We start from the raw sequence: 144,179 nt of genomic DNA, 5'->3' as shown, positions 1-144,179 counted from the left end.
CTCTCAGGAGTCCTTTGAGCTTCTTGTACCTGGATATCTAGATTTCCAGCAAGGAAAATTTCCCTCAATAATTCCCTCAAATAAATTATCCAACCCTTATTTATTTTCTTCCTCACCCTCACAGATGCCTGTGATTCTTATGCTAGGCCTCTTCACATAATCTCATATTTCTTGTAGGCTTTGCTCTTTTCTTTTATTTCTCTGTTCTCTGTGACTGACTTGTTTAATTGAAAGAGGTTGTATTCAAGCTCTGAGATTCTTTCTTCTGCTTGATCTAACCTATTCTTAAGGCTTTCCATTGTGTTTTGTAATTCCTGGAATGACTTTTTCATTTGCAGAATTTCCATTTGAGTTTTCTTTAATATTTCAATTTCTTTAATGAAGTTTTCATTCATTTCCTGCATTGTTTTTGTGGTTTCTTTGTGTTGGCTTTCCATTTTATCTTGCATTTCATTGAGCTTCCTTACAATTTACAATCCATGTTCAAATTCTTCATCTGTCTTTTCAATCTTCTGATTTTGATTGGTATTCATTGCTAGAGAGCTGTTGTTCCCTTTTGGGGGTGTTCTTTAGTTTTGAATCTTCATACTTCCAGAGTTCTTTTACTGATTCTTTCTCAACTGGAAGAGTTGTTGCTTCTTACCTTTGGATTTTTCCAAAATAATTGTCTTAAGGAAGGCTAGTGAACTACAGAGAAGACAGATTAACAAGTAAATGAAATAAGGAAAACAATACACAAAGAAGATCAGAAGTTAAATAAAGAGATTAAACCCATAAAAAATAACAAAAGAGAAATTCTGGAGCTAAACAAAACAATGACTTAACTGAAAACAATTAACAAAATGGTGCTAGTAACTCTGTCCACAGCTACTGATAATTATTTTAAATGTAAATGGATTAAATTCTCTAATCGAAATATATAGAATGTCTGAATGAATAAAAAGACAAGATCCAACAATATTCTTCTTATAAGAGACTCAGTTTTAGCTTTAAGAACACACAGAGACTGAAAATGAAGGGATGAAAAAAGATATCACATGTAAATAGTGACTAAAAGAGACCAAAGGTGGCTATACTTATATCAGATGAAGTAAACTTTAAGTAAAAAACTGTCAGAAGAGATAAAGAAGGTCATTATATAATGATAAAGTGGTCAATTTATTAGCAGAATATAATAATTGTAAATCTATCTATATACCCAACATTGGAATACCTAAATATATAATGCAAATATTAACAGAACTGAAAGGAAAAATACAAGTTAATACCATGGTAATAGGGGACTTCAACACCCCAGTTTAACAACAGATAGATCATTCGGAGAGGAAATCAATAAGAAAACAGTGTACTTGAACAACACTGCAGACCAAATGGACCTAACAGATATATACAGAACATCCATCCAACAGCAGCAAAATACACGTTGTTTTCAAGCACACATGAATCATTATGCAGGAAAGTTCATATGATAGGCCACAAAACAAATCTTACCAAATTTAAGAAGATTGAAATCTTATCATGTATCTTTTCTGACCACAATGGTATAAATCTAAAAATTGATTGCAGAAGGAAAATTGGAAAATTCACCAATAGGTGGAAATTAAACACACTCCCAAACAACCAATGGATCAGATAAGAAATCAAAAGAGAATCAAAACATATTTTGAGAAAAAGAAAAATGGAAACACCACATACCAAAATTTATGGGAGGCAGCAAAAGCAGTTCTAAGAGGAATGTTTATAGCAATAAATGTTTATATCAAAAAAGAAGAAAGCTCTCAAATAAACAACCTAAGGTAACACCCCAAGGAACCAGAAAAAGAAGAGTAAACTTAGCCCAAAGTTAGCAAAAGGAAGGAAATAACAAAGATCAGAACAGAAATTCATGAAATGGAGACTAGAAAAACAATAGAAAATATCAATTAAAGTTGGTGTTTGGAAAAGATAAACAAAATTGACAAACCTTTAGCTAGGTTAAGTAAGAAAAAAAGAGAAAAAACTTAAATAAATATTATAAAATTATAAATGAAAGAGGTACAACTGATACCACAGAAATACAAAGGATTATAAGAGACTATAATGAACAATTATTTGGAAACAAATTGGATAACTTAGAAGAAATGGATACACATTCCTAGAAACATAAAATCTACCAAGACTAAATTGTGAAGGAATAGAAAATTTGAATGGACTAATGAGTATGGAGATTAAATCAGTAATCAAAAACCTCCCAACAGGAAAAAAAATCTGAACCAAATGGCTTCATAGGTGAATTATACCAAACATTAAAAAAAAAAAAAAAAAAGAACACCAATTGTTCTCAAACTTTTCTAAAGATTTGAAGAGGAGAGAATACTTCCAAACTCATTTTACAATTCCAGCATTGCTCTGATACCAAAAACAAACAAGAAGACTACAAGAAAAGAAAATTACAGGTCAATAGCCCTGATGAACATAGATGCAAAAATTCTCAGCAAGCTGTTAGCAACCTGAATTCAATAGCACATGTGCCATGATCAAGTAGGATTTATCCCTGGAATGCAAAGATGGTTCAACATACACAAATCAATAAATATCATACACCACATTAACAAAATGAAGGACAAAAGTCATACAATTATCTCAAAAGACCCAGAGAAAGAATTTGACAAAATTTAACATCCCTTTATGACAAAATCTCTCAACAAATTAGGTATAGAAGGAATGTATCATAATATAATAAAGGCCATATATAGCAAGCCCAGAAATAATATATACTAAAGCTTTTTTCCCTAAGATCAGGAACAAGACAAGAATACTTATTCTCACCACTTTTATTTAATATAGTACCAAATGTCCTAGTCAGAACAGTTAGGCAAAAATAAATAAATAAAAAGCATCCAAATCAGAAAGGAAGAAGTAAAATTATCTCTGTTTGGAGATGACATAATGTCATATGTAGAAAACCATAAGGACTCCATCAAAAAACTGTTATGACTAATAAACATATTCAGTTAAGTGGCAGGGTACAAAATGAACATAGAAAAATAAGTAGGGTTTCTATACAATAACCACAAACTATCTGAAAAAGAAATTAAGAAAAAAGTACCATTTACAATACCTACAAAAAATAAAATATTTAGGGATAAATTTTTTTCCTAGAAAGGAGGAAAAAGAGGTGAAAGATCTGTACATTGAAGACGGAAAAACACAGAGGAAAGAAATTTAAGAACACACAAATAAACGGGAAGGTGTTTCATGTTCATGGATTGGAAGAATTAACATTATTAAAATGCTCATACTATCCAAATTGATCTACAGATTCAATGCAATCCCTATCAAAATTCCAATTACATTTTTCACAGAAATAAAACTAATTCTAAAATTTGTATGGAGCCACAGAAGACCCTGAATTGTCGATGCAATCTTGAACAAAAAGAACAAAGCTGGAGGCATCACATTACCTCATTTCAAAATATACCACAAAGGTATGGTAATCAAAACCACATGGTACTCACATAAAAGCAGAAATATAGACCTAATGGGAATACTACTCAGCCATAAAAAGTAATAAAATAATGTCTTTTGCAGCAACTTGGATAGAACTGGAGATCATTATTCTAAGTGAAGTATCTCAGGAATGCAAAAACAAATACCACATGTTCTCACTTATAAGTTGGAGCTAGACGATGGGTATGTATGGTCATAAAGTGGTTTAATAGACATTAGAAACTAAGAGGGGAGGATGCAAGGGAGATGAAGTTTAAAAAATTACTTATCAGATACAACGTACACTATTCTCATGAGAGGTACACTAAAAGCCCTGACTTCAGTATGACACAATTCATCCATGTAACAACCCCTTAAATCTATTGAAATAAAATTTAAAAGCAACAAAAGCAAGAAATATAGACCAATGGAACAGAATAGAGAACCAGAAATTAATCCACATATCTACAGCCCACTGATTTTTGACAAAGGTGCCAAGAACACACAGCAGAAAAAGGAGTCTCTTCAATAAAATATCCAGTGGAAAACTGGATATCCACAAGCAGAAGAATGAAATTGGACCCTTATGTCACAACAGATATAAAAATCAACTCAAAATAGATTAAAGACTTAAACATAAGACCTGAAACTGAAGAACTTCTAGAATAAAACATAGAGAAAAAGATTTTGACATCGGTCTAGGCAGTAATTTTTTGGATAAGACTGCAAAAGCACAAGCCCAAAAGCAAAAACAGACAAACTGGATTGCATCAAACTAAAACGCTTCTACACAGCAAAGGAACCCAGCAGTGTGTGAGGCATGCTGCAGAAGGGGAGAAAATATTTACAAACCATAGGCCTGATAAGGGGTCAATTCCCCAAAATATGCAAGGAACTCAAACAACCCAATAGCAAGAAAACACAGAACCTGATTTAAAAATGGGCAAAGGATCTGAATAGACATTTTCAGAATAAGACATTAGTCAGGTTTACACAGTGGCTAAGGAATCTGCCTTGAACCAGAATAAAAGAACTGGAGGAAAATAATGGAGGAAAATAATGTTTATTTTTACCTGACAGATTTTCAATTTTTTTTCTATGATTTTGTTTTTTATGTACCCTAGATATGTAACCTTGTGAAAACTATTCCACCTTAGTTTCTCTATCTGGGAAAGTAAGAAGCCAAATAAGATGGTTCAGAATCAGAAGACCGCTTTCCAATCCCAGTTTTGCCGTTGATCATGTGAGTGTTTGTGTGCAAGTCCCACACTACCTCCCTGAATTGAGCGTCATGACCAGAGTCATACAGGTATAACATACCTTTGAACCAAATGATAAGATGAACGTGAAAGTCCTTTAAAAATTGAAAAGCAATGTACAAATGATAAGTCAGCTTCATCTCATCCTCCAAAGTCTCTTCCAGGCAGAATTCATTCACTCCTTCATGTAACATTTTGAGTGCCTGCTATGTGCCATGAACTGTGCTGGGCCATGACGCTGTGGTAATCAATAAACACAACCCCTGCCCTCACAGCACTTGTAGGGTAGTGGAGGAGAAACCCACAAAATAACTACACAAATCGTTTTGTGATCTTGTGACACAGCCACACTTCTTCCTCATTCTCCCTTCCTGGTCACCTGTGGCACCATGTGGCATCCCCATGGTGATGCTGGAGGAAAGTGAGAGAGAACCCCCCCTCCCCTACCGCTGTGGGCAGGAATATTTTATCACTGACTTTGTGTAGAATTTCTAGCCCACGGCGATAATAACAAGTGCATGGACTTCAGTCAATTTTATTATTGTTTGTAAATTCTCTTGAGACAATTGTCCTGTTGTCTGCACCCAGGATGGCGCGTGTCCATACACCACACACCCCCACAGGATCCCCACCCATCGACCTCTCTACCACTCTCTCCAGTTAGGGTCCACAATTTCTCATCTCTATAGGAGAGTGTCTCTGTGCTGTGGACAAACTACCACTGCTCAGAAATCCCGCGCAGCTCCAGCCCTGCACCGCCCTGCACCGCCCTGCACCGCCCTGCACCGCCCTGCACCGCCCTGCACCGCCCTGCACCGCCCTGCACCGCCCTGCACCCAGCGGCCTCGGCAGAGGCTGCGCCGGGTCTCGGACACAGAGCCCTTCGGTTTTGAGAGGCTCATACCCCTAAGCTCACTTACGCCTTTCCACCCATGTAGGCCCCTGGTTTATTATGCCTCTCAAGTAAAACAAGAAACATTAATGCTCCTAAAACAGACAAAATTTAGTCAAGACTTAGACTACAACTTCTGTGGTCGGCAGAATAACAACTGCCCAAAGAACGTCCTGTTGGCCCAGCCCGCTGCCGGAACACAGACCGAGTGGTTCCAACGACAGAGACTGGTTTCCTCACAATTCTGGAGGCTGGCAGATGGACATCAAGGTGCCCTGGGCTTTTTCTGAGCCCTCTCTCCGTGGCTTGCAGGTGGCAATTTCCCCTGTGTCTCTGCACAAATTTCCTCTTCTTATAAGGACACCAGTCGTAATGGATCAGAGCTCCCTTGAATGACCTCATTTCAGCTTCTTCACCTCTTTAAAGACCCCATCTCCAAATACAGTCACATTCTGAGGTACTGGTGGGTTAAGACTTCAACGCAGGAATTTGGCAGGGACACAAGTCAGCCCACAACAGTTGTCCATATCCTAATCCCCAGAAACAGTGAATATACCGCGCTACGTGGCAAAAGGACTTGGCAGATGCAATTCAGTCAAGCATCCTGAGACGGCGAGACTAGCCTGGGCTACCCAGGTAGCCCCAGCGTAACCACAGGATCCTCAATGGGGAGGCAGGAGGGTCCAAGTCAGAGAAGCAGGCGTGAGGGCAGAAGCAGAGATCAGAGACAGACAGACAGACAGACTTGGAGATCTTACTCTGCTGGCTTTGAAGGTGGAAGAAGGGACCATGAGCCAAGAATACAAATGACCTCTGGAAACTGGAAAAGGCAAGTGGATTCTCCTCCTCTAAAGCCTCTAGAAAGAACAGCCCTGTGGACATGCTGACACCTAGTTCAGCTCAGTGAGACTTCTGGCCTCCAAAACTATGGAGTGATGAATGTGTGTTGGTATAAGCCATTAAATGGTAACTTGTTATAGCAACAAAAGGAAAAAGTAGACAACTTCCCATTCTGGAAATATTTTGGAAGCTGTGAAAATTAGGGAATAGTCAGAAGGATAATAAGAAACTAAAGAAAAATTGGAGACCAAGAGAAAATACCACAGGAAACGAGGGAGAGCAGTCGGGGAGAGAGAAACCACGTACAGCTGGAGGGCCTGGGAGGGTCCAGGACAGCAGGCCCTGCAGAGGAAGCCACCGGCCTGGAGACGACAGCGACGGGGAAGTAAAAGCACAAAGCACAGTGAGCATGGTGACATCGGTGCGGGACGCTGAGCCTCCAGGGACGGGGCGTGGCCGGTACGCAGCAGATACTTACGTGGCGCCTTCTGGCCGCGCTGACGCGCTGGGCCTGGGCAGGGCAGCCACAGGAGGACCTGCCAAGTCCAGCGAGACTGGGCAGCGGCCCGGGGCATGTGCACCTAGGAGAAGCCACTGACATCTCAGGACTTAGTCCTAAGTCCATCTGGGTGAATAATTTGGGCATCATCAGTGGGAGTGACAATAATAATAATGGCAGCTACCTTTTGGGGGGGGCGTACTATGTCCGAGCACTTGAGAAACTGAATGTGCGAATGGACAGTCGGCAGACCATCTACACAAGCAGAACCCCGACCCACAACCTACAGCAACCTGCCCAGGAAACCGACCCATTATCCACAACAGCCAGCCCAGGAAGACAGCCTGTTAAGGCAGACCCGTAGGAAGTTAGACTGCTTCCTCTAGCAATAATCCAGGAAATTAGACAATAAATTTTGTAACAATCAAGCCAAAATGGCCAGGACTTGATTAATAACTGACAGTTTCCCTAATTTTTGTCCCTGCTTCCAACTGAGGACCAACCAGAGAAAGCTAAACATGCACCCCTAACCAGTCCCAGAGGACGCCCTGCTTGCCGGCAGCCTGCCTCCAGCGTCCCCAGCCCATAGCTGCGGTCAGGGCACACCTGAAGCCCTCCCTCCTGTCCACATAGGGCCTTCCCACTCCTCTGCCTGCCGAGGAGTCTGTGCCAAGGTGCAAGTGACGGCCGCGGACTGCCTTGCTGCAGCAACTCTGAGTAAATAGCATGACCTGTTCCCATTTGGTTGGTCTTTGTTTCTTTCCACACACTAACTCGAACACTTAGGAAACACGCACTTAGGGACACCCCATGGTGACGGGTGACTGACAGGAGCCAGAGTACCACGCTTATGGCACCCGAGCTCTGCTGTTGAGCATCTGACACTGGAGACCTGGGGAAGTTTGGTGAAATACTTTGTCCAAAGGCTACCACTGACCAGGCTTGGGAAAGACTGAGCTAGAGATTAGCAAACAAAGCCAACATCTGGCAGACAGGAAAATAAATAGCTGATGCCAGAACAGAAGGATTCAATGGGAAAATCCACACGAGGATCAGTCTGAAATAGATACATATAACCCACACCACAGGGGTATTTCTTTTTAGCAATTACCATGTTTCAAAATGTGCTGAAGCTATTCCTAAGAGTTCCTCCTGTCTCAGCTGTGCCAAATGACACAAGAAAGTGGCTCCCTGCGCCACTTGAAGTTCAAGTGGGTCCTTGGCTTCACACAAGAGAGAATTCAGGAGCGAGCCGACAGTGTAGAGTGGAAGTGAGACTTGCTCAGACACTATGTAGAGTCCACTCCACGGGCGAGCAGAGGCTGGCCCTCCCTGCAGCAGAGAACCGGCCCGGGTCCCGCTGCCTTTCTAATGAAGCGAGGGCTAAACAAGGCAGGAATATTCACGGCAGAGTGGTGTTCACCACCCTGCTTCTAACCGGTGGGCACTTGCTCTGCCTCCATCCTGCTCTGATCAGGGCAATCGGACACTGTGTTGAGACTTCCTGGCTCAGTTAGGCGACGCTGCGGCACTGCCTGCAGCACGGCCGGACCTAACGCAGTCTCCCCAGCTCCCTGTCTCCCAGTCCCGGCCTCCACGCCGCCGCTGCCACCACCACCACCACCAACCCTGAGGACTCGCGAGACTACCTGGGGCCCGGCAGACTCCGACACCACCCTCCTGCCCTTGGGTCTGACTCACTCCAGCACCCGACACTTGCCACCGGCCCTGCACTCAGAATGCTGTACAGCAAGCTGGGTGCCCAGACCCCTGCCGTGCACGGTTCCCTGCCCTGGGCCTGCCGCCCACGTCTGCCCTACTTTGCTATGGCAGCCTGAGCCGACTCCGGCAAGGGCTGTGATGATCTCTTGGTAGACACGCCCCCGGTGACGCCATCCTGATACTCCGATTGGGCACAATCAGAGCTAACACAGCAGAGACCTGAGCTCCGCACGCTGAAAGAACAGGGCCTCCTGCTTCCGCCACTGGCTGGCACACGCCGCGCTCTCAGGACACTGACGCGTGGCAGGCCCCTGCCACGTGATGCCTGCAGAACTGCAAGGTGGGTTTTGGTTTTTTTTTCCAACTTTAATAGCAAAAACAGGTTTCCTTGAGGAAGGTAAGATTCTGCATTAACTCCTGCCCAAGAGTCTCCTGCCTGCCCCACAGATTTCAGACTTGCTAGCCCTCACAAAAACAGGTTCTTTGAAATCTCAGTCTGTCTGTCTGTCTGTCTCTCCGACCAGTTCTGTTTCTCTGGAGAACTCTGATATACCTGGCAAAATCTCACCTTGGATAAATCCAACTATCTGCCCTGTCTGTGCTCATATCTAATCAGTTAAATCATGCTGGGGGGAAAAATCACAAAATGAGGCTGACTGATAGAACGTTAAATTCAAGATTTCAAACCTTAAATGAACAATCAATACTTCTTGGCAAACTGCTTCCAACTCCCCACACTCCCATTCCCTCTGCCCGTAAGAATCTCATACTTCACTGAGAAAACAGAAACCATGAGATGACGATGAAAGCCAGGAGGGTAAAGCTCCACCTCCCTGCGAGGGCACGCAGCTCTCTGCACTCCGTCCTGCTTGACGGGTCCTCTCGGAGAGCCAGACTGTCTGCCTGTGCTCTGCACCCCCTTTCCTGCAGGTAGTATTCTCTCTCTTTCATGTTCTCACCTTCTGGCCCCCACCTTTTCCCTATCTACTGACCCATTTCTTTGTTCCACTTCAGGGCTAATCTTGAAAAAGTTATCTATACCCACTGTGTGAACACTTGCTCATTTCTCACTCTTTTTAAAAATTTTTCATTCATTGTTTTATAATAACAAACTTCAGCTTGGCTTCTTTCTTCCCACTTTAATAAAACTACTCATCAAGATCACCAACAATTTCCCACACAGTCTCTCTGTGCCTGCTTCCTCACCTATAAAATGGGAGTAACAGTGCCTACCTTGTAGGGTTGTGTGATGTTTAAACAACTTAGTGCACAATATGTTTAGAGAATAGTGCCTGGTATATGATAGGTGCTGAATCAGTGTAAGCTGTGAATAGCATTAGTATGTTCTGGATTCTTGTTTTCTCTAGGCTCTGATTTTCTGTTTCTAGTCTACTTAATATGTGTGGGCTCTTGAATAGTAAACTGCCTCAGCTTTTGGGGGGAAGGTGGGAAGAGACAGAAAATAAACTATGTAATCTCCATTAAGCAATGAGATCTCTACTGAGTGTCAGCGAAGTATCTTCAATAACTACCACATAATTTCACAAGGATGAGCTACCTCACACCCAATCACCAAATCAAATTCCCTCCCTCCACTCCTCGCTCACCCAAATGCTTTCCTGACTTGCTGATTTTTGCCAGTATCCTTTTTCCAAGCATAAGACCTTCCTGTCTACATTCGTTCACTTCTCACTTCTATGTATCTTGACCTCGACCTTGAACTCATGCTCTCTGACAGCAGACTACGCTGTATTTTTAGGAACTGCCTCTGTGTGTACAGTTATGCCTCACTTGACGCTAGGGTACACTCTGAGAAACGTGTTCCCAGGCGATTCCATCGCTGTGTGGACACCAGAGTGCCCCTGCACAGACCTGGGTGGCACAGCCCTCCGCACACCTAGACTCCACGGCGAGGCCTGTCGCTCCTGGGCACCCACCTGCACGGGCGTCACTGTGCTGAGCACTGTGGGCTGCAGGGTGGATGTCATGGCCGGGAGCTCCCTCTTCACTCACGGCTGCTGGCATCAGGCTTGAAGACAATTAAGTGTCAGGCAAAGTCCTGGCGCAGGTGCCACCTGTGAGCACAAAGTGAAGAGGCCCTTCCACCCCCGAACACCCCAGGCACGGCAGAGGCCGGGCTGCATCCAGGAAGCTCCCTCACCCTGCGGAAGTGCCCGGGCCACGGCCTAGCCAGACTCAGAGCCCCAGGAAGGAGGGGCCGTGTCTGGCTCTGCGCACTCTTTTCTCCCCGGTGCCGAGCACAGTGCCGGCATCTGTGCGGGAGGCCGCCGGGCTGGACGGCTGTGCCCGGTCTGCGGGCAGGTCCCAGCTGCTGTCCCGTCACCAGCACCGCGGCTGGGATTCAAGCAGCAGTGACAGAGACGCTCGTTTGTTCTGACACCACGGGGTGGTCTGTCCTGGATACTCGGCAGTTTCCCCTCTGTAGCTCTCTTCCCAGGTTCTAGAATGGGACAGAGTCTCTGCCCCGTCACAGCTAGTGCGTCACAGCAGAGCAGTCCTGCCAGGGGGACGGCCGGGCTCCAGCTGAAATCCACCAGCATGGCCAGGGATGCTGTCATGCCTCTCTCTGCCTTCACAGCCGTACGTCGCAAGGGCCTCCCTGCCCAGTGCTCTGCCTTGTTCCTGGAACCGTTTGTTTTCTCCTCGCTCTCATCCGCGCCGTCGCCTCTTGCCTGGCTGAGCGCGCGGAGGCAAGGGTCTGCCAGCACGTCTGCGGGCGTCCTGCGCCAGGCCCGAGCCTGGCCATCCACGGCAGCTGGGGAGGCCCTTGCTCTCCCTCATGCAGGGCCTCTGTCCGCCCCGCGCTGTCTCCGCTCTCTCTTGCACCGTCAGCTTGCCCCCCAGCCCCCGCCTGGATTACTGCCACAAACATACGACAGGATCCAATGTCCCCATCTTTAAAACAAATGCCTTTCCAGAGCCCACACTTGCCCTCGAGCTGCTGCTTCCCTCGTGGCAGCTCCTGGCTGCTCTCCCTGCAGCTGTGCCCCAGTTTGCCAAACGCACGTGATTAGGGAAAGTCTCCTTCCAGCCCCGACACCATCCCTGAAAGCCAAACTCAAATATCTCAAAGCCAACTTTGATGTCTGGTAGGCATCTCAAATGTGATAAAATCAAACTCTCACCGAGTCCTCTAAGTTTGCTGCGCCCTCAGTCATCCCCATTTCAGCAAATGGCACCTCGACAAACCCTAGGAATCCTTACTAACTCCTCTCTTCCCACACACCCCGGAATTCTCGCTGGAATTCATCAACAAGCCACGCTGGCTCTTCTTCCCGAGTCCTGCGTCCAGCCTCTCCCACCACGGCCTGCCAGCCCAGCAGGCTCCGGCCTGCGCCACCTCTCTGAGCTCGTACACCGACGGTGGCCTGCGCTGCGAACGCCGTGGACCCTGGAGCTGAGCGAGAACCAATTCCGCCCAGCTGCCCTGCTCAGGATGTGGGGCCGCAGAAATGGTGATGACTCGCCCTAGATCACACGAGCATATGCGGAAGAGGCAGGATTTGAACCTAGGAAGCTTGTTTCAGGGTCTGCGCTCCCGATCACGATGTGAAAACACAAGCAAGGGCGGGGTGTGGGGAGTGTCCAGGACACGTGAAGAGTCCCCCAGCTAATCTGCAAGACGTTCCTTCTCAAGGTGGAGAGAGTTAGGGGCACTCAATCCCCCCTCTCCTCACCCACACATGCCCACGTCTTGGAGGCCACACAGCTGCAGAAGGTCTGACTCCAAAGGACAGATTTACTAACCATGTTTTCAGACTTCAAAAACACTCTCCTACAGGGATGAGAGAAAGTAGCCAGTTGGGCAGGTGGTAAGGTGGGGAGAAGGGGACAGGAACACAGGTGTGGCCAGAAGAGCAGCAAGGTGCACAATGGCAGGTCCCAAACTACACTGGGGCACCTCTAGCAGACTGCGGGGTCCTCCCTGTGTGGCCTGGCCAGTGGGAGCAGAAGCTAAATAGGACCACCATGGCCAAATGTTAAGTGCCCAAATTGTGTCAACAGAATTGTTTTGGGAGACTTTAAAAATACAGATTTCTAGGCCTGGTTGACTCAAAGCACCTCAGGTGGCTCCTGGGAATCTTTACCCTTAGAAGCTCTGGACGATTCTTTAGGTCACCCTGGTTTGGGAACTCCCGCAGGGAGCAGACAAATGGAGAAAGATGGTCAGGGATGGTATATTTTGCTGAAAGTGAAGCAGAGAAAAGTACTTTTATCCCTGTGCCTACATGTCTCTGTCCCCTGGGGCAGTAACAGTGTCCCTCGGGCTCAGGGCTGGCAACCCCCACCCGGTCCTCAGCCACCTGCCCGTGGTCCTCAAGCTGTGCTGCACACCGGGGACACCTGCGGGGCTGTAAGAACAGTGGTTCCTGGCCACACCACAGAGACATGATTTAACCCGTCTGGCTGTAGCCTTGGCATAAGGACCCTTCCAGGCTCCTGAGGTGACTCACCTGCGGCTGTGGCCGGGAACCCTGCTCCAGACGGAGCCGCAGTATCCGACTGCGGCTCAGGCTCTGTGTGCGTGTGGTGAGGGGACAGAAAACCGCAGCCCTGTGGGCCAGGTGTGCAGGGGTGCTGGGACCATGCCCACTAGTCAGGACATGGTAGACAGGACTATAAGGCAAACACCTGGCCAGCAAAGATTGCTGTTTTGCTTGTCTACAACTGCATGAACCACAGTGATGCTTTGTTATGATTATAACTCAGGGTTCTGGGGCTGACTGGCTTGGCCGGATGGCTCTCATGCTCTTCATGAGGGCAGACCGTGGCTGGGGCTGGGTCCTCCCTGGGGCGCCCTGCCACACCTCCCCAGTGGTGTTTGCTGCTGCAGCTGCTGGTGGAAGATCCACCTTCAGACTCTCCACAGGGCCTGGGCTTCCTCACAGTGTGGCCACCGGGTTCAAAAGGGGAGTGTCCCAAGAGACACCATCGGACGCTGTGGGGCCTTTTGCAAGCCAGCCTTGGAAGTCACACGGCACCACTACATTTTTCTCATTGAGGCAATCACAAAGGCCCAAGCTCAAGGTGCTGTGGATGAATTGTGTCCTCCAAAATCCGTATGCTAAAGCCCTAATTCCCAGTATGACACTATTTGGAGATGCCTTTGGGATTTAGGTAATTAGGTTAAGAGGAGGTCATGAGGGTGGGATCTTTCACATGGGATTAGTGGCCTTATAAAAAGACACATCGCAGAGCTTCTCACTGTCTCGCTCTGCCATGTGAGCACATGGTGAGAGGGCGCTGTCTGCCAGCCAGGAAGAGGGTCCTCGCCAGAACCCGCCCATGCAGGCACCCTGACCTCTGATTTCTAGCCTTAGGACTATGAGAAACTGCTCTTGTTGCGGCAGCCCCAGCTGACTAAGGCACAGGGAGGAGACACAGACTCCACGTAAGAATTTGTCAACATGTTCACAAACCACCTGAACTAGAAAAGACATAAATGCCACTTCCTGAATACAGCAAGACTCATGCTGGTGTGCCCAAAAGGCTGAGAAGTATTTCAGCTATTTTATAGACAATCCGTGGTAGAATTATTTTGCAGTCCACAGAGTTACTGTAATGGTAGCTCCCAGACTTTTTCATGCAGAAGCAGAAGAGCAGAGGACGACTTGGCAGTGTCACCAGCAAAGTGACGGAGTAGATGCTCACTTACGTCGAGTGGTGAACTGACTCGTTCAGTTCTCAGTGACTGTCTCAGTTATAGCCTCAGTGGCCACTCGGAAGGCTCTGGACTCTATCCTATGTCCAGAATTGCTCTCCCTGTGGGACACAGATGACGCCATGTGGCAACGTGCCCACCTATCACCAGGTGACAGAGATGGGAGCTGGGCAGAGGGCCAAGACTATTCCCTAAGTCGGTATCAGAGCCGATTTCTGCTCTGAGGGGACAGTGTGGGAACCCGTGAGGGGGTTTAACTGTGGCTGAGACCCTGGGATTCGCTGCAGATGTGGATGGCGTGGTGGGAATGAAATGCAGCCCAACTTCTCAGGCCACTCCAGCCCCCCAGCTGTGACCTGGCTCTGTGACAGGACATGGTCACCAGCTAAGGGTGCCTGGCATGGGGCACCCCCCAGCAAGCTAGAGTCTATAACACAGACAGATGGGAAGGTGGGGGGGGGCATCCTCATGGGTGTGGGCCATGGCCTCAGGGGTGGGTGGGCAGTGGAAAGAGACCCTGACATGCGGCACTGAGAAACACACGAAAGGGCCAGCAGGACACCCCAGAGCTGGGGGGCATCGGCCGAGGGGTTTGCTAGCTGGGGGAGGAGTGGGAGGCAATGGAAGGAGACATGGGGTGCAGTGGAGGGGGGTCCCAGGACTCTCAAAAGCAAAGAATCAGCCCAAGTAACAGTTGGTAACGTTTGTCAGGCGGTTGCTGTGTCTGGCAGCTGTGGTTTGGCTATGGGATGTGACCACACAGCTGTTCACAAAAGATCCCATAACTTCATCTCCAGCAGCTTCTGGGGTGATGTTACCCCTGTTCTGCTTCTGAGGAAACTGGGTGCATCGGCGTCTGATGCTGCTGTAATAAATTCCACGAACTGAGAGGGTTCAAACAACAGAAATTTCTTTTCTCATGGTTCTGGAGGCCAAAAGTCCACCATCGAGGTGCCAGCAGGGCCTGCTCCCTGTGGAGCCTCACTGCGATCCTGCCTCTGTGCCACATGGTGCTCCCTGGGCGCAAGCATCTCTGTGCCTCTCCTCCTCTTCCAGGAAGGATGCATTAGTTAGACTGGGGCCCGCCCTGATCCAGGGTGACCTGCCTCAACTTAACTAATTACATACGCAAAGACCTTATTTCCAAGTAAGGCCACATTCTCAGGTTCTGTGTGGACATGAATTTCGGGGAGTCACTGTTCACCTCATCACCCTGAGCCTTAGAGAAGTTTAGGGACTTACCTAGGTTCCCATGCCCAATGAGAAGGCAGCTGCAGTGGGGACTGAACCCCCTAGTGAAACTGCTCTTGCCCCAGTAGCCCAAAGCTGTCCCAGCTGCAGAAGGTTTAACAACTGTGAATCCCCCCAGAAAACCTCTCCACCGCTGGCATCGTTTCCCAGAGAGCCAGAGCTGGAGGTAACAGCTGCGATCCTTGGGAACCTCTAGACCAGCAGGTGTCTGCACCAGCAAGGAGACCTGAGCAGCATTCTGAGGACACGAGCCCTCTGGTGGCCAAACACAGGGGCAGCCGGCCAGTCTGCGAGCTGACGGGACCCACCGGGAAGGAGCTGGGGGGCGGCCTGCTCAGCAACCCCCGAGCTTGAGAATGCTGTCTGCTGGGCTCAGGACGGCGACCGCCCAGCCTGGCCTCCCTGTCCCGCTCTGGATGCCCGAGACCAGAGCCCGGCGCCCCGGAGTTGGGACAAAAGGAACCAGGCTGGGGGCTGGCAGCTCCAGGAGCAAGACCAGAATCCCGGGGAAGGAGCCTGGGGGAGGCGCACAGTGCGGGGCTGGGACAGGGGCGGGGGGCACGGGGCCAGCAAGTCCAAACCCTGCACGCGCCGTCCTCAGGCCGGCAGCTCGGGCTGCACATTTCGGCGCATGATGGGAAACCAGGAGGAGAAGCCCCACAGCGCCCACAGGGACAAAGGCCTCCTTGGTGTCACTCAGCGTCATCATGTGGAATCTCAAAAAGGCCAACTCCCTGGAGTAGAGAGTAGAATGGAGGTTACCAGAGGCTGGGGGAGAAGGGTACAGAGAGGAGGTGCAGGTCTCTGAGATCCATGCACAGCATGGCGACTAGAGTTAACAATAATGTACTGTACATTTCAACATTGCTGAAAGTATAGGTTTTAAATGTTCTTGCCCCAAAGAAATTATGAATGTTAGCTGATGAATATGTTAATTTGCTTGATTTAATCACTCTATTATATATGCATATGGCAATATATGGCATATATCCTTGTGTCCCATAAATATATACAACCATTGTCAACTAAAATAAAATTTAAAAAATATTTAAAAGACCTATTGGATACTTAATGTTGTCAGCCTTTGTGAGTAAAGGGGACTGGATTTGCAGGCCTTCTGCGGAGCACACCCCTGGGGTCGGGCACCCGTCCCACAGCCTCTGGGGCAGGTGGCAGATGGTGCGTCCTCAGGGTCCAGCCTAGCTGGTCACTGTTGAGCTGCCACCTCAGAACCATCACTTCACGGCCCACCCTGGCCCCTTCAGTCGCACAAGGGAAACAGCAGTAGCCCTGCCCCTCCAACAGGAGGAACAAAGGAGAGGACTGACCGACGGTGTAAGATGCAGCTCACTTTCCAAGGAAAAAAGGCTGTATTCATTAAAAACAACAACAACAACAACAACAACAGCAGCAGTCTCACATGGCCCCTAACCTGCAGAGACTGGCTGGAGCTGGGAGCTACTTCCATGACACAGGGGCCACAGTGAAAAGTAGCCCAGGGCTCAGAGGGGCTCACAGTGAGATGTGGAGCAGGCCCAGGGTGGGAACACAGCTCGGGGGTCACAGCGGGGCCCAGGGTGGGAACACAGCACGGGGGTCACAGCGGGGCCCGGGGTGGGAACACAGTGCGGGGGTCAGAGCGGGGCCCAGGGTGGGAACACAGTGCGGGGGTCACAGCGGGGCCCAGGGTGGGAACACAGCGCGGGGGTCAGAGCGGGGCCCAGGGTGGGAACACAGTGCGGGGGTCACAGCGGGGCCCAGGGTGGGAACACAGCGCGGGGGTCACAGCGGGGCCCGGGGTGGGAACACAGCGCGGGGGTCACAGCGGGGCCCGGGGTGGGAACACAGCGCGGGGGTCACAGCGGGGCCCAGGTGGCAACACAGCGCGGGGGTCGGAGCGGGGCCATGGGGACAGCAGTGCTGGATCCAGGGCTCTGTTTGCTCAGTTTCATGACAGCTCTGTGACCTGAAAAGGCTCCTTTAACTCTTTAAGCCTCAGGGGTCTTGTGTGACTCACAAGAGGACCCCTTCAGCCTCTCAGCAGCCCTAGAAGGGTTTCCAGCTTCTCCATCTGTGCCCCAGATACTCGTCCCTCCCTTCATCTTATATTCTGCTTCCACCCTCTAATTACTGTGATGGGTCTTTTCAAGAAAGTTTCTCTTCTAGCCTTTCTAAATTGGATCTCGTGATCCCTCCCTAGTGCCTACTCCCCTCCTTAGCGGCCAGCGCCGTGCAGCTCTGCCTGCCGGCTCCCTGGGGGTGCTCCCAGCAAAGGGGCTCTCTGGCGGGCGTCCATCAGGACTGAAATCCCCACAGCTGGTGGCAGTGGCTCCCCGTGGTGGCAGTGCCGCCCAGGAAGTCAGACTCAGGCTGAGAGGTGGGAAGGCACGTGGCATTCCCCGCCCCATCTCCGTTCCGCAGACCCAGAGCCAGAGAGCTCAGCCTGGGGAGGGGAGAAAGGGAAGGAGGAAGGAAAGCTTAGGGCGGAAACAGTGGAGCAGGTGTCAGCTGCTTGTTTCCTCCTCCAGGTGCCTCAGACAGACCCACCCTGGGGCCCTGGCAGAGCAGCCCCTGCCCCAGAGCCAACTTCAGCCCCGGGAAGCTCAGTCCTGCCCCCCCCAACCCCACAGGCAGGGAATCTTTGGGAAAGACAGCTGGGCAGTGTTAATCAAACCCCCCCAAATGTGCATATCATCAATCTCATATGTAGGAATTTAATCTAAGAAAATAAGTGAATATGTCAACAAGAATATATATTTGTGGATATTCATCTTAAGAGTTATTTATAGTAGTGAGAATTTCAAAATAAATTATGTAAATAAATATAGTAAAATACTATGCAGCCATGAAATGCTATCTAGAGAAAAAATACATGTTTACATGGTAAAGTGTCCAAGGTGTGTGGTTGTCAAAAAGCAGATCACAAGAGTATGTATATTATAATCACATTTTGCATTATTTAAAGGAAAGAAAATGAGGCAGAACAGGATGGAAAGAAGGAAGGAAGGAAAGGAGGAAAGACTTATTAAGGCAATATTGATTAGTACTAGTTTGCAGGATTATGAGTGTTCTGTAATTTTTTTAATTAACACATATAATCAGATTGAGAAGTCTTTATTTACCCAAAAGAACAAGAAGGCCATATAAATAAATTAAGATATAACAATCTCATGCTTTGTATGTATGTTAAAGGAAAAAAGCCAAAATAAATTTAGATTAGAAGTTTAAATTTCCTATGAAGAAAGGAGGTGTTTAGGGGAAGCGCAGTTTCCCCTTCCGACATCCACAAATCTCTGCTTTCTTAGTTTGAAGATGTTACGCTATTAGGAATTGGGAGACCTTAGATGTTTTACCTATAATATTGACTCTTTGTAAGTCCTGCATATCTAGTTCAGGATTCTATTTAGAGATATGCAACTTATCACCTTTTAAAATTATTCACAAAACTACTCAAAAGAGCTTTGGCACAAAGATTCTGCCCACTGCCCCAGGAAGCCACGTGGGCTCTAGGGATTCAGAGAGGAACGGCAGAGGGAGACAGTCCCCAGGGGAGCAGGAGTGTGGATGACGAACCGCAGAGGTCCTCTGGCTTTGGCGCAGCAGCCTCCTCAGCAAACACCTGTTGGGGGTCTTCTCTTTCCTCCCACAGTTCCTGCAAACCATCCTTCCCCTCAGCCCTGGAAGAGCGGCGTGCAGTCAGCTGGTGCTTGAGACCCCCATTACCAAGTTGCCTGAAAAGTTTTCTCTGGTTCCTCTCGGAGGCTGCACTGATTAATCACCCCACTGGGAATTCTGAATCCTACTGGTATATAAACCATCTTCCCTAGTGCTGACTCTTAAATTAATTATTAATTTAGTGATTAAAATTTAAAAATACAAATGTCTGGTTGAAGCAGCAGCATCTAATCAAGTCTTCTCTCACGTGAGCAGAGGAGCAGAAGGATTCTGAGTGCGCCAGACAGAGGAGAGTGAGCAGGAGGGGGTGGGGAAGCTGCCGGGAGGCGCACTGAGGCCATGGAAGCAGATGACTTTCGCCTTAACGCTGCCTGGCACTCCAGCCAAAGCCGCAGACTGCCTTCAAGGGTGTTTTGTCCAGGAACTCACCTGCAGCTTAATGGGAACCCTGCTGGGATGAACTAAGTGACACTTTCTGATAGTGCATGATTTATGAAGCTATGTGCTTATTATCTTATTGTAGCCAACTTTGCTATAAAGGAGAATTCAGACAACTCATTGGTTGAGTTATCATTAAATTACCAAAAGGCAGAAGACTTAGTTCCACTATGCAAGGATAAATTTTATTTTTATTGTTTGTTAACAGCTTTTATAAAAGTAATCCTTTCATTAATTTATTATAATAAGAAAATAACAAAGATATCAAGGAATTTTTTTTCTAAGAGTCTTGTTCTATCACCCAGGCTGGAGAGCAGTGACATAATTATACCTCACTGTAATCTTGAATTTCTAGGCTTAAGTGATCCCCTTACCTCCACTTCCTGAATAGATAGGATTACAGGTGTGTCCCACCACACCTGAGTAATTTTTTTTGCAAAAACAGGGTCTCACTATACTGCCCAGGCTGGTCAGCTGGTCTCAAACTCCTGGCCTCAAGTGATCCTGCTACCTTGGTCTCCCAAAGTGCTAGGATTACAGGTGTGAGGATTCCTGGGATTCCTAGGATTCTCAGCCTCAAGGAATTTTTTTAAAATATCAGTTGTGCCCTGGCTAAAGTATTCAGGGTCTAGAATATGTGTGTTAATTTATACAGAGTCAGATGGAAACGACAGATAATATCCAACGCATGGAGTTGAAGTTGTAGATTATAAACTGTGGCTTTAAAGTGGTTAAAATACAAAACCTCAGTCAGCACACGTACTTATACACAGGGCCACCTTCTCTGATTGTACAGCTGTGTGCAGTAACTAACCAGGATGAAAGCAAACTAGAGAAAGAGAGCAGATGGCCATCCCATACCTGAAAATGTGCGCTTGAAGCAGAGATTCTGATCCAGCGTCTTGGAAGCTTCAGGGGAAGTCATTTGAACTGCAGATGCCCCCAGAAACTCTGAGATGGCCTCCACCCCGGGGAAGCACCTCCTGAAGCCTACTACTTCAGAGCTCTTGCCAAAGCCTTCAGCGTGATGGAGTGACAATTTGTTTGATAACTGCTTACTTACAACAACTGGAGACAGATATTGAGACTTTTCTATAGTTCATATATTTATTTGCTCAAGTCCAAGGAAAGAATTTGTTCTGCATGAACCAGAACAGGTGGAGAATCCATATGAAATGCAGAAGAGCACCAGGAAACACCAGACAAGCAAAAGGCCCAGACTAAGGCGTCGCTAAACCATAAAGGTAATTCTGCTTGAGTTCACCGACTCTGTAAAAATGAGGAATTGGTATAATCACCTAAGCTTCATTTATGTTAACTGCATATTAAATTGAATTTATTTTATATGGCCAAGCTGTTTCAGAAACTATATATAATTCATCATATAGTATGGATGTTATCATCTCAATGATGATAAGAAAGGGAAGAAAACTAAGAGGAGAAATTGATAAACTTTTAACTCAATTGACCAAGAAAAAAGAGACACAATTCAGATTACCAAAATCAAAAATAAATAGAGAACATCACTATCAACCTTACAGAAATAAAAAGGATTCAAGGGAATGCTGTGAGCAAATGTATTCCAACAAATCAGATATCTCAGATGAAATGAACAAATTTCTAGAAACACACAAACTACTGAAACTGAAACAAGAAAAAGTAGAAAATGTGAGTAGACCTGTAACAAGTAAAGAGATTGTATCAGTAACTTAGAAACCTCCTACAAAGGAAATCCCAGGACCAGATGATTTCACTGGTGAATACAACCAAACATTTAAAGAAGAATTAATACCAGTTCTTTGCAACTCTTTCAAAAACATGAGGTGGTAACACTTACCAACTCCTTCTATGAGGCCAGTATTAATCCTATACCAAAACATCATGAGAAGAAAACTACAGACCAATATCCATTAAGAACATAGACATAAAAGTTATCAACAAAATAGTAGTAAATCAAATTCAGTAGCATATAAAAGGGATTATACACAATGATCAAGAGGGATTTGTCACAGCTGTGCAAAGTTGGTTTATCATATGAAAATCAGTCAATACAATACATTGTCTTAATAGAATGAAGGGCAAAGACCACATGATCATCTCAATGGACACAGAAAAAACTTTAGACAAAATTTAGCCCTGTTTCATGATAAAAACACCCAACAGACTAGGAATGGAAGGAATTTCCCCAACTTGAAAACTCACAGTTTGATATTGTACTTAATGGTGAGAGACTAAATGCCCTCCCCTAATCTTAGGCTCAGGAACAAGACAAAGATGAGGTCTCACCACATCACATCGGAGGTTCTAGGCAGGGCAATTAGGCAAGAGAAAGAAAAAAGTCATCTGGACTGAAAAGAGAAAAATAAAAGTATCTCTATTTGCAGATGGCATGATCTTGTATGTAGAAAACTCTACGGAATCCACTAAAAAAACTATAGAACCAATAAATGAGTTCAGCAAGTATAGTCAGAGTTCTCCACAGAAAAAGAACCAATCAGATGTGTATGTTCATAATTAACATTGGCAACAGTCCCCAAATTGATCTGCAGATTCAATGTCAACCGTATTAAATTCCCAGATGGCAAATTTGATAAGCTGATCCTAAATTCATATGAGAATTCAAGACACCCAAAATAGCCCAGAAGATCTTGAAAGAGAAGAATAAAGTTGGAATAGACACATTTCCCAACTTCAAAACTTACTAGAAAGCTACAGAAAGCAAGAGAACATGTACTGGTGTAAGGGTACACATACAGATTAATGGAATAGAGTTAAAAGTCCAAAAAATGAACCCTTACACTTATGGTCAATTGATTTTCAAGAAGAGTGCCAAGACAATCTGGTGGGAGAAAGAACAGGCTTTTTAACAAAAGTCGCTGGGGCAACTGAATAAAATATCCACGTGCAAAAGAAAGGAATTGGCCCCCACCTCATACCATACACAAAGTCATCTCTAAATGGATTGTAGACATAAATGTAAGAAGAAAACTGTAAACTATTAGAAGAAAACACAGGAGTAAATGTTAGTAACCTTGGGTTAGATAAGAGTTTCTTAGATACAACAAGAAGCACAAGTTACCAAAAAAAAAAAAAAAAAAAGATAAATTGGACTTTATGAAAATTAAACATTTTGTAATACAGGTGATACCATCTTCAAAATGAAAGACAATCCATGGAATGGGAGGAAATACTTGCAAATCATATATATGATAAGGTACTTTTACCCAGAATAAATAAAGAATTCCTACAACTCAATAAAAAAAAGACAAAAAAAAATGAAAAGGGATTTTACAGGGATCTTTCTGGAGAATAGATACAAATGGCCAAATAAGCACATGAAAAGATGCTTAATATCATTAATAATTAGGAAAATGCCCATTAAAACCACAAAGAGACCCTTTCACGTCCACTAGAACTGAAATCAAAAAGGTAGATAACGAATGTTGATGAGGATGTGAGGAAACTGGAGCCCCCATACACTGCTGATGAGAATAGACAGTGGGCGGCCACCTTGGCAGTCGGTCTGGCAGCTCCTGTGGACTCACCACATGACCCAGCGACTCTGCTTCCGCGCACGTGCTCACGGGAGAGGAAAGGCACGTGTCCACACAAGGGCTTGCATGTGGGCACCCATAGCAGCATTACTCATGGTAGTGAAAAGTATAAATAACCCAGATGTCCTTCAACTGATGAATAGATAAATCATGTTGAATATCTATACAACGTAACATTACTCGTCAATAAAAAGCCATGAAGACTGATACACGCTATAAGATAGATAAACTCTGAAAACGCATTATGCTGAGTAACAGAAGACAGATGCAAAAGACTACCCATTGTATAATTCCATTCACACAAAATCTCCACAGCAGGCAAATTTCTAGCAACAGAAGTGAAGCAGTGTTTGCTGGGATGGGACGGGGGTGGTGGAAATGAGGAATGACCACTAATGCATACAGAGTTTCTCGTGGGGGCAATGAAAACGTTCTAGAATCAGATTGTGGTGATGGTTGTACAACTCTGTGAATAGACTAAAAACCACTAGATTTAAAATTTAAAACACTTTAAATGGAGCAATTTTATGGTATGGAGATATTTCAATAAAGCTGTTAAAAAACTAAGAAGACAGTCAAAGAGGAGGAAAGAGCAGGACAAAAAAAGAGAGAGAGAAGAGGAGAAAAGGGAAGGAAGAAACACATCTGTGTTGTCTTTATAGAGCCTTGTGGAACCTCCCTCAGGTGCCCTAAGAAGGCCTTGTAATGAGAAAGCCCAGCTGAAAATCATAGCAGGGGTCAAAACCCAAAGGAACCCCTAGTTTAGGAAGCTAACACTTTTTAATTATTAATCTTTTCTTTCCCTTTCTTTTCTTTTCTCTTTGTCTCTTCTTTCCTTTCTCCCTCCCACCCCTTCTTTCTCTTCTCTCTATGAGAGGGGCTGCTGGCAAACCTGTCTGACCCTTGCCTTGAAGGGAGACGTTACTATTCTGGACAGCAAAGCAACCTGCTCTGCCAGAGGGAGACCCCTGTGTATCTTCCACGCTGCTCCCACACGAACATCTTTGAGAAGATCGTCCAGAACGAAGCCTAAAGCCTCGGCTCACGAGACGTGCAGAAACACGAGAATCCCGTGGAGAATGCTCTCCCAGCGGGGCTACTTAGGCTCTTTCTTGACTGAATGAGCTTTGGCAGTTTGCATCTTTCAAATACTTTGTCCACTTCATATACTTTGTCAAATTTATTGCTATAACATTGTTTGTGATACTTGCTTTTAATATCTGTGAATTTGTAGCGGTATCACATTTCCTATTCCTAATATTGGCACTTTGTGCCTTCTCTTTTTTCTCCTGATAAGTCTGGATAGATGTTTATCAATTTTGCTGATTTTTTAAAAACAGCTTTTGATCTCATTGATTATATTTTTTCTGTCTATTCCACTGATTTCCACTCTGATCATTATTATTTCCTTTCTTCTGCTTAGTTTGCATTTAATTTGCTCTTCTTTTTCTAAGTTCTTAAAGTGCATTGAGCACATTCTTTGCTCTAACATAATTGTTTAATGTTATAAATTTCCCTCTAAGCTCTACTTTAACTGCATCCCACAGTTTATGTGTTTTATTTTAATTTTCATTCAGTTTAGAATGATTTCTAATTTCCCTTTTGATTTCTTCTTTAACTGAATGGGTTACTTAGAAATGTATAGTCTAGCTTCCAAATATTTGGAGATTACCTAGATATCTCTCATTTATTTGGGGAAGTTTTTTAAAGGTTATTTTTTTAGCTTTATTAAAATATAATTAGATATGCAAAAATTGTACACATTTAACGTACACATGTTGGTGAGTTTGGACATATGCATATGCCCATTATGCATGCCATTACGACAATCAAGGTGCTAAACATACCCACCACCTCCAGAAAGTTCCCTTTGTTCTTTCATGTGCATGTTTCAATCTTTGTTATTGATTTCTAATATAATTCCATTGTAGTGGTAGAACATATTTTGTATCATTTAGATCTTTAAAAAATATAGTGATACCTGCTTTATGACCCAGAATATGATCTATTTTGGTAAATATTCTGAGTACATTTGAAAAAAATGTGTAGTCTGCTGTTGTTGCATAGAGAGACCTGTAAACATCAGTCCAAACTGGATGAAAATGCCATTCAGGTCTTCTAAATTCCTATTGATTTTCTGTTTGTTCTTTTGATTGTTGAGAGAGTGGGGTTGAAATCTCTGACTATAATGACAGATTTGTCTATTTATTCTTTCTGTGTTATCAGTTTTTGCTTCGTGTAATTTGAAGCCCTGTAATTAGGAACATAACCACAGGATTTCTATGTCCTCTTATGGAACTGACACTTTATCATTATGAAATGACTCTATTCTGAGCATGATTATTTCCTCTGAAAGGTTTCAGATAATGTTTTGAGAATAAAGCAACTCTAGCTTTCATTTGATTAGTGTTGGGACAGTGTATCTATTTCCATCTGTTACCCTGTGTTTTTACATTTAACACAGGTATCTTACGGACAGATACAGCTGTGTCTGCTTTTTAAAAATTCCAGTCTGAAAACCTTTGCCTTTTCATTGTACGTTTAGTCCATCCACATTAATGGGACTCAATCAGAAGTCGGTGAGAGGAAGTATCTGTCACAGACAAGCTGTGGCTCCTCTCAGTGAAAGTTACTGACTCATTTTGTAGAAAAGTACAAGCTTTCTGGGTCCTGCAGACCTAGGCTCATTCCAGAGCCCACCTTTCTGCTGGGTGATCTTCAGTGAAATGTTTAATCTCATTAACCACAATAATCTCCTCTGAAAATGGGAGCATCTACCCCATGGGCTTGCCGTGCTCCATAAATGAAGTAATATATTTGAAGTATCCATGTATAGTTAGCATTCATTAAATATTCACTTCTGTGTACATTCCTTCTCTTCAAATGAAGGACTGGCTTTAAAAAACATACCTAGAACCACAAATTGTCTGAGTTTGGGAGGGATCATAAAGGACACAGAACCCCAAATCTCCCTGAGGGGGGCCTGACTTTCTTCCACCACAACCCAACCAAGCCGTCATCTGGCCTGTACCTCCAGTGGCCGAGAGACTCTCCACCTACCAAAGCAGCCAGTTTTATTTCCGGGTCAGCTTGATTTGTGGATGGCTGTTCGTTGGAGCTCTGGCCCAGGTGTCTCAGCCCCTTAGGATGATACCAACAAGGCCTCCGTATGATGGTCCTCTATGCATTTGAAGACACACTTTATGTCCCCCCAAGCTGTCTCTCCTGCAGGCTAAACATTCACTCGTTAGATTCATGCTTTTGTGCTCCGTATTATTTATAGTTCTCTAAACATGCGGTTTCTGGAGATGAGCACTCCAGCCCAGCGGTGGCTGAGCAGCACTGGGGAAAGTGGAACCATCGCTTTCTGCCTTCGAACTTCTATGCTTGTATTAATGCAGTCTGAGCTCAGTCCAGCTTTTTTTGGATGTTACCTCACAAACTGATGACTCACAGTGAGACAACTTTTTAGTAAATGCACTAAAAATCCATAAGTCTATTTAACAGGAGATGCCACAAAGCAACATAGTCCTCATTCTGCACCTGAGCAAGTGGGTGCATGCACCAGGATCAGGACTCGTGCTGCTGCTACTTGTCAAGACCTTTGTGAATCCTGGTTCTATCCTGCAGCTCAATATAATCCACCAGTGTGGTGATCGTGCCTTCCGTGGTCCTGTCCCAGGACTGGGATGGGCGGTGTGATGCTTCTTTAGGGCCCGTGGGAGCAGAGAGGGTTGCAGGGAGCCAGGACCTGAAATGACCCTTACCAAGAGCACAGGTGGAGCCACAGGCGTGTTGAGCTAGAGGGACTGGCGAGATGCACGACCAGTTTACCCACGGATTTGGACACAGATGGCCCTAGCACTTCCAAAAGAAGACAGCAGAATCCTATTTTGGGGTTGGGAGGGAAGGAACCGTGAAGCTGACAGGCAAGAAGCCAAGCCCTGCAGAGCTCTCCTAAGGGCCTGCGGGTGTCTGGGGCGTGGGAAGAAGGGCGTGGTCTCTGGAAGAAGCGCTAGCAAGCGCAAGACCGGAAGCACCCCAGGCCCGACACAAGGGGGCGAGGAGAGCTTCTGCAGGTGGGGTCATGGGGCACAGGCCGGGCACCTCTGACCCGAGTCCTGGGGGAGCGACGTTGGATCCTCTTGCCTGGAGGGGACAGGTCCAGAGGCTTCGAGGACGAACCCAGCAGGAGGCAGCTGCAAGGAACTGAGAATGCGGAAGCTGGAAATGAGCCTGAGATGACATGCGCCATTGCTGATGCCACAGTGAAAGAGCAGAAGAGGACCCCGCCGAGGACAGGCTGCACATGCACCGCTGGGAGCCCTCAGCACGCCAGTCATCTTCAGTTTGCATTTCCCGTCAGTAAGGGCAAACGCATCTGTGCGGGCAGCAGGTTTCTCAGGCCGGACTGGGATGACCGCGCGGTGTTTTCCCGCCCGCCCGGCGAGCCGGCCTTGGCCTTGGGGAGGCGAGTCCGCTCAGTCCTGTAACCGCGGTGCCATCGCCTGGGTGAGCCCACGTGGCCACCTTGCCCATGGCTCGCTGCCACCGCTGTCCAGAGCCACACACAAGTGCCCGCCGTGTCCCGGCCGTGCTCCCGCCGCCGCTGCGTCCCGACAGTAAAGAGCAGGTCTCACCTGCCGCAGCCGCTCGCCTTTTCTTGCAGTTTCCGCAGCCCGCGCCGGAGCGCGCGCCGGCCACAGAGCTCCCGCCCCACACCATCCGGGGATTGTTCTTTGCTTTTCTCTCAAATCTGGTTTTCTTGAGAGCAATTCCCCTGTCACGTATCTCCTGGTGCTCTTGGGCCTCAGCGCGCCCTTTCCGCAGGAATGTGTCCGGACACCGGTGCTCAGCGCTTAGGCCACCTTGCATTATACCTTGCACTTCCCTCTCTGCTAAAGGGATGATGTGAAAAAAAAGATTAAATGGCTTGCCGAATTTCAGCACCAGTGTTGCCCACTCTGCCAATCTCTCAATCTGAAAACTGAGACGAAAAAGGAAATGAAGCTACTTTGGCATACTTTTTAATGGGATTCAAAGCTAAATTCTAGTCACTTTGCACTTTGCTAAGCATAGACAAGCGATTCATTTGCTAAAGAACTCTACAAGCCTACAGTCTGTGTTATGTAAACTGTACCTTCCTCCCCTACCAAGGCAAACACGTGGTCTCTCCAAACACCTGTGATTTCCAAAGCCTGCTGGCCATCATTTGGTGAGTTCAGCTGCTCAGAGTCTGAAATTCCTCTGGGCCAGACCCACAGAGCAACCAGACAGCCTCTCAGTGGAGGCCACAGCCTAGCAAGCCTTGGCCACACCCAGGCCATGGTATCAAACAAGGTTCCCAAAACTCTGCATCAGCTGCCAACATTGAACATCAAGAACCTGACATAAAACCCGAATTCCTGGCTTTGCCTGGAATTTCAAAGCTGTGTTACTGCTGAGCCCACACTCCCGCAGCAGTGTGGAATCTCCGGGCTGGGAAGTGCGTCTCTAGTTTGGAGGTCTCCGCCTGCCCACTGGCTCACTCATGGGGGCTGCCTGGGCCTTTTGGCCTAGGGTTTGTGATCCTGCTTTTGGGTTTCATTTATGCTGGGCTGTTTTCTCCTTCTAGCTATAACCTTCCTAGGCTGAGGCTGACACTCCCCCAAATGAGAAGGTGCAAAATGTGACTTGAGAGTAATGGCAGATGCCTGAATAGCACCTGCCCTGTGCCACGTGCTGGACTAGTAACTCGTTTCGTTCCCATGGCAACCCAGCATGGTAGGGGCTCGTTACCCCCATTTTACAGGTGAAGACACTGAGGCTCAGAGATGTTAACTCACTTGTCAGAATTAACTGCCTTCTCCACACCTGTTTGAGTCACTGCCCTGCCCTGAACCAGACATGCCGGCTGTTTTCCTCCGTGACCTCCACATTTTTGGCTACTGGGGCTGCAGCTCTCCGGACACCACCCCGCGGGTCTGTGCGGCCCGGCTCCCTCCTCACACCGTGTGTGCTGCCCACTTTTAGGTAGGGTCCTCCTGTGACTTCGTGGCTGCTATTCTTTGTGGGCGCACGAAACCAGGAAAGCTATTGAACAAGACTTTTGGACTTACCACCAAGATTGCTTAAGAATTAGGACTGTCCAATAAAACCAAGTGGAGATGGAAGGGCATACTAAAGTGTGGATGAGAACTTCTATTATTTCTCCTGCATCGGGGAGTATTTAAATTTGCTCTCTGAAGTCAGAGCCTTAAAGGATCACCAGCTGCAATCTGGTAGTAAGTGGTGTTAGCACTTTTCCTTGTCATTACAGATAAATTTGCAATTGAAGGAAGGTGAAGAAACACTTCTCAGAAGAGCACAATGTCTGAGGTGGATTGCCAGGGCAGGAAGTGCACGGGGACTCTGAAAACCTCACCCAGCCAAGCTGAGTAAAATCCAGACTCAAGGACGTTCCATGGGCAGTAGTCTCCCGTGTTCACTGAGTGCCTGCTACCTGCCACACACGTCCCAGGCAGGTTCCACAGCTGCCATTCATCTGCTGACATCCCTTTGATAGGCCACGATGTGCAAGCCCCACACTAAACTCGGGGGATGCAGTCCCTGTCCTTATAGAGCTGAGGTTTTAACAGAAGACTCAGACTTTCAACAACCAATTACACAACCAGTTAATTACAATTACAAGTGCTGCAAAAAAGAAAACATAGTGTGCTGCCCAGACGAGGTGTTCCCAAGCAGTCTGGGAAGTGAAGAAAGGCCTCGCTGGCTAGACGAAATCTGAGCTGAAACCCGCGGGAGTCTGGGAGTAGCTGAGGGCCTTCTCTCTCCTTCCAGGCAAAGGGAAGAGGAGGTGCCACGTGCCTAAGGAAGAGCAGCCACGGACCTGAAGAAGGCGCCAGCACTCCAGGAGCAGAGGCAGCAGAGGCGAGAGGCACGGGGTAGGCCAGTGACCTTGGCAAGCGTCACGCCAGGCGAGGCTGCTGAGCCAGGTTCAGAAACTTTGGGATTTATCTTAAAAGCACTGGGAAGCCATTAGAATTTTTAGCAGGATGGCGATAGGGTCAAATTAGCATTCATAAAGGTCAGTGTGCAGCAAGGGCAGAAGTGCAGCGGGAGCAGGTGCAGGAAGCAGGTGCAGGAAGCTGGTTGTCTGGCCAGGGGCAGGTGAACAGCAGGTTTCTCAGCAGCCGCCGCCGACCCTGCCCAGCGTCAGACTTTGCCGTGAGGCTGTCCTGTGCGTGTCGATGGCAGATCCCAGCCGCTGCCCCTGCACACCAGGGGCTCCCTCCCCTAGTCATGGTAAACAAAAATGTGTCCAGACATTCAGAAATGTCTGCAGGGGCCACCGGTTTAGACTAAAGTGATGACAAGAGATGTGGAAAGATTCAAAGTACATCTTGGAGCTGGAATAAAAAAATAAATTAGTGATGGATTTGAAAAGGGATGGAGAGCTTGTGGGGCCGGGGTGACCTGGAGGATGGCAGGACCCCATCGCTAGAGAACGTGGAAGGAAGACCTGATTGAAGGAAAAGATAATAAGCTCCATTTTAGGTGTGTGCAGTTTGAAGACCTCCAAGAAATACAAAGAAAAGCAAGACAAGGCCCCTGCCTGTCAGGAGGGCAGAGCTCGGGAAGAGGCTGGCGAGCGCCAGTGAGGCCCGCGTCATGCTCACGCGAGTGGACACGCACAGACGCCGGGCCACACTGGCGAGGAAGCTCCAGAGACTTATCGAAGAGAAGCTCGGATGGACTTTGAAAGGCTGAGTCAAGATAACTGGGGAAACAAAGGAGGAAAGAGCAAAGCAGATGTAAGAAATCTGCGTGGTCTGAATTCAGAAAACAGGCGGCATCTGGAGCGAGGACCCGGCTAAGCGTGTCAGCTGTGACAGCGCAGACGGCGAGTCGGAGAGACCTCTCGGGCGAGAGGACGCTGGCTGCCGGGAGGAAGGAGGGACGGCTCCGGGATGACATCTGGCCACAGCAGCAGGTGACACAAGGCCAGGACCCAGCCCATATTTTATGAAAACATTCGTTCAGCAAATATGGTACCATTTGCTGAACTAGAGAATTCAGGGCGAGAACTAGATTTGGCGGGAAGAGAGCACTAACTGGAGGTTAGGACAGGGCAGCTGGGGAGCAGGTAGAAGCATCCTCTAGCCGGCTGACCCTGGGTCCCTGGAACGATTGTTTGTAAGGGAGGAGGTCTGACCTGGCCACGGTCCTCTGAATGCTCTTCCTCTGTCATCCTCTGGGCTCTGTGTTCCATGCTCATCTTTCTACTGCATTCCAAGTATGTTCCACCCCACCCGAGCATGCTCCTGACTGCAGTGTCACTTTTCCTTCAAGCAGGGACTTGAGGTCTCCTGAGTAACTAGCCAAGCTGCAGACAGGTTGAAGGTCTGACCCTGGAGAGGACAGTGGGCACCCCTGGGTGCAGGACTGGGCACGCCTCTGTGTTTCTGCAGTTGAGCACTTTGAGCAGCTTCCCAACCTGGTGCCACACGACAGCGTCACACCCAGCTGAGCCTCACACGCCACACCATCCAAGGTGCCCTACCCAGCCCTCCCTGGAGTGCTGCTTTCTCTTCTGCACACATGTAGTGCAGGTGTCAGAGCAGCAGCGGCAGGGTCCACGGTGCCCATGCTGATCTGAAGCTCCCAGGAACCCACACGTCGCAGACATTGCTCACTGTGTTTCCAGGGACCAAACAAATTGGTAAAATGGTGTGAGCTGATCACGTGTGTGAAATGGAAACAAAAGAGGTCAATTTGAAAACTTATAAAACTTCTGAGAAAATGCAACTTGCTCTCCCCATCATTAACCACAAGTATACCCCATTCCTCTTCATCAGTCCAGAAGACTGTGCGCGGCTCCTACACCGCCTGCCTTGTCTCCTGGTCACGATTTCTCTGGAAAGTGGAAAAAGCTGAAAAGATACATGGAGTAGGATTGCCAGGTAAAATACAGGACACCAGTTACATTACAGATCAGATAAACAGCAGCAAGTTTTTAGTATTATATAAACATGCCCCAAAGACTGACATTAAAAAATTGCCCATTGTTTAGCAGAAACTCAAATCTTTTAATTAATAAACCTGGCAGCCCTTGTATGGAACAGTCTGGAGTCTGACCTTCAGCTTCCTAAAAGGGCTGTTTTAAGTGTGTTTATTCATTTATTTAATGGGCCCTTCCTTGTTCCATAAAGGGTTTGAAATGGCCAAACGAAGTTGCTTCCAAGGTTGGCTTGTTTATTCTCTGTTACTGAGGAAAAGATGGTCTGCAGATGAGGGTGAGGGTCTCTGCTCAGCTGCTGGAGTGGGGCCAGGCAGGAGCTGCCAGGGCTGTGTTCTGAGAGACGGCTGACACCCTTCCACCCCTGGGGGCTCTGTCCTCAGGGCACCCACTCTCCTTCGCGTAGCCGGAAGCAAACTTATGGCACAAAGTAGGAGCAGGGAGGTCTGTCCCCCTTGTAGCCCCTTCTTAACTCCTAGTCTTGAATCCTAAGGAAAAGCCAGACCCCTCACTTCCCCCAGACTCCTCCTGTTCCTTCTGCTCCCTAAGGACAGCTTCCAGGAGGTCAAGAGGAGCTGCCCCCAAAGCCCGAGTGTCCAGCCAGGCGCACAAGCTGGAGCAGAGCGGCGTCCAGGTGAGCGCCATTTGAGCCGGAAGCAGAGCCAGGGACAGTGGAATCTTTTAAAAAGCTGTATGTCAGGACAGGAGGGTCGGCTATCATGAAGGTTTTGGAGCAGTGTGAAATGATGGCGGGCGAGGTTGGGGGAAGCGGAGCCTTTTTCATGCACTCACACTCTGCAAACCCCAAGGTGGCCGCCCCAGCCTTGGCCTTCAGAGCCAGCAAACTGGCTGAACTGCAGGCTGAGCAGCACCACTGCAACCAAAAGGTGTCTTTTTAGGTCTCCAGCCCACCTGTTCTTGCTGGGAGGGGAGAGGGCAGGGACCAGAAAAGCAGGGCTGGCCGCCCCACGAGGAGTGGATGTGGCAGCGTGGGCAGCGTGGGCAGCTCCACACCTGCCCTCACCCGCCGCGGAGCCCATGGCCAGACCTGGCCGCGCGGGGTTCACATGACGTCATCTGCGCCCAGTCTTAGAAAAGTCTGAACAAAGTGCGGAAACCGCTTGCCTGGCCCCTGCAGATGGCCCAGAGTTCTCACAGGCCATTATCGCATAAGTAACTTTGTTACAACAGTGATGGATGACAAGTGGGTGCAAACAGTATCTTTCTTTTTATAGTAGAGAAGCAGACAGGCCAAAGAGTGGTAGTGTGATGACTGATAAATGGTTTACATTTTTATTTTCAAATAAGCATTATTAAAAAGTTTAAACACAAGCAAAGTAGAGAGAATAGTATAGCGAACCCTCACATACCCACCACTCAACTGTGAGTGTTATCAGCTCGTGGCCAGCTTTGCTTCCCTGCCCACTGTCCTCTCTCCCATGTCATTGTAAAGCAGATCCCGATCGTCACAGCACTTCCTCCAGAGATAGTTTAGTATGAGCTCTGAAAGACAAAGACTTCTTAAAAACATAGTCATGTTACCAATTTCATATCTAAGAGGGAATTAATTTCCTCAGTAGCATCAAATATCCAGTCTTTAAATGCCCAATATTGGGTAAATAACTGGGTAAAGTTAAATGTCATAAATATTTTTTAGTTTGTTTGAATTACAGTCCAAATAAGGTCTATACTTTCCTATGGTTGATATAGCTCTTAAATCTATGCAGTCCCTGTTATTTTTTTCTTGCCATTTACTTATTGAAGAAATCAAGTCTTTCATCCTGTCAAGTTCACCATGGTATGGATTTGTCTGGTTGAATCCCTGAGGTTTCATATATACATTTCTCCGTCTTCTGTTATTTCCTGCAAATTGGTAATTAGAGGCTTGATTCACTTTTTTCCAAGATTTCTTCATAGGTAGTGCTGTTGGAAGAAGTACATAAGGTGTGGTTCTCTCTCTCTCTCTCTCTCTCTATATATATATATACCCACAAATGTATATATATTTGTGTGTGTGTGTGTGTGTAGTTATCTGCCATTAATATTCAAAGCCTAGACAGTTTAATTCATTACTGGTCATGAAAAGTTAATATTCTCATTAGTCTTTCCTTCTTCCATCAGCTGAGGTCCATCCACAGAAAGAAGCCCCCTCTCCTGCTCCCCGGTCTCGGTGCTGCGGTGCACAGAGAAACGGGGGTCTCAGCTGAGCCCCACTTTCTCATGTGCTGCGTTCAGACTGGTGTGTTGTTCACTAGCGCTCTCCAACAGCAAGTAAGTTTCTTTTTCAATGTGCCATTGAGATCATCATTTTGAACATATTTAATAGATCAAGGAGACAAAATTAGAAGAATATAGATGATTTTAAACAAAATTAACAAACTTGCATTAGTAATTGAAGAAAACAGTTTTTTAATTAAAAGAAAAGTCACATACCAAAAAATTCACCCTTTTAAAAGTATACAATTAGGTGGTTTTTGTATAGTCACAAAGTTGTACAACCAACATCCACTGAGACTGGCTCCAGACCCTGTGGAGAACCTTCCAGAACATTTTATAACCCCCAAAAGAAACCCACACCCATTAACAGTCATTCTCTATTCCTGTCTCCCCCAGCTCCTGGCAACTACTAATCTACTTTCTGTTTCTATGGATTTGCCTGAAAATACATCCTTCATAAGCACATTTGTAACATTTAATTTAACATTTAAATCAATTTCTTTCAATGTAAGAAAATGTAAAGTCAAAAAGCAAATCTCAACAACTCTCAAAGGATTAGTATCATATTGACCACATTCTTTGACCACAATGCAAATAAATTGAAAATAAATAACAAGTAAAATTGTACCATGAAATAATATGACAAATAATGTCATGTAATTGGAAGATTAAGGACACACTTATTTGACTCATGGATTAGAGTCCATGGATCATAATGCCAATATTTGTACTATACAGGAAACTTCTTCCTTTTTAACTATTTAAGCCTAAATTTTAAAATATTAAATGTCAACCTAACGGTATGCAAGAGTATTTCAAAGTCCTTTAATGGCAGCATGAGAGAGAGAGAGGAAGGGGGGAAGAAGGAGCCCCTGAGAAGGCCTCCCCTGGGGCTGGAGCCGGGCTCAGCGCGACGGGTGCTCACCTGGGGCTGGGCCAGCAGGGAGAGGTGATGCGGCAGGACCAGAGATTCAGAACAGACTTGCTCTGACTGCTGGCACCGTCCTTTTGGGCTAAGAGCTGTTCTGCTGGAAGTAAGAACACAGGCGATCCCACCAGCTCCTTGCTTCCAATCCCCTCAGGCATGACATCCACCTGCAGGTCCTTCCAGTGACATCCATGCCATTGTCACTCAATTCTTCACAAGATGAATGATGTATAAGAATCTCTCCCAAAAGTTGAACAACTTCCAGTGGTCCTGAGTTTCTGATTTTATGTCAGCTTGTTACACCAGAGTTTCCTTAGAGATGCCGTGAACTTGCATCTCACTTTGCGTTTCCAGCAGCCTTGACATTTGCACCTTGTGGGCACCCATAGCAACATCAGCTGGATGCATTTTGTCACCCAAATGGATCAAAACTGTTAGGCAGAATGTACCATTTTCTGCCATTATTGGCAAAAAGCATGACCACAGTCATGGAATAAACAGGTTGGCTGGCACCTGGCCAGCCTAGGAAACCACACTTGGCCCTTGCTGGCCCCTGGGATACATCTGACTCTACCCTATTAGCTAATGTGATCACTGTACTCTTCAGAATGCTAAAACATGAGATATTTCTGAGGGAAAATGGGGCCACCATGACTCAGCCTATGAGCAGTAGCTGCATAGGACTCCAGTCAGATTGTACAGCATGGAAACTGCTGGAGAGCCTGGCGTTGCAGTTTTGCTGAGGACAAGGGTCTTGTCAGAACAGGCGGTGTGCCCTCCACGGGCCCTGCGGGGCAGCAGTGACCCCGCACCCACAGCATGAAGCAGCAACTTCCAGAGACCCGTAATTGGCAGACATCCAAGAATGCTAGAACACTCTGTGGGCAACAAGAATAGTTCGTGGGTCATATACCTACAAAGCCGGTTCCTTCTGCTCTCAATATACCGGAAAACAGAATGACAGGAGGAGGGAGACCTGGGGTTCCAATTATTATCGGTTTCGTTATCTCCTAAGAAGAGGAAGATTTATTCCTTTTTTGGTGACCAAAAAAAAAAAAAAAAATAGTTACATATGAAAACCCAAGTTGTTTGAAAATTTAATGTAAAACAGCAGTTAGTGAGTTTTCCTTCATCTAAAACTGTACTGCTAAAACAAGCGTCAGTTGGCCATCACCGAAGCCAAGCTGGAAGGGCTCACAGATGGACAGCTACAAAGCCATTGGCTAAAGGCCAACAGGACATCTGTTCTGGGGCTGCCACCGGGTTTAAGCCAAGAGAGACAGACCTGAGAATAAAACATTTCCAAATATCATTTTCCTCTGGACCTGATTTACAAAGCATCATAAAAGCTGCGTGAAGGGGAATTTTTCCAACATAAACAACCTGGATTGGGGTAAGGTCACGCTGTTTTAACCATGCAGTTCATACAGAGAATTCCTGGGCCCCCAGATCAGGGAGAATGTCCCTTGATGATAATTTTCATTATTTTATGCTAACTCTGATACGTAACATTTCAACGTAAGTTTGAAAGAAGGCACTTGCTGGAGAAAAACTGACCCAGCAAGTGCACGTCCCCCAGCTGCCCGGGGCTCCGCGGCAGCCAGCTCTCCAAGGAGGACGGGCGCCTCCACGAAGGCAGGTCCCCGTGGTCACCGTCGCCTGCGTTTTGCTCTCCCACCGTCTCTGTGCAGGGTAACACACACAGGCACTCACACAGCAAAGCTGGCATGTGATGGGTATGCAGACTTCAGGCTAAAATCATTGACACAGTTTATATAAATTCCAAATACACCTTTTCTTAAGTCAGGTTCTAAACAATAATTGTATAAATTTCCCAACTGAGGCCCACGTACTTTTTTTTTTAATAAGGTAGCAGTTGTTTTTAAAAATATAAAATGCTCATTATCAAAAGTTTAAGAATTAAAAAATACAAATCAACCACAATCCTACAATGATGCCTAACATATTAAAACACTGTACATATGTATACACATAAATGCACACAGGCACACACGCACACACACGTTGAAATCTTGACATTTGTGGTGCACACATTTGGAATTTCAGCTATTCCTCTGTAACTCCAATTTGCACCTCCACAAGGCACAAATTTCAATCCGGTGTGTGGAGAACATCAGGAAGCTAGTGGGCTATCCGAGGAAGCCCTGCCGCAATCGCCCAGGCCCCTGGGTGTCACAGACAATACACAGGTGTGTCCAAATCCAATCCCTGTGGGTAGGTTTGTTTGAAAACCCTGCTGCTGGTAAGAGAGACCCATTCTCACTGCGCCTGCAAAGGAAGGGGTGGGGTGAGCACACAGGCAATCTCATGCAAGCAGGTGGGCAGCAAGAGAATGCAGAAAGCATGGGGAACAGAATGGAAATGGAAGCAGAAGCCAGAGTGACGCCTGCCCTCCCCTCGGATCTCCTAGCTCTGTTTGCTTCTATCTGTGCCTCCCACTGCAGTGTTTTCTGCATCCTCCTCTCACAAATGCCGAAATATGGCCATTTCAGCTCCCAAAGACAAATGAATCTTAGTCCTATTTCCCTAGAGAAACTGAATTTCTCAGTCTCGATTTTAATATCACTGGAGTGCAGATTAGCACAGCTCACCGTTGACTGCCAGGCCGAGGCTTTCAAGGACTGTCTTTGAGTCCAAAATGCACCCTGATCTTTCAGCAGGTCCTGACTTTTCTCAGACAGGGCCATGGACATCGCTGGTACACAGGCCCCCAGACCACCAGAATCTGGCACTTTCTCTTAATGGAAGTGCAGCCCTTCCTTTGTCACCGTAAAATAGATGCAATTTTATTTCTAGTATTTTCTACCTGTTTCCCACCTGGAGTTAACAATCTTAACACTTTAAAAAAAAAATGTTTAAATAAATTTTAACACATTTCCTCATCACAGTCTTAACCAGTTCCTTGCCACTCTCTTTGTCTATGTTAAGCAGAGTTCGACTCAGCACAACGTGATACACCTTTTCCTCCACAGCCTGCACCTACCTGTCTGTTCATGGTCCCACTTTACAACCCGCAACACTGGACGAGCCGCATCTCCATGTGTGCTGCTCTTGGCTTTACGCACACCTTTAATGGTAGAAATCGTAGGATGGCACGGAGTTTAGAACAGGGAGAATTTACGTCAGCTTCTGCATAGACATAGGGTGTTTCAACCCTGCTATTTTCCAGTCTGGTGGATTTTCTTACTCTGATTATGAACACATTTTATTGAAAATTATATAACTATTGATAAATTTTAGTTCATAAATTATTTATCAAAGCAAAATCCATTGAGTTATTTATATTCATTAATAATGTATTAAACACATAAAGTGTTTCCATCTGTTTTTATTTTATTTCACTGAAATTATATTCTTTGGGATGGATTATTTTGAATAGCACATGTGTTTTCTTTCTCTGAGTCACATGTCATCTGCTGCAGTGTCTTGCTCTGCCAGGATGGAGGCACCAGCTGGGGGCCACGAGTCAGGCCGTGACAGGACACTCTTAGCCATGCCGCTGGGAGTTCATCCTTCTTACCTTAAGAGATTGATAATGTAGCTTTTGTTAAACATTATTTTTTAAAAACTAAAGTTACGCATTGGTGGTTTCTAACCTTTGACATGTAAAAGTGATTGTCTGAATCTGCTCTTGTGTTACAGAATGCCACAGACTAGGTGATTCGTAATGAACAGAAACGTATTTGATTTGTGGTTCTGGAGTCTGGGAGTCCAAGGGCGCAGCACCAGCACCTGAAGGGGCGTCCGGGCTGCACCGTCCCACAGCAGAGAGGAGAAGAGCAAGTCAAAGTCGCTTTTATGACAAACCACCCCTCACAGTGATGAGCACTAATCCATTCGTGAGGGCAAAGCCCTCGTGGCCTCATCATCTTTGCAAAGTCCCACCTCTCAACACTGTTTCTCTGGGGATTCAGTTTCCAACACGTGAACTTTGCGGTGCACATTCAAACCACAGAAGTGATGGAAACTCTGCTCTCATCGTCTTAGATGTCACCGGAATCTCTGGGCTTTTCTTTTCTAGTCGAAGAAAGTGTAATTAAACACATGAGAAGTGATGAGTGTGTTGCACACCGTCTGGGGAATGGTCACGCTTGAAGGTGCTGACTCGGGGAGGGGTGGTGCGAGGAGGGGCTGGGTGTATACCTACATGACGAGTGTGATGCGCACTGTCTGGGGAATGGACAGGCCTGGAGCTCTGACTCGGAGGGATAGGCGGTACATGGGCAACGTATGTAATCTGAACTTTTGTACCCCCCATAATAAGCTGAAATAAAAAAATATAAATAAATAAAAAGAAAGAAATAAAATGCCACCTAAATTAATGGTAAAAAAATAAAATAAAATAAAAAGAGAATCTATTTTGTTGAGTCCATTAAAAAAATTAATAAATAATAAAATAAACACATGAGAAAAATCTCAAGCTTCATTGTTTCAAACTTCATTTGTATTTGACCATTGGCTCTTAATTCAGAGAGCTATCCTTTTATCAAATCACTGTCATTAGGGAATCCATGGTTAAACTATTAAATAAATCCAGTCTTTGTTGTCATTGATGGTGGCTTTTTGACTGTGGGAGTTTTGGCCAATTTAGGATCCCTACATAAAGAGACATCCAGTGGTGCAAATGTCATGTCGCTGCAATTGAGGTGGTTTGTCATTTCTGCTTTTTCTGAAATAACCATTTTTTCTTAAAGAAGCAGTTAATGAAATTTCTTTTTCAACATGATTTGTGTAAATTAGGATGTTTTCTGATAAAAGCAGCTTCTCTCTGTGTTTTACTCTGGTCCTCTTAGCTGTTTGCACAGATATATTACTTTAGGTAGCTAAATAAATGTGCTGTGTACAGTAGAGAAAGAAAAACGCCCTGTTTTTGAGGACAGTGTTTCCATTACTGCTCGGCTGACAAGACACTAACAGTGCACGGGGAGGCCCCATTCCTCCCCCACGAGAAAGCAAGCTGGCTTGCTCGGCAGCAGCTTCTGCACAAAGCACAAAGCAGCCGTGACGCAAGCAAGCCCTCTGGTGTCAGCAGCTCCCATAGACACCCTGACCATCCTTTCCTTTTGAAGCAGAAAAAGGCCCGTCCATCACAGCCTCGCACACAGAGAAGAATCATGATTTGAGGAATTTGTTTCCTTAGATGGGCAAGTGATACCAAATTTCTTTCTAGTATAACAGAGGTGCCATCAATGCAAACTAATCCATTTGTATGTGATGTTACCTTATGCTTTAGAGATCTCTTGAGATGAAACCATTGCTTTCATTCAGGGTTTATGCCAGTGGTTCACAGTTAACTGGGATTTTTGAAGAGACTTTTTTGTTTTGTCATAAGGATGGGACTGGGGTCTGGTCTCCAACTCCTGGCTTCAAGTGATCCTCCTGTCTCAGCCTCCCAAAGTGTTAGGATTACAGGCGTGAGCCACTGTGCTAGGACTTTTAAATGAAGGAAATACTTACATAGATTAAGCAGGGTTAAGGGAAAAACAGGGTATGCTGAGGCATCCAGAGACCAACACCAGTAGGAAGCTCTATCATCCCAAGAGTGTTACCAGGGTCTGGCGAAGGCTAGAGTTCTGGAAGAATCTACTCATGGAGTGGCACATTCCTTGCCAGAACCATGCCAAAGTGGGGAGAACGAAGGAAAAATACATACCCTGACTTCTCTCTCCTCCCTTCTCTGACCCTCTGTCAATCAGCTTCTCCCACTGGTCAAGCCGTCAGGAAACTCGAAGGCAAGAAAGCTCGAGGGACAGCAACCCCGGGGTCGGCACCCTGAGGCACAGAGCACAGAGGAGAGTATGGAGGCAGGATTGAGGGCGTGGGCTGGGCAGGAACTGAGTCTCACCAGCACAGATGTCGTCCCTTCCACCAGGATAATACAGAGCACCCAGATGATCCCAGATTATCCACGAAGAGCCCATTAGTTTGCAGTCTCCTCCAGTCACTGTCGATCTGCCCACTGTGCAAGCCCTTATGCATCCTAGAGGGTGGGTGTTTCCTCCGCCTCACCCAGTGCAGTGGTGACCGTGCCCATGGGAGCTCCTCGGCAGAGCTCCCCTTCCATTCTCCCCACGCTCGCCTGGGATGTTCCCCTCTGAGCTCCTGCCAACAGGAACAGAAGGTATACAAGGGTCACCCTGCTATTTGAGGGTCTGCAAATATTAAAATAAAACTACCTAATCCTTCTCGGTTATTTTGAGGATAAACTTTTAATAAAATTGATCATGATAAAGTTTATTTACCACATGCTGTGGTTTGAACGTGTCCTCCAAAGTTCATATTCTGGAAACTTAATGGCTATTGTAACAGCAGTCAGAGGTGGGGCCTTTAAGAGGTGATGGGCCATGAGGGCTCTGCCGTCATGAATGGACTAACCCTGCTGCCATGGGGGTGGACTCCTCCTGATAGAAGTGTAAGTTCAGCCCCCATTTCTCTCTGTCTCACCATGTGCTGTCCTTCCACCCTGGGGTGGCCCTCACCAGGTGCCAGTGCCATGCTCTTGGCCTTCCCAGCCTCCAAACCGCAAGCCAAGTAAACTTCTGTTCTTTGTAAATTCCCCAGTTGGTAGTATTCTCTCATAGCAGCAAAAAACTGAGACACCGCATTTTAAAAGAAAGTCATTCTTTGTGAGAAGATCTAGAAATCCAGAGTTTTATCTTTGGCTACTTATTTCCACAAAGTCAAGACTTGCAGATTTTAACACAATTTTTTCATCAGTTGTGGAAAATCTCTAACACACTTTTTCTGTGTGCAGTTTTAATTGTTACCAGTATTTTGGTTTGTTTGTTTCTACTGGTGATATTAATTACAATTTAAGATTTAAGATTGATACTTTGTATTCATTTCTTTAATAATACACGAGAAATTGTATACAGTTTTGCCCAGGAATTCCAGGACTGCAGTGTTGCTGATTGGTTTAATATTTGCTGATTTAGCTCTTGTGTATTCTTCTATTTCCTTTTATGGAAATTTTCTAATTATCTATCCAAAACTACAGGTCATGGAGTCAAAATGCTTAACCTTTTGCTTCATCAAACCTATCTTTTGTTTCATCATCAAACATTTAGCAATCATCTAGAAGTTCTCAAAATTGTTCAACAGCGATTACCTACTTTTATAAATACAGACATAGACATATATCCTGACTTTTACTCATAAACACTTTATCATGAGCATTTTTCCAAGCTATGCTTTGCTCTGCCAAAATGTGATGCTAGTGGTGTAATATTCCATCTAACGGAAATACTTTTACTTCACAGGCAGTCCCCTATTTTTGGACTCTTAAGTTATATCCAGTTTTCTATACTAACACTTGGAAAATAGTCTTATTTGTAACTCTTTGCATGTCTAATTATTCCACTATAACTCTTCCTAGAAGTATAATCAGTGGATCAAATGACATGAAATTTTAAAGACTCTAGAATCATCTTTCCAAAAGATTTTCCTCTTAGGAAATAATTTCGCCTCTTCTCAAATACAGAAATGAAGGGGAGAAAAACATCCATAGTTCTACATCACAGAATATTACTATAAGATCTGTAGCTTTCAAGATATTTAAAGCTTATGTAACAAAACGTTCACCTAAGCCATTAAAAAAGTAAACATTACATTGAACAGCACTATTCTTTTTATTTTTAAATTGACAGATAATCTTGTATGCATTTATCACTTGCAAAATGATATTTTGAAGTATATGTACATTGTGGAATGACTAAATCTATTATAGCTAAGTGACATATAAAAAAGAAGGAAATCCTGTCATTCGTGACGACAGGGATGAACCTGGGGCACAGCACGTCGAGTGAGATAAGCCGGGCACAGCAAGACAAACACTGCACGTTCTCACTTGCATGTGGAACCCAAGGAAGTTGATCTCAGGGAAGTGATGAACAGAGTGGTGGGTACCCGGGGCTGGGGTGGCTGCGCGGGGTGGGTTGGGGAGACGGTGAGGAGACGAGGCTCCGGTGAGGTTGGAGGAGCACATTCCTGAGATCTGCCACACAACATGGTAACAATAGTTGACAATATATTGCTTTCTTAAAAAGTGCTAACAGACTGGCTGTGTTCTCACCACAAAATGATAACTATGCCAGCACAGTTCTCCTAAGGTTACAGAGTCCCTCTGCCCCTGGACATCGCTGTCTGGGCCTCGTTCTTCCCTGGCCCCGGGTGGCCGTGAATGCCCTGGAAGGCCTGTGACTTCTCTGGTCATTTACTTGTAATCAAGAGCTTTAGGGTCACTGTGTAAACCAGTCTCCAGGGCATCTGCTTTCAATAAAATCATAAGCTTGTTACCCCAATTAACTCATGTGCTTGAAAACAACTAAAACTCGGGCATAAATCTGTGTCTACAATCCTTAAAAGCTTCTTCGAGATGACGAGAAAGTTGGGCGTCCCCAAGCCAATGTCTAGGGCACAGCAGGAATCCAGGAGATCGATATCACTGTGCCCAGTTTTCACGGCAAGGGTATTTGCCAAACCGGTGACTTTGAGCTTTGTTTTTCACAGCCTAGTGGCTGAGGAGCAGAACCACACGCAACTGCCGTCACCATCACAGAAGACAAAGGAGTCTAAAGCCTGACCAAGGTGGGGATAAAATAAGAGATGCTTTCATCATGACGCTGGACCTCCGGCGCCTCTGCCCTTAGTGTGGTGACCTGGAAGTGAACTGACCACGGGCACGTGCACACGGCCACCACTGAGACTGAAGAGATTTCAAAGAATTGAAAGAAAACAGACTTTAGCATCTGACTGCAGATTCTACCGGCCTGGAAAGACACCTGGCCCAGGCTCAGGAGCAGGGGTACAAGCGCCCCTGGGAGCAACGCTCACGCCATGAAGAGGGCGCCCCCGGACAGATGCCTGCATGTCCTGGGTACGTTCTGCCTGGGTCCTCAAAGGGTGCCCAGGTGGATTGATCACCACTTGCCCACAGCAATTGCAGCTCAAAATATACCCTTCTTGCATGGATGGATCTGGAGGACATCACTTTAAGTGAAATAAACCAGGCATAGAAAGACAAATATTTCATTTTCACACTCATATATGGGACCTAAAATAAAAATTGATCTCAAGGAAGTAGGGAATAGAATGGTGGCTACTAGAGATTGGTCAGGGTGGTGGGATGGGGTGATGAAGAGGTGTTGGTGAAGAGGTAATTCTGTGTAATAGAAGGAAGAAGTTCTGATGTTCACTCGTACAATGGGGCAACTATAGTTGACAATACTTTATTGTATTTCAGAATAGCTAGAAGTTTTCAAATGCTCCCAACATAAAGCAATGATGGATGTTTCAGGTGAATATTGTCCCAGTTACCCTGATTTGATCATTGTATGTTGTGTGCTTGTATCAAGATGTAACATGTACTCCATGTATATGTACAATTATTATGTATCGATAAAAAAAAAAGAAAAAATATATACCTTTCTTGGCTTTCCTCCTTTCCCTCATACCTGCTTTCTGAGAGCCTCTTTCCAACCAAACTAGCTGCACGTGACAGACTCCCTTTGGGGGAGCCCAGACTAAGTCACCTACTTCTGGAATTGGTGTCACCCTAGGATCTATTTCCTCACCCACCAGTCTATTCTATAACCACCACATGAGTTTGCTTCCCAAAGTCCAAGTTAATGAAATTTTAACAATAGCAAGTTTCTGGGGAGTCTTCCACAAAATATTGCTAAAGCACATGAGCTTTGGCACTTAAGGCTGTCAACCTAAAATAATCAAAATGGTCAGAATCCAATTTAAAGGGAGTTTATTCAAACACAAAGTGTGAGGATGGACCACCCAGAACACCAACTCCAAAGGAATGGAGTCAGCATTCCGAAGTAGGGAAGTTAGGGTTTCATTTATATGGGCAGACACAGAGGAGTTTTAGCAGGATTGCAACATTATTCATACAAGGTTTGTGCATTGTTACAGCAATTTGATTGGTTAAGGCAGTGTTTCTTTGGGGAAAGGGTACATTTAACTTTTTTTTTTACTGAGGGTGTAGTAGTCATGGGTTTTTCTGTCACCTGGTCTAAGCAAAGCAGGACAACAAAGGGGGAATTAACCTACAACACAGGTCACGAATTAAGGCAGCAGGAGTTTAGTCCCTGATGTCCTTTAGTTCTCTCTAGTCGTTGTACAGGAGAAACATAAGAAAGGGAGTGAATCTATAGTCTGAGAACAGAAGTTGTATCCATATGTGACTCAGATCACAGTCACATCTCTCACAAGGCTCGAAGTGTTTTGGGGGTTCCAGCAGCTTTTAGATTTTATTTATTTTCACAAGCCAAAAGCTCTTTAAGATTTTCCCATCAGAGTACAAGAGTTTCATTATTCTCAGTCATCCAACAGAAAGTAATTTGCAGGCCGGGCGTGGTGGCTCACACCTGTAATCCTAGCACTCTGGGAGGCCGAGGTGGGAGGATTGCTTGAGGTCAGGAGTTCGAGACCAGCCTGAGCAAGAGTGAGCCCCTGTCTCTACTAAAAATAGAAAGAAATTAGCCAAACAACTAAAAACAGAAAAAATTAGCTGAGCATGGTGGTGTGTGCCTGTAGTCCCAGCTACCCAGGAGGCTGAGGCAGGAGGATCACTTGAGCCCAGGAGTTTGAGGTTGCTGTGAGCTAGGCTGACACCACAGCACTCTAGCCCAGGCAAGAAAGTGAGACTCTGTCTCAAAAAAAAAAAAAAAAAAAAAGTAATTTGCTTAAATATGCAGACATATCCCCTACACACTCTCCCAAGGACAAATATTAATTTTTAGAGACTTTATCATAGGAACTCATATTGGGAAGATAAGTCATCTCTTAAATACAAAATAATCTACATAGACCAGTGCCCACAATCCTGCAAACTGCCAGGGTCCCTGTGGTCATCTAAGGCTCTCAGACCACGCTCAGAAGCTGGCGGTCTGAGCAAACAGAGCCCATTACTACACATTTTTAACCAACAGAACAGGCTCTGCCTATATCATTCCAGGTTCAGAAACCACTCCAGATACTTGAATGGACCAAGGATTTAACGTGGGAGCTAGGGAACAGCTGTTGAAAGAGCTGGAGACAAAGGTTCAAGGGCTTCTGGAATGATGCTAAGAAAATCAGAACTCACCAGCAGGGAAGAGCCTCCTCCGGACCGCGGCTGGGGCTGCGCCGGGATAGGGAGCGCCCGCCACGGCCCGCCTGGCACCCGGAGCTGCGCGGGGACTGGCCCCGGGCGCACTACTGTAGGGAGCCTTGAGATCCCAGGACAGGAAACAACCATGCCCTCCGCAGAGAGTGGGTCAATAAATTGTGGCTTATGCGTAGAACACTACTTACCGAACAAACAAAATACTAGCAAACATGGCTAGGAAGCAGCTCGGAGACAGGCAGGGTAAAACAAGTCCGGCTCAGAACCCGCGGTGCCACTTCCCGCCGTGCACGGACGGGCCAGAGCAAAGCGCTGGAAGAGTGGTCATAGTGGTCCCCCCCACGAGGAGTCTGCGGGGCGGGTGTGGAGCCAGAAGGGACACCTGGAGCCGGGCACTGGCCCTGGGCACCCTGTGAGCCCTCGTCTCCAGGAACGACCGCACAGCCCGAGTCAGCGACGCCGTCCCGTGCGCCCGGGCAGCAGTGTCCCGCGGAAGCACCCAGGTCTGAGGCCCGCGTTTCAGTCGCAGCCGCACGTGGAGCAGGCACAAGCCTAGCTTCCCATGGGGACGCCTGCCCGAGACTCCAGAGGACTTGCCCAGCGGAGACGCGTCCCCCCGCGTTTGCAGCTCGGAGCGGCGATGCCTTCTCCGCCTTCCTGCCGCGACCCGCCGCGTGTGACTTCGTGCCGCAGGCCGGTCCTTCCGCAAGCGTCTCGCTAGGGATGGGCCCCCCAAAAACAAAGGGGCATGAGCGAGCCTGCTCGGGTGCTGGTGTAAGGTGAAATACAAATCTAAAAAAAAGAAAACTTGAATTTTCCCTGATACAAGAAGCAAAAGAGACACCCCCATCCTTAGAAGACTTATTTTAGAACATTTGTCACTGTAAACTCACTCTCTTTGGGTTGTATGCAAATCTTTTTAATAACTAAACAAGCTTCCTTTGAGTTTTACAGCTCAGGGATGCTTTGCTCAAGGACCCGGAGCCATCTCTTTAAAATGTAAACATCAAAGAAGATGACACCCTGTCCCCCAGATTCCAGGGGAGGGGAGGCGCCCACCTGCAGGAGGCACCTGGCTCCAAGGTTGGGTTGTGTTTGTTTTTGTTTGTTTGTTTTCAGATAAAAGCAATTAGGAAACACAAGTGGCTACCCGATTACCAGGTGAATGTTGGACCAACCGTGTGTGACAAATGGTGTTGTCAGATCCTCTTACTTAGGGAGTCGTCACTTCACACAGAACAAGCGTGTGACGGGTTGGATGTTCCCGGATGTATGAAGGTCGAGGCTTCTGTCTGTCTTTCAGTCTCTTCAGTGGATTCGCTGTGATGTGCATAACATTATGGTTTAGTGTTTATCCAACAATAAAACTGTTTTCTTTCTCCTCTAACCTTGTCAAGGGGTGTTCTGGGTTAGCAGGAGAGTTTGTTTTTAATTATGTTTTCCCAATGCAGAAAATGCTCTGTATCCTGATCTGGGTGGTGGTTACATGAGTATAAACACAGGTAAAAATTCTTCAAGCTTTGTGTATTTCACTCTAGGTAAATTATACTTGAATTTAAAAAGAAAGAAAAAGAAAAGAAGATGCCAATTCAGCCACTGCCTTTTGCCTTCCCGCAAGCTGAGAAACGGACATGGACACGGGCTGAGTCTGCACGGAGGCCTCCGTCTCCAGCCCCCGCAGCCGCCGCAGCGGGACACCCACGGACAGCGCGGCCTCCGCTGCCGCCCGTCCAGACCTCCTGTGACTACCTCCTGCTGTCAGAGCCCGATCCACATCCAGCAAGAGGTCTGAACATGGGATTCTAGTTTTGCAATTATTATATTTCAGGTAGAAGATAACATGACAAAGGTTGAGAAAACTAATCCAAGTATCTTCTGCAATGACCAGTGTACCTCGGCCGAGTCCTATTGTCAGGCAGAGTGTTGAGTCAGGCGAGCACTTTCAGCAAAATATTGGAGTAGGGACTGATAATGGGGCATCGCCCACTTTATTAGAGAGGAAGAATAGTCTTAGCATGAAATAAGAATTGCCAATCACCAAAAAATATGAGAAAAAACAAAAGTTTCACCTTCCCAGGTTAAGAATATGGATGAAGGCGGGTAGAATGGGGGTTTATTATCCTCAATTACAAAATAACTTCCAGGGATCAAGGAATATAAAGATAGTTTGTTCCTCCGGTTACAAAACTATAGCTAGGTTCCAACCAGACAAAAATATATAACCGTATTAAAATACAGAAGTCTCCAAGGATTGGAGCTATAGAGACCAAGCCCCTTATCCCCCTGAAGGTTTGTTGACTAATTAATGACCAGGGGCAGATTGATTAATAGGAGAAAAGGCATATGTATTTATTTAACCTGTCTACACAAGAGCCTTCAGAATGAAGACCCAAACACACAGGGAAAATTGTCCATTTTTATGCTTAGGTTCAACAAACTGTGGACAGCCATGCAGAAATGTGATTGCACAAAAAGCGTGTGATCTGATGCTGACAGACCGAGTGGGGAACCCAGCAAGGCCTGTCTGTCCAGAGTCCTCCTGGCCTCTCTGAGCAGCATCCTTCCTCCTGGGTGTGGGCCAGGACCCTCTCTGGAATTGGGGTCTCATGACTGACAGTCAAACAGGGTAGGTCAGATAATTTTTTACAGCCAGTTTTTACACAGAATAATTTTAGGCTTTATGGCTGGCTTTCAGAAAAGGGGATTCTGGCTTTTCCCACCTGCCTTGGGGAAGAGGGATTCTAGTTTCTGTGGCTAGCCTCAGGGAAGAATGGAACCAAGAGGCAGGAGGACAAGGGAAGGTCAGAGAAAAACTTTGCTTCTGAGGCCTTCATTTTACCCTATTGTTTTCTGACCCCAACAGAGCCAACCTTCCAGGCATCCTTGGATACTTCAGGGGGCAGGACAACTGCCCGCATGCTTGGCTTGGACTCATCTCTTGAACATTCTTCTATCAGCAAAACTTGGGGCAGTGTACCTTGGGATGACAGAGCACTAAGTTCCGTTTGTGCCGGAATTAGTGACTAAGGTGTACAGCTGGGGACAGAAAGATGCTTACTACCTCCTTTACCTCCAAAGTCAGATATCCCCCCCCCCGCCCCGACCCCCTGGACTGAAAAGAGACTCTCTCAACTGCATCCCTCCACCTGCCTCGCCAGAAGGTGTAAGGGACAGGGCCGAGTCATCTTGTGATGGTGCCCAGCGCTGGTAGTTAGGGGCTTCTCTCTTCTTCTGTGGGCAGGAAGAAGCCCTGTCCCAAAGCCAAGAGAGGAGGGAAGTGCTGGAAGAGTCATTTCTGGAGATTGTAGGTACCCGAAAGAAAATGGCCCCTCTTTACCTGGCTGATGCTCTCTGCAGGTGGGAAGTCCCCCAGAGGAGCCCGGGCCCGCAGGAGGAGAAGGGCCCACTGTGGGGTGTGCCGGAGAGCCCGAGGGGGTTACTTCTTCACCCGTCCAGATCTGTGGAGCTCCAGGGGCTGTGAAGAGGAGTTAAGCTGCCCCAGTGAGGAGCACGGACGCTGGAGGAGAGCAGGAGCCCTCGGCCCCCAGGCACAGGGCCGGAGAGGGTGAGCCCCACCCCAGCAGGTATCCTGGATGGGGGTTGCTGGGCAGCTGGTGGGAGATGCTCTGTGATAAAGGGCGAAGCCGGACACTGTCCACACCCCCAGAAAGCACAGCTACCACCTGCATGGAGAACAGCATCACGGAGGAGGATAGGCCCAGAAGGGGTGAGGAAGGGAACAAAGAAGCAGACGGTGGCCGCATTCCCACTCCAGGTGAGGAAGGCTTGTATCCAATACGAGTGGGCCAGATTTCCTTTCGTTTTTGGGGGTTTTTAAAAATAAATTTTTGTTGAAGGGAAATACACATGCAGAAAGTGCAAGAATCATCACAAGTGAGCACTCCCCTAGATTTAAAAAGACTGAACATCACAGAACCCCAGGGACCCCTCGTGTCCCCCCAGGCCACAAGCCCCTCTCCAGGGGAACCTCTGTCCTGGCTTCTAACAACATAGTGAGTTTTGACTATTCTGGAACTTTGTGTGACTGGAATCGTACGGTGTGTACCCCTTTGTCACTGGCTTCTTTCAATCACCATTATTTTTTAAGATTCATCCATGTTATGTGTAGAGTAGTTCATTTATTTTTATTTGTTTTTTTATACACCATTGCATGGTGTATTAGTTTCCAATGGTTGCTATAACAGTTTACAATCTTAGTGGCTTAAAACAACAGTGATTTATTCTCTCACAGTTCTGGAGGCCAAAAATGCAAAATCGGTATCACTAAGCCTTAGCCAATGTGTGGGCAGGGCCGCACTTCCGCTGAGGCTGAGGGAGATCCCCGACCTCTGCTGGCTCCCAGCAGCTGCCGGACACGTCACTCAGTCTCTGCTTCCTTGGCCATGTTGCCTCCTCCTCTTCTGTGTGTACTAAATATCCTCCTGTCTCCCCCGTAAGGACACATGTGATGACACCCAGAGTCATCCACATAATCCAGGATAATGTTCCCATCTCAGGAGCTTTAGCTTAATGATAGCTGTAAAGACAGTTTTTCCAAGTCAGGTAACATCGACAGGTTCCAGAGATTAGGACTTGGTATCTTAGGGGGACCATTTTTCAGCAACATCATATATGCTTATACTGTAATTTATATATTTATTCAAAAATTAATGGATATTTTGGTTGTTTTCAGTTTGGGGCTTTACAAACAATCCTGCTACAAATATTCCTGTAGGTGGCTTTTGGCACATACATGCATTTTTGTTGTGTATATACCTAGTCACAGAACTGGGGATCATAGGGTATGTGTAAATTTAACTTTAGTAGCTACTGCCCAACGGTTTATGAAAGAAATTATACCGGTGCATTTGTTCCTTCTCCACTCCCACTGCTTCACTTGACCAGCCTAAAAAGAAAAGAAAAAAGAAATTATACCAGTTTACACTTCTACCCATAGTGCATGAGAGTTTCCTATTACTCCACATTCTTGCCAACACTTGGTATTAAGATTCTTTTTAAATTTACCTTTCTGCTGAGTGTGCAATAGGATCCCACTGTGGGATTTTGACTCGTGCTTCTCTGAGCGTGCATAATGCTGAACAATTTTCATGTTTGTTGGGCACTTCAATATCCTTTTTTGTGAAGTATTACTTCAGGACTCTCCGATTCTTTCCATTGTCTTATGTTTCTTTCTTTGCAGTAGGAGTTCTTTATACAGTCTAGGAAAGCCCTCTTTCAGGTTAATGTACCGCAAATACCTTTTGCCAGCCCAGGGCTTCCCTTTACACCCTTATGCGATGTCTTTTGGTGATAGTTTACATACAAATTATATTTTTATATACCAGCAACAAACAGAAAACAATATCATCAAAAATTCAAATGCCTGAGAATAAATCTAATGAAAGATATGCAAGACTTCTGTACAGAAAGCCATAAAGCAAATTTTCTTTCTTTTGAAAGAAAATTTAAAAAATCTAAACAAACATGAGATTTGAAGACTTAGTATTATAAAAATGTCAGTTCTTCCCAAAAGAATCTATAGAATCAAAATAATCCCAATCAGAATCCCAGAAGGTTGTTTTGGCGTTTCTTTCTTTTTTCTTTTCTGAAACTTACAAGGAGATTTGGGAATGTCTATGGACTTGCAAATGACCTAGAATGGGCAAAACAATCTTGGAGAAGAACCAAGCGGTAGGAATTTTCCAGCTTCAAGACTAACTACATAGTGACAGTTGTAACAGTACTGGGGAAAGTCTGGACAAAAGGACCAAAGGAAAGACCCAGCATCGCGCAGAAGCGGACTCCCGTGCGCATGTGCGCCGGACTCAGCGCGGACAGGGCAGTGCAGGCAACAGCGCTGGATCAATAGAATATTCAACTGGGAAAAAATGAAAACGAGCCCCTCTTCATGCCATGCACACGAATAATTCCAGGCGGATTGTAGATACAAGTTTGAAAGGTAAAATAAAGCTTTCAGATGATATCATATGGAAATACCTGCCTAGCCTTGAGCTAGGCAGCGACACCTCAGACAGACCCCAAAGAGCACCAACCGCAATAGGATTCTGCGAACACTTGGATCGCCTTGATGTCTGAGAGTGATCAAGAAGTTATGGACATCAATACATGAGTGGATTAATAAAATGTGGTATATGTGTTCCATGGAGTACCACTCAGCTATAAGAAACAATGGTGACATAGCACCTCTTGTGTTTTCCTGGATAGAGCTGGAACTCATTCTGCAAAGTGAAGTATCCCAAGAATGGAAAAATAAGCACCACATGTACTCACCAGCAAATTGGTTTCACTGATCATCACCTAAGAGCACATTCAGGAATAACATTAATCGGGTGTCAGACAGATGTGGGGAGGGAGGGGATGGGTGTATACATACATAATGAGTGCGACGCGCACCTCTGACTCAGTGGAGGGGGGCAAGGGCAATGTACGTAACCTAAAATTTGTACCCCCGTAATATGCTAAAATAAAAAAATTTAAAAAAATCTCATAGCAATTCAGGGGCAAAAATGGGGGAAAAAAAAGTAAACATTTACATACATTTAAAAAAAAAGCAATTTATGTAACCAAAACGTTTATAGCCCGATAATATTCTGAAATAAAAAAGTATGTTACAGATTTCACTCAACAGATTTTTCACCTCCTTTGTCAAATTGAGTCATAAGAATTATAAACTTTTTGATACTTTTGTAAATGAGATTAATTTTTAACGTTTTCTCAGATAGTTGATTGTTGCTGTATAGAAATGCAAAGGATTTTTGCATGTTGATTTTCTGATCTGCAACTTTGCTTGATGGGTTTATTAGTTCTAACTTTTCTTTTTACTATAGTCTTTGGGGTTTTTTATACATAAAAAACCTCATGTGCAAGCAGAGACAATGTTACTTCTCCACTTCTGATTTAAATCTTTTTTTTTTTTTTTTCTTGCCTGATTTCTCTGGCTGAGTCTTCCAGTACTGTGTTGATTAAAAGTGATCAGATAGGGCTTCCTTCTCTTTTCCTAATACTAGAGAAAAAACTTTGAGTGTTTCACTGTTGGGTATAATGGTGTCCCAGGTCTCATTATATATGACCTTTTATTATGTTGAGATGCACACTTTTGATTGTGTATTGCTTTGAGTTTCTATCATATGTGTTTTGATTTTGCAAATACTTTTAATAAAACTTTTGAAATGATTAAAAAAAAGTTATGGACAAGTTAGGTTGCTAATACTATATTAATATCAATAACTACTTCTTAATGAGCATTTACTATACATTAAGCACCCTACTAAGTTTCAAATGCCTTATCTCATTTAACCCTCACTGTTGTTATCATTATTTTACAGATGAGAAGACTAAGGCACAGAGAGCTTAAGCATCTTGCCCACGGTTATCTACACTGCCAGTAAGTAGCAGAGCTGTTACTCAGATCCAGCAGTCTGGCTTCAGAGCCAACTCTCTTAATTACTGTCTCTGAGCCCTATGTGAGTCATTGGGTTTTATGTAATGTGAGCATTTAACTGACATGCTGATGCCACACCTGAAGGACATGTAGGATGCCTTTGTGCAGACATAGCAGGGACTCCTGGATCCATCTAGATACTTCTCAGTACTACATATCACAAGATGCAAAAGGCAACAAGATTGCAAGTGCCCTGGCTGAAGTTCCTAATCATAAATATCTCAGAAACCAGAGCAGTCATACTAGTAGGCTCAATCTTCATGTCTTCCCAATACTGTTCCCACAGTTTGTCCAAAGGTATAGGTTTAGGTTGTCATGGTTATGGGAAAAGGTTTTATAAATTTAACTTATGGAAAAAATGTTTTTCATATTTAAATAACCCCTTGTCAAAATGCACAACTTTCGGCAGCCTTGACCCTTTGCAGTGCCGCTTTGATTATACCAGAAGGTACTACATCAGTAGTAGCCAATGAAATGTCTGAAGAATCTGTGAAACCAGAAAAGCCACAGGTACCCCATTGGTTGTGGTAACAATAAACTTTACATTAGCGAGATCCATGATAGCCAACTTATAATTTCTGCTGTGTGTTACTTTATGAATCTGGTTAGGTTGTATGAAGCTATCACATTGTCTTTATTTTTGTTAATAAGGCAGTAGGAGGAGGGTGAATCCCACATTTGACAAGACCCTCTACAAATGAAGTCAATCCTGTTAATCCTCAGTTCTTCTTAAGAACTGATTCTGGGTATATAAAGTTTGCTAGCTGGGCGTGGTGGCTCACGCCTGTAATCTCAGCACTTTGGGAGGCTGAAGCAGGAGGATTGCTTGAGGCCAGGAGTTCGAGACCAGCCTGAGCAACATAGGGAAACTCTGTCTCTACAAAAAATAGAAAAATTAGCCAGGCGTGGTGGCATGAGCCTGTAGTCCCAGCTACTCCGGAGGCTGAGGCAGGAGGATCACTTGAGCCCAGGAGTTTGAGGTTGCCGTGAGCTGCGATGATGCCACTGCACTTTAGCCCAGGTAACAGAGCAAGACCCTGTCTCAAAGAGAAATAAATGAATAAAGTTTACTAAAAATAGTAATAAAAGACCATAAAGAGAAACTTTCTGCCCAAGCAGACAGAACGTCCCTGATGTTCATGTTGCTAGGACAATAGTATGAGACCAGATGAAATTACCATGATATGACTCACCCCACCCTTGCCAGTTCTTCCCCTGACAGATGGAGAGGCGAGAGATCTAAAACTGTGTATATCTGGGCCGGGCGCGGTGGCTCACGCCTGTAATCCTAGCACTCTGGGAGGCCGAGGTGGGCGGATCGTTTGAGCTCAGGAGTTCGAGACCAGCCTGAGCAATGAGCGAGACCCCACCTCCACTAAAAATAGAAAGAAATTATATGGACATCTAAAAATATATATAGAAAAAATTAGCCGGGCATGGTGGTGCATGCCTGTAGTCCCAGCTACTCGGGAGGCTGAGACAGGAGGATCGCTTGAGCTCAGGAGTTTGAGGTTGCTGTGAGCTAGGCTGACGCCACGGCACTCACTCTAGCCTGGGCAACAGAGTGAGACTCTGTCTCAAAAAAAAAAAAAAAAAAAAAAAAAAAAAAAAAAAAAAATAAAACTGTGTATATGAGGTATTAACATTCTAAAAGTTTGGTCACTTGTAAGAATATAATATTAACACTCATTAGAAAAACAACCATCAAGGATTTTGTTTATGGGACCCAGCTGGCTCCCCCCAGCGACTCACAAAGCTCAGGAGAGGCACTTCCCTCCCTTCATTCCTCCTCCCATCCTTCTGGGAGCTTCTTTCCTTCCTCCCCTTTCCATCATTCCTTCCTCCCTTCTTTTTTTCTTTCCTTCTCTTCCTGTCTTTCTTTCTCTTTATTCTTTCATTCTCTTTCTTTTTCTTTCTTTCCAACAGAAGGGATTTTATCTTTATAGCCCTATATATAAAATTTCAGTCAACATATTATCCTAGGAAACAATATAAAAACATCTAATTTTTTTAAAATCTCATATCCAGAGTTTTCTCAAGCAAAGTAAGAATCCCTAAGGTATCCAGGTCAGCAAGGAAGCTGTGATCACATCATTGACTGTGAAGATGCCTTCTCTTCTCACCCACGCTCTCCCCAGCAGCAGGGTCCTCCTAAATGAAAATCAGCAGTGAAGAACGGTCTCCTCTTCTCAAGCCAAGGTTGTGCGAATGCCCTGTTGTCAAGCCGTCATCTCCACGTGGCTAGGCTTGCACCATGTGTTGCACCATGGATTGGGTGGAGCTAAGTACCGAGAACAGCAGAGAAGAAAGGGGCTGGTATGATCAGACAGGTGAAAGGGATTGAGAGAGGAAAAACACCTAAGCATAAAACAGAAATAAATAAAAGAAGAAATGAGCCAGCAAGTTTGGTATGTATGTGGCACCAGCCTTACGTGGACTACTTGTCCATGACGAACAATTAGGGCACAACTAATAAGTTCAGCATTAACAAGAAATTATTTAGGTCTGAGGCTTCAACTCAGTTTCACTGGGATCCTCCAAGCACTTCATATCCCCCTTTCCCTGACAGGGTCTCGGACGTGACTGCAGCGCAGCACACACTGCGCCCCCAGCGCCACCTCGTGCAGGACGCAGCCTGTGCAGGGCAGTGGTGCTGCCACCCCGTCATGGCAGCCACCTGGCAGCCACGAGATCTTCTTGTTCTTTATTTATAGAAACAAATAGAAACACTTAACTGCCTGATAACAATGGACTGTTAAAATAAATTCTCGTACATCGTACAATGGTATATGCAGCCAATAAAATTGTGTTACAGAAGAATATTTTGCTAGTTAACAATGATAAACTCTGAACAAAATAGTCAAAAGACAAAAATGTGTCACGTAAAGGAAAATAAAATTTCAGAACGCTCTAAATTTATTATGCCCAGGAAGGAGTTAAGCCCTGAAGACTGAGTCATGTAGCATGTTTGCAGTTCTGCTTCTTAGATTACAGATTAACTGTCTTCCTCACTGTCTTGTTCTGTAAATGTCTAGGAGACAGAGACCAGACACTCCCCTCTTCCAATTACTGATGTTTGTTATGGATTAACTGCCTCCTTTATTGTCCTGTACCTAACGCAGACCAGATGGCACAAAGATCCCATGACAGTGACATCCTCAGTGTGCAATGTTAAGTATACCTTTCTGGAAAGAAGAGGACCACCTCAACCAATCAGGTCGTTGTAATGACGCATTCAGCCCTACACAGAAAGATATTGACTGTCTGTTAAAGCTCCCTAAGCTTTGTCTACACAAGCAATCCCACACTTCTACAGCTGGGAACATTTCTACACGTCTACACTCTGTAATCTGTGCTTCCCAGCCAGGCCCATTCTCAACCTGTGTGCTTGAATAAACTCTCTTCAAACAAGATTCTGACCTTTGTGATTATTTTAGGTTGACAGTAGGCACTGGAGCATGATCAAGAGAAGGCAGTAACTGGTGTGGAGTCAGTCCATGGAAGTCAGGAACCACATGGGTGGGATCTGCAACTTGCAGCTTTTGGCCTGAAGGTCCCTCCACACATCGCTCAAGGCAGCTGGAAGCCTCAGCCTTACTGGCTTGATGCGTCAGACGACAACATTTGGAGCTGGCAGAACAAATGGAAAGTTATGAAGAAATCCTGGAAAGGAGAGGGCCACAGAGGGGATAAACTCCCAAATCTGATGGTAAACTATGTCACAAATTCTTGGCTGATTTGCTAAAGCACACAAACATGGGGAGACCCCAGTGGGCCCAGCACAAAAGGAATAGATGAAAACTAAAAGAATAGTCAGAGATTTCAGCTACTGCCCACTGCGGGGTGTGGGAAGACTAGAGCTGGACAGTAGCTGAGGCAGAAAAAAGAGATTTTATTCAGGAACTATTGCAATTGGGGGTACATGATTTCATTAAGAGTCCCTATATTTGCAGAGAAGTAAAAGCAATCATAATATGGGAAAAAATTAACAAACTGACTACATATGAAATTTGTACTCTGACTTCCCTCCCATCTTAGCTTTTACTCCTACCTGTGGGGCCAACATCTGCAGTCTAGGTCCACTGGCAGAAGTTACTGAAATATTTCCTATGGAATTCAAAATACAAGTGAAAGATGGTGGACCTAATTCTAAATGAAAATGAAACTTTCTTATACCAAAATAAAATAGCATGAGGAACATATATGTGAGTTAAGCAAATATATATGTCAATAAAGAAAAGGCTTCCCTGCTTTTATTTTTGTTTGTTATGGTTCAATTTGTTTATTGTTCTTAGTTTTCTAATTATTATTTTTAATTGACATATAATAGTTGTACATATTTATGGGGTACAGTGTGATGTTTTGATACACGTATACAATGTGTAATGATCAAATCTGGGTAATTAGCATGTTCATCACTTCAAACATTTATCAGTTCTTTGTGTTGGGAACATGCAAAATCCACTCTTCTAGCTATTTGAAAATGTACAATAAATTGTTAATTATAGTCACCCTATGGTGCTATAGACCACTAGAACTTATTCCTCCTATCTATCTATAATTTTATATCCATTAACCACCCTCTCCCCTTCCCCCTCCACCATTCCCAGCTTCTAGTAACCACATTCTACTCTCCACCTTCACGAGATCAGCCTTTTTAGCTTCCACATACGAGCAAGAACATACAGTATTTGTCTAGAATACTTCTTCACTTAAAATAACGTCCATCAAGCTCATCCACGTTGCCACGAATAACAGGAGCGTGTTCTTTTTCGTGGCTGAGTAGTACTCCATCGTGTACATACGCCACCTTTTCTTCATCCATTCACCTGCTGATGGACACTTAGGGTGTGTCCGTATCTTGGCTAATGTGAACAGTGTTGCAATTGACGTGGGGGTGCAGATATCTCTTTGACATACTCCTTTCATTTCCTCTGAAATCAATAGCAGTGGCATGCTGTTTTGCTTACTATACCCAATAGTGGGATTGCTGGATCTTATGGCAGTAATATTTTCAATTTTTTGAGAAACCACTATACTGTTTTCTACAAAGGGTATACTAATTTGCATTCCCACCAACATTTATATAAGAATTCCCTTTTCTTTGCATCATTGCCAGCATTTTTTGTGTGTATGTTTTTGATACTGGCCATTCTAACTGGGTGAGATGATATCTCATTGTGGTTTTGGTTTGCATTTCCCTGGTGATTAGTGATGTTGAGCATTTTTTTCATATACCTGTTGACCATTTGTATATCTTCTTTTGAGAAATGTTCAGATCTTTTGCCATTTTTTAATTGGATTATTTTGTTTGAATATCTTGTATATTCTGGATATTAACCCCTTGTTGGATAAATACTGTGCAAATATTTTCTCCTATTCTCCTGGTTGCCTCTTCACTCTGTTGATTGCTTCCTTTGCTGTCCAGAAGCTTCTCAGTTTGATATAATCCCATTTTTCTATTTTTTTCTTTTGTTGCCTATCCTTGTGAGGTCTTTATAAAATCTTTGCCCAGAACAATGTCCTGAAGCATTTCTCAGAACATTTCTGAGGAATGTTTTCTTCTAGTAATTTCACAGTTTTAGGTCTTACATTAACGCCATCAATCCATTTTGCATTGATTTTTGTATATGGTGAGAGATAGAGGTCCAGTTACATTCTTTGGCATAATGGATATTCAATTTTCCCAGCACTATTTATGGAAGAGACTGTCCTTTCCCCAATGAATGTTCTTGCTGCTCTTGTTGAAAATCAGTTGTCTGTAAATATGTGTATTTATTTCTGGTTTCTCTATTCTCTCCCATTCATCTATGTATGTTTTCATACCAGTAGCATTCTGTTTTGGTTACTATAGCTTTTGTAGTATATTTTGAAGCCAGGTAGTGTGATGCCTCCAGCTTTGTTCTTTTTGGGCAGAATTGCTTTGACTGTTAGAGGTCTTTTTTGGTTTTAGCTTAGTGAATTTTTTAAGAGTAATATGGTGTTTTTATTTGGAATACAAATGGTTGCATTTAGTGGAAAGCAGAAGTCCTCTTCGTAAATGCTCATTACAAAGCAGTTTTTTTTTTATTACAGCTTATTATGGAGGTACAAAAGTTTAGGTTACGTATATTGTCCATGCCCCCCTAACCCCCAAGTCAGAGCTTCAAGCATGTTCATCCCCTAGACAGTGTGCATCGCATTCATTGTGTAGGTATACACCCATCCCCCCTGCCCCCAGCCATATCTGGCCGACATCCAATTGGTGTTATTCCCAAATGTGCACTTAGGTGGGATACTTCACTTAGTAGAATGGGTTCCAACCCTGTCCAGGAGAACATAAGAGATTCTATATCACCATTATTTCTATAGCTGAGTAATACTCCATGGTATACATATACCACATTTTACTAATCCACTCATGTGTTGATGGGCATTTGGGTTGTTTCCACATCTTTGCGATTGTGAATTGTGCTGCTATAAACATTCGGGTGTAGATGTCTTCGTTATAGAACGTCTTTTGTTCTTTTGGGTAGATGCCCAATAATGGGATTGCTGGATCAAATGGTAGGTCTACTTGTATCTGTTTAAGGTATCTCCCTAATGCTTTCCACAGAGGTTGCACTGGTTTGCAGTCCCACCAGCAGTGTCTGACTGTTCCTGTCTCTTGGCATCCATGCCAACATGTATTGTTTTGTAACTTTTTGATAAAGGCCATTCTCACCGGAGTTAAGTGATATCTCATTGTGGTTTTGATTGCATTTCCCTGATGATTAGAGATGTTGAGCATTTTTCCATATGTTTCTTGGCCATTCTTCTGTCTTCTTTTGAAAAATTTCTATTCATGTCCTTTGCCCACTTTTTGGTAGGGTTGTTTGATTTTTTTTCTTGCTGATTTTCCTGAGTTCTAAATAGATCCTAGTTATCAGTCCTTTATCGGATCTGTAGCATGCGAAAATTTTTTCCCATTCTATAGGTTGTCTGTTTGCTCTCGTGACTGTTTCTTTGGCTGTGCAGAAGCTTTTTAATTTAATCAGGTCCCATTCATTTATTTTTGCTGTTGCTCTGATTGCCTTTGGGGTCTTCTTCATAAATTATTTGCCTAGGCCAATGTCTGTAAGAGTCTTTCCCATATTTTCTTCTAGAATTCTAATAGTTTCACACCTTAAGTTTAAGTCTGTTATCCACCGTGATTTGATTTTACAAAGCAGTTCTTAAACAGGAGGGAAGGAAATTTTTCCTGGGCTGTCCACCAGAATATAAAATCAAAGTCTGTAGTGACTTTGTACAAATACGAAAAAATTTGATGTAATCATGAGCTGATTATCTGAAGAACTTTTATCTAGGTGAAAAAAGAAAAGAAAATGTTTTTCTTATCTCCCATGCCTCAATTAAGAGAATAAGAAATATTTAGCCACAGTTGTTCATATCCATAAGGTGCTGTCAAGGAGAAAAATCAGCTAAGACTCACTTGGGAGAGCTGTCTTGGAAATCTGCTGTTTTGCAGGTTGATCTGTGTTCTCAGATAAACTGCCAGGAACACCTCCCCCCCCACCCCGCCTCCCCTCCGGCACAGGAATTGAAGCCTGGACAAAAGAGTTGAAAGGGAAAGCCCATGCAGGGGACGGTGTTGCAGCTCTGATCAGCTGTGTGTGCGGGAGGTTTGCCTGCGGCAGCAGTGCGTGCTGTGGAGCGGGACCCACGCACTCCTCAGAGCCCAGCTGTCACGGCCACATGCCTCATACCCAGCCCCAAGCTCAACCCTGGCTCCTGAAATTTCTACAGATTCAACAACCCACCAGATGTCTACTCCTGATTTAGAATTGTCCAAAGAAATAATGCTCACTGATGGAAATGCAAATAGTGACATAAACAGAAGCCTTTGCTTGAAAAAGAGAATCGATAAAATAGGGGGCACAAGAGAACATTCTGAACATCAAAGAATTAAGAGAGGGCTTTAGGAAAGTTTTTAAAGCCTTTATACACTTTGCACAATGTTCTTTTAAGATGTGCTGCACAAGTGAAGTGTGTGGTCGAGGATGTCTGATGCTCTCACACGATTATGCTGAAGAACACAATGAGCGGGTCTTTATTCTAAGAATTAGAAGGTCATTGTACTTACTACCTACACTGTGTGAAACATAATATGAACGTAATATATTTTCCACAAATCTTTAGTTTAACTTTTCATGATAAAGTCTCTATCAGCCATCGATGATGACGTTTCAGTCCCAATACGACTGACTTTATTTCCAGTGGCCGTGTGTGAGCGTCAGTTCTCCCTGTTGTACGAACCGTCTGAACATCCAGTGCTTGCAAGAGGCTGCCAGGTTATGGGTATCTTTCATTTTCTTCTTTGTGCTTTTTTATCTTTTCTGAATTTTTTTCTGCAAACATGTAAACACTTATAACCAGGAAAAATAAATATAAATAAATAAGCAGGCAGGCAAGCGTTTTATTTTACTTGCCGAAGAGAATTAACTTCACCTGATTCAAATGGAAGCTGCCGCTGCCCACCTGCCGCTTCCCCTCAGTGCAGACCTCCAGGTTGGGGATGTATCTTGCCAACCACCAGTCAGGAAGCCCCTCTGAGCTCCCAAGGCCGGGCACGGTGTTGGCAGAAGGGACACGGGTCCCGAGGGTTCAGGTCCAGCTGGGCTCTCACTGTGACGGGCAACCAGGGTGAGCACGGCCTTCCTCCTACCCTGCATTATTGCTGAAGTGGGGGAAGCACACCCTCGGCTGCGGAGGGCCTGGGGCAAACCGTGGTTGTAGGGCAGCTATTTACATAAACAATTTGAGTCACTCCAAATCAGTGTGACGGCACCACTCCGTGGCTTACTCTCTCTCCAGGCCACTGTCCTGTAAACCCCACACATTCCAGCCACAGAGGAGAATCCCAGAGGTACGGATCCTAGAGCTCCCAGGGCATCTGCAGTGTGCAGGTCGGGGAGCCAGAGCTAGATGGAGGGTTGGAGAATTCTCCAAAGGGAAGAAATGGGAACAAGTCCGAGCATGTCCCATCAGGCCTTGGGGCACCAACCCACATGGTACCGCCAGGTGTCTGGCATCGGAGAAGAACTTGAACATTTTAGAGGAAGGGCCTGTGGTGACATTATGCCATCTCCTTCTTTTTCTCTTTATTCTTCTCTCTTTCATTGCCCACTATGCTCAGACTAAGTCTCATGGGGGTAAGTCAGGGCACATCCAACGCCCACTCTCTAAGCCTTCCTTTTGGCCAGTAACCAACAATAAATTTGTGTCCCAACATGGAGCACCTGTGTTTGAGTCTCTCCACCATCACCTAGGGCAAGTGAGAAGTCATTTCTCCCACCTGTGTTATGGGGAGTTGGGTTGTAGGACCCTGCGTGTCCAGGTATCAGCCACTAGTCCCTCAGTGTGTGTGTGAGAAACAGTTTTACTGTGATATAATTCACATACCATGTAACTCACTCATTTAAAGTGTACAGTTCAATGGTTTGCAGTGTACTCAGTGTACAACTATCACCACTGTCGATTTTAGAACATTTTCATCACCACAAAAAGAAACCCCATACTCCTGGCCCTTGGTCCCCAAACCCCTCCCCTCAGCTCCAGATATTGACTAATTTTTCTCTTAACCTACGCTGGACATTTAAAATAAATGGAATCATGCAATGTGTGATCCTCTGTTACTGGTTTTGTTCACTTAACGTAACGCTGTCATGCTGTGTAATGGCATGTTATGAACGCTTCACTCCCTTCTGTGTGGTAAAACAAACATAACATAAAATTCACCATTTAAATATTTTAAAGCGCACAGTTCAGTGGCATTTAGTCCATGCACAGTGCTATGCAACCCTCAGCACTATCTAGTTCCAGAACATTTCCATCATTCCTGAAGGAAATCCCTGACCCATTAAGCCGCTACTCCCCATCTCCTCCTCCTCCCAGCCCTGGAAACCACGGAGCTGCTTTCTCTCTCTACGGATTTGTTTATTCTGGACATTTCATATAAATAGAATCAGCCATATTTATCACTTTATAACTGGCTTCCTTCACTAGTATGTTTTCGAGGTTCATCCATGTGATAGGATGTATCAATACCTCATCCCTTTCCACTGCTGGCTAATATTCCTTTGTATAGATACACAGTACCACGTTTTATTTTTCATTCATCAGGGTGAGATGTGTGGGTGGTTTACACTTTTGGCTACTGTGAATAACGCTGCTATGAACATTCATGTACGAGTCTTCGTGTTGGCACATGCTCGCATTTCTCCAGGCATGGAGGCCTCTATCTGTTATGTCCTTCTCCTAGTGGCCCATTGGGTCTTTTTAAGAACAGAACAATTCATGGCCTGTGCTAACCAGACAGCTTCTTAGTTGGGTAGTTTAAGGAACCCACTTTATCCTTGAAATAAGCAGGACAGATCCTCCAAACATGAACAGGAGTAGAGAATCACCACCTGGGGAGGGTAACTGGCTCTTGTGCCTCCAAGTCCTGTTCCCAAGATCTGCACCCTCTTGGGTGCTCACTAACCTCCACCGCTGCCCCTCGCCGACTGCAGCCTGGGCACAGCCCTCTGCTGTTAATGCTCTGACCCCAGATGGGCTCAGTTTCTGGGACATGGGTGAGAGCAGTCCGGAATTGTTATAAGACTTTACTGAAAGCGCAAAAGACAAATGGAGGTAGATCTAGATAACATGTCCACAGACGACATGGTTTAAATGCACAATGTATCCCCTTAAACAGAGATCCTACGCAGCCACTTTCCAGCTCATCTGTAGGCTGGCCTCCATGAGGCGGAGGCCGTGTTTTCCCAAACCCACAAACATAACCGAACTTCTCCACATCTGGACAGCGGGTGGGGCTCAGAGGGGCAGGAGTCTCCACTCCTGTCTATACGGCCCAACTGGAACACTAGCAAGAAGAACATCCACTCACTTAATGCGAAATCCCACCCATTCCTAGAGGGTGGCCTTGCCTGTGGTCTCACCAGAACAACAATGTCAAAAACCTCATAGTAAGCCAGACATCCCGTGATAGATGGACACAGGGAAGAGAAAGGGACTGTTTCTGTGTCATCATCTGCTCAGGAAGTCAGGCAGCCAGATGGCCAGCCAGCGTGTCCTGTGTAAAGGGGAGCTGTCCCCAGTGGAGTCTGGCCTGAATCAGAAGAAGCCTATTTCTCTGCCTGGAGAAGAGGCAAGGGGTAAGAGGTAAGAGGTAAGTTATCCTCCATAACTGCTAGATGGAAACAGAAGCACAACCTGCATGGAGAAGGTGTCTTTAGGACTCGCTATCAAAACACACTGCATCTTTTTCGGGAAAGAGCTGACCTCTGCAGCTGCTCTCTGCGCCAGGTGAGGCAGAGCCCACCAGCTATAACCAAGACCACATGAACAGTCGCACAGTTACGCACCTGCCACTGGCTTGTGGCCTGCAAACCACCTTCCTCCCAAATAGTAATGGAGTTTTCACGGTGTGTGCTCATGATGAGTCTACTCCCCAGGTGTGCCACTGCTCTGCCCGCACCACACCATCTCCCCACCCTGACAGGCACGGTGGCTGAGGCACCAGGCCCCTAGGAGTCCCCACAGCCTGGTGTTCTGCAGTAAGATGGGGAAACACAGTTAGCAGAGAAGCGCTTCCTTTGTTCAGTGTGATGACTTTCTCTTCCTGCATCCTCCCACAAATTACACTGGGGACGAAGACCCTATTTGTATTCTTTTGTGGTCAGCCAGGCATGGCCATAAGAAGGGACACAGAAAAAGTTTATTGCACTCACAGGTCCTGGAGAAACAGTCATTGCATGTCACAAGGGGCCACACAAGGGGTGTCAAGAGCTCAACCAAGCAGGTGGGGAGCAGAGAGTGCAGGGACCAACAGGCAGCACGTTTATTGGGGGCGGGGGTCAGGGTGCAAGACACAAGAAAAAAGCTGAGGGCACTTTACTGGTGTGTTTCAATGTCACTAGTGCTAAAGAATTCAGTGACACCTGTTAAAGTACAGTGTCTTAATCCATTTTCTGTTGCTTATACAGAATACTCCAAACTGGGTAATTTATAAACAAAGGGAATTTATTTCTCATAATTATGGAGGCTGAAAAGTCCAAGGTTGCGGGGCCGCAACTGGTGAGGGTCTTTTTGCTGGTGGGGGCTCTCTGCAGAGTCCCAAGTTGGTATAGGGTATCACATGGCTAGGGGCTGCGCGTGCTAGCTCAGGTCTCAGGAAGACATTGTACAAAGCCACCAGTCCCACTCCCATGATAACAATCCATCCACTCGCCCATCAGTCCATGGACGGATTAAGCCATTCATGGGGGCAGAGCCCTCGTGCCCTAATCACCTCCTAAAGGCCCAACCTCTCAATACTGCCACATTGAGGGTTAAGTTTCAACTTGAGTTGTGGAGGGGACAAATATTCAAACCACACACAACACACAGAAAAGCATCATGATAGGTATAGGGACCACGGCAATGGGATTTACAGTGGGGGAGAGAGATTAGGCTTAACTCCAAATACAGCAAGTGGGAATTTACAGCCAAGAAGCAAAGTGGGGGTGAGTGGAGGGAAAATTACTGAGAGGTAGCATCTGGGTAAGGGGGATTCTGGCTAAACTGACTACCAGGATTCTTGCTGAAGACAGGCCAGGGTAACCAGATACCACCTCGGGACTTGCGGAACATGGGGAGGTCAATCAAATATCAGGGGTAATCAGATATTGGGGGGATGTTCTTGCTAAGTTAACTTAGCAGGGCTCTTTGCTAAAACTATGTTTTACAAGGAAGCACACAAATGGGCCTAGGAGAAGATTCAGGTGTCTGACTAGTTTGTCACTAAGTCACAGTCCGGGGGGAGCGGGTGCACCTGGGCACCTGGGCAGGGGCTCACAGCCTGTTTGTGGGGATGCTGAGGCAGCAGGAAAACATGGAGTTTGGAAATATACAATGAGACCTCACATTGTTCTAACCCAGCCCCACATTGTTCCCTGAATCATGCTACCCCTGCAAGCAACTGAAGCTTTGTTCTTGGGCCAGAGGGGTGTACCTGACTCTCAGAGAGCAAGGAGAAGACAAACTCCTTGCAAGTAGGCTCATGTGGGGGTTGTCCGCAAGTCTCCAGACCTTCTCAGAGGTGGCTGAACCCCAGCAGTCAGAGCTCTCCGGGCCTCAGATTTTCTTCCTGTCTCTTACGCCTAAAGGCGCTCAGGATGAACCTGTCCTGGGAGTGCGCTGCTCCAGCGCTGCCTTTCCCCAGGGAGGACAGGAGGGAGTGCAGCTGCACAGACATGCCCAGACAGGCCAGCGCGCAGACGACTGTGTGGGTCTCCCACACGAGGTCTGGCGAACGCATGTCAGAGACTGTTCTGAGCTCAGGTGCTCACTCCCCCTTAGGCGCTGACCTGACGTGCCGCGCTCTGCCCGTGGGAGTGTGGGGCCTGGAACTAGGCCTGGCCTCGTGTGATGCATCTGCAGAGATGCCCTTTCTCCTTTGTAACCTTTCCTGTAGTCCGACTTCTGGGTTCATTCTTGCCTTCCTATCTATTAGTTTAGAACAAGTTAAATCCTTCCACTGATTCCTACAGAGATCTAGAAATCAAGGTAGATACTTGGGACAGCCATGCTAGATTTTGATCCCACGTAGAAAGAGAAAATGGAAGAGTAAGAAATTGCTTATTTTGACTCAGATTTTCACGGATAACCACACCCTGCTCTGGTAAGAGCAACTTTAGCAGCCCCACTCAGAAGTCCCATGAGAGCTGTGGCCCTGGGCTCACAGAGGATGGGCGCTGAGAGTCGCCACAGGGACTAGAGCAGCAAAAGAGGCTCTCCAATTACATCATTTCTTCCCGGGAATGCTAACAGAACCCAAACTCAGCTAAAGTCCAAAATGCTTTGGTTAGTACATCAAAAACAAAACAACTCAGGCCTTCACAAGTACCCCTGCCTCCCCTGCCAGCGTGCACTCCCCTACTCACTCCCAGGAACACCCGTCTCCCCCAGGAGGAAGTCTCACTCCCTGCCAACCTGAGTGGAGCACGGATGCTCCCTCGCCCCAGTTCGTGTCCTTTGACTCTGTTTTCCTCTGAGGGAAAGGAGAGGCAGCTGCCAAGTGTCTTCACCACTGCTGGGGGTTTGCTTTGAATGGGGATATATTGCACCTTGTCTTGCCCCCTCCCTTACACAGAAGAGTGAGGAAGGGTGCCCAGTCTAAGAACTTGGTTTGTCCTAAGGTAAATAAAAAGTTGTAATTTCAAGGCACAGACCAAGTCTTTGCACCCCTCAAGAGTGGCCACCAGAGGAAGATGGCCCTGGGCTTGAAATGGCTGCAGAATGGATCCCCATGCTGTCTGCATTAAAGCCTCCAGGAGACAAGAGGAGGAAGAAAGGGAAACTGCCACTTTTCTGTCAAATAGTGTAAGTGAAATCTCCACTGAGGGCAAGGAAACTGCAGAATGGACAGCGTTTAGGAAAACATGCCAGTTCCTTAAAATGGGTTTAGACGTCGTAGCTTTTCAAAATTTTGGTTTTCCTTAGGACAAACTTATACACTTGCCAACAGCTGTCCACAGTTATCCACCCACAGACTGCACAAAGAATGGCACTACCTTCACCTTACGCCAAGGAAGGAGAGATCTGAGTTCACCAGGGGTAGCTGAACAAAGCCAGCATAGACATTTCCGCTGTACCTGCCTGTGTTGCTGCAGTCTCAATAACTTTGCAGGCTTTGGGGAACATCTGCTGTGGGTTATTTTATCTAGTCAAGTCCCTAAAGTGGCAGAGGGATGGCTCCTAAGTCATGCTGGCATCAGTAGTTTGTACACTAGGTTTCCTTCACAGCGTAGGTATGAAAATTTGGGAGCACTGAGGACATGTCCTTCACTGAGGGTGGGAGAAAGATGGACTCCCAGTCAAGGGAAGGCAGCAGAAAAGTGGCTTCCGCAGAGGATGCTACTATATAGTAACCTGTTCTACCAGTTCTGTTTCCTTGAACATTGAGGGTGGTTATGCTGAGTGCCCCTTTAAAACTACTTCCTCCTACACAGTAATTTCCCACAGTCATGTGCTCAGTAGGGTGTGTTTCACATGTCCAGCCTTATGGGATAGGGGAACACTCTAGAACAGGGTGGCAGTGGGGAGCCAGATCCTCTCCACATCACCCCACTCTGAGGCCACAGAGGCAGGGGTGACTGAACTTTACTGCCACCTTTTACACTGTATTAATGGGCACCCCCTTGGTTCCAGAAAGTGTCCCCATCAGCTACACCCTAATCCTTGTCTTTCTCATCCACTACCTCAGAATCCCCACAAGGGCGGAAACTATCTTTTTAACCTGGCTTCCTCATCACCTAGTACCATCTGGTGCTCAATGTCTGTTAGATGGAAGAAAATTGAAATAAGACATTTTCCTGAAGGAGGAGAAATCATTACATCTATTTGGTTCTACATAAATAACAAGAATAAAGAGAACCAATGAAGACTGTGAAGCAAATATCATGATTATATAAATGCGAAGATCTATTTGCTTGTGGCCTTTATGGTACGCATTATGCTCCTGGCCAATTACATTAATGTTTGAGAAATCTCTCTGGTCAATAAAATATGTGGATGATTGCATGTGCTTTCATAGTATCTGTTACCAGAGATGTACATTTATTCAAAACAAACGGACTGAAAATAAAACATTACCAAAAAAACAAAAAACAAAAACCACCACAACAAAAAAAAACCGGCCTGTGGCTCCTCCTCCAAGACACCCCCTCCCGACAGCGATGGATAGGAGGGACTGTCTCCCTCCCCCTCGTCCCCCGGAGACTATCCTTGCGGTGTTTTTTTCTTAATACCAAACAAAGAGCTGCTGCTATTCCTTTGGGCCGGCGCGCCGGGCCGAGATTCGGCGCACCGCAGGCCGGTGGAGACGCGGACGAGGATGGAGCAGAGCCTCGGGACGCGCTCGCCGCCGCGGCCCGCACAGGCCGAGTGACCGAGACGGCGGAACGCGCCTCGCCACCTCCCGCGAAGTCTCCGCGTGCTGGTCCGCAGCTGGGAGCGGGCGCGGCGACACCGGGGCCCCGGCCCGCCGTGCGCGCCGCCGCGGTCCCTGCCCCGCGGCAGAGCTAGGGGAAGGCGCGGGCGGCGCCCCCGAGCCGGCCCGGCCACCACGTGCAGCGCCCGGCTGCAGCCCGATGCGCGAGCCGCCCGCTGCCAGGCAGGCCCAGCCGAGACGCTGCCGCCCGCGCCGAGGCCCCGCTCGCCCTCCCCACCCGCGGCCCCGGCCTTCGTAGGGGCTGCTCGCAGCGCCGGCCGGCGCGAGCCCGGGCTCCCAGCGCGTTGCTGGAGCCGCAGCGCCGCGGCAGGAGGTTTGTCCCCGCGCGCGCGCCGTCCCGCGGCCCCGCGCTGGAGACCCGCGCGGGGGAGATGGGCGAGACCATGTCGAAGAGGCTGAAGCTGCACCTGGGAGGGGAGGCAGAGATGGAGGAGCGGGCGTTCGCCAACCCCTTCCCGGACTACGAGGCCGCCTCCGCGGTGCTCGCCGTCGGAGCGACCGAGGAGACGGGCTGTGCTCGCCCCCCGCCCACCACGGACGAGTCTGGCCTCCTCTTTCACAGCGACGGAAAGGTGAGGCGGCGGCCGGGCCGGGCGGGGAGCGCGGGCAATGGTAGCGTCCACCCGCCCGGCGGCCTGACGTCATCGGCGCGCGCAGCCTCTTTCCGGCCGCGGTGTGGGGGACCTGCGGGCCTGCAGCCTGTCGCCGGCGCCGGGCGGCCCTTACCGACGGGTGGGCTTGCAGGGCATGGGCTTCCGTCGTGGGAGCTGCATTCCCGCGGAGAGGCGCCTCCGATCCCTCCTGGTCCGTGTCATACTCTGATGGAGCGCTTTACTTCCTGGCGCTTGCAAGTGACCGCCGCGCGGGTTTCTGTGCCGGCGGGGGCTGCGTGCACACCCCAGCCCCAGAACTGCAGAGCTCGCGCCGACGTCGCTTTTCCACACATTTTCTCGGGCTACCCCCGGGCCCCTGCCCTTGGACTGTACGGGATAGGAACGACGGCAGAAAAACATTGTCCGTTAACAGTAGGGTCGGAGCGGTTATTGCATGTGTGCCTAGAAATTGGAAACGCGTGTAGGGGAGGCGAAACTTTACCCTTAGGGTCATGAGCTGCGCCGGAGAATTACATTGATATAAAACAAAGTAACAGGAGAAAAGCATACACATTTATTTAATACGTTTTGTGACGTGGGAGACTTCATAAGGAGATGACACGAAGAAGTGGCAAAACTACATGCTTTTATACTACACCGAACCAAGAGTGGCAATTGTGGAAAAGTAACTAAAGTATTTGGGGAGGCTAACGGAAGATTAGAATTATTTTAACAAGGTCAGTTTGTGCAGAAATCCCTTGGCTTTGACCACCCGTCTCCGGTGATAAGGGTTTCTTCCCTCCTGGTATAGGGAGGCCATCTTTTACATGAAAGTTTTATCTCCTTTTAGGAAGAAAATAGGTTTAGAGCACCTTTCTGCTGTTTTTCGAGTGCTTTTAGCTCAAAATAATCCTGATGCCAAAGTGGCATATTTTGGAGTGGTATATTCTGCCACCCTTCATGGGGTATCTGAACAAACCTTAACTTGGGAGGAAAAAAGTGTAAATAAAAGATGTGAGCGCACAACTGTGGTCATACTTGGTAAAACCATGTATTTACCAGGCTGTGTTTTTCCACTAATGTTCCAAGGTCCACTTCGCCTCCTTTCTCTTGCTTCTCATGTATTTCGTACTTGTGAAGGGATAAGTTGGCCAAAACTAAAAAGGTAATTTTGAAAGGGCCATTGGTCTGAAGGCAAACGACTTCTGTAAACATCACTTTTCTTGTATGTGTTCAACAACTGTAGATAACAATTCTTAACTCACAGGATGTTAGTGATTGAATTAGGTGAAGTATATAAATTGCCTAGCAAACTGCTTGATTTGGTAGCTTAAGTAGGGCCTCGATAAATGTTAGCCTCTTTCTTACCGTGAACAATTTCAGTCATGTGGTTTAGGATTCATATATCAATATTGGTTTTTCTCTAGATTTCTTCTATTTTCACATACATATACCTGTTATATTTGTGACTTAGTGTTCATTTTTTTATAACAATCCCTGACAAGCATTAAAAAATCCATCATTAATACTTATTACAGGTTGTTATTTCAATACTCTTTGGAGTAAGTAGGTTATTGCAATGTTTAGTGAAAGATGAGTGACATGAACTCTTGACAGGTGTTTGATGTTGGTAACATTCTCCATGAGAACAACAAAGCAATGTGGGGAGCAAGTGAGTTTCATTTTCAACCTCAAAGGAGATAAACTCTGATTCAACTCAAACTTCTGAAATGGCATGTTTTTCTTTTTACCCTTTACATCTGGATAAGTGTGATTTTGTTCTGCACTAGATACTAAACTGACTTATGTTTAAAAGAAAATTAAACCACAAATAACTAATAGGGCTTGTGATATCTCTATGCAATTAAAATTATAATTGTTAAAATATGTTTTATTTCTTAAAATATGTTGAGAATTCAATTAAGATAAAGATATGAAGCTATGCATTTGATAGATGTGAAATTACATGAAAATGAAGGTGTTATGAGTTGAATTGTGTCTCCCCTTTCCTCCCCTCCCCCTCAAAGATATGTTGAAGTCCTAACCCACTGGAACCTTACTTGGAAATAAGGTTGTGGCAGATGTAATTAGTTAAGGTGAGGCCATACTGGCCCTTAATCCAGTATGACTGGTGTCCTTTATAAGAAAAGAAGAGCAACAGAGACACACCTGGAGAAAGAAGCTAGCCATGCAATGATGGAGTCTGAGACTTGGTTGCCTTCCAGCACCAAAAGCTAGGAGAGGCGAGGAGGGATTCTCCCCTATAGGTTTCAGGCAAGCTTGGCCCTGCTGACACTTTGATTTTGGACTTGGAGCCTCCAGAACTGTGAGACAATAAATTTCTGTGGTTTTAAGCCACCCAGTTTGTGACACCACTAAGAAACTCATGCAGAGGGTAACTGGTGAATTTCTAAGTTAAGTGTTGAATGGTTTTCTTCTGATGATGAATGCTGCGGTAGGTAAAGATTACATAAATATACCAACACTATAACAGTTTCTTACTAAGATCTTTTTTTTTTTTTTGAGACAGAATCTCACTCTGTGGCCCGGGCTAGACTGCCATGGTATCAGCCTAGCTTACAGCAACCTCAAACTCCTGGGCTCAAGCAATCCTACTGCCTCAGCCTCCCAAGTAGCTGGGACTACAAGGCATCTGCCACCCTGCCTGGCTAATTTTTTATATATATATTTTTTTTAGTTGTCTGGCTAATTTCTTTGTGGGGTTTTTTTTTTTTTTTTTTGTAGAGATGGGATCTCGCTCTTGCTCAGACTGGTCTCGAACTCCTGAGCTCAAACGATCCTCCCTCCTTGGCCTTCCAGAGTGCTAGGATTACAGGCTTGAGCCACCATGCCCAGCCCATTTACCTGATCTTATTTTAGGTTAACTGTGTATATATTTGGTATAATCAATCAATCAATAAAATTCACCTCCAGTTCTAAAACCACTCGGGTCTGCTTCTCTGAATCGTATTTCCATAAATAGGCACTTGTAACACTTTTTACAATATTTGTCCAAATGTATGAAAAGCAGCAAAACAATATAGTAGCAGTTTTTTAAATTATGGAAAACAGACACTCTTACTTTTCTAACAGCTATTTCCTCCCTTTTATTTGATTTTGTATTGGCTGTGGACTTCAGGAGGATTGGACACAGCTCTAGGAGCCAAGTCATGATTACTCTGAGCCAGAGGTTCTCAGAGAGTGGTCTCTGACCAGTAGCATCAGCTTTATCTGTCAGTCAGCTGGAAACCACACAATTTGATAGGGGAAGTTTAATATAAAGAGCTGTTATTAATATTAACCATAAGAAGACTGATGTAATGAGATTACACATGTATCTCACACATATGTGCAGCTAACCTAAAATGAGATCAGGTAAGTGATTTAAAGAAGTTTTAGTAATAAACTGTTACGGGGTTGGTAGATTATGTAATCTTTACTCACTAATAGCATGAGAAGTAAAGAGAACTGTGAAGAATACAGGAACAGCAGAGCAAGGAGCAGCCAAACCTCTAGGGCTGAGAGGGCACTCAACGAGAAGGTCCCTGTTACTAGTTTTCTGTTGCTGTGTGATAAATTACCCCCAATTTAGCAACTTTATAAGCACTTCTTATCTCACACGGTGTCCGAGGGTCAGGAATCCAGTTGTAGTTTTGGCTCACTATCTCTCCGGAAACTGTTGTCAAGCTCTCAGCTAGCGCTGACATCATTTTAAGGCTCAACTGGGACAGGAAAACCTTGCAAGCCGATTCGCATGGTGGTTACCGCCTCAATAGCTGTGGGTTGGAGGCTTCAGTTTCTCACCACACAGGCCCCTCCATAGGGCTGCATCATGACCTAGTGGCTGGCTTCCCCAGAGTGGGTGATCAAAGAGAAAAAGTGTGCCAGGAGCAGCAGTTACTGCACAATGTAATCTCAGAAGTGATGTACCATCACTCCTGCCATATTCCGTTCATTAGAAGCGAGACCGTAAGTGTAATCAAGCGTAATCAAGTGGAGGGATAACACGGGAGCATAAATAACCTGAAATGTAGGGCCCTGCAGCCAGGTCTGAGATCTTGAACTTGTCTGAGAAGGCATGGCCATAGCCACTCACTGGCCGGCAGAGAAATTGCTGATGCACCAGTGGAACCTGGTGGAAATGGACCCCTCCAGAATCACGCAATGAGTGTTACAGTGAGAATATATAAAGATCTCTCAGTGTAAGAGAAGAAAGAAGAGAGATTAATTCTGCCCATTAGTATCAGGGAAGGCTTTTCAGGTTAAGATGATATTTATGTGGTTCTTGAAAGGTTAAGTGGGGATTTTCCAGGCGAAGGTGGAGGACTGCATGAGCAAGGACGTAAGAGACAGTACATTCAGGGAATGTCAGGGAGTGAAGTGTGACTGGAGAGAGGGGGCGTGAACGACACTGGGGGTCATGAGGCTAAAAAGGTAGCTTTATTTTAAAATAAATTTTATTGTGGATATTTAAGGTATGCAACATGGTATTATGGGATAATAAAGGTAGTATATGGGTTTCTATGGTGAGGCAAATTCACATACCAGTAATCTCACGTAATTACCCATGTTTTTGTTTTTGTGGCAAGAGCCGCTAAGATCTATTCATTTAGCATGAATCCCAGATACAAAACAGTTTTATTACCTGTAGTCCTCATGTTGCACCTTAGCTCTCTAGACTTGTTCATCCTGCATATTTGCTACTTTGTATCCTCTGCCCTGTGTCTCCCCATTTCCTCTCTTTACCCCTCTTCCCACCAACAGTGTACAAGAGTTCCCTTTCCTTCATACCCTTGCCAACGTCTGTTTCTTTGACTTTTTGATAATAGCTATGCTAATGGGTGTAAAGTGATACCCCATCATGGTTTTGATTTGCATTTCCCTGATTAATGATGCCAAGCACCTTTTCGTACACCTGTTGGTTATTTTTATGTCTTCTTTGAAGAAATGTCTATTCAGGTCTTTTGCCCATTCTTTAATTGGGTTATTTGTTTTCTCACTGTTGAGATGTATGAGTTCTTTATAAATTTTGGATATTAATCCCTTCTCAGATATATGGTTGGCAAATATTTTTTCCCAACCTGTAGGCTGACATTTCATTTTGCTGATTGTTTCCTTTGCTGGACAGAAGCTTTTTTAGTTTGATAGTCCTATTTATTTATTTTTGCTTTTGTGGCCTGAGCTTTTGGTGTGATATCCAAAAAATCATAGCCATAGTCAACGTCTAGGAGCTTTTCCCATGTTCTCTTCTAGTTTTATAGTTTCTGATCCATCTGAAGGATTTTAAAACCTTTTCCACAGAAAAATGAATCAGGAAAACTCTTACTTGCTGTCTGTAATTTGAAATAATCTTTAGCTATTGGAAATGTTTTATTTTATAATTCATTATTTAATTTTCCATACTTTTCTTTAAAAGTGGGTGTTCTTTTGCTTCAAAATTTGTTTAACATCATAATATATTATGGAAACATAAGGAAATCACTACTTCTCAACTGTCCAGAGAATTACAATTTTTTTTTTCTTCATTCAAAATGAACTAAAGTAATGTGTGTGTTGAGTGGAGGGTGGGGGATATACTCTGAACTTTTCTCCTCAAAGTGAGGTTTGTGGACTAAAAGCCTCAGCATTTCCTGAGAGCTTGTTAGAAATGCAGATCCCACTCCAGACCTAAGGAACCACAGTCTGTATTTTAACAAAATTCCCAGGCCAGGGAATTCATAAATTTGAGGAATATGGCTCTCTATATAGCTTTGTTGAATTTTCTTTTAATATGAACTTCACCTCCAGCCAATTTTCAGTTCCTGATGTGGAAAGATACTGACATAGAAGGGTAATGGCGAGATTATGGAGAGGAAACTAATGAAATATGGTAAGTTAGCATTGCCCGCCTTTTGGAAATAAACTATAGTGTAGAGCAGTTAAGGATTTTGATAGACCTATGTTTGACTCCTACTTTTCTGCCACTTATTGGCTATAAACTTTGGGCAAGTCATTTAACCACATTGAACCTTTATTTTCTTACCACATCAACTTGTTATAAATGGTTAAATGAAAAAGCTAATTGAAGTTCTTAATATAACATAGCATATTTGTTAAAAGCTTGTAATAATATAGTTGTAATATAACCACCTCTTCCTCACTGGGTTGTTACAATGGCTAATTGCGTTAATACAGTTAGAATATTCAGAACAGTGCCCAATATAATTAGTAATACAGATACATAGCTAAGTATTAGGTTGGTGCAAAAGTAATTGTGGTTTCACACCATGAAGTTTAAATCATTACAACTAGGCTAAACACATCTTAATTGATCAAAATAGGAACCATTACAATCAACACCTTTGCCAATGAGAAATAAATTTGTTTATTCCTGTATTGTAAAAATCCACGCTTTGGGATTCGACGAACTCTCGGAAAGCATTTTCTGCATCCTGCTGGTTGTGGAAGCAGTTTTCCTGCAAAAAGTTATCGAGATGCTTGAAGAAGTGGTAGTTGGTTGGCAAGAGGTCAGGTGAATATGGTGGAGGAGGCAAAACGTCGTAGCACAATTCATTCAACTTTTGAAGCTTTGGTTGTATGACGTGCGGTTGGGCGTTGTCTTGTAGAAGAATTGGGCCCTTTCTGTTGACCAATGCTGGCTGCAGGCATTGCAGTTTTCGGTGCATCTCATCTCATCCATTTGCTGAGCAGACTTCTCAGATGTGATGGTTTCATCCGGATTCAGAAAGCTGTAGTGGATCAGACTGGCAGCAGACCACCAAACGGTGACCATGACCTTTTTTTGGTGCAAGTTTGCTTTGGGAAGTGCTTTGGAGCTTCTTCTGGGTCCAACCACTGAGCTGGTCATTGTATAAAATCCACTTTTCGTTGCATGTCACAGTCTGATCAAGAAATGGTTTGTTGCATACAATAAGAGAAGATGACACTTCAAAATGACGATGTTTTTGATTTTTGGTCAGCTCATGAGGCACCGACTTACCAAGCTTTTTCACCTTTCCAAGTTGCTTCAAGTGTCCACCCACTGTAGAATGGTCGACCTTGAGTTCTTCGGCAACTTCTCGTGTAGTTGTAAGAGGATCAGCTTTGCTGATTGCTCTCGATTGGTCATTGTCAACTTCTGTTGGCTGCCACTGCACTCCTCATCTTCAAGGCTCTTGTCTCCTTTGCAAAACTTCTTGAACCACCACCGCACTGTACGTTCATTAGCAGTTCCTGGGCCAAATGTGTTGTGGATGGTTGTGAGTTGCTTTATGACCTGTTTTGAACTTGAATAAGAAAATCACTAGCATTTGCTTTTTGTCTAACATCATTTCCGTAGTCTAAAATAAACATAAAATAAGCAGCAAGTAATAAGTCCTTAGCAAAAAAACATAAAGCAAGAAATGCACATTAAGATGATATCTAACAACCACATTTAAGAATGAATTCCAATATCAAAGGGCAAATTTCAACAATGCTAAAACTGCAATATACTTTTGCACCAACCTAAATAGTAAGAGTTCAGTTAATGACAGCTATTGACATTATTATGTATCTCTCTCCTTATTATAGTATAAAATATATTGAAAAATTTCTTTAAATTTTATATTTTCATTGGAATACAGGAAAAAACACATAACCTTCACTTTTTCCTTCTTAGGGAGATGCTTATTCTTGTCTCCTTTTCCTTCTGAGGAAAATATGGTTGGATATGCAGTGTTCATATGGGTAGGTCCTCAGATTGTCAACAATTTCCAGATTTCTAAATCCTGTACCACATACTTTACTCACTCCCCTCATCTCTGAGAGGGGGCAGGACTCCTGCTGAGGGTGGCAGGATGATGAGGAACAGCCACACTCCACCCCGAGGAGTGTGGAGGTGGGGAGTTCTACCCACACTCTCCCAGCACACACTGTTCACGTTCTGGCCTCAGCACAATTAAAAATTGACGTGAACCATGCCATGGGTCTTCAGATTCACTTCTCTGGGCTTGAAACCTCAGACAAAAGCTCTGAACATTTAATTGGTGATTACTAAAGGGCTTACTATGATTTATTTTTGTTTCTCTTCACTTTTCTCCTTGAACAAGAATTTTTTCTTGAATATGCTTGAGTTATTTTTATTTTTAAATATCTACACTGTTTGATACCGAACTAAGAAAATAGTACATACTCAGTAAATGTTTGCTGAATGAATGAATAAATGTATTGAAAATTAAAAAAAGCATTTTTATTTTACTAGAGGCATTTTTGCTTATTAATAGTATAGTTTCATTTTTTTTTAAATCTCAACATTGAGAAAGACGGAATCCTCCCCAACACATTTTATGAAGCCAACATAACTCTGATACCAAAACCAGGAAAGGACGCAACAAAAAAAGAAAACTACAAACCAATATCCCTCATGAATATAGATGTAAAAATTCTCAATAAAATCCCAGCAGATCGAATCCAGGTGCTTATCAAGAAAATAATCCATCACAACCAAGTGGGCTTCATCCCAGAGATGCAGGGATGGTTCAACATACGCAAATCTATAAATGTAATATACCACATAAATAGAAGCAAAAACAAAGACCATATGATCCTCTCAATAGATGCAGAAAAAGCATTTGACAAAATTCAATACCCTTTTATAAGAACGCTTAATAAAATATGCATAGACTGGGCCTACCTAAAAATGATACAACCCATATATGACAAACCCACAGCCAACATCATACTGAATGGGGAAAAATTGAAAGCATTCCCACTTAGGACTGGAACCAGACAAGATTGCCCACTGCTATTCAACATAGTGCTGGGAGTCCTTGCGAGAGCAATCAGGCAAGAGAGCAGAATTAAGGGCGTACAGATGGGGACAGAAGAGATCAAACTCTTACTCTTTGCTGATGATATGATATTATATCTAGAAAACCCCAAGGATTTAACCAAGAGCCTCCTGGAACTGATAAATGAATTCAGTAAAGTCTCAGGATACAAAATCAATACACACAAATCAGAAGCATTAGTATATGCCAATAACAGTCAAACTGAGAACCAAATCAAAGACTCAATACTCTTCACAATAGCAACAAAGAAAACAAAGTACCTAGGAATATATTTAACTAAGGAGGTAAAAGACCTCTACAGGGAGAACTATGAAACATTGAGGAAGGGAATTGCAGGGCACATAAACAGGTGGAAAACCATACCATGCTCGTGGATCGGAAGAATCAACATTGTTAAAATGTCTATACTACCCAAAGTGATCAACAGATTCAAGGCAATCCCTATTAAATTACCAACATCATTTTTCACAGATACAGAAAAAACAATTTACGCTTTGTATGGAACCAGAGAAGACCCCATCTAGCAAAAGCAATTTTAGGCAACAAGAACAAAATGAGACATATTAATTTACCAGACTTTATACTACAAGGCTGTGGTTATTAAATCAGCTTGGTATTGGCACGAGAACAGGGACACAGACCAGTGGAACAGAACTGAGAATCCAGATATAAAACCATCCTCATATAGCTATCTAATCTTTGACAAAGCAGACAAAAGCATACACTGGAGAAAAGAATCCTTATTCAATAAATGGTGCTGGGAAAACTGGATAGCCACATGTAGAAGACTGAAGCAGGATCTGCACCTTTGATTTCTCACAAAAATCAAATCACAATGGATAACAGACTTAAACTTAAGGTGTGAAACTATTAGAATTCTAGAAGAAAATGTGGGAAAAACTCTTACAGACATTGGCCTAGACAAAGAATTTATGAAGAAGACCCTAAAGGCAATCACAGCAACAACAAAAATAAATGAGACCTGACTAAATTAAAAAGCTTCTGCACAGCCAGAGAAACTGTCACGAGAGCAAACAGCCAGCCTACAGAATGGGAAAAAATTTTCGCAGGCTACACATCTGATAAAGGACTGATAACTAGAATCTATTTAGAACTCAGGAAAATCAACAAGAAAAAAATCAAACAACCCTATCAAAAAGTGGGCAAAGGACATGAATAGAAGTTTTTCAAAAGAAGACAGAAGAATGGCCAAGAAACATATGAAAAAATGCTCAGCATCTCTAATCATCAGGGAAATGCAAATCAAAACCACAATGAGATATCACTTAACTCCAGTGAGAATGGCCTTTATCAAAAAGTCCCATAACAATAAATGTTGGCTTGGATGCTGAGAGACAGGAACACTCATACACTGCTGGTGGGACTGCAAACCAGTGCAACCTCTGTGGAAAGCAATATGGAGATACCTTAAACAGATACAAGTAGACCTTCCATTTGATCCAGCAATCCCATTATTGGGCATCTACCCAAAAGAACAAAAGACATTCTATAAAAAAGACATCTGCACTCGAATGTTTTTAGCAGCACAAGTCACAGTCGCAAAGATGTGGAAACAACCCAAGTACCCATCGATACATGAGTGGATTAATAAAATGTGATATATGTATACCATGGAGTACTACTCAGCCATAAGAAATAATGGTGACATAGCACCTCTTGTATTTTCCCAGATAGAGCTGGAACCCATTCTACTAAGTGAAGTATCCCAAGAATGGAAAAATAAGCACCACATGTACTCACCATCAAATTGGTGTCACTGATCATCACCTAAGAACACATTTAGGAATAACATTAATCGGGTGTAGGGCAGATGTTGGCGGGGGAGGGGATGGGTGTATACATACATAATGAGTGCGATGCACACCGTCTAGGGGATGGACATGCTTGAAGCTCTGATTTGGGGGGAGGGCAAGGGCAATATACATAACCTAAACTTTTGTACCCCCATAATATGCTGAAATAAAAAAAAATAAATCTCTATTTAAAATGTTATGTGCACATGTTAGCATCTTGGTCTCCTAGATGATATTCTAAGCTAATGTAGACGAAGACTCTGTGATATACTTTGGGAGGGTCTGGGTGAGGAATGTACCCCATAAGGGCAGCTAGCAGTCTTCTAGGGCCAGAGTAGGTTTTGAACAAATTTTGCTTGAATAAAATTGAATATAACAAACTGAACTTTTCAGAAAATGCTCCTGTCTTCCATGTATTTTAGTTAAAACTGTACAGCAATCGTTTAATCAAAACGAAACCTAAATTCTCCCTGAGAGCGTTCCATAATTAAATATAATTTGACCACTATGTCCTACTATCTCCATGGGGTCCTCATCATCTCTTGAAGTATATTTATGTGTGTTTTGAGCCCTTGAGTTTAGTTTATTAATATGCCATCTCTTAGTTTGTCTAACTACTTCTCATAAAAGGGACTTCTAATTTGTTTATACTGGAACCAAAATCTCTTCAACAAAGAAAATTTATTATACTATAATTCTACTTGGATTTGATGGAGATTACCATGCCAGGAGAAATTTTAACTGGCTCATCTCATTTAATCATGGTATTATTACAAAGGTAACTAATAAGCACTTATTATGTGCCTGGCACTAAGTGCTTTACATGATATTTCAATTAATCTTCACATCACCCAGTGATTTTATTCCTTAGGTAAGAACACTGAGGCTTACTCGTGGTCACATGATAATCAGGCTGTCTGATTCTAAAGTTCCTGGGCTTCACATGCACTGCTTACTGTAAAATTTTTTTCTTGATTCATATTTACATTTTACCGATAGATTTTCAGGACTTACAGCCTTCACTCAATCACACCATATGAATACAAACACATACCACACGGCACAGAAACAGCAGGAGCAGTGAAAGAACTTTGCAGGTTTTATCTCTGACTCTGGGATTGATTTTTAGTAATTGCATTGCAACCAGAAAGAAAATGTTCTTTCCCTACATGGTAGGCAATTTTCCCAAACCAGGATGCCCAAGTGTGTTATAAAGCAAAAATATATTAGAGCAAATATTAATCACAAGTTGTAAAACTCCTTGTAAGGCATCACTGTACCTATTATTCCAAATGATATAGAATGCATGTTTATGGCAAGATTTATTTCTCTTCCTCACAGTGTTTTCCCTGGTAATAAATCTTAGAGTTTGGATGAGAAAGCTTTTTATTTTGGCAGGGGAGAGTGAGGAGGGGGAAGGGAGATGGAGGAGGGAGGAAGAGAGAAAGATACAGAGACAGGCCGACACACACTGGGTGATATTTAAGCATACGAATTACTCCAGTTATGTTGTTGAAAAACTTTCTGGAAATTGAATTATTCTTCTTTATCCATATTTTTTCCATGTACCTCACAAGAATAAAGGAAATAATTCATTTCCTAATTTGTCATTTCCTAGAACATATGCACATATTCTGTACCTCTCTGCCTCAACTCTAGAGTTTAGACAAAGTGTGGGTTCACATGAGCATGTTTACAAGCTGTGTTTTGTACTGTATATGAAAAAAGTAGATTTTCCAAAGTTTTACAATTTTACAAATACTGGTGATTAGAATGCAATCTAATGTAGATATGCAGTTGTAAATATCTACATTTAAATCCTCTTGAGTTGGTCTTAAAATGAATATACCCATCTCTGAGTGCTCAGCTATTACTTACGATGGCTTAAAAATGTGGGCAGGGATGGGGTTTACTGATATTTTATGTACATTGGGTACACAAAAAGGAGAATAAACTGGAATTTTTTTTTAACTTAAACAATTTTAAGGAACTTACACTTCCAGTAATGATGGGCTATTCCCTACTGGAGGATTCCCTGTATAAAACGGGTATAAAGCTTCAATATAATATGAAAAGCAACTACTCAAAGGCACTGGATAGTAAGCAGACCAGAGTCTGCTTTTTTTGTATTTTGTCCAAATTCTATAGTATATGGTTGTAAATAGTTTTGTGTTATGTCCAAGTTCTATGGAATATGGTTATCAGGTATGACTGGAGGAGAGGAGCCCTGTGGTGTGGAGTAAGTTCCTGTCTTCAGGTCTTAATCGTGGAGCTAAGTACCAATTATGTGGAGCACACAGTGGTGGCAGGGGGTGCCTATGGGAAAAACCTGTTTTCAGGAAAACCAGAAAACTATGGATAACCATGGCTGCTAAAGACAATGGGGAAGAGGGATGAGCCAAAGAAGGGAATCCCCAAATTTTGTCTAAATGTGTTCCTAACCAAATTTTGAAAGATGTATTCCTGGAACAGACTCAAAGAAGCTCAATTAAAGACAAAAGATGTGGAGTGAGACCGAAGCTGCTGCCCAAGACAACAGAGTTTGCAATTCTGTACACGCAAGATAACAGTCTGCAAATTAGCATTCCAGGTGCAATACAAAATTATCTGATACACGAAGAACCAAGAAAATGATTTAGGAAAGAAAAATAATTTTCTGTCTACCTTTTGGTGTTCTTACTGGGACAGACCCCTCTAACAAAAGGCAAATTAACAAGAGAAAAACAAACAAGTTTATTAACATGTGTATTTCATAAATATATTGGAGATACGTAGGGAATGGGTAAATCTCAAGGGGGCTTAGAAATTTGACTTACATTGCATCTTCAACAAAGAATAGTAAGTTTTTAGAGAAGTGACAAGACATAGGAAAAGGACTTTGAGTTTCTGGTAGGGACACATGATGGGAAGGCAAATCAATGGAGTTCGTTATACAGCTTTCTCTGGTGCCTTTCCCAGCTGATACCTTGTAAAGTTGTCTTCACTGGTTGAGAGGGGAGGACAGATGCCTTTATAAACGTATATCCTGCTTTTAGGCAAATGGAGGAAGGCAGAAAGCTTTTCTTGCTTCTGCTTCTCTGGAGCCTTCAGCTCAAAATAATTCTTATTTCAAAAAGGCATATTTTGGGATGGCATATTCTACTCTCCTTCATAAGAAACACATTTTCAAGAGAAAAGAAAATTAACTGGGCCTAATCCTGAAATGAACCAGATAATGAAACTAGCAGACATGGGTTTTAAAGTGACTGGTTTTACTATCCTCCATGAAGTTAAACAAAATATACTTTCAATGAATGAAAAATGAGGAAATCCTAGCAGGGAAATAGAAACCATAAAAAAAGAATCTTATAGATATTTTAGAAATAATAAATATAGCGTCTGAAACTAATAAGTCACTGTATGGTCTTAGTAGGTAAATGGAGAAGACTGAAGAAAGAAAATGAGTGAACTTGAAAGTAGATCAATAGAAATTATGCAATGTGAAAAATAGAGGAGAAAAAAGATTGAAGAGAAAAACACAGGGCTTCAGGGCCCTGTTGGATTATCTCAAACCGTATAGCATATGTATAGTTGGAATCGCAGAAGGAAAGCAGAGGGAGAATGGGATAGAAAAAATATTTGAAGAAATAATAGTTGAGAATTTTAAAAATGCAATGAAAGATACAAATTTACAGATATGACATGCCCAACAAACACCAAGAGGAATAAACACAAAGAAGCCCAAATCCAGGCAAAGATAAAGAACAAATCTTGAAAGGAGCAGGATAAACAGCACATTATATACAGGGAGTCTGATAAATGGCTGATGTGGAGACCAGAGGAGAATGAAACATGTGAACGTCCTGAAGAAAACCACCATCGAGAATTCTTTATTCAGTGAAAATATTCTTAAAGGATGAAGGCAATGTAAAGGTGTTTCCAGATTAAAAAACACCATCACCTAAGAGGGTTTGTTAAAGTGGACCAGCACCACAAGAAATGCCAAGGGAGATGATACCTGATGGAAACTAATATTCTAAGAAAAGAATGAGGAGAAGAGCATTGAAAATGGTAGATATCTGGGTATATGCAGAAATTGTTTTTTTCTGTCTGCCTTTTTACCTCTTAATTTGCTTACAAAACAAGGTAATTGTTTTCTTAAGCAAAAGTTACAGCATTATGTTGTAGGATTTATTTCTCACATAGTTATATAATACATATACCAACTGTAAGGGAAAGGACTAGGGGTAGGAGATGTGCCCCTGTGGTTTCAAGGTTTCTACATTACTAACTACAAGTGGATTGTGGAAGGTGTTGGATATGTATTGCACCCTCTAGAGCAGCTAAGGTTATTGCGTATTTCTCTGGGGATTACCAGCAATAATAATAATACCTGTTTCCTTTGCTCGTGGAAGCCTTGGGACTTAATACTTTTTAAACGTTTTATTCTTTGTTAATCTAATAGAAAAACCATGGTACTTGTTTTTGTTTGCATTTCATTAATCACTAAATGGTTGAACATTTTTTGCATATGCTTATCGTTTTATATTTCTTCTGTATGACATGCGTTAAAAATTTGGGATCTATTTCTGTATTATGTTCTCTATTGATTTATGATATCTTATATTGGAAATATTTCCCCTTTGTCAGTGGCTTTTAAACCATCTTATGTTCTTTATCTTATAGAAGTTAAAATGTTTTTGTAGTCATATCCATCTTTTTTTATGGCTTTCTTCTTTGGTTTCTGCAAATTGTTTTTTGTAATCCTACTTAGGAGTTACAATCCATATAGGGCATTATCTCATTAAAAAAATAAACCTTATAAAAGCCAAGGTAGGCTGGACATGGTGGCTAACACCTGTAATCCCTACACTTTGAGAAGCTGATGCGGGAGGATCTCTTGAGCTTAGGAGTTCAAGATCAGCTTGGACAACATAGCGAGACCCCAACTCTACAAAAAAAAGTAATAATAACAATTTTTTAAAAAGTAGATTTCAGCCAGTGAAGCATTGAGATGGGCCAGGTAAAATAACTTCTTTCTGTTATGTTCATACAACTTAGACTGTTAGAGTGTTTACTACAAATTGGCCTATTTTGCAATTTAAATTATCTCTTTTGGTTCTCAGATCATTCATAATTTCACAAGGCGGATCCAGACCAAAATCAAAGATCTTCTGCAGCAGATGGAAGAAGGGCTGAAGACAGCAGATCCACATGATTGCTCTGCCTACACTGGCTGGACAGGTAAGAATACAGATATAAGTAACTGATGTGTTTTATTCTTGGATTATGGCTTTAAAATTTTCTTTCCTTTAAAATGGTAAAATTTTATGCCCTTTAAATGAAATCTCAATCTATGTCTTCAATGATGAGTTGCTTTGGAATTTTATTTCTAAAGAAATGCTTTTTGCCTAAATATTGAGCTTTAATATGTAGTATGTCATTTTTATAACATTATTTATTTAACCTAATATATAGCTGTCTGTGAAAATGTGTAATAAGAGGCCAGGCTTGGTGGCTGACGCCTGTACTCCTAGCACTCTGGGAGGCCGAGGAGGGAGGATCGTTTGAGCTCAGGAGTTTGAGACTAGCCTGAGCAAGAGCGAGACCCCCTCTCTGCTAAAAATAGAAAGAAATTAGCTGCACAACTAAAAATATATAGAAAAAAGTTAGCCGGGCACGGTGGAGCATGCTGGTAGTTCCAGCTTCTTGGGAGGCTGAGGCAGAAGGATTGTTTGAGCCCAGGAGTTTGAGGTTGCTGTGAGCTAGGCTGATGCCACGGCACTCTAGCCTGGGCAACAGAGTGAGACTCTGTCTCAAAAAAAAAGAAAAAAGAAAATGTATAATAAGAACAAACAAATGGTAGCAATTAACTGATAACACACTTCACATCAAAAAACATAATATCAGGCCGGGCGCGGTGGCTCACGCCTGTAATCCTAGCACTCTGGGAGGCCGAGGCGGGTGGATCGCTCAAGGTCAGGAGTTCGAGACCAGCCTGAGCGAGACCCCGTCTCTACTAAAAAATAGAAAGACATTATATGGACAACTAAAAATCTATATAAAAAAAAATTAGCCGGGCATAGTGGCGCATGCCTGTAGTCCCAGCTACTTGGGAGGCTGAGGCAGTAGGATCGCTTAAGCCGAGGAGTCTGAGGTTGCTGTGAGCTAAGCTGACGCCACGGCACTCACTCTAGCCTGGGCAACAAAGTGAGACTCTGTCTCAACAAAAAAAAAAAAACAAAAAAAAAAAACATAATATCAAAATTAACTTGCCTTAACTAATTTTTACATTCTTACTATTTTACCAGATAGCCATGACATCATAATAGCTATCTGGGGAGTATAAAGGCCATGAAAGACAGATCTTTTTCTCAGGGATCACTCTGAAGTCTGGTTAAAGCCCTAATGACAATTTAATTTAGAGCTATTTCTTGCTAAATTTTTATAGTTTAATTAATAAACAGCATATAGACACAAGTATATGTGTTAAAAGCCACCATGAACCAAACCACCATTATGGGTCTTATAATGTTGTATTTGTATTTACATTTATAATTTGCCCATTATGCATATAACATTTACTTAGTGACATTAAATATCTCAAACTTACAAACATATAACTTATAAACCCAGAAAGCCATAGAGCTAGTTCATTCATAGGACCAAAGAAATTTATTCTAACTAGAAAATTAGATAATTGTGGTTATCCTGAAGTAAAATACAAAGAATATTTAAAAAGGAAAATAACATAGCTGTTAGTAGCACAGGTTTCTCCCAAAAGTCTTTTACTTGCAGCATTTCCTCTTGTTGTAAGGGTCTTTAATCTCCTGGGGGTTAGGCACAAAACTGGCTATGCATCAGAATCATCTAGAGAGATTTAGAATAAACTAAGATTCGCAGCCTCTAGCCCAGAATGATTATATTAGGAACTCTGGAGATAGAGTCCAGAAATCAGTATTTCTTAAAAATCCCTATCTGAACCAGGCATGGTGGCTCACACCTGTAATCCCAACACTTTGGGAGGCTGAGGCGGGAGGATGGATGGCTTTAGGCCAGGAATTTGAGACCAGCCTGGGCAATGTAGTGAAACCCAGTCTCTATGAAAAATAAAAACAAATAGCCAGGCATGGTGGTGCTCATCTGTAGTCCTAGCTACTGTGGGGTCTGAAGTGGGAGAACTGCTTGGGGCCAGGAGTTCAAGTTTACAGTGAGCTGTGATTGTGCCACTGTACTCCTGCCTAGGGGACAGAGTGAGACCCTGTCTCTATTTTTTAAAAAAATCCCCATCTGTTGCCAATTTTTGGAATCACTGGTAGAGCTGTCACGGAGGTATTTGGTTTCAATGATTTAAAGTAATACTTAGAGCTTTGGAGTTCAGGTAGAAGTACTGAGTCTGCTTAGACCCATACCTTCCCTAAAACCATACAATATTGGAAGAAAAATAAATGAAGCGCCCACAACTTACTCCTTCAGCAAAACTATGAGACAGAGAAAACACACAAATAATGTTAGGTGAAAAAGAAACAGCATCCACAGTAGTGTAGCAGGTGAGGAGAGCCGAAGGATCCAGGAGAGGCAGGAGGAGTGGGCCGCAAGCTCAGTGGGAACTTCGTGAGCACATCTGAGCGCAAAGTGGGCAGGTAGTGCAGGGAGAGGCCGAGGAAGAAGGCGTGGAGAGCTCCCAGGAACAGAGGTTACGGACCTTTGGAAAAGGCCCTGCTTCTGCAGAAGGGGGGCAGCTTGCAGGCAGCAGGGGCACCCTGCGGCACTGGCTGGCAGCGCATGGAAGGAGGGAGCAGCAGCGATGGGCACTCTCTTGACACAAGAAAAGATTTGAGAGTCAAAGGAGATCTGTCACCAAAGGTTACCAGATATTAAACTTGTTCATCACTTAGCAAGAAGAGGATACCCTTGTGATTACAAACAAACAAGCAAACAAAAACTGGGAAAGCTACTTGAACCTTTTTCCTCTTCTAGGGATTTTCCCTGTTAATAGTTGATCCAGGCCGGGCGCGGTGGCTCACGCCTGTAATCCTAGCACTCTGGGAGGCCGAGGTGGGCGGATCGTTTGAGCTCAGGAGTTCGAGACCAGCCTGAGCAAGAGCGAGACCCCATCTCTACTAAAAATAGAAAGAAATTATATGGACAGCTAAAAATATATATAGAAAAAATTAGCCGGGCATGGTGGTGCATGCCTGTAGTCCCAGCTACTCGGGAGGCTGAGACAGGAGGATCGCTCGAGCTCAGGAGTTTGAGGTTGCTGTGAGCTAGGCTAACGCCACGGCACTCACTCTAGCCTGGGCAACAGAGTGAGACTCTGTCTCAAAAAAAAAAAAAAAAATAGTTGATCCAGAAAGATCCTGTGTATTCAAATTTTAAGAAAAAATTTATTGCTTCCATGATACAAGGAAAAGAAAATCACAATTTCTCAATGGAAGGAGAAAACACACCAGGAAAATGTCACTATGATGTAGAGGAAAACGGCAGCTTTCGGTTTTAGTTCTGTAACTTAGTTAAGCAGTGAGTTCACAAAACAGACGTAAAGGAACTTGGAGAAGAGACTGCCAGACCATGAAAGCACATGAAATAAGAAATGACAGAACCAAGAAAAGAAATTGAAGGAAAAGACAAAATCATTTCAGAAATGAAGACCGAAGTACAAGCGGCAAAGAAAGAACTAAGACCACAGAAAGCTCAGCAGTGCTGTAAAGAGTAAAGTATTCTCATTATCTAGGAAAGTTTCAATATTTGCTGAATGAATAAAGGACTAAATCAAATTGTTAAGGGGGAAAAAAAAAAGCAAAGAAAAAGCAACAAAAGCAAATTAAAGAGGGACTTTAGTTTTCCAGTCCAGCACATAAGGAGTTTAGAAGTCACCACTCCATTCTGACAGTAAGTAAAAAGCGGAACAAACTGAGAAATCAGCAGTTCTTAGGTCCATCAGAGAAGTGGGGTCACAGGGCAAACTGCCGCACCAGAAACTGGAGAGACAGGTGGATGCAGAGAATTAGTCATGTGTTGCTTAACAACAGGGATGCACTCTGAGAAATGTGTTGTAAGGTAATTTTTTTTAATATATAATTTATTATTCAGGTTTTTTTTTCAGAATATTATGGGGGCACAAACGTTTTGGTTACTTTGTCATCGTGCTCACATCACAGAGTGCACGTACTCGAACCTGGCTAGCATGGCCTACTGCACACCTAGGCCATGTATAGCTTGTTGCCCCCGGCTGCACAGCTGCACAGCATGGTACTGGGCTGAACACTGTAGGCAGTTGTAACACACTGGCAAGGATTTATGTGTCTAAACATAGAAAAGATATGGTAAAAATATTGTTGCTGAGCAGTTAGTGAGGTCTCTGCCTAATGCACATAGAAGCCAATACCATGGCGCCAGCCTTTGAGAAAAGAAAAAGCTTTATTGTAAGTTGACTGGCAAGGAGACGGGAGGAAACGCTCAACTCTGTCTCCTGCGCTGGGGCGGGGTCAGGTTTTGGAAACCTAGGGTAACGAGGCCTGATCTGATGGGATCTTGCAGTGGGGTGCTGCCAGGAGGCACGCTGTGACTGGACCGTGCCGTGGGGTGACGCCAGGGCTCAGTCCGGTTGGATCCCGGACCCTGCCACGCACATCAGCTTCATAATTCATTCCCCGCTGCCGGGTCCGAGCACTCAGGTTCTACTTGTGGTTGCGTGCTTACTTCACCTGGGCATGCTCAAGTTAGGTGATCTCCAACCTGGTTGTCCGTGGCAACTGAAAAACAACTCACAGCTTTGTTACATAAAGTTGAGCCAGATTGGACCGGTGTGATTACACTATTAAAATCTTATGGGACCACGTATATGTGGTTCATTGCTGACGGAAATGTCATTATGTGGCACGTTAGTGTACAACTAATGGAACAGAAGCCACTACAGGAACCGGTGCCAGGGTGGAAAACTTAAAACTGTAACGATGAATTCGGACAAGTCTGAGAGATTGAAAACTCCCGGAGGCTGAGCAGACAACACAAGGTATTCAAATTTTAAGTTTAAAACCAAAAAAATCTGCCGGGGGACCCAGTCATAGTGAGGCTCCCACACTTCCATGAGTTTTACCTTGAGAGCTCTACCAGGTCCTCACAGTGAATATCTGAATATCGGGGGAAAATCCCCCTCCCCTGTGCTGCTTCTTGCAGGGGAAGGCGGAAAGAACCATTTGGAAATAGGTCAGAGCAAGTTCTTTCTTACCCAGGCCTGCCCTCTGGAGCTCACTGGCCTGGGGAGGGGAGGTGCCAGCGGCTGGCTCCAGCCCTCCATGCTGGGAGGGCGGTAACCGCAGCTCCCTCTAGCCGTCCTGTCCACCAAGCGTGCGGGGCACAGCCCAGGGGCACAGGCTCCCCGAAGACGGCAAGACCTAATCAGGACTCTAGAGCTCTTCCTCCCGCACACCTTATCCCTAAAGGCCTGTTCACCCAGTGCCTGCCACCTACTGTCTACCTGTCAACCAAAAAAGTACAAAGCATGGTGACCATTTTTTCCCCCTAGCCTCCAGGACTGTGAGAATGACTTTCTTTTTTTTCTTTACCTGTCATCATTTACTTAAAAATACTTAAGCATTAAATATACATAGTTACAGTTTTTTGAGTTCACAGGTTAACCAGATCAGCATCCTGTTTTTAGAGATTTCTGAATCCATGAGGGAGTACTTGTTTGTAAGCCTTTTATAGTGAATATTATGTTTGAAATTTATAGATATTTAACTTTTACTGTTGGTTTTCTGTACGTTTATAATTTACATTTTTTGGATAGAGAAAACATGCACTCAAGGAGGTGATAAGTAATTCATAAAGAAGACTTGTTTTCAGAGCTTCCAAATATGCTACTTTCAGATCTGCTAACTCAACATCTTTAAAGAAATCGATAATGATGAAAGAAGGACTTCTCATAAAAATTTGAAAAGGTGTTAAAGATTAATTTGAAAGAGAAGTTAATAGAAGAATTAGAGAAAGAATTAGAGAAAGTGAATAGAAGAATTAAAGAAAGAAGAAGCTAGATATTTAGAGAAATTTAAAAAGCAAAATAAAAAATAATAAAAGTCAGAGTACAATGTTAGACAAATGACCAGAACATTGAAGAACCTCAATCCAAACATTAAAGAAATGTTTTGTTTGTCCTTTTCACCATCATGTCATCTCTGTCTGTACTTTTTTCTATAATATGCTTTATTAAAGTATGTATCTATACTGATTCATTTTTTATTTAGCTATCATGTTGACTTCTTGAATCTGGGCATAAGAACATGCTCCTTTAAAAAGCCATACAGGTCCTCCTCCAAAGATTTTCAGACAAAGACCCTTTTCTGATTTGTTTGAAGATCTGGGTCTATTCTTTAATCTGAAATAAGAAAGTTGGCTGGGTGATAAACTATACCCTCTGCACTGCCTACCTTACTCTGCTTCATGTCGGTGTTTCATAAATGTTTCATTCGCTGCTCGGTTGGTCCATTGGATGGGTTGTTTGGTAAAGAAAATTGAAAAATTGTGAAAATAGAAAAATTAGGGACAAGAGGGTATAAAATCCAGAAAAATAGTAATTTAATTTCGGATAACATAGGCAGATCTGATTATATGAGAAGTAAAAAGAAAAAGGACCCAAATTAGCTTAAGATACAAAGGTGAATGGATAAAACCTTGGAATGAATGAAAATTAACTGAGAATGAGTGGGAAGTGGTGGTGTATCTTCCCTTGTTTAAGAGTAGGAGGTATTAAATCACTGTGCCAGGACAATTAGCAAGAGAATATGTTTACAGTTGTTTTTTGTTCTTTCCATCCTAATTTCTCAGTCTTGGTTTGTTGTTTTTTTTTCTCCCATTTTTAAGAAATGTAATGATATCTAATTTTTTTGACATTGCCCTTTCAGAACCATAGCATTTATTTAGAAGAGATTTCATGTAATTACAAAATAATGTCGAGAAGGTAAAAAGGTAATAATGCTTTTCTTTTGGGGCGGGGAACTATTCCAGGCATAGCCCTTCTATACCTGCAGTTGTACCGGGTCACGTGTGACCAGACCTACCTGCTCCGGTCCCTGGATTACGTAAAGAGAACACTTAGGAATCTGAACGGCCGCAGGGTCACCTTCCTCTGCGGAGACGCCGGGCCCCTTGCTGTGGGAGCTGTGATATATCATAAACTCAAAAGCGATTGTGAGTCCCAGGAATGCATTACAAAGTGAGTTTTTAAAACTGGAAATGTTTTCTCCCAATTCTTAGTTGAAGCTCTTGCTGTAGAAAGATATTAAAAAAAGAAATTATTTTTTAATTCATCCCCTGTTGCAAACAGGTCTCTCCAAAAAGTGAAGAAGTTTGTATATTAATCTTGAGCATAATGGTGGGATCTCATGCTCTCTTTCTATCCAAGCATGTGTGTTTCTTAATTTGGGGGAGAGTAAACATGTTTCTTTGAATTACTTTAATCATTTTTTCTAAGCAATTTTTGCTTGTCTTTAGTGCATGAAAACTATAATAGCATACATGCCTTAGATCCACTATAAAAACTAAATTAATCTTAGGTTCAGCCTTTAAGTAACTGATTAGATATGCTAATGATGGAACAATTAGGGAATATAAGCTTTTATTAAACCTATTGGTTTATATTCTTCCTTGAAGAAGCAGAAATAAGGGCTCCCTCGTAGGGTCTGGTAGAGCATCTGGCACATGCTAGTAAATTAAATGTTTGTTGAAAGACAGAATCACAAGCTAATTCCCAAGCATTGGCTACATTTCAATGCCATTTTATTTATAATAGATTTTAAAGTGCTTTTCTTTAATTCCGGATTTTAAAATGAAAAATCTTCTATCTTTGGTTTAGAATAGATAAAAAAAAAAGTAGAAATTTTGAGCAGAACGATGTTTTATTTTTAATGTTGACATTCAAGAGAGGAATTAGTTACGCAGAGAAGTTTTTGTTATTTTCTAGGTGTTTGGTTATTTTTTAAAATCTCAGTTTTAAATTTACAAATGAATGGCAGGTAGTTCCTAAAGTGATGGGGTTACTTTGTGTTTCAGGAAGAGGTAATTTAGACATTCTCTGAGAAAACAAGAATTTTTCTTGTTGGTTAGACTTTTGCAGCTCCAGAGAGCCGTTGTCTGCCAAGAGTCAGAGCTTCCTGATGAGCTGCTGTACGGACGGGCAGGTTATCTGTACGCCCTCATGTACCTGAACACGGAGATCGGGCCAGGCACCGTGTGTGAGTCAGCTATTAGAGAGGTACGTGGGGTTGCTGCCAACCGTGGGCCTCCTCTCATCTCTGCCATTTCTGCTAGCATAGAGTTCTTTTAAGAGCTGGACTCTTGTTCTAGGTAGGAGTAATTTTTTAAAGCATCTCTTAAAAAGTAAACAACAGCCCTTTTTTTTTTTTTCTGGGAACATTAACAAAAAGTCTGTACTCTTCTTCATCCTTTATTCATTCAGCCATTTTTACTGGAACCAAACAACAGCAGCTTCAGAAAGTTAGAATGTGTATTTCTCTTTCATGAGATATCTGAACTGACTTGCAGTCCTGGCTGCTGTGACTGGGGACTGGCTGCTTCTGTACTGTCCTACCGTTTCCTGGGGGCACCCTGTCTGCCTGGCCAGAGCTCACTTAGCACCCCAGCCTGAGCAAGGCGGGAAGCAGGAGTGGAGGATAACTGCTTCCTTGTTAAGGGCTCCATCTACACATTGTCCACCTCACTTGTACTCATAGCCCATTGCCAGAACTTAGTCAAATGACCGTGTTCAGCTGTCTCTGGCCAGGAGGCCAGATGCCCAGCTAAAACTTGGAGTACTTTACCAAAAGGATGAGAAGAGAATGGAAGTGAGGAAACAATTAGTATCTTTGCCATGTAGTCATTCCAGGCATGATATTCTTTTGATCTAACTAAAATTCTCAGCCTCTCATAAATAAAGCCAGTTCCTCCAGCCTTTCCTGGAAGATGTGCTTGCCAGTCTTTGGGGGGGGAAAACATTGCAGGTACCAGGCAACTAAAAGTTCAGAACAGTTTTTATAGGAAATTTTTCCAGATTTGAGTAGCTTTTTCATATAAAGAACTCTTGATTTCTTAGTTAGACTTCTTATCTTTTTCTAGTCTGGCATTGTCTTCTGATTTCTCTCTGCCTGCATTTATTAATTTATAAAGTGAAGATAACTATGTTAGCTGCTAACTTTTTAAAGATTTTTAGATTAAGTAATCTTGGCCGGGCACGGTGGCTCACGCCTGTAATCCTAGCATTCTGGGAGCCCGAGGTGGGCGGATCGTTTGAGCTCAGGAGTTTGAGACCAGCCTGAGCAAGAGCGAGACCCCGTCTCTACTAAAAATAGAAAGAAATTATTTGGACAACTAAAAAAAAAAAAAAATATATATATATATAAAAAATTAGCCGGGCGTGGTGGCACATGCCTGTAGTCCCAGCTACTCGGGAGGCTGAGGCAGAAGGATTGCTTGAGCCCAAGAGTTTGAGGTTGCTGTGAGCTAGGCTGATGCCACGGTACTCTAGCCCAGGCAACAGAGTGAGACTCTGTCAAAAAAAAAAAAAAATAGATTAATCTCTCTCTTTTTCACACACACACACACACACACACACACACGTATAGGCATGTTGTTTGTGTTAATTAAACTAGAGCAGGATGCATGTAAGTTTTGTAGATTTAGCTGTCTTATTGTCTCCAGGTAGTAAATGCTATCATCGAATCGGGTAAGACTTTATCAAGAGAAGAAAGGAAAACTGAGCGCTGCCCCCTGTTGTACCAGTGGCACAGGAAGCAGTATGTCGGAGCAGCCCACGGCATGGCTGGAATCTACTATATGCTAATGCAGGTAAGTGAGTATACTCGGAAATACCAATACAGTGCAATATGTTAGATCAACTGGGAAGTGAAATTAGTAGTACAAACAGAGCAGGCTGAATTGAAGTAGTGATCCTACTTTGAATCGTGGATGCTTAAACTCCGCTCCGTAAACCACGAATAGCGAATTCATAAGAGTACATTCTACACATAGTTTTGTACCAGATTGGCTGTCTGTTGCCCACACTTTTCATCTGTCCTTGTCCTACTGCCGATTGAAGTAGGAGCTCTTTTAATGGGGGAAAATCTTTAGGGGTTTCAGACTAGGGCAAACTTTGTCTTATTCAGGAACCCCCAGCTTGCTATGAATTCCATATCTCATTTAAAAAGGGTGCTGTTATTCTGAACCATGTAGTAGACCTTGTGTCTGTGTTAGTCAGGGTTCTCCAGAGAGACAGAACCAACAGGCTATATTGGCTCATGTGATTGAGAGGCCGAGAGGCCCCAGGATCTGCCGTTTGCAGGCTTGAGACCCAGCAGAGCCGGTGCTGTGGCTCCAGGCCAGGCCGGGAGACCAGCGACCCAGCAGATCCCAGGAGAGCTGACAATGTAAATCGCGGTCCCAGGGCTGGAGAAGACCAATGTCGCTGTTCTGGCAGGCAAGCAGGCAGGAGCAGATTGCTTCTTCCTCTGCCTTCTATTCTGCTCAGGCCAGTGGGTTGGGTGGTTCCCACTTGCCTTGGGAAGGGCCATCTGCTTTACTGCACCCACCATTCAAATGCTCATCTCATCTGGAAACACCCTCACAAGACAGACCCAGAAATAATTTTTAATGTGGGTCCTCTGTGGCGCTGTCAAGTTGACACAGATGTAACCGTCACAGTGTATTCTGTGTGTTCTCTGTTTTCTCAGAAAAGTGTTTTAACAGTGTTTTCAGAAACCTTTTTGTTTTTTTCATAATGTGAGAACCACACCAGAGTGGTTTAGAGTGAGGTGCTTATGTATTAGGGGTTTCATTGGGAGAAATACAAATCATAAAATTTTCCACTCATCTGCTTTTCAAGTGAAGAACATGGAAACACTACTTAGTAACTCTTGGATTTAGAAATCTGTGTCGGTGTTTCCGAGAGGCGTCAAGCAGAGTGTGGCGTGCTGGCCCGGCCCTGCAGCGCAGCTCTGTGCAAGCAGGAGTTTCCACGGGGTGCTGCCATTTGGAAGACTCACAATAATTATATGCAAAAACTTTAAAAATATCGCTTAAACAGAACTCCACTTTCATGATGGCAGAATAAAGACAGTTCTCCTCTTGAAAATCATCTCAAAACAACTAGAAAAACAAAAAGCAGAAACGCAAATTCTTTGTTGAGAGTCAGAGACATTGGGAGCCCCAGACGACAAATATGTAAGCCGAGAGTCGGTGGAGAATGGCACACAGCCTGCCAGGATGGGAGGAGATTGTACCTGGTGCCTCAAAAGGAGGACGCCAGCAAGAAGCCAACCAGTTCGTCCCACAGAACCCTAGAACTGAGGAATTTAAAGTGGTGCATCCTGTAGAAGGCAGTACCAGATGTGTGTGCCTGTGGGCATGAGGTCTGGGCAGCAGGAGAGGCCTTCTTTGAACTGTCAGCTGAAGAATGGTGAGGTTCATAAATCTGGGGAGGAGAGCTTTATTTCTCTGCAGGTGCCCATCTTGCAGGCTGGGAAGCACAGCCTTGGGTGAAAACCAAGAGCAAGCACTTCCAGGGAAGGGTGGAGGGAACAGGAATTTATGCTGGGTGGGGTGGCCGAATACAGATACTTAATAAACTACAGGAGTCATGGATATTTATGCAAGAAGAAACACGCACATGCATAAGTGAGCTTCATGGTACTTCATGTGTTCTGTGTTCAAAAATTGGCGGCATTAGCATGATCTGAGGGTAGAGTTTTCAGTTCTCTGACACCAAAAGGTGAAGCCAAGGGCACGAAGGCCCTCTGTGTGTAGCCTCTGAAGACTGGCCAGGTGACTGCACGGTCAGTGGTCTGTCATCAGGGAGGAATGCTGCTCGGTTCTGTCCTGAAACCACAAAAGGGAGGGCTGCCCACAGGCTGGTGAAATCAGGATGGAGCATCTGTCCCGCTGGTTCTGTCCGGCCCTCAGGGAAGAGGGCCTGAGCTCGGTTGGTGAGGGAGGGTAGCTGAGGCGTGTCTCACCTCTCATCCTGTCCTGACCTGGCCTGGATCTCAGTCGTAAAGGTTTCTCTGGGGCCCCTTGGCCAGAGGGGATCTGTTCAGTCGATTGGGAGGCTTAGCATTTTATTTTTATTTCCCAGAAGGAGCAGCTGGACCTCTGTTAGTGTGCCCACCCAGCACAGTGAAGTGCCTGTTCCTCCCCTTAACTCCTGCTGGAGATGAAAGGAACTGGGTCCGGAGGAGGGATTGGACCCGCACCTGACTCAGGAGGAGAGTTGCAGGGAAGCGCAGCGCTAGTGGTCGGGGCTCCTCATGGTGAGCGGTGAGGCCGTCCTGCTGCCCCGCCGGCTCACGCACCACCGCCTCTCTCACCGCAGTGGGTTTGAAGAAGCAGCTGGCTCAGATAAAAGTTTTCTAGACATAAGCATTTGAAAGTCCCCATTTAAAAAGTTAGCCTGTGATGATTAATTCTGTGTGTCAACTTGGCTGAGCCACAGTGCCCAGGCATGTGGTCAGACATTAGTGTGGATATTACTGTGAGGGTATTTTTGAATGAGATTTACATTTAAGTTGGTGGACTTTGAGCAAGGAAGAGTGTCCTCCATGAAGGGGGTGCTCCTCATCCGTCTGTGCGAGGCATGAATGGAACAAAAGGCTGGCCCCCCTGCCCCCTGCAGGAGGTGCTCTCCAGCTGGCTGCCTTTGGACTTGAACACAGCGCTCTCTGGAGTCTTCGGCCTGCTGGCTACCCCAGTCAGATTTTGGGCACCTCAAGCCTATGCAGCCAATTCTTTAGAGAAGATGTTGTTCTATATATATAGACATACATCCTATTGGTTCTGTTTCTTTGAAGAACCCTAACCGATACACCATCCAGTCATTCTAAAGTGATTTCTAATGTTTGACAAGCCCCTCTTGTGCACAGTTTATGCAGTGAGCTTTGTACTACTACAAAAGGCAAAAAGTCCCAAACTCTATAAAGTAATTTTAAGAGGTTTATTCTGAGCTGAACATGAGTGACTGTCGGCCGGGGGGTCATACCCAAGACCTGAGTGAGTGGTCCCCAGGCTTCCAGGTTACAATTTGGTTTTATATTAATGCATTTTTGGGAGACAGGACTCACAGGTAAAATCATAAATCAGTACATGGAAGGTATACATTGGTTTGGCCCGAAAAGGTGGGACATCTCAAAGTAAGAGTAAGGGGGCTTACAGGTTATGGGTGGGTTCAAAGATTCTTTGATTTGTAATTGGCTAAAGAAATAAAGCTTTATCTGAAGGCCTGGAATGTTTTAAGATAAGAAGGTCTGTTAAACAGAGACAAGTCACAATATACATACTCAAGTGGGATCTGTTAAATAAATTGATGGCCTACAGGTGTTATTTAACCTTTGCCTGGCATGGCCGTAGGTCCTGTTGATAATTCGGTATCTTACTGTCATAAAGTCTGTTTTGTCAGTTTTATGGTCTCTGTTTAGTTAAAGCTGGTTAGTTTTATCGAAACTCCAAAAGGAAGGGTGTATAACAGGCATGGCCAAACCTCCTTCCCTTTAGGGCCAGAAACTTCAGTTTTAAGGCTGGGGTCCCCTTGGCCACAATGGGGTCTGTTTAGTTAGCAGGGAGGGTTAGGATTTTATTTTTAGTTTATACTACCTGATGTGTAAGTATAGACTAGCAGCCAAAGACTTTCCAGACATTTGAGAAAAGCCTCCAACTTGAAAGAGACCTAAACAAGTAGAAAAAAAAAAATCGACAAAGAGAAAACAGATTATCTAGGAAGAGAAAGAAAACTTTAAAGACACCATAACTAATAATTAATATCCTCAGGAAAATAAGAGCAGCTATTATGTCCAAGAAACATTTGAGAGAACAAGAAAGAGCTCTTGAAAATTAAAAATATGATAGATAAATTTTTTTTAAATTTATGAACATGTTTGGAAATAAAAGTTGAATATCTTAGAAAGCAGACAGAAATAGGGAATGGGAGAGGAAAATATAAGAAAATAAGAAGATTAATCCAGGAGGCCCAACATCTGATTAATAGGAGATCTAGGAAGGGAGAACACAAAATGGTAGGGAGGAAATTTGAAGAAAAATAATAATATGTTTTAGAACTGAGGGACATGAGTTGCTATATTGAAAAGACCCACCAAGTTCCTGCACAATGAATGGAATAAAACCAACCCCACATCGCACCCATCCCTGTGAAAGGGTAAGATGAGGGAGAAAGAGACAACGCTTAAAACTTCAGGAAGGAGGAAGCGGGCTGTGTGTGTACAAAGGTTGGGAACCAGAATGGCATTGTGCTTTGCAACAGTTCTATTGAAGATGAAAGATTAATGGAAGTGCCTTCCAAGTTTTGAGTAAAAATGACTTCCAACATTGAGTTCTTCCCAGAAAATCAATTAAATGTAGGGCAGAACAAACACTATTTTAAACATTTAATCTCAAAAGTTTAATTCCTCTGCACCCCATCTCAGGAAGCTTCTAGAGTGTGGCACCTGCCAAGGCAAGGGGTCACAGTAAGAAAGAGGAAGGGCAGGTCCAGGAGCAAGGGGCCTTGTGCCAGGAGAGGGGATGGCGTCCCCAGGCAAGAAGCCGGCAGGTGGAAATCCCAGGACAGCAGTGTCACAGAGGACCTAGAAAGCGGTTGATTACGATTGGAGTAAGAGAATGGAGACATACCTCCATGAGAAAAAAAAATCACGGTAGATTTGACACAGTGGAAAATTATATTGAGAGACTTTTTATGGAGCTGTTGGTGGCTGTTAAAAAGCTTAGGTAGTGGTTCAGAAAAAACTAAGCAAATGAAAATGTGAGAAAGTTGCAAACTCCTTGAAAAACTAATTAGGAATAAAAGAATATATGTAATTTTGTATATTTCTTGTTTGAGCAGCAAACAATATTTATATAGTCTGGTCTATAAACAGAGTAAAGGTGGATAAAAATGGTGATCAGAACGAAGTTCTCTTAGGAAGATTAGGGGAGGGAAAGTGTCCTCATGGGCCACAGAGGAAGCCAGAGGTGACATCTAAAATTAGTAAGTCAGGACACAGTCACTCACGGGTTTTATAGAAGTGTGGAGGTAATATGAAGAAACAGCTGGAGAAAGGTGGGGGTGGGGACTGCACTGTGTCCTGGGAGGGAACACTGCCTGCTGGTCTTCTTTGAAAAGCTTTTTTAACATTTTTTTGACTTTTTAAACTGTAAATATATTATCTGTATAAAAGTATTTTTTAAACTTACGTTTAGCCTTTTGGAAATACAATCCATGACCTATAGTTTTTAAAAAAGCCTAAAACATTTTCTAAGTATGTGTCAGGAAAAACAAAGATTATCTAATAAGTAACTGTGTTTCAAAATGTTAAAATAGATTTACTTCAGTGAAGTTTAGAAGCATTGATGCTCCTTGTCTCTTTGTGTTTAACAAAATTAACTTTTTTTTAAAGAAATGAGGTTTTAATTTTATTTTTCAGGCAATATCTATGTTGTGGATTTATTTTATAGGAGGAATCCATGTTGTGGGTTTTCTTTAACTGTAATAGAATAATAAGAATTTTGAACCATACTGGTTTTCATTTCACAGTTAAAACATCTGTCGCTAAAACCAAATGAAAGTTGAATCAATGGCCAGAGACAGGTCCTCTGCTCCGGACTGGGCCAGCGGCGCAGATTTGGGTGGGCTGCTGACAGGTCCCACTAAAGGCGTCCATTAGCCCGGCCTCGCCCTTCCATTGTCACCACCAGGTTGTTCATGGGAATCTGTGCAATTACTTGAGACCCCTTGAACGTTTTTCTTTAAGTCCCTTTTAAAGACAATGCTTCACAATTAGTAAACATTTTCCAAGTGTATTTTTGGTCTTAGTTCCTGTAGTAAAACTTTAACACAAATTCAATATAAATTGTAATAGGTAACGTTTAATGAGTGCCTTCAGTAAGTATGCGCTGTCATTACGCACAGATTCCTGGGACGGGGGAAGCAGGCCTGCTTGCCTCCTTTCCTCCTCATCAGCACCTTGGCAGTAAGTACTATGATTACCCTATTTCAGAGGTTAAATAATTTGCAAAGCCAGTTAAGTAGATTGGGGAGAAGTGAGTACTTGGCTTTTTAGGAGGCAAGATCCATATGGTAGGAAACCGGGGACGAGTGTTTAAGCAGAGCAAAACAACAAAACAAAATCCCTAGAGTCCTAGGTTCACCTGAGATTCAGTCTCGCCTCCCTTGCTGCTCTATAGGGTGACAGTCCTGTTCAGCAAAGAAAAAATGAAATGTGTTCAATACATTATAATACTAATAGATTTTAGAAAGATTTCAAAAAGAATTGTAACAGAAAAGGTCTGCCTAAGTCTTAAATAACCAGATAATTCAATCAATTCTAATTGTATATGTTCTTCAGTGTTCCATGTAAATGGTGCTTTATTATATTAGCTACAAAACAATAGTGGAAAAAAAAACAGAAAAAATAAGCAAAATGTATTTTTGTTTATTTAAAGCCAGCAGCAAAAGTGGACCATGAAACCTTGACAGAAATGGTGAAACCCAGTATTGATTATGTGCGCCACAAAAGATTCCGATCTGGGAATTATCCGTCCTCATTAAGCAATGAAACCGACCGCTTGGTGCACTGGTGCCATGGTGCGCCAGGCGTCATCCACATGCTCATGCAGGCGTATAAGGTGAGTGCTTCCCTTCATGCCACAGGCACCCGCTGTGCAGAAATCCAGGTGTCACCACCCGTTTCCAGTTTGATTTTGGTAAGCCCATTGGATTACACACTATAAACCTTCTAGCATTATTGTGTTTACAAAATACATAGAGAGTCTGTTTCATTGTTCATCACCACTGCGGTTAGTGCTGCAAGTATATGTGTGTGTGTTTTAACAGGGTTCTATTATGTGGAAAAGAAAACCTAGACCAGTGGTCCCCAACCTTTTTGGCACCAGGGACTAGTTTCATGGAAGACAGTTTTTCCACAGACTGAGGAGGAGGGAGGTTGAGGGGGGTATGGGAGGTGAGGCCCAGTCCCTAACAGGCCGCTGACCAGTACCAGTGTGTGGCCGGAGGATTGGGGACTGCAGGCCTAGATGATAGGATAGTGGCGATTTTCATTCTAGTGAGTATGTGTATCCAGGAATGTGGGCACAGTATTGTAACCAAAGTGGTTTTTGTTTGTGTTCACATCATTTTATTTTCTTGCTTGAATAAGCCTTTATTGTTGGATTATTATTAATTATTATTATTATCTGAGAGTTTTTAAATTTGAGTTTAAAATTGTTATTCACGAGAGATAGGTGTGGTGTGGTGCTCAAATTCTTATACATCTGGGGTACTATAGGAAGATAGACAGTACCTTCACTGATTACTTCTAATAAGCTCTAAATATATTTGGGTACAATATTAAGAATGCTATTGACTCTGTTCTGGACTGAGATTTATGATGTAAGTTGAAAGCAAACAATGCTTCTTTTATAATTTTATTTTTCGTTTAATACATCTTTATTTATAGTAGTTTTCTGGGGATTATTGTTCATATATTAATAAAGGCACATACCTGTAACATAATGATTGCTCTATTTAACACAGTATTTTGGCAAGGTCACCTAGCTTTGGATAGATAGATGAGATTAACAGAGGAGAACTTACATTTCTACCTGAAAATAACAGAAGAACTGACACCTGAGTCAATTTTATTTTTTCTTTATTACTAACTATAATAAATTATTTAGAAAAATTATAGGGAATTATCTCTCTCATGATTTAGGCTAATTTCTTAGAATTTTTAGTCTTCCTACAGCAATACCAAAAATATTCAAATAACATAAAAGTTAGCACTTAAGCAAATAACTCAGAAAAGTTATGATGTTTGGTGAGATCGAAGCACAATGAAATATACACTTTGAAAGTCAGAAGACCTTAATGATTCATCTTCTTAACAATACCCCAGCTTTTAAATTAGAATATAATCTTGTTCAAATCACTGCCTCCCCATGTTTAGAGTATTGGAGCAATTGTAACTTCAGTGTTACAAAGGTAAGTGTACAGTATTACAAATGCCCAACAGTAGTGTGTGAGCATAATATTAACAGTACAAACAGAGACCCTTTGATATTCAAAACAAGTGTATAAGTGCTAAAATTCGAAAGCTTCTATTTGTCAAACTCCTTTGCTCCTTTTGCTCTAAAGAGCATCATAAGGCAGCTGGTGACTCTCATTGGGGGGTGGGGGAGCCTTTGCTGTTGGGCTGCTCTCCCAGTCTACTGCAACGGAGCCCTGGGGACAGCAGGGAGCTCCAGGACCCAGGGCCTCCTGGGAGCCCTTCGTTGGGGCAGTTCATTTCCATCATCGCTGTTGACAGTGGCCACCATGGTTCGCACCCCTGCTGGTCACCCAGGGAGCAAGCCCAGCCCTGCTCCGCTGCTGACAGGCCAGCTGCCCCCTGCAGGGCCTCTGCACAGAACGCCACTGGACACCTCTCCCTGCCCTGCTGATGCCAAAACAGACATTTCTCCATCGCACCAAAGATGTCAAGATCCCATACTTAGTCATTACACTTAATTGTGTCCTCTGCTAAAATTCTCAAACATGAGGAAGGGACAGGAACAGCAGAGTCTTCTCGGGGCAGGAAGACATCCATGGTAACTTGAAAAAGCATATTGTATATTTCAAAATAGCTAGAAGATTTGAAATGTTCCCAGCACAAAGAAATGACAAATGTTTAAGGTGATGGACATCCTAAATACCCTAATTTGATCATTACACATTGTATGCATGTGTCAATATATCATGTTCCCCATAAATGTGTATAATTTTTATGTATCAACAAAAAAATTGAAAAAAAAGGAAAAGTAGATATAATATACTTTTACAGTGGAAAATAAAAATGTATTTTGTTCATAGTGTGAACTACAGAAAATAAATATGGACTAACCCTGCCTGCCTGGTGGGGCTACACAAACCATGAGACGTGCCTTCTTCGCGTCTGTCTGTCAGCGAGTGGGCCATGGGGTCTGTGCGCACCCAGGCGAGGCGGGGGCTGACGCTATAGACACAGCCCTAGGCTGTATCTTCTCTTAAGTTATAGTTAAATTAAGAGGGTCTACATTCATTAAAGCTGTCTCTTAAAATTAGGTAGTAAATGTTTAAATTTTATGTAATAACAAGTTTTAAAATTTCTCATCCCCATAAGTTCTTCAGGTATATTTATAAAGCCATAAAATATTAATATCCTTCATAAATAAAACTGTAAGTTGAGTCCAGATTTACAAAATTTGTTTTCCCTTTCTGTAGATGCTAATCATGTTTTAGTATTTTCTGTGTTGAACATACATCATTTGCTAATTTAAAATTATGTGGTATTTTAGATCAGTGGTCCCCAACCTTTTTGGCACCAGGGACTGGTTTCATGGAAGACAATTTTTCCACGGACTGGAGTTGGGGGGGGGGGATGGTTTCAGGATGATTCGAGCACATCACATGTATTGTGCATTTTATTATTATTACATTGTAATATATAATGAAATAATTATACAACTCACCATAATGCAGAATCAGTGGGAGCCCCGAGCTTGTTTTCCGGAAGCTAATGCAGCCACTGACGTGACAGGAGGTGGAGCTCAGGCGTGATGTGAGCCGTGGGAGTGCCGTAAACACAGAGGGAGCGTTGCTCGCTCTCCTGCTGTGTGGCCTGGTTCCTAACAGGCCACAGACGGGTACTGGGCCATACCGCGGGGGTAGGGGACCAAAGTTTTAGATGTTTTTTGGGAAAAAAAGTCAAGGTTTTAACACTATTCTATACTGTATTAGGAATTTTATTAATTGTAAATGATTTCCTAACAAATTACGTTTGTGGACCCAGTAACTGGGAGCTATTTTCATGAGTAGTTAGAATCAGCTCTTTATTATCTGACAGCAAATTATATGGGTAAAGGCAGAACCTTCTAACCACACCTTTTGAGCCCTAGGGCGTTAGCAATTTGAGTTGGTTCAGCCACTGTAAACAAATGCCAACACTGGGTAAATAAAATTAAATTTGGAAAGGTAAATAGTGTCCAACAAAACCATATAAAAGTCATACCAGAATGTTATCAGTGTAATCCGTAGATTGTACTCTAAGTGGGGAGCAGCCACGCCATCCCACTCCGGCGCGGCTGCTCCGGAAGCCCAGAGCAGAACTGCGTCAGACGTGCTCCCTGCTGGCTGCCTGTTGTGTGGACTTCAGAAGATGCTTTCATATAAATTGTGTTCCAAAAGCTCATTTGCAAGTTGGTTATTTAAAACAGGGAATGTCTTTCTAGGGGTGAGTATCAGAATCACATGAAGAGATTTTTTTCAAACTGTACTTTTTTTCCTTCTTCAAGATTCTGATACCTTCCTAATTTTAAGCGTCATTTAAATAAATATAGCAGAGTTATCTGTTTTTCATTTGTGTCCAGGTTTTGACTATTATGAAGAAGCTGCTGGGAACATTCTTTCAGGTCTTCTGTAAACTTACATTTTCGTTCTTTTGTGTTAATAGCCAAGAGTGGAGTTACTGGAGCATAGGGTAGGTGTGTGTTTAGTTTAGTTTTGACAAACTGCCAGACCTTTTCCCAAAGTGGTCGTACCATTTTACATTCTGCCAGCAATGTAAGAGAGTTCTAGTTGTTCCACATCTTTGCCACACTTGATGTTGAAGGTCTTTTTAATGTCAGTTATTCTGGTGTGTATTTCACTGTGGTTTTAATTTCTGTATTCCTGATTGATCACTGACATTGAGTAGCGTTGCTGGTCTCATAACTCATTTCTGTGTCTTCCTTTGCTGAGTGCCTCTTCGTATCTTTTACCCACATTGTTTTATTCTTTTTTTGTCTCTTTGTTATTATTTTTAAGAATTCTTCATATGTTCTGCTTAAAGTCCTTTTGTCAGATATATATTTTACAAATAATTTCTCCCAGTTTGTAGTTTACTTAAGCATATCCTTATGGTAGCCTTTGATTAACAGAGTTCTTAGTTGTAATAAATTCCATTTTTTCCCGTGTTTTCTCTTATGATAATTACTTTCTGTTTCTTATCTAAGAAATCTTACCTAACCCTAGGTTATACAGATAATATTCTCCAAAAAAGCTTTATAGTTTCAGATTTTACATTTAGGTCTATGATCTATCTCAAATTGTTTTGCATATTGTAAGGAATGAGTTTCTTTTAAACCATAAGGATATCTGATTGTTCCCATACCATTTGTTGAAAAGACTTTTATTTTCCCCCTTTAATTGATTTGGTGCCTTTATCAGAAACCAAATGACCTAATAAGCATGGGTCTATTTCTGGATTCTATTCTGTTACTTTGGCCTGTTTATCTGTATGTTGTATGTATCTATATGTCTACTACCATGTTGTTTTGCTTACTCTAGGTTTATTGTTAAGTTTTGAAGTCAGGTAGTTTAAGACCTCCAACTTTGTTCTTTTTCAGAATCACTTTGAATATTGTAGGTCCTTTGCATTCCCATATAAATTTTAGAATCTGTTTGTCAGCTTCTAAAAATGAAGCCTATTAGGGTTATGAATGAGAGTATATTGAATCTATAGATCAATTTGGGTAGAATCAACATCTCAATAATGTTGAGTTTTCCCATCCACAAATATGGTATATCTCTCCATTTATGTATATATTTTAAAATTTGTCAGCAGTGTATTATAATAGTTTTTGCTATGCAGGTCTTGCACATCTTTTGTTAAATTTATTCCTAGGTTTGTTATTTATTTATATTTTCCAATTATTCATTGCCATCATATAGAATTACAATTGTTTTTGTATATTGACTTTATATGTTGTGATCTTACTAAATTCACATCTAGTAGCTTTTGTAGATTCCTTGGGATGTTTTATGGACACATATCATTATCTATGAATAAAGACAGTTTTCTTCTTCCTTTTTAGTCTCTATTCCTTTTGTTCCCCTTCTCTTGCTGACAGTAGGTAGGGTCTGCAGTGTGATACTGAATAGAGAGAGTGGACATCTTTGCGTTATTCACAATCATAGCAAAAAACATTGAGTATTTCATTATCAAATAGACTTTATTTTTTGTAGGTGCCTTTTATCAGATTGATGAAGTTTTCTTTTATTACCATTTATCATGAATAGATGTCAAATGTTGCCATGTTTTGTCTGCATTTATTCAAATACTCCTATAGTTTTTTTCCCCTTTGTTTCGTTAGTAGGGTGATTGTACATTGCTTGGTTTTAAAAATTAAGCCAACCTTGCATTCCTGGTATAAACCTCACTTGGACATGATTTCTATCCTTTTTTTTTTTTTTTTAATATTGCTAGATTTAGTTTGCCAATATTTTGTTAAAGATTTTTATGTCTCTCTTAGTTTATATTTTCTTTTCCCATAACATCTTCGGTTTTGGTATCAGGGTTATTCTGGTCACATACATGAATTGGAAAGGGTTTTCTCCTTTTATTTTCAGAAGGATTTTGTGTACAATAGATATTATTTCTTGCTTAAATGGTTGTGGGAAAAATTTTTATTATAAATTTAATTTCTTTTATAGAATTCATTTTGCATAAGTTTTGTGAATTGTATTTTTCAAAATATTTTCTCATTTCATCTAAGCTGTCAAACTTCTTGGCACAATGTTATTCATGATATTGCCTTATTATCTTTTTAATGTCTACAGGGTCTGTAGTAATAGTTTCTCTTTCACTCTTGATGTTTGTAATTTACATTTTCCCTCTTTGTCTCTCTCTCTTTCTCTCTCTCTGTCTCTCATCAGCTGAGATAGGGCCTATCAAAGTTTTATTGATCTTTCAAAGAAACAAATTTTAGCTTTGTTAATTTTTTGAGGTCTTTATCTGTTTTCTATTTCATTGATTTTTTTTTCTTTAAAACTTCCTTCTACTAACTTTAGATTTACTTTGCTCTTCTCTTTCTAACTTGTTAAAGTAGAATCTTGAATTTTATACCTTTCTTTTTTTCTAATACAAGCATTTAAAGCTATACATTTTCCTCTAAGCACTAGTTTAGCCCCATTCCCAAATATTTTATGTTTTGTTTTCATTTTCTTTTGGTTTGGAATATTTTCTAATTACCCTTATGATTTCTCTTGTGATCCATGGGTTATTTAGAAGTGTGTTGTGTTTTTTCCAGATATTTGAGAATTTTATACATATTTTATTTCTATTGATTGCTGGTTTAATTCTATGGTTGTCAGAGAACATATTCTGTACAATTTAAATCTTTTAAAATTTATTTAGACTTTATGGGCCAGTATTTAGTCTGTCTTGGTGAATGTATCATGTGCATTTGAGTAGAATGTGTATTCTTTAGTTGTCAGGTATAGTGTTTTGTAGATATTAGTTAGATCAGAGAGTTGAAAGTAGCATTCAGATATTCTATTACAGGGGTCAGCAGACTTTCTGTAGTGGCCCACACAGTAAATATTTCAGGCGTGTGGTCCACGTGGGTCTCTGCTGCATCTGTGTGGTTCTGTCACCGTAGCACAAGCACAGACAGAGACAGTGTGTGAATGAGTGGTCATGGCCAGGTGCCTAGTAAGCTTTATTTATAAAGTCAGACTCTGGGCTTCTAGCTGGCTGACCCCGACAGATGCACTGTACGAATTTGTTCTGTCAGTTTGTTTACTCAGTTATGGGGAGGGGCCGTCTTTCAATCTCCCATTATTGTGGATTCATTTTCTTCTTAATTTTGTCAGTTTTTGCTTCATGTATTTTGAGGCTCTGTCATGTACATATTTATGATTGTTATGTTTTCCTGATCAGTAGGCCCCTTTATCATTATGAAATGTCTATTTTATCTCTGGTATTATTCTTTGTCTTGATGTCTACTTTGTATGATACTAATACAGCCACTCCAGCATTTTGTAATTACTGTTTGCGTGATACATCTTTTTCCATCTTTTGCTTTCAACCTATCGGTGTCTTATGTCTTTTTATAGTGGGGCTTGTGTTATATCTGTTGTAATAATCTCAGTGCTTAGTTCATATATATTTAATATAATTATTGACATTGTTGATTGGATTTACCTCTGCCATTTTTTAATGTGGTTTCTTCGGTTACATCTTGGTTTTTTCCTCCATTTTTTCTTTTCTGCCTTTTTTTAGGGAGGGAGGAGAGATTACTTGGATATTTTTTAGGATTCCCTCTTAATTTCTTTGTTGACTCTTTAACTGTATTTATTTGTACATATGTTTTCAGTGGTTGCTTTAGGGATTACAGCATACATCCTTAACTTTTCACAATCTGCTCAGAGTTAACATCGTGCCACTTCATATACAATGTTAACAAACTATAATTGTAAGCATAGAGTTCTGTTTACTCCAGTTCTTGACATTATACCTGTTGTATATATTAAAGTACAGATGTTGTAAATCACCACTCTAGTATTATAATTTTGATTTAAATAACCCTATTTTAAAGAAATTCAGACAAAAAAAGATAGTTTTAATATTTCTTTATATTTTTCCCATTTTCAGTTTTCTTCATTCCTTCCTGAAGATCCTGATTTCTGTCTGGTATTATTCCCTTCTGCCTACAGAAATTTATTCATCATTTCTTATAGTCTGAGTTTGGTGATGACATATTGATTCTTATTTATCTTAAATTTGTCTTTATTTCATCTTCATTCTTTAAAGATATTTTTGCTAGATATGAGATTTTAGATTTACAGTTCTTTTATTTTCCTGTCAGTACTTTAAAGACAGTGTCCATTGTCTTCTGGCCTGTGTTGTTTCTGATGAGAAGTTGTTCATTCTTGTATTATTCTCACTTTTTAAGGAAAAAAAAATAAAGATGGGTCTTGGTATGTTGCCCAGGCTGGTCTCAAAATCCTGGCTTCACGCAGTCCTCCAGCCTCGGCCCCCGTAGTGCTGGCATTACAGGTGCGAGCCACCCGCCCAGCCTGTACTGTTCTCTTGTGGGTAGTATGCGGTTTTTCTCCAGAAGCTTTCAAGACTTTTCTCTTAATTTTTGGTTTTCAGTATTTAACTCTCATATGCCTAGATGTACTTCTTTGTATTTATCATGGTTGAAATCCCTTGAGCTTCTTTTTTTTTTTTTTGTTGAGACAGAGTCTCACTTTGTTGCCCAGGCTAGAGTGAGTGCCGTGGCGTCAGCTTAGCTCACAGCAACCTCAGACTCCTGGGCTTAAGCGATCCTACTGCCTCAGCCTCCCGAGTAGCTGGGACTACAGGCATGCGCCACTATGCCCGGCTAATTTTTTCTATATAGATTTTTAGTTGTCCATATAATGTCTTTCTATTTTTAGTAGAGACGGGGTCTCGCTCAGGCTGGTCTCGAACTCCTGACCTTGAGCAATCCACCCGCCTCGGCCTCCCAGAGTGCTAGGATTACAGGCGTGAGCCACCGCGCCCGGCCCCCTTGAGCTTCTTGAACTTGAAAGTGCACGTCTTTTACTGCATTTGATAAAGTGGCCATTATTTTCCTACAGGTCCCTGAGGCTTTTTTTCTCTGTAATTCAAATGAGATGATTTCTATTTATCTAGCTTTATATTCATTGTTGTTTTCTTCTGTCATGTCCAATCCGTCCGCAGGGCACTGTCTCCACACTTTCTGTCATGACACTTCCCAGGGAAATTGACTAGCTGGGAGAAGAATTGTGGATAAATACAGGGATTTTTTTGGCCAAGTTGTGATGCTGCAATATAGGGAAGATGAATCTGTGATTGAATCTGGGGGCTTTCTCTATAATCCTAAATTCTCAAACGCCTTCACTGGGAGCGTGAGTGCCTGTCGGGCCCTGCGGCGGGGCGGGGGGGGGGGGGTGGCGAGGGGGCGGGCAGGCCTGGCTCTGGCTGCCTCACTGTCAGCAGGGAGCAGGGACGGTGTGGGAGGCTGATGGCTTGCTTCCCTCTCACCTTCAACCTTCAGTCGCCAGCGAGGAGCAAACCGAGTTCGCTTTAGGGCTGGCCTTCCTCTTCGTATGATTTCAGCACACAGCCTCTAAAATAATATCTTTTCACCGATTAGCTTTGACCAAATATTTCTTTAGGATGAGAAAAAATGTTTTCCTTTACATTTAATTTTAAAAAGGCTTAAGATGCAAATGACAGGGTGAGATAAAGGATCTGTGCTGGCATGATAGCACAGAACACCAGGTGATCACAGCGCAGCGGCGGCCAGCGTTTACTGTGTGCCAGGCACTGTGCCAAGAGCTGCTCCTACAGTCTCTCACTTTAATCTTACAGGACACTGAGATGAAGAAATAGTGTCCTTTCATAGTTGGGAAAACTAAGAGATTAAGTGACTAGTCCAAGGTCACACAGTTAAAAGGGGACAGAACTGAGATTCAAACTCAGGCAGTCTGACCTCAGAGCCCACTGCTTTGGTGACTAACAAAGGGGATCTTGCTTCTGACTCTGGGAGCCTAAATATGCCTCTGTTTCCCCTTAGGCACTGTCTTCTGCAGCCTCAGATCCCTGCTCAGCTGAGCGCACAGGGGTCACTACTCAACAGTCATAGTTGGATGCGTCCTGCTTGCCACCCCCAAGCAGCGATGACCTCTGCACCTCTAACTCACTGTCCAAAGCTCACTTGCACTAGAATAGAATGAGGTTAGCAGGCAGAGATTAATAAGACCCTTTCCAAGGAAGGGATCAGGGAAACAATAAATGAAATGTGAGAAGAGAAGAAAACAAAGGGAGTCTGGAGGCGTGAAAACAGACGGCTTCCTCCTGCCAGTTGTCCGCCTACACTGAGCCTGTCTGTTCTGCCCTGCCCTGTACACATTGCGTGGAAATGGCACCCTCAGGGTCTTCAGCCCAGGCCCTCCCCCCTCCACTCCCAGGTGCTGGAAGGCTCTGTGCAGGCATCCTTGTGATGGATCCTGACAGATCGTGCTGGCCCCGGCAGTGCACGGTCCCTGGGGTGCTGTTGCGTGTGGCTGGCCTGGCGGGTTGGATGTTCTTGTCCTGGCGACAGGACCCCGCGGAGTCATGGATCCTTTGACAGCCTTCTACAAGAGCAGGAGTCTTAGAGCTGCCAGACATACGTTACAGGAAACATGGGATGGTTTGTTTGTGACAAAACATCTTGCCAAGGAGATGTAGTGGCTTTAATTTTAATATTGTAAACTAAACTTTAGAACTACTTTTGCAAAACCATGGAGTAAGAGGACGAGGGGAATGGGCTGCCAGATTGAGCTTGCAAGGTCCTGTGCGTGGTGGTATCGGCGTGTTCATGTTTTGTTTGTTTTTACCCCCATGCTATTTCAGTTTTTCTAACGTCATTAAATTTTCTAACCAGAAAGGAAAGTATTTTTCCAGCTCTTCATTGAAAATGTCTTTTTAACTAAAACTGCTTTGGTTTTCATTGCCCAGGTTTTTAGGGAGGAGAAATACTTGAGAGAGGCCGTGGAGTGCAGCGACGTGATTTGGCAGCGCGGTTTGCTGCGGAAGGGCTACGGGATCTGCCACGGGACTGCCGGGAACGGCTACTCTTTCCTGTCCCTTTACCGTCTCACCCAGGATAAGAAGTACCTGTACCGAGCTTGCAAGGTGAGGGCGTCTCTTTCCCAGCCGCTTCTGAACACTCCAGAACATGCACAAAGTACAAAAGTTACAGCTCCTCTTCCTTCTTTTAACCTGTTTCTCCCAACCCTGCTTTCTGCTGTTTCTTCTGGCCCAGCCTTGTCCCTGGCTTCTCTGGTCTCATGGTATTTGTGTCTGTAAAGTGGCCATGTCCTTACATGTCAAATGTAAATGACTTTCAAAAAACACTTGTTCTCGAGTCACACGACCTGATTAGAATTGCCACTGGTACCATTTGTTAGCGTTATGACTTTGGGTGTGTTTCTTCTTCAAGTCTCAGTGTCCTCCTTTGTGAAAATGGAAAAAAAATACTACCCACCTCCTAAGGATGCTCCCAAGAGAACTAACTGAGCTGATGTGCAGATCGTCTGTCATCTTTGCTTAAAATCCTCCATGGTCCCCACTGCACTGTAGCAAGCCCATGCTGTAACCAAGGCTACCGAGCCCACGCCTTGGCCCTTGCCTGCCCCTCCACCCGCTTCATGCTATGTGGCACTTTCCAGCCTGTGGCGCTGCAGCCACACTGGCCCTTCTCTCTGACGAATGGGGTGTGCCGTGCTTGCTCCTGTTGAACCTGTTACTGACTGTTTCCTTCATGAAGAATGCTCTTTCCCTGAAATCTGCACGGTGACGCCTTGCCATTCCCATCTTAGCTTAACTGTGACGTTCTTAGAGGCCTTTGAGATCCCCCAGGTGGAAGATCACTCAGGTATTTGCTTGTTTCTGAAGTACAAGAACATAAGCTCCAGAACATAAGCACCATGATCTTACTTGTCTAGGCCACTACTCTGCATTAGTACCTAGAATAGTGTATGGCGCCAAGTAGAAACTTAATAAATATGCATTGAAATATTCACAATGAATGGCACAAAGCAAGACCTGGCAAATGTTTATGGGTATTATTATTACTATACACATTTCACAAAGTATAGTTATATGCACACAGAAAAAAGATTGGAAGAAAATACACCAGAATGTTTGCAGTGGACCCTTGATAGATGGAGGCAGTGTGGCTGACTTTGTCTACTTTGTGGACAGTGAACATCTGTTACAATTACGAAGCCTTTTCTCAGCCTAAACAGAATGGACACCTCCTTGCCGGTGCCCTGGGAATGCACATGTCTGTGCAGGGGGCCGTGGAGCATATAAAGAGGGCAGGCCCCACCCTGTCCTGGGCGGTCAGGACGTGACATCTAAGCGAAGACCTGAAGGACAGCTAGGAATTAAACAAAGGGGGACGAGGAAAGATGTTACAGTAAAAGGAGAGGAAACTGCTTGTCCAAAGGCCAGCAGGTGTGGCCGCCCAGGGAGCCGCCTGAGGTTCACCGTGGCTGGAGCCAGGGGAAGGGGCAGGAGATGGGAGGGGTGGGGGGAGACCACTGGGTTCCAAAGGCCCCAGTCAGCCCTGGCGGTGATCACAGCTGTGGACGGTTGAGTAAACATGGGGAGTGTGAGACTTGATGAGGATCAAGACATAGCTGGTTTTTTAAAGATGAAGAGCTTGTGAGGTGGGCCAGGGAGGTGGAATCTGGTCCCTGGTGGGGAGAGTCGCCCAGGCAGAGCCGCGGAAAGGCCCAGTGTCTTCCTGGAACTCTGAGCTTCTCATCGCTAGGGATGCGGAGGGAAGGAAAGTTGGGAAAGGTGAAGTCAGGCAGGAGGGCAGAAGCCAAAGAAAGTCAGTCCTTCCCCTGTAGTCGGTAGTTGTCAACCTTGGTTAACCTCCAAACCACGGGGGAGCTTTCAAATGATGCCTGGACCCCTCTCTAGGCCAATTCAGTGAGGGAGTCCAGGCACCAGTATTTGTCAAGCTCCCCTGGTGATGCTGACCCTCAGGCGGCATTGAATACTGATTTGGAAGGTGTGGTTCCCATGAGGATTTGTGACCCGTGTTCAGGCCACTCTTTCAGAAAGGCTGCTGGGGTCCAGCGGGAAGAATGAGGCAGGGCTTGGGTTTCCCCAGATGGTGGCGTAATAATTAATGCAAGAAATGTCGGGTCCTAAACCAAGGCGTTGGCTGGGATAACCCAAGGGGAGATTTGAAAACACTTAGGATGTAGAACCCACAGAATTTAGTGCATTTTTTTAATGTGGAGAAGATGGAAATATCTGAATGTCTCTCTGTTTTCTGACTCAGAACACCAGGTAGATGGCATATCAGACACACTAAGAGTGAGCAGAATTGGAGGGCAAAAGCAGAATAAGATTTATCTTACATGTGCTGAATTTGATATTCATCGTTGTGAATATTCATCACTTATATTCATCACTTACGATTCTTAGTATACAAATGATGAAAATAAATTGTGTTAGCTTAGGCAAAAAAGGGACGTTTATTATAATGATGTAGAAACACTCACCGAAGAGGTCTGAGAACAGGCGAGAGTTGCTCAAAGGAAAGCGCTGGGAGAGCCGAGGCCCAGCCTGCCGCTGGGGGACAGTGCAGAGCGTGTCCCGAGTCGCGTTTCCCACGGGGCGGAGCGTGTCCCGAGTCGCGTTTCCCCCGGAGGGGAGCGTGTCCCGAGTCGCGTTTCCCCCGGAGGGGAGCGTGTCCCGAGTCGCGTTTCCCCCGGAGGGGAGCGTGTCCCGAGTCGCGTTTCCCACGGGGCGGAGCGTGTCCCGAGTCGCGTTTCCCCCGGAGGGGAGCGTGTCCCGAGTCGCGTTTCCCACGGGGCGGAGCGTGTCCCGAGACGCTTCCCGCGGAGGCCGGGGAAGACCCTGAGGGCAGTTGCAGGGCCAGGATTTTTATTTGTGGTAGAGCAAGTGCTTCCAGTTATTTCTGGAATCATCCCCCAAGGGGCGGGAGGCAGGTGACAGAAAGCACAGCTGTGGTCGGGCTGTTGCAGCTGCCTCCGTCCTCCCCAAGTCCCGGGGAGGTTGTCACAGTGTCACTGCCTGTTGGCCCAGCTTACGAAGGATGCCCTTCTCTTTAGTTTGCAGAGTGGTGTCTGGATTATGGAGCGCATGGGTGCCGCATTCCTGACAGACCCTACTCCCTCTTTGAAGGTAAGAGTGAGAAGAAAACTCCAGATTTAAACATCTGGGTGAGTGAAATCGGTCCCCCTGCCTCAGTGGGCCGGCACTGTTAAGTCTGACCTCGCTTGAGTAGTAACTTCAAAACTGTATGAGTAAAATAGCAGTGAACAAATTAGTTTATTGATGAAGATTACATTGAGTCTCTTTACCTTACCTGTGTTTTGCGCCTGTCAGTGTCTCCGAGTGTCCTTGGACCTTGTGTGAAACACGTGCAGAGGGAGCGCGGAGGGAGCGCGGAGGGCGCCGCAGCGAGGGCAGAAGGAAGCGTGGAGCGTGTTCCCCGTGCTGCACGGGGAGCTCCAGTAGCTCAATACAGTCAAATGTGTGTAATCACTTAAATCCCATAGAGAAGCATGAATAGTTAGCATTAGCAATTAGAAACACTGGCAGTTAGGAAAACAGCCCGCATGCGTGCGCAGGACGTTCCGATGGAGCAGAGCTGTGGCGGTCGGCCCGGCTGCAGGCGGAGAGCGCGGTGCAGGGGGACAGCAGGGGGACAGCAGGGAGAGAGAGAGAGAGGACTGGATGGTTTATAACAAGCCACAGAGATCAAAGGGCAAAGATTTAATGGTGTTGGGATAAACTGATGATAACTTAATTACTTTAGAACACATCTTATACCTATCTCAAATAAACTTCAGAAGGAATAAAGGATTGAATAATGTTTTTTTAAAAATCAAATATTACATCAAGCAGAGTCTGAAGGATGGTAAAAGAAATAAAATTTAAAAGAAAAAATATTTTAAAAAATCATAATAGATGGGTATTGAATTTGTCAAATGCTTTTTCTGCATCAGTTATAAGGATCATATGATTTTTCTTCTTTAGCCTATTAACATTGTGGATTACATTGATTGATTTTCAAATTTTAATCCAGCCTTATATCTCTGGAGTAAACCTCACTTGGTCATGTGTACAATTCTTTTTACATATTGCAGAATTCTATTTGCTAATATTTTGTTAAAGACTTTTACATCTATATTCATGAAGGATACTGACCTGTAGTTTTCCTGTTTTGTACATTTTGTCTGGTTTTGTTACCAAGGTAATACTGACCTGATAAACTATATTGAGAAGTATCTTCTTCTCTTCTGTTTTCTGGGATAGACTGTGCATTAATTGGTGGAAGAATAATGTGTTTGGTAGAGTTCTCCAGTAAAAACTTCTGGGCCTGGAAATTTTTCTGGAGTTTTTAAACAAATTCAATTTATTTAATAGAGCTATTTAAGTTACCGGTTTCATAGTAGGTGCTCTGTAATTGTTTTTAATTTTTGAGAAATTGGTCCATTTCATCTAGGATGTCAAATTTATGTGTGTAAAGCTGTTGGTAGTATTCCTTTATTATCCTTTTGATGTTTGAATTGTCTGTGATCTTTTGCAGAATATGATCTTTTTAATATCTAAGAAATCATAAGGAAAAATTTCTCTGAATAAAAATTTTAGTTTTCTGTGTTATAAAAATGCAGTGTATTTGCACCAGACATAACACAGTTAATGTCTGAACTCTAAATGGAGTTCGTTCAAGTTTACAACGGCACCTTCAAAGCCCCAGCAGTTTTGGGATCTTTGAATGTACAACTCCGTGAAGGCCAGACAGTTGACAGGTCCTCTCTCTTCGCCCTGTGCCTGTCCAGTGCCCGGCAGACAGGACTAGCAGGAGGTGCTAACCAGGTTGTCGTTTTAGACGGGCCGAGGGATTGGTATGTACGTGCCTACCAATGTCAGCCACTGTGACAGGCCAGCAGGCCGGAGGGGTCGCTGACACCTGTGGCCCTTCTGGAGGAGCTTGCTCCCGCTAAAGTGCTCCGTCCAGTGGATCTGCCACCCCACCACCCAACACGGACACGGGTCGTTTCAGCATGGTTCCTCCACGGCCCTCCTGCGGCTGTTTGGGGTCACTGTTTGTTTCTAATAGGTTCCAATAGGTCAGTGGTTTTCAGATTTTTTAAATACACTCTGGAACCCTTTCTTCAAACAAAAACTTATAGGGAAGGCTGAGAACAACCTAGATGTCCTTCAGTAAGGAAATGGGGTAACAGTCTGTGAGGTACTACTCAGAAGTGAGAAGGAACCAGCCACGGACATGCACGGGACATGAACAAATCGCAAGAACATCGGGGAAGAGCCAGCACAGGCTGCGTGCTGTGATCACATCATGTGCAGCTCCGAAACAGGCAGCGCTCAGCACTGGTGGCTCCAACCCAGACTGCTGGTCACCCCTGGGGGGACAGAGTGTAAGGATGGGCTGGACAGGGACAACCGGAGCTTCCTGGGCAGCAGAAACATTCCAGATCTTAATAGGGGGTTGTTTTACACAGGTGTGTGCAGTTGTCAAAACTCAGAGGTGTACATTTAAGATTTGTGTGTTTCATTGTATGTGAATTTTACGTCAAAAGGAAAACCGTATACAAACCAAAACTTACAAGGGGGGATTTAGGTGGGAGAGAGGAGGCCTTGGTGGGCTAGTGGCCTCCCCACCCCACACGCCTGGGAAGTCCTGGAGTCAGTCACGTTGAAACCCGCTGCTTTGATTACTGTGATGATGTGGGCTAGGAATTTTGACCAAATAAATTAAGATTTATTAAAAATAACATTGTCTGAATGTAAAGAAGACATAAAATGCAACTTTTTGTTTAGAATGAGAATATAAAAGTTCTGAGACGGGAAGTTTTATGTGTTAAAATACCACACATAATTAGTTATCATCCATAACTTTTTGGTAGCAATTCTATATAATCGTAAAGTTTCAAGATACAGCCCAGAAGCCCCGTTTTAAAAAATAAGATAGTGAAGAAAACTGGTATTTTTACCAGCTGGATGCTCCAGTTTTTTTATGAAGTCATTTTTAAAGTCCTCAGCACCCTTTCCCCGTATCCTCACAGCCCCTGGGAAAGGAAATGACTAGAAGTCACTTTGTTTCGGATGTTGCCCTCGGTGGTGCCGGGTCGTTCTTACAGGATCTGCGTCTTCTGTTGCAGGCATGGCTGGCGCCGTTCACTTCCTCTCCGACATCCTGAGACCAGAGACGGCACAGTTTCCAGCGTTCGAACTTGGCTCTCCGAAGAGGGATTAAAGGTGCAAAAAGACAACTGAGATACCTGTTTGGACCAAAAGCCATCAGATTGCTTAGTGCCTGACACGGAAACACCTATGAATCCTGACAGAGAAAAAAAAAAAAAAGAAAAAGCAGGCACCTTCACAGTCTCCCTTTTGTTGCAGAGACCCTCAAGTTAGAGCATGAGTGACAGAAACATCCCGTCAGCATTTTGTGACAGTGTCCCCTCACCTGTGTAAAATACGACTTCTTCACACCCAGCTCCTCTGTGGCGTCTGCATGTCTCAGCGTCCGCGTTCTCTGGCTGGGAGCTGTCCGCGCTGTGTGCAGCCGGGCTCCTCCTGCTGACACGCGAAGGAACAGGCCGTGTCTCTTCTGTATCGGAAGGGTTGTCTGGGGCGGGCCGGTGATGGCGTGTTGTCAGCCTTTCAGACGGGCGCGGGAAAGACCCCGGAGCGGAGGAGAGACGCGGATCCGAGGGCGTGGGAGGGGCGTAGGGCCACAGCTGCTCGCCTCCTCTCTGGGTTTTGTGCTCGCCCTAGTGTTTTTAGGAAGCCCCAGGGGGGCACTGCAGCTCTCCTGGGGTCCCCGTTCTCAGCAGAGGTTTCAGGTACTTTGTGTAAAGTTTAAGGCCCTTGCAGCCCGCGGCCTCCCAGGAGCAGACCTCAGGCGCCAAGGGCCGCCCGGTGACTCTAGAGCCTGGCCCAGGTGTATGGTACGGAAACCGACCCTGCCTCAGTTTCATCAACATTGCAAATGTTATTGTAAGAACGGTGGCTACAATTCCAGATGGGTAGGAAACAGAAAGATACCCAAGGGGACCCATGTCCCTGCAGTTAAGTTTATTTCAGACTTTTGGTCAATATCCAAGTACAAATTTGGGATGAATACATTTCATATTTTTTGATCTAGGGTGGTAAAGTCAAAAGTACTAGTCTGAATTTACAGATATGGGGAAACATAAGGATCTAACCAAGAAAATTAGGGTATTATCTGACATTTTTTATTTAAAACATGTGGGCAGTAATTTGGATTAGTTTACCGTCAGTGATTCTGTCATGTAGATTTCGGTTTTAGAAGGATTTCTGTCATCATGATACAAGTGGTCCAGGGCTTTCTAAGTACTCTAAGGTGTGTGTCATAAAAGACGATATATAGGGCGCTCTGACGGTCCTAGGCCTTGTCTGCAGGGCCTGCCTAAGCATGGACCAGCCTGAGTTCCCACCCTTTCGTGAAGGAGGAAGACGGTAGTCGGTGGAAAAGACAAGCCTCCTTGTCCCTGTGCCGCTGTCTGGGGAGCTGGTACCCGGAACACGTGACCTTCAGTTTCTAAGCGATGCCTCCTGAATCCACTGCAGACATTCTTGCTTCTAAGTCATGATTGTTTCCTCTCACAGAGATTGATGACTTCCGTGGGTATTAATCCTCATGACTGTATTCTAACTGACTCCCACACCCCGTGACGTGAAGGTGGGTGCACTCTCATGAACCCACTGAGGGACCTCATCCCGACACTGTTCATCCTCCCCACCCACCTCATCGGAAGACCACACACACCGCAGAGCTCACTGGTGACTTCTGCCTGTGTCCTTTCTCGGGGGGCAGCCGGTCAGGGGCTGCATGGGAGTCACCCTCGGCTCCCCGATAGCCCTTCTCAGTAGGGAGGAGACAGTGGTGACCCTGGCCCCGTCGGGCCAAGAGTCTTGACCAGCAGCAGCGAGGGTAACTCTTATTTATCTGGGTGTCTCCCAGGCACTTAGTCACATGCACATGGGAAAATACTCGTCTTTCTGACTGGCATGCTGAGGGAAAGATAAAGTACCTGTGGAGTAAACGGAGATTTTATTTACAGGGTTTTTTTAAAGCCAGCTGGGTTGACGCCTTCCCACTCGCCCACCAGATACTGACAGGTGCGCTGCTCTGTGACTCTGCATTGAGCCCCTTCCTGTGTCTGTTCCCTGGCGGCTGTGTGACCGCAGTTCCCACTCTCAGTCCCTGAAGGCAAAGCAGAAGCGGCACGTACTGCCCAGGACAGAGACTTGCAAAAGTCCGCCTTATAGTTAATAAGTGTTTGAAATAAGATTTCAGGTCATCTCCAGTCATTTCTAGGATTTGTGTCCACAACTGTGTTTTGCAAAATGTGTCTAAACTTTAAAAATATGTACATGCACAATACCATTTAAAATTGAAAGAAAAAAAGTTGATGTCCACAAAATGAGTGTGGGGTCTTTGGTTTTGTTAGTAAAAGACAGTTTTGTGATGATGACTTGTGGAATCTTCCTTTGTTTCCATTTCTGTGTTTGAGAGTGACATTGGTTAGGAGCAGTGGTGACTGTTCTGAAGATCTGATTCTTCACCTGTAGCTGTGGCAGCTGCTCGTGTAGTGACACTCTGATTGGAGATTTCCGTCCATGCATCCTTTCTGGATTCCAGTGACACCTTCCAAAACCTAGATGATAATAACAGCCGCGTACATGGAGCCTACGTTGCGAGGCGGGCCCTTTGTCCTCCCAGCAACGCGGGGAGGAGGGTGCCATTACTATCCGTGTCTTGCAACTGAGACCCCAGCGGCCTCGCTGGCCCCAGCGCCCGTGTTGGCAGGCGGGGCAGTCAGGGCTCAGGCCCAGGCGGCTCCTGCTTGTGGTCACACTTGTAAATTGCACTCAGAACCTCTTCCCTTTCTTTGTTAGTGCTCCATGGAGATCTTTTTTGGGTCTGAGCCCTGCCCTACCCCCGATTGTCACCGTATAAGAGAGTCCTGTGGCTTTCCTGGGATCATCCGCTAGATGCAGTGCTGGTCACACAAGGATGAGAGGGACTCTAGGTAGATCTTGAGCCAGAGCCGTCAGCTCTCCTGACGAGGCGAGAAAGGCGCCGAGGCAGAAAGGGCTGGCGAGACAGCAGCTGCCGTGGGGCTGTGGCTGGACGGGGCCAGGCAGGAGATGGAGGGTCCAGTTTTAAGTGTATTGAGTTTGAGGTGACTACGAGACGTGGACAGGTCTGGAGTTTAAAGAGAAATCTGGGATGAAGCTGTCACTTGGAGTCATTTGTTTATAATGTCACTTAAAAGCCTTGAGACCTGATGCGATTACCATGGAAGGAGGGTGAAGAGAACGGGGAGGGAGCCCCAGTTGGAGCCGGGGCCACACGGAGGAGGTGGGGGAAGAGGAGGGCCAGGGGGAAGAGGAGGGCCAGCGGAGAGGGTGCAGGAGCAGCCGTCACTGGGGCCGGGGAGGAAAGCGTGCGCGGGGGACAAGGGAGAAGTGATCGCCAGTGTCAGACGGAGACTGAGAACTGGCCGCCAGATGGGAAGCGCCACAGGGAATTCTTGGCACTGTAGACAACACTTTAATGGAGTTTTGATACAAAAGACAGGAAAGAAACAGCCATAGCTAGCAAGAGAAATGGGATGAAGAAAAAACATTCTTTTAAGTTCAGAAGAATAACAGCACATTTGTGAATTGACGGGGGTGACATAATGGACAGTAAATAAAAGTGACCATGTAGGACAGAGGAGAAGGGGGAGGCTGGGGCTGATGTCTGCAAGAGGGGTGCCCGGGTGGCGACGGCTTCAGACGGGCACAGACGCATGCCTGAAAACGTGGGGACAGACGCTGGTGGGCGGCCAGGTGGGAGCCGTGCGAGTTCTCTGCTGATCACTTCGGTTTCCTCAGCGAAGTGGGCGCAAGCAAGGCAGCATCTGCTGAGGGAGGAGGAGGAGGAAGGGGAGGAGGAGAGGGAGGGGAAGGGGGAGGGGAGGGGAGGGGGAGGGGGTGTTGGGTTGAAGGGAAAAGAGGAGGCCTGGGACGGCCAGGAGGACGGAGGATCAGTGAGTGCTGCTCAGCTCTGCTCTTCAGAAACGGCCGGGCAGGGTCCAGGGGAGGGCTGGGCATTCGTAGCTCTCCCGAGTTCCAGGGTCTTTCAGAACACACGTTCTCCTCTGGGTTCCTCTGGTCACCCAGAGCAGCTGGAAGTATAGCCCACAGCATCAGGGCCCAGGTGGCCACAGCTGGGGAGACCAGTCAGTGGGGTCCGTGGCCGCTGCTGCTGCGCCCAGCTTGCCTTTCAGGGTCATCTGAATTGCTTCTCCAGTTTGCGTTAGTTCCCTTTCGTGCTTGAGGGGCTCACAGTCACGTGCTGCAGAAGGCCTCACAGCATGAGTGGGGGCACAGCTGCTGGGAAACCCTGGCTGAGGGTGCGCCAGGTCCATGTGGCACGGTCTGGCTGGACCTTTAGGTTGGGGAACCACTGGGGTGGGTGTCTGGGACTCGCCAGGCCCTGCCAAGCCGACCCCAGCCCCTGCCTGCAGGGTGGTTGGAGGGGTGAGGGGAGAGCCGGGAGGCCCCTCCACTGCCGGATGGCACTCTGACCTTCACTCTGGGCCATCCACCCTCTGTTTTACTTTTTTAAATTAAAAAAAGCTAGTTCTGAGCCGTGTAGGGGGGGCATCTGGAGAGCTGGCTGACGTCTAAACCAGCTTTAACCCAAGCCCCTCCCGGCCGTCCAGAGGCGCCTGCTGCAGGTGGGGGGCTCTTGCCGTGGGCTCAGGGCTCACTTGGCTCCTTTGTCCTCTCTGCTCAGTTACCGGCCACCCCGATCTGCTTCTCGGCTTCCCAGGGTGTAGCCGTCTCCCCTCCCGATCCCGTGTGTCCAGGCGGGGCTGCGGTCCCGGGAGCCATGTTCCCAGCCGCAGGCTCTGCCCGGCCCCGCACACACCCACCAGCCGGGCGCCCAGCAGGCTTGGCAGGGCCGGGAGTGGCCAGGGACATTTCGGTGCGCGAGGGTTTTCATCTCTGCGCAAGCTGCACCGAGCGCACACGGTCGCCGGAACCATCACGGCCTGAGCAGAACTGAAACATCCATTCTCTCCTCATCATCAGCGCCCTCCTCCTGTGGGGCCCTGTGAGAGGCGGGTGTTTGCCGCACTACACACCCCCAGTTGAAATTTTCTCACATGGAATTATTTTGCTAACATCTTAATTTTGCGATTTTGCCCATATGGAAAAATTCACCAATTAAGAACATTTCGTGCCTACAAGACACCGTAGTTCCTCAGTCATTGTGCCGTCATGGATCTCACCCTGCGGGCGGCCATGTCTCTCTCTGCCCTGTCTGGAAGGGGAGGGTGCTGGGGAGGAGAGAGGAGAGGGGACGTGGGGACTGCGGTGGCCTGCAGCACCACGGTGAGAAAGCACAAAGGAAAACAGCCGCCACCCCCCGCCCCACGTGGAAAGCATCAGGCTCCCAGTGTGCCGGTGCCGGCATTCCTTCCTCCCATCCAGAGCTGCTGGGAAAGGGACGTGCCCTGTGGGGGTGCCCAGCCGGTGCCTGCGGGGACCCTGTCGAGGATGGTCTCCGGCATGAGGCTCTCTGGGTCCCAGCTGGGTTTTGCCACTTTCAATACTGCTTGTGGGGTTGTCGGGAGGATTGCATAATATAACCTGAGCAACACATCTGGCATAGCACAAATGTTCAATAAATGTCACCCTCACTGTTAAATTAGGGATTAAGTAACATCAGGTGATTTTCTGGGAAAAAACATTTTTAATCAAGGGACTGGTTGCTTCCGTAGCTGGCCCCATCAGAGAGCAGCAGGGCAGCCCCACAGCCCCAAACGAGCTGTTCTGGCTCCTTCTGCGAGCCCAGCACCACCGCCTGCCTCTGGGATCAGCAACGCCTTCCTGCAGCGAACTGCGCTTCCCGCTTGGACGCTGCATCTTCGGCACTCACACCGACATACGGCTCTCTTCTGGAGAGATGACATTTAAGTTACACTAGCACATTTTGAGTCATTAGTAATGTTCCCGATGGCCTACTCAAGGGACAGCGCAGCAGGGATTCTTCGAACTCTTTAGGCTCTCAAGCATTTAATGGGATTCACCGCTTGAGTGCCTTTCATTTCTAATGTATAATAACGGTATCGACCATTACTGAGCCGGGCACGGTGCGAAGCACTTGATAAGCATCGAATTCAGTTATCCCCTTTGGTCCCATAAAAACCTGTGCATAGGCTTCTCAGCCCCGTTCACGACCCGGGAGGCAGCTTGGGGTTGGGAGAATCACCCAAGGTCGTGTGTGAGTGAGCTGTGCGGCAGAGGTCCAATCAGCCCTTCATTTACCAGCGTGGCATCCAGACATTCCAAGGTCATTCTCACTGATGGGTGGAGGCAGTGGAGGAGACAACCGCCAGCATGGACAGGAGAGGGACATGGCAGCGTCTGGAGCTCCGTGGGCAGAGACGGCAAAGCAACAGCTGAAGACAAGCTCGACGCTGAGCACCAAGCCACGCGCACAAGCTCATGCTTGTGTTTCATGGCCTGTTCCAACAAGCAAGGTCCTCAGTGTTCCCACCTATGACACTTAAAGGAATGACAGGATGCAGCTGGCGCTGCTCTGCCGCCAACTCCCGGGTCCAGGCAGCGACAGTCGGCGCCTCTCTGGAGACGGCAGACATGTGCACCTTCTGACGGAAACGCCACCACCACCTTGGAAGTGCCGCTTCAGAAAAACCTGAATCCAGTCAAGCTTCTCCGGCTACCAGTTCACAAGACATGGCAGAGGGCAGAGGGCAGAGGGCAGAGGGCAGAGGGGCGTGTGGGAAACCACACCCCATGAGGATGAGTGCGCTCGGCCAGCTCAGGACTGTGCGTAAATCTGCAAGGCAAGTGACCTGGTTTCTGCTACCAAAAAAAAAAAAAGCAAAAAGATGAAAAAGAGAGGGGAAACCTATAGATTCAAATAGACATAGAAATCAACTTCACGGTGTGGACCTTATTTAGATCCTGATTTTTTTCAAACTAAGATAAGAGAAACGTAAACAATTGATTGGATCTGTAAAGATATTAAGGAATTACCGATGACTTTAAGTTTGATGTGCTACTTGCTGAAATATTTATGGATGAAATATCTGGGACTTGCTTAAAAAAATAATACAGGGAAAAGCCAGAGGAATATAGATGATGAAACAGGATTGGCTGTGAACTAGGACTTGATTATCCTAATCTCTGTAGTTTTGTATTTTTTGATATTTCTATGGTCTTCCTATCCTCTAATTAGGATCTAATTGAGACTGAGACCGTGGGAATCCACCAGTCTGGAAAAGGCTTGAAGCCAGCACTAGGACTTGCAGGCTGGTGGCCAGGCGGGAGGGCCGAGGCAGGACAGTGGGGTCTTGAGAGGGACAGGAAGGATGGCAGGGCCCAGAGGTGAAGAGCTGGGATCCGTGCCCCACAGACTGGAAGAACTGTCTTCCCGGCCTACCCGTTCGGCCTGGTAGATCTCTAATTTACGTCAGTGCCTCAGAACAAGCCTCCAAACCATCATCAAAGCTCTAGACTACAGTAGACAAATTGAAAATAAAAAAGTTAATTCATTCATTCATTCCAAGGTATGGCCTTCCCCTAAGATCTTTACAGTATTAGTAATCTATTGCTGTGTGACAAATTATTTAGTATGTTAAAATAAACATCTCTGTTTCCCTGTGACAGAAATTTAAGAGCAACTTAGCTGGGCAGTTCTGGTCCCTCATAAGTTTGTGGTCACAATGTCACCTGGAGCTGGAACTTGGCCCACTTCCAAGGTGGCACAACCATTGGGCTGGCACTTTGATGGTGCTGGTGGCAGGTCTCATTACGCTCTGCCTCTGTGTTCTGGGGCTGCCATAACAAAGCGCCACAGTCTGCGGTGGCTGCAGGAACAAACCTGTCCTCACAGCTCTGCAGGCAGAAGCCTGAAGTGGATGCGTCAGTCGGGCTGTGCTCTCTCTGAAGGCCCCAGGGGAGGACGTGCTTCGTGCCTGTCCCTCCACCACGAGCATCGCTGGCGATCCTTGGTGTCATGCTCCAACCCTGCCTCCACCGCACAGGGCATCTCCTGTGTGCCCGTGTCTCTTTTCCTCTTATAAGGACATGCATCGTATTGGACTGGGGACCACCTTACTCCAGTGTGACCTCGTCCTAACTAGTTACAGCTGCATGACCCCCTATTTCCAAATAAGGTCACGTTCTAAGAATCCAGGAAGACCATGAGTTTGGGGGGCAATGCCCAATCTGGTACCTCTTCATGTGCCTCTTCGCATGGCTGCTTGCGAGTCCACATGACATGCAACTGGATCTGCCAGAGCAAGGACCTAGGAGAACCCAAGGCAGAAACTGCAGTGTCTTCTATCAGAAGTCGCAAAGCATCGCCTCTGCCACGTTTTTCTCAGTCTAGAAGAGACGGCACCAGGGCACAGATAGCAGGCAGGGCTCATCGAAGGCCACCTTGGAGACTGGACATGTCCCTCTACCTGCAGCTCGCACTCAGCCCTCCCCAGGCCTCCGCTGGTGCTCCTCCCGCCGCAGCACCAGCCTCTGCCGGGCCTCGGAGGCGCAAGGCCCTTCCGCGTGGCAGAGCCTCTTTGGTCTATCTGAACGGTTTTCTGAGGCTTGGCCCCAGAATGTTCTCTTAACAAAACTCTTAACAATAATAGATTCTGTGGCTACACCCTTGACTTTATCTTTATACCATGTTTTCCTGACAGTGCCCTGGTTTACCTTTACCTGGAAGCTGTCTCTTCACTCTGGCACTACGTGCATCTGGAGGGCCCGGAGATGTTCAAACCTGCAAGTCCTGACTCCACTACGGTTAATAGTCTCTTTAGCTTCTCTCTTCTCACACGTTTTACCGTAAACACCAAGGAGACGCCATGCAGTATCTTTAACATTCTGTGGAAATCTGGGAAGTCACTTGGATTATTAGGTACATTTTCTACATCTTCTCTCTTGGAAGAGGTAACATGCGTGACAGAACAGATTAGAAAAAAAACCCAACATCTTGTCCTGTCTGCTTCAGCCCTCTGTCTCCGAACGCACGCACGCACTCCTCTTGTGTGTAAGCTGCAAACATTGTGACCCTTTTCTCCTACACACACACCATAGGCATCTTCTAAAAATAATCTGCCACACAATCACAGTGCCAACACTGCACTTGAGAAAACCAGCAATGACTTCGTAGTATTAGGCTGCGTCCAAACTGTGTCTGGGACTCCGACGTAGCCGGGTCTGGAGCTGGTGCCAGCACCTGACGGACAGGACAGAGCCGGACCCCAGAGCGGTGCTGCCACCTGGATGGCGAGCTGGAGGCGACTCAAAAGAAGCGTTTCCAGTTGACACAATGATGCCTTTTAAGTCTGAATTGTGTTTTCAATCAGGATCCAATTTAGATGCATGTTTTATGTTTCTTTCATCTCTTCAACATGGAACAATCCCCTCAACCTGTTTTTTGTTTGTTTTTCGGATTGATTTTAATGGCACTGACTTGCTCAGAACTGCAGGACTGTCGCCGCATAGATCTTCCTCCTTATGGGTCCACATGCCTGTCCCTGTGCTGCCACCAGCCTGCTCCGTGCCGCCCAGCGTCTGTGACCGGCAAGGCAGGTCTACACTCGAGACTTGCGCTGTTCCGTGTGGTCACCATTGGCCACATAGGAGTACTTAATTTCATGAAGATTAACTTAAATTTAAAATTAAGTCCCTCAGTCTCACTAGCCTTAGTTTAAGTGCCTAGTGGTCACATGTAGCTGGTGGCCACTGCACGGGAGAGTGACACACAGCGTTGCCATCACCATGGAATGTTCTGCTGTAGAATCCCACTCCAGAGGCATCCAGGTGACACATTTTGGCATTACGCCTTCTCAGGTGACATCTGGTGCTTCATATTATATCACAGAAGGAGGGCTGGCCAGGAGGCCCAGCATGCCCTGAGGGCCACTGGAACTTAGAAATGTCACTCTCTCCCACATTCTAACATGTTTCCCTGGTCCTGTCAGCCTGCATCTATATCCTGTGACGCTAAAAAAAAAAAATTCTAGGGAAAAGAAAATAGAATTGAAAAATTTTAGAGCTGAAAGGGAACTTTGATATTATTTTATAAACAGCAGAGGAAACCGAGCCCCAGAGGGGTTCAAGACTTGCCCAAGGTCACTGACAGCGAGCTGGCGGCAGATGACGACCTCAGCCAACATCTTCTTGCCCCTGGCCAGACCTACACATCAGAGTTGAAGCAGCTCGTGGCAACTGAGGTCAGTTGGTACTGCTGCTACTACTACTAACAGTAATAACATATCTTTTATCGAGTATTTACAATACTGGGCACCGTATTTAGCCTTTAGAAAAATTACTTCACAAAATTCTCGCAACCATCCCATAAGGTAAGTCAGTAACAGAACGTTTGATTAACGGGAATTAATTTTTCCAGGTGGTAGGAAACCTAGAATTAGCTCACTGGCTCAGAAGTTCAGCAGTGGGGAAGCTGGGTGCCCTGTGATCACCTCGGCCTTTGCCAAGCTGCAGGGTGATGGCGGGGTGCGCAGGCGCGGAGCAAGGCCGGCAGCTCCAGCCCAGAGAGCACAGCGGGGTCAAGGCAGGGTCAAGGCGGGGTGCGCAGGCGCGGAGCAAGGCCAGCAGCTCCGGCCCACACAGCACAGCGGGGTCAAGGCGGGGTCAAGGCAGGGTCAAGGCGGGGCGCGCAGGCGCGGAGCAAGGCCGGCAGCTCCAGCCCCATGCACAGGAAGTGGGAGACCTTCCCGGAGGACCCCGAGTTCTGTGCACGTGGCGTTGGCCAGCGCTGTGTCCTGTTGTCCCCGTTGCCAGGGAGACGGGGCAAATGAAGACGACGTGTAGCGTTTTTTCTGCTGCTACAGAAGACAGAGGCGAGGAATAGGGCTAGGAGTTGGCGCTGGATAAACCCAGCAACACCGGCGTCGTCCCCAGCCTCGTGCTTCAGAGCGGGAAGCTGCCCAGAGCGGCCGGCGCGGGCGGAGCTGCTCGGGCTCGCCATGGGCGAGGTCCGCCGTGACGAGGACGCCGAGGCTGCCGGGTCTGGAGCGGGTTCAAACACTCACGACAGGGGACGGGCTGTCCCCGGAGTGAGGTGACGCTGCCGCCAGAACAGTGAACGGAAGGCAACTCAGAAGAAGGGCTGCCTGACGGGTGTTTGGAAGTGGGCACTTCAGAAAACGTCTTTTCACTCCACATTTAATGTTTATTTAAAATCTGTATCTCATACACATACATACCTGATGTGATATGTATGCTACATATGTTCAGTGCTGTTTCATACACATTTCATAAATACATATTTAACACGGTATTTCATATTTTCTCCCTAACTCTCTTTTCTGGGAGAGTTTAGTCTTTCCAGCCTTGGGTTCGCCAACCATTAGCCCTTTGAAGCAGGCGGTTCCCACAGGTGGTGAGGGATTCATGTAATAAAAGAACAAAGAATGGGGCTGTTTATTCCTTCAAATTGGCAATTATATGTGGACAAAATCATTATAACTCATAAAAATCATTATAATCCTTTAAAAAATAATTCATTGTAATTTATTCAAAACCAAGATAATCATTATAATTCATTCAAAATCATTATAGTGATTATAATAATTTTCCACATGTACTTGCTAATAATACCCAGTGTTGTCAAAGGCTGATGGAATAAATTAGCATATTCCTCCTGAAAGTAGTGTGTCAAAAGCCCTAAAACATGTACATATGCTTTGATCCAGCAATTTAAGTCTAATATTTTATTCTGAGGAAATAAATGTGAATGTATATTAAAAAAATAGTGACAAGCATGCTCAGCCCAGCATTATTTTATAATAGAGAAAAAGTAGCAACAACATGAGCAAAAAAGCAAATTGGAGAAAATATATTAATATTGTAAAGTTCAAAGTGAAACTGAGAAATAAAAATAAAATCCTAAGGCCCCCCAACCTCTTGGCCTCAGGGACCTCAGAGAAAACTTACAAACTGAGTTCCTGGCTGTGACGGGACAGGAGGTCAGACTCCTTCTCATACCTGCTCCCTCGCTGATGGCCGTTAGACTTTCTCTCCTAAGGATTGAAAAGGACCAGCCCTTAAAATAAAAAAATAAAAAAGAGACTGGCTCCACTGCTGATTTCAACCAGCTGCCCAACGCTGCCCCTCCCTTTCTTGTGGTCTCAAGACAAACCCCGACCAGCATTCCTTCCTGAGAAGGGACCACCCGGCACAGTGATTCTGCCAGTCTGCCGAGGCTGCACGCTGTGAGCCTTTGTGTCCTCTGCTCACCTTTTGGCGTGTAGTACCTCACTGTGAGACACTCAGATGCTTAGGCACCACTCTAAGTGAACACGGGATGCGTGTCGCATACGTGTCAGCCTGCTCTGTATCACATTCCTCTCCTCCACGAAGTTCACAGCTTCTCCTGTAACTGTTGCATGTGTGCACTTAGCCAAGCCAGTCAGCTCGAACTCCAGCCTCCTCCTTCCCTCCTTTGAAGTGCTCGCTCTCAGCGTCTGCGGAGGCAGCCAGCCTGCAGCCCTTTATGAGAGGTAATTATCTCCTTTCTAAATTTATGAACCTGTGATTCTTTGGCGGACAAAACAAAGCACATGTGGTAAAATTATAAAGAAAAGCAAGGAAATTATAAACTCAAGACGTGGGATAACGGCAGGGGTGCAATAAGGAAGACTCTCAGGGGACCTCAGCTCTAGTTCTCAAGTGGGGCCAGGGTGCAGTGTGATGATTCTATCATATTCGGTCTGCGTCAATCACAGTTAAGCCATTTTAACTGGGGTGAGGTGGTATCTCATTGTGGTTTTGATTTGCATTTCCCCTGATGATTGTGATGTTGAGCACTGTTTATATAACTGTTGGCCATTTGTATGTTGTCTGTTGAGATCCTTTGCCAACTTTTTAATGGGAGTATTTTTATTTTGTTTCTTATGTATTCTAGATATTAGCCCCTTGTCAGGTGAATAGTTTGCAAGTATTTTCTCCCATTCTGGACACTGACTCCTTACTCTGCTGTCTCCTTTGCAGTGCAGAAGCTTTTTAGTCTGACATAATCCCATTTGTCCATTTTTTTTTTCTTTTGCTGCCTGTACTTTTGAGGTTTTCTCTGTAAAATCTTTGCCCAGACCAATGTCCTGAAGCATTTCCCCTAAGTTTTCCTCTAGTAGTTTCATAGTTTCAGATCTTACGTTTAAGTCTTTAATTCATTTTTAGTTAATTTTTGTATATAGTGAATGGCAGGGGTCAAGTTTTGTTTCTCTGCATGTTTATATCTGGTTTTCCCAGCACCATTTATTGAAGAGGGAGTCTTTTGCCAATGTATATTCCTGGCACCTTTGTCAATAGTCAGTTGGCTGCAAATGTGTAGATTTATAGCTGGGTTCTCTATTCTGGTGCATGGTCAATGTGTTCATTTTTATACCAGTACCATGTGATTTTGGTTACTACAGCTTTTGAAGACAGGTATTGTGATGGCTCCAGCTTGGTTCCTTTTGCTCAGTATTGCTTCAGTTATTTGGGGTATTTCTGTGTTTTCATAAAAATTTTAGGATTGTTTTTTCTGTTTTTGTGAAGAATGTCTTTGGTATTTTGATAGAAATTGCATTGAATGTGTAGATTGCTTTGGGTAGGATGATGATTTTTAACAAACATGAATTCTTATAATCCACAAGCATTGGATGTCTTTTCATTCATTTGTATCCTCTTCAATTTCTTTTGTCAGTGCTTTGTAGTTTTCATTGCAGAGATCTTTGACCTCCTTGGTTAAGTTTATTCTTAGGTATTTTATTTGTTGCTATTGTAAATGGGATTGCTTTCTTAATTTCTTTTTCAGCTAGTTATCATTAGTGAATAAAAATGCTACTGGTTTTTGTACATTGATTTTGCATCCTTCACTGAAATTTTTTGGCCATTTTTAAGAGGTTTTGTGTGTGTGTGTGTGTGTGTGTGTGTTTGTGTGTATGTGAAGTCTTCAGGTTTCACTGTATATAAGATTATGTCTTCTGCAAGGAGTGATGATTTGACATTCTTTTTTCCAGTCTCGATGCCTTTTATCTCTTTCTCTTGTTGATTGTTTTGGCCAGGACTTCCAGTACTATGTTGAATAAGAACATAGTCAAAGTAGGCATCCTTGTCTTGTTCCCATTCTTAGAGGAAATTCTTTCGGCTTTTCTCCATTCACGGATGTTAGCTGTGGGTTTGTCACATATGGCATTTATTATGTTGAGGTATGTTTCTAATTTGTTTAAGAGTTTTTATCAAGAAGAAATGTTCGCTTTCGTCAAACATTTTTTCTGCATCTATTGAGATAATCACATGGTTTTTGTCCTTCATTCTGTTGATTTAATGTATCACATTTACTGATTTACATATGTTGAACCATTCTTGCATCTCTGGGATAAATTCCACTTGATCATGGTGTATTACCTGTTTTAATGTGTTGTGGTATTCATTTTGCTAGTACTTTGTTGAAGATTTTTGCATCTATGTTCAGCAGGGATATTGGCCTGTAGCTTTGTTTTTTTGTTGTGTCCTTGTCTGGTTTTGGGATGAAGGTCTCATAGAATGAGGTAGAAAGAATTCCCTCTTCAATTTTTTGGAATAGTTTGAGAAGAATTAGTGTTATTTTTTCTTTGTAAATTTGGTAGAATTCAGCAGTAAAGCCATCCGGTCCCGGGCTTTTCTTTTTTGAGAGACTTTTATTACTGACTCAATCATGATATTTGTTTTTAGTCTGTTCAGGTTGTCTACTTTTTTCTGGTTCAATCTTTATAGATTGTGTATGACCAGAAATTTCATCTATGTTTTCCAGTTTGTTGGAGTATAGTTTTTTTGTAATAGTCTCTAATGACCCTTTGTATTTCTGTGGTATCAGTTGTAATGTCCCCCTTTTTGTTTCCTACTTATTTGGGTCTTCTTTTTTTTTGGTGAGGAGTCTAGCTAATGTTTTATCTACTTTGTTTGTCTTTTCAAAAAACCAACTTTTTGTTTTGTTGATCCTTTGTAATTTTTTTGTCTCTAGTGAGTGTAGTTCTTTAGATCTTTACTATTTCTTCCCTTCTATTAATTTTGGGTCGTTTTTGCTTTTCTAGTTCTTTTAAGTGCATCAGCTTTTGCTGTACCCCATAGCTTTTGTTATGTTGTATTTCAATATTCATTTGTTTCAAAATATATTTTGATTTCCTTCTTGATTGCTTCATTGACCCAGTGGTCACTCAGGAGCGCACTGTTTAACTTTTGTGTATTTTATTTTCCAAAGTTCCTCTTGTTATTGATTTCTAGTTTTATTTCATTGTGATTCGAGAAGATACTTAGTATGATTTCTTCTTTTTAAAATTTGTCGAGACTTGTTTTATGGCCTAACTTATATAGTCTATCTTGGAGAGTGTTCCGTGTGCTGATGAGAAGAATGTGTATTCTGGAGCTGTTGGATAAAATGTTCTGCAAATGTCTGTTTGGTCCATCAGTTCTGAAATGCAATTTAAGTCCAATGTTCCTTTGTTGACTTTCTGTTCAAATGATCTGCCCGATGCTGAGAGTGGGGTGTTGAAATCCCCAGCTATTATTGTCTTGAATTCTGTCTCTCTCTTTAGATCAAATATTTGTTTTATATTTCTGAGTGCTCCCTTGTTGGGGGGATGCCAGGAGTTCGAGACTCTCCCAACAAATTGGGTCCCAGGCAGGAACGTCAAAAGAGATTGGAAATAAAGGAGACAGAGACAAAGTACAGATTAAAGTGATGGGGAAATTTGGGGTCCTCCAGCATTCCCGTGAGCCAAGAGGCCACGAGTGGAGTCCTACATCAGTATTTATTCTTTCAGCAAACAATTGTTATCAGTCACCGATTTACATGTACATATCATGAGTTTAAGTTTCCAGGTCTCCCAAAGTAACAATAAACTAAATACACACAGGTTAAAGGTAAAATCATGAGTCAGCAGTCAAGTTTATAATCCAAACAGGAACAAAGAGACCACGTACTTCTTTCTACTTTATCTAGTTCCTCATTTACTGAGACATGAACTCAGGAGAGAGAAAGGAACATTGCCTCAGGCTTAGAATAGCAAACTGCTCTTATCTGCTGGGCTGACATCCTTTGATCCTTCCCTCTGCCTTCGGATTTGGTCCGTTTGCAGACATCCAGGCTGTGGCCTTCAGGCTTCCAGGTGGGGTCCGTTGCAGACATCCCTGATCAAGGTTGAGCAGCTTTTTGCTCAGTGAACTGACACGTCCACAGGTTGCTCTTTGGCAAAGTCCTGTCCCACTCTTGGGGTTCTCATGTCTCAACCTTAACCCTCAGCATCTCCCCCTTTTTTCTTAGCACCGAGTTGATGAAGTTGAATCGCCATGCCTGCTAAATATTGGTCTCCGGATTCTTGCTTTCTTCAGAGTTGTCTCCAGACTACAAGCAAGCATAAGCAAATGATTAAAACAACTCCAAAAGAAGCTAAAGCAGAGCTTCCCAGAATAGTCAAGTGGGGAGTCAGGTTTACAGACCTGATCCCAGAAGAAATGCCATTTAATATATCAGTTTCAGAGAGTAAATCCAGCTTTTGGCTAAAAGTACTTAATATTTCTTGTTGTAAATTTCCAATTTCAGCGGAAAGAATTCCTTGGTTAAATAAATGTTTTTTAATATTTTCTCAAGGGAATCGAGTCTGATTATAAATATGAGGTGTGTCACAAAACTGGGTAATGTTCCAATCACACCGAAGTCTTATTTGTTTTTGTAGACTCATGACTTGGTCTCCCAGTAAAGTGACTGCTTGCTGCAGGTCAGCCACTTGGGTCACTAATTTACTGTCAATTTGATTTTGGGTAGACCACAATTGATTTGAGCCCTGGTGCCAATTCTGTACGAGCTCGGTAGTTTGGATAGTTTGGTGCAGAGCCACTCGTGCTGTAGCAGAAGAGGCGGTCACAGCAATGATTCCCAAAATGGCTACAATCAACAGGCTGATAAATCTTTTAGAGCACTTAAGAATGTGGTTTAGCAGTTTGTCTAGTAGGAACATTGCTGGAGTTTCTTGTCATATGCTATTCATCTTAACAGACAGCCATAATCCAGTCCTAGCCTTCAAAATATAAACTGATTCTGTATAAGGGCTAAACTTTTTTGAGTTGTTAATACAAGTATAACATGAACAATTCTCATAAGACACTAAAAAAGAGGAGTCATCGTATTTAGCAGGTCCTATCATAAGTAAATAGGTAATCTTACACAAGCTTGCGTGTGGTGAGTTAAATTGAGAGTAAAAGTCCATTCCTTGCTGTTGTTCATTCCCCAGATACAGGGGCTGGCCCAGGCTTGTAACGGATATAAAGCAGCTGACAGCTTCCATACCTGGCCATGGACAGGACCATGTACTATGTGAGGTGCTGGAGGGGAAGGACCTCCGTTCACGGAGGCAATATGACTTGGAAAGCCAGTGTCTTTAACCAACATAGAGACGGCAGATTTATTCCAAGTGAATTCCTAAGATTGGGAGTGGAAGCAGGATGCCCACAGGGGCTCCAATCGAGAATGTTCCCACAGGACACCCAGCAAGGATGCGGCCCACGTATCTCCTACGGTTTTCCCAATATACCCAGGTTTTTGAATCAGTAACTTCTGCCTTTTTGCAGATGGGCATATTCAGAGGGGTAACTCTGCTTTTTCCAAAAAATAAAAGTAGAATCGGTTACAAGAAATAACCAGGCCTTTGTGTTCTCACCAGTTGTTTTAGTGGTGACCAGCCAGGTTTGGGTGGCAGGTTTTAGACAATGGGAACCTTTGCCAATACATATGGGAGGGCCTTCTGTCCCCACCTCGTCTCTTTTGATTTTAGTGCCTTCCTCATTAGGTTTCATGGGACCACGATAATCAGAAGGTCTCGGCAGCCAATTAGAATCATTAACAAACACCAAGAAAGAGGTATCTGCCCAATTAACAATTTTATTTAAAGGGGGGTTTGGAATATATGCCCAATAGTGGTGGGTTTGATTGCTAGAGGCATCTACCGCTGTGTGCAAAATGCAGACCATAGCAAGAAAAAGACTTACAGACGTTTTGGGTGCGTTGGCTTGTGACAGCCCATTTTCCACCTTCTCACGTGTCTTCCTCAGCTGGCCCCAAGTGATGACTGATGCCTGTGGTGTTCTTCTGGAGGGGCGTCAGTGGGTCTCTTGTTGTTCAGACTCATCCTGGAGAGTTCTTCTGTTATGGCCTCGGGCATGTATTGCGGCATCTTCCATTTCCTCCATTTGGGGCTTGATCCTTCTGCTTGGAATCCACATGGTCTGTCCGTCATCTGTCAAGACACAAGCATAACCTTGACCCAACATCTTGGCCCATCCTACTTTCCATTTTCCTACCATTTCATCTTTCCACCAGATAGGCTGATGAGGGCAGGAATTAGACTGTTTGTTTTCTCCCCAATGTTTCTCTACTGCTGTTAAGTTTTCTTCCTTGCGAATGTTTAAACAATTTAAAGTGAATAAGGCTTGATTTATTCTATCTTTTGGTGTATGTATCCCTCCCCCTTTCTGTTTTAGAAGCATATTTTTTAAGGTTAGATGAGTACGTTCTATAATGCCCTGTCCTTGGGGATTATAAGGAATGCCAGTTCTATGTTTGATATTCCACCTTGAACAAAAGGTTGCAAAAGTATGAGCAACATAGGCAGGACCATTGTCCGTTTTTATAGCTGCTGGAATTCCCATAACTGAAAAACAGGAATATAAGTGAGAGAGTACATGATGAACAGTTTCTCCTGTAGAAGGAGTGGCCATAATAAAACCAGAATAAGTGTCTACAGTAACATGCACTACTCCAAGCTTGCCAAACTCAGGAATGTGAGTAACACCCATTTGCCACAGTTCATTAGATGAAAGACCTCGGTGATTAACCCCAGCTGGGAGACTAGGCCGATTAATTGTTTGGCAAGTAGGACAGTGAGAGATAGTATGTTTGGCTTGATTATCTGTTATGTGGAATTTTTTAACCAAGCCTTTGGTATTGATATGAGTTAGTTGATGAAATTGAGCTGCTTCTTGAACAGAGCCGGTAAGTAACTGATCTATTTTTCATTGCCAGCAGCCAAAGGTCCCGGAAGGTGGGTGTGAGATCTAATACGAGTAACAATAGTGGAGACTGGCGGCTCCGAATTATAGATTGAAGGTGCTGGAACAGCTTAGAAATTTCCTCAGTTTCTGTACTAGTAACAGTTTCTATGGCTAGAACTACTCGTTCTCCCTGGATCCAGACTGCAGAGGGAGAGTGTTCCGAGGGGTATACAATTAAATCCACCCCTGTTGTGAGGTCCATTCTAGATAGTTGAGCTTCATGTACATGAGACTGAATCCATGCCAATTCCTCTTTTGCCACCTCAGTCAGTTGACGAGGGCTGTTAAGGTCAGAGTCACCTTTTAATATATCAAACAAATTGCTTAAAGCATAGGTAGGAATGCCTAGCATGGGTCTAAGCCAATTTATATCTCCTAATAACTTTTGAAAATCTTTTAAAGTTTGCAGTTTGTCCATATGAATTTGCACCTTTTGAGGAACTATTTTGTCCCTGTCTATAAGCCACCCTAAATAAATAAGTTTAAAAATAAGTAAATGGATAAAAAAAGGTAAAAAAAATAAGTAAATGGATAATCTTGTTGGACTTTATCTTCTGCAGTTGCCAACCAGTACTGAGGTAATGCTTGTCTGGCTTTGTGGTATAATTGTTCTAAGTCTTGCCTAGATGAGCAGGCAAACAAGATGTCATCCATATAATGAATAATGTAACTGTAAGGAAAACAATTCCTTAATGTTTCTAAAGGCTGATTAACAAAATATTGACACAAGGTCGGGCTCCTAAGCATGCCTTGTGGCAATACTTTCCACTGATATCTTTTAGTTGGCTTATGATTATTCAAAGTGGGAACAGTAAAAGCAAATTTTTCTCTGTCAGCAGGTTGTAAAGGAATTGTAAAAAAGCAGTCTTTTAGATCTACCATTATTATATGCCAATCTTTGGGAATCATAGTTGGAGATGGGTGGCCTGGTTGAAGGGCCCCCATAGGTTGAATAACAGAATTAATTTTTCTTAAGTCTGTTAACAATCACCATTTACCAGATTTTTTCTTAATAACAAATACGGGGGAGTTCCAAGGACTAGTGGACTCCTCTGTGTGACCTGCTTGCAACTGCTCTTCAGCTAAAGAGTGTAGAGCACCAAGTTTCTCTTGATTTAGTGGCCACTGCTCAATCCATATAGGTTCCTGTGAAATCCATTTCAGAGCCAGTGCATAGTGGTGGCCGCTATCCTAAATTTGGATAGCCTAAGCCTTGTCGGGGAGAGTGATCTCTTGGTGCTATTGAAGTCTTGGCTCCTTGGCCCCTTTTGCCAAGGCCAAAATAAGGGTTAAAATTCATATTAAGCATCACCTGCTTAGCAGGAGGAGAAAGGGTAGATATGCTGACAAAAGCTCCCCATTGTTGTAACAAATCTCTTCCCCAAAGGTTAATAGCAATATTCGCCGCATAAGGTTGTGAAGTAGCTGTCTGCTCCTTGGGTCCATGACAGTTCAATATTTGTTGGCTTTGAAATATATTGGTCATAGCCCCAATTCCAGTAAGAATTGTGGGGACCTGTCGAAATGGCCAAGTAGACGGCCAAAACCTCTTTGATATTTTGTAACATCAGCATCAGTATCCACAAGTCCAATGAAAGTTTTGCCATTTAAGTTCCAATTGAGGCCTTTGATCATTAATGAAAGTTTGCCAGTATACTTTAGTTCCAGTATTCCCAAATCTTCCCTGCCTTTGTACATTAGATTTCCCTTTTTGAATATAGGGTAACAATAAAAGTTGAGCTATGCCATCTCCAGCCTGAATTTGATAATCAATATTATAACTCATCATGACCGAAGTCTCCCCTGAATAATCTGAATCAACTACTCCTAAATGAACTGTAACTCCTTTTATAGTGAGAGAGCTTCTGCCAATAATTAATCCTACTGCAGCTGGAGGAAGAGGGCCAAATATACCGTAGGTACCCTTGCATATGGCAGCAGATGGCGTTAGAAGACTGTTATCACGGGACGGCAGATCTAGTGCAGCGCTCCCGGTTGTTGCTGGTGAAAGATTACTAACCCTTAATTTGGGGGGGGGCAGGTTGGAAATTGATTTGGGGACTGTTGGTTGGGATTGCTCACGCTGTCCTCTGAAGTTTGTGGTTGTCAGGTGGGGAACTGCTGAACTAGATTGTTGCCCAAATTGGTTTTCTTGGGGCCCCGAGCTGGCCCCTGCCCCCAGTTTCCTGACTCTGTAAGGGGCTGGCTGTTAGCATGAAATTTAGAACAGCATTCGCTGGCCCAATGACGTCCCTTTCCACAGCAGGGACAAAGTTCTGGAGAAGGACCGGTCGGCTTGCCATCACTGTTAGATGTTCTCGGAGGTTATGGGCAATCCTTTTTCATGTGGCCCTTTCTGCCACAATTGAAGTAACTAGAGGCTGTTTTTTGGCCATTTGGGCCTTTTCCTCGGATAGCTTCTGTCAGTAATTGCATTTTACAGGTATCCGAGCCAAAATCACAAGTTTTTATATACTCCTCTAGCGGCGCACCATTGGACTTAAGAGGGCGCAAAAGCTGCTGACATTCTGAATTAGCATTGTCAAAGGCCAGTGTATGTAACAGCATGTTCCTTAAAGGAGGGGGACTGACAGTTTTTTGTACAACATCCTGAAGTCTAGAAATGAAGTGAACATAAGGCTCATTAGCAGCCTGTTTAACATTAACACAAGAGGGCACTGTCTGTCCAGCAGGGGTTATCTTATCCCAGGCTCTAAGGCAGCACTGATGGACCAAGTAATAGCTAGACTGTCATACTTCAGTTGAGCGTCTGTGCCAAACCATCTTCCTTGTCCTAATATTTGCTGTGATATCCATAGGCGGATCCTGGGAACGGTTATGCCAGGCTTACTGGCGAGACTCATCAGCCCACCAAGTGGTGAACTGAAGGAATTCAGATGAAGACAAAACCGTTCGAGTAAGCATTTCCCAATCCCAAGGAATCAATCTTCCTGTTTGTGCCAATCCCTCGAGCAAGCCTTCTGTATAAGGAGGGCTGGTACCATAAGAAACACAGGCTTGCTTTAGAAGTTTTAAAGTTTTAAATGGGATAGGTTCATGAATGTAGTGTGGTTCCCGGGGCACCTGAGGTGTCCGGTCTGGAGCATCAGAATCCGAATCTGGCTGTACCACAGCAACTGGGGAAAGATAAGCCTCAAGATCTCCTTTAAACTATGCCTCTCATATGTCTCCCTGGATCCCTGTCCATCGTTTCAAGACTTTCTTTAGAGTCCTTTTAGGCTGAGCATGTTGTTTTAAAGAGAAATCAGACGTACAAAGTAAAGGTGCCGAAGGTGAAAATCTAGAACAAGGAAAGTCTCTAACTGAGTCTCATTCTCTCAGCAGGGCTCTGACAGCCTGCCGCCACTGCCACAGCCTAAGCGTACCTGGAGGAGGGAACCAACAGCACTGCTTGGCAACCAAAAGCAATAGCTCCTCAAAAGTGTTTTGTTTGACAACGACCCCAGAACTCCTCAGCAAAGTTTACAGTAGTTCAGTATATTCAGAGCATTTTGACTGATTCTGCCCATTTGTTACCCTGATTGAGAAAATCCCCAGAGTTTAAACTTACACTTTCTGGCTGGCAGGGCTCATAGCCCTCTCCGGGTCTCCGTGACATGGTACGGGAGGGAATCTGCTTCACTCTGGTGAAGTCTTCTGCCTCGTGGACCCTGCTTGCTGCACCAGTTGCCGGGAGTTTGCGACTCTCCCAACAAATCGGGTCCCAGGCAGGAACGTCGAAAGAGATTGGAAATAAAGGAGACAGAGACAAAGTATAGATTAAAGTGATGGGGAAATCCGGGGTCCTCCAGCATTCCTGTGAGCCAAGAGGCCACGAGTGGAGTCCCACATCAGTATTTATTCTTTCAGCAAACAATTGTTATCAGTCACCGATTTACATGTACATATCATGAGTTTAAGTTTCCAGGTCTCCCAAAGTAACAATAAACTAAATATACACAGGTTAAAGGTAAAATCGTGAGTCAGCAGTCAAGCTTATAATCCAAACAGGAACAAAGAGACCACGTACTTCTTTCTACTTTATCTAGTTCCTCATTTACTGAGACATGAACTCAGGAGAGAGAAAGGAACATTGCCCCAGGCTTAGAATAGCAAACTGCTCTTATCTGCTGGGCTGACATCCTTTGATCCTTCTCTCTGCCTTGGGATTACAAGCCCAGGTCCATTTGCAGACATCCAGGCTGTGGCCCTCAGGCTTTGAGGTGGGGTCCGTTGCAGACATCCCTGATCAAGGTTGAGCAGCTTTTTGCTCAGTGAACTGACATGTCCACAGGTTGCTCTTTGGCAAAGTCCTGTCCCATTCCTGGGGTTCTTGGATATATATATATATTTAGAATTGTTATATCCTCTTGCTGAATTTTTTTTTTTTTTTTTGAGACAGTGTCTCACTCCATTGCCCCAAGTACAGTGGCGTCAGCGTACCTCACAGCAAGCTCAAACTCCTGGGCTCAAGCAATCCTCCTGCCTCAGTCTCCTTTGCTGAATTGACCCCTTTCTCTTTAATTACCTTGTGTCTTTTTACTGTTTTCGAGTTAAAGTTTATTTCATCTAATATACATATAGCTACTTTTGCTCACATTTTATTTCCATTTGCATGAAGTATCTTTTCCCATCCTTTCACTTTTAGTGTACGTGTCTTGACAGGTGAAGTTAGTTTCTTGTAGGCAGCATAGAGTTAGGTCATTTTTTAAATTCATTCGGCCAGTCTGTATCTGTTAAGTGGGAAATTTAATCTATTTGCATTCAGGGTTATTATTGAAGGGTGAGGACTTATTCCTGTCATTTTGTTAATTGTTTTCTGGTTGCTTTGTATATCCCTTGTTCCTTTCTTCCTCTCTTATTTATCATTGCTGTTTTATGGTTTTTTTAGTGGTATAACAACATTTGAGTAGTTTCTCATTTGTGTGTCTGCTCAACCAGTGAGTTTTTTGCTTTTGTGTTTTTTCAAAATGATATAGAATCCTTTCACATCCAGATGTAGGACTCCCTTAAGTATTTCTTGTAGGTTTTGTCTCGTGGTGATGAATTCCCTTGGCTTTGGTTGTCTGGGAAAGACTTTATTTCTCCTTCATTTTTGAAGGATAGCTTTGCTGGTGTGGTATTCTTGGCTGCTAGGCGTCTTTTTTTTTTTTTTTTTTTTTTTTTTCCTTTTTTTCTTTCAGTACTTTGACTATATCATCTCATTCTCTCCTGGCCTGTAAGGTTTCTGCTAAGAAATCTGATGTTAGTCTGATGGGGTTTTCCTTATATGTGACTTGACAATTTTCTCTTGCTGTTTTTAGAATTCTCTTTGTCTTTGTCTTGGAGAAGACATTTTGGGGTTGAATCTATTTGGGGATCTTTAAGCTTCCTGTATCTGGAGAAATTTTCAGCCATATTTTATTAAAT

At 44.3% G+C, this 144,179-nt stretch overlaps 1 protein-coding gene across 1 annotated transcript; it reads left to right on the top strand.

The window, feature by feature from the left end:
• The first annotated feature begins 70,161 nt into the window (after positions 1-70,161).
• On the top strand, positions 70,162-120,531 carry LANCL2 (LanC like glutathione S-transferase 2). Its single transcript, XM_069461924.1, has 9 exons — positions 70,162-70,607; positions 86,358-86,475; positions 93,241-93,448; positions 94,339-94,486; positions 95,929-96,075; positions 102,709-102,891; positions 113,556-113,732; positions 116,696-116,768; positions 119,777-120,531. Exons 1-9 carry the CDS (start codon positions 70,407-70,409, stop codon positions 119,869-119,871), a joined length of 1,350 nt encoding a protein of 449 aa, XP_069318025.1. The 5' UTR covers positions 70,162-70,406; the 3' UTR covers positions 119,872-120,531.
• Positions 120,532-144,179: the final 23,648 nt, after the last annotated feature.

Source organism: Eulemur rufifrons, chromosome 29, assembly GCF_041146395.1.
Source record: "Eulemur rufifrons isolate Redbay chromosome 29, OSU_ERuf_1, whole genome shotgun sequence".
Taxonomy (NCBI): Eukaryota; Metazoa; Chordata; class Mammalia; order Primates; family Lemuridae; genus Eulemur; species Eulemur rufifrons.
This window is presented reverse-complemented; position numbering and strand designations above follow the sequence as displayed.

What these genes read in the sequence shown, in the direction of transcription:
- LANCL2 (XM_069461924.1), top strand. Translation starts at nt 70,407, where the DNA reads ATGGGCGAGACCATGTCGAAGAGGCTGAAGCTGCACCTGGGAGGGGAG. An exon ending in TCCCAGGAATGCATTACAAA is followed by an intron (nt 93,449 to 94,338) that starts GTGAGTTTTTAA and finishes CTTGTTGGTTAG; the next exon opens with ACTTTTGCAGCTCCAGAGAG. An exon ending in TGCTCATGCAGGCGTATAAG is followed by an intron (nt 102,892 to 113,555) that starts GTGAGTGCTTCC and finishes TTCATTGCCCAG; the next exon opens with GTTTTTAGGGAGGAGAAATA.